At 50.8% G+C, this 126336-nt stretch overlaps 7 protein-coding genes and 1 pseudogene across 11 annotated transcripts; 4 read left to right on the top strand and 4 right to left on the bottom strand.

Annotated features, from left to right (window-relative positions):
- Positions 1-22359: 22359 nt before the first annotated feature.
- MAVS (mitochondrial antiviral signaling protein) lies at positions 22360-35069 on the bottom strand. Its single transcript, XM_047068400.1, has 7 exons — positions 35000-35069; positions 31637-31822; positions 30320-30494; positions 28694-28869; positions 27842-27998; positions 25560-26068; positions 22360-24646 (listed from the first exon to the last, which is right to left on the bottom strand). Exons 2-7 carry the CDS (start codon positions 31751-31753, stop codon positions 24209-24211), a joined length of 1572 nt encoding a protein of 523 aa, XP_046924356.1. The 5' UTR covers positions 31754-31822; positions 35000-35069; the 3' UTR covers positions 22360-24208.
- A 14910-nt stretch (positions 35070-49979) lies between these two features.
- Positions 49980-53732, bottom strand: AP5S1 (adaptor related protein complex 5 subunit sigma 1). Its single transcript, XM_047068412.1, has 3 exons — positions 53661-53732; positions 52378-52569; positions 49980-51117 (listed from the first exon to the last, which is right to left on the bottom strand). Exons 2-3 carry the CDS (start codon positions 52551-52553, stop codon positions 50691-50693), a joined length of 603 nt encoding a protein of 200 aa, XP_046924368.1. The 5' UTR covers positions 52554-52569; positions 53661-53732; the 3' UTR covers positions 49980-50690.
- Positions 53733-61767: 8035 nt separating this feature from the next.
- CDC25B (cell division cycle 25B) lies at positions 61768-71851 on the bottom strand. Of its 2 annotated transcripts, XM_047068336.1 has the most exons (16): positions 71141-71851; positions 70217-70326; positions 69502-69553; positions 67490-67531; positions 67198-67234; positions 66819-66941; positions 66593-66715; positions 66271-66405; positions 65810-65890; positions 65517-65693; positions 65250-65345; positions 64608-64670; positions 64361-64459; positions 64005-64138; positions 63180-63291; positions 61768-63061 (listed from the first exon to the last, which is right to left on the bottom strand). In XM_047068336.1, the coding sequence occupies exons 1-16, from the start codon at positions 71338-71340 to the stop codon at positions 62921-62923; spliced, it is 1725 nt and encodes a 574-aa protein (XP_046924292.1). In that variant the 5' UTR covers positions 71341-71851; the 3' UTR covers positions 61768-62920. The 2 variants fall into 2 exon arrangements, with proteins under 2 accessions (XP_046924292.1, XP_046924293.1); XM_047068337.1 differs by lacking the exon at positions 66819-66941.
- An 8063-nt stretch (positions 71852-79914) lies between these two features.
- On the top strand, positions 79915-82575 carry CENPB (centromere protein B). The gene has a single exon (XM_047069257.1). The coding sequence runs from the start codon at positions 79926-79928 to the stop codon at positions 81744-81746; it is 1821 nt and encodes a 606-aa protein (XP_046925213.1). The 5' UTR covers positions 79915-79925; the 3' UTR covers positions 81747-82575.
- Positions 82576-83259: 684 nt separating this feature from the next.
- On the top strand, positions 83260-88356 carry SPEF1 (sperm flagellar 1). Its single transcript, XM_047068874.1, has 7 exons — positions 83260-85189; positions 86103-86214; positions 86508-86664; positions 86857-86896; positions 87052-87112; positions 87317-87440; positions 87556-88356. Exons 1-7 carry the CDS (start codon positions 85081-85083, stop codon positions 87661-87663), a joined length of 711 nt encoding a protein of 236 aa, XP_046924830.1. The 5' UTR covers positions 83260-85080; the 3' UTR covers positions 87664-88356.
- An 8385-nt stretch (positions 88357-96741) lies between these two features.
- ADISSP (adipose secreted signaling protein) lies at positions 96742-109683 on the top strand. 4 transcript variants are annotated; one of them, XM_047068472.1, is made up of 7 exons: positions 96742-96872; positions 97254-97310; positions 103546-103661; positions 105130-105272; positions 107660-107798; positions 108682-108804; positions 109036-109683. In XM_047068472.1, exons 3-7 carry the CDS (start codon positions 103643-103645, stop codon positions 109134-109136), a joined length of 525 nt encoding a protein of 174 aa, XP_046924428.1. In that variant the 5' UTR covers positions 96742-96872; positions 97254-97310; positions 103546-103642; the 3' UTR covers positions 109137-109683. The 4 variants fall into 4 exon arrangements, with proteins under 4 accessions (XP_046924428.1, XP_046924426.1, XP_046924427.1 ...); XM_047068470.1 differs by having other exon boundaries at positions 103492-103661; XM_047068471.1 differs by lacking the exon at positions 97254-97310.
- A 394-nt stretch (positions 109684-110077) lies between these two features.
- Positions 110078-124514, bottom strand: HSPA12B (heat shock protein family A (Hsp70) member 12B). Its single transcript, XM_047068468.1, has 12 exons — positions 124472-124514; positions 122564-122661; positions 121473-121597; positions 117715-117901; positions 117264-117368; positions 116848-116964; positions 114741-114915; positions 113747-113833; positions 113203-113307; positions 112836-113094; positions 112267-112370; positions 110078-111647 (listed from the first exon to the last, which is right to left on the bottom strand). Exons 1-12 carry the CDS (start codon positions 124512-124514, stop codon positions 111010-111012), a joined length of 2043 nt encoding a protein of 680 aa, XP_046924424.1. The 3' UTR covers positions 110078-111009.
- LOC124503189 (FAU ubiquitin-like and ribosomal protein S30) lies at positions 118140-120538 on the top strand (annotated as a pseudogene).
- Positions 124515-126336: the final 1822 nt, after the last annotated feature.

The raw sequence follows: 126336 nt of genomic DNA, 5'->3' as shown, positions 1-126336 counted from the left end.
GGAGAACTGGACAGCAACATGCAGAAGGTTGAAACTAGACCACTTTCTCACACCATTTACAAAAATAAACTCAAAATGGATAAAGGACCTAAATGTGAGACAGGAAACCATCAGAACCTTAGAGGAGAAAGCAGGAAAAGACCTCTCTGACCTCAGCCGTAGCAATCTCTTACTCGACACATCCCCAAAGGCAAGGGAATTAAAAGCAAAAGTGAATTACCGGGACCTTATGAAGATAAAAAGCTTCTGCACAGCAAAGGAAACAACCAACAAAACTAAAAGACAACCAACGGAATGGGAAAAGATATTTGCAAATGACATATCGGACAAAGGGCTAGTATCTAAAATCTATAAAGAGCTCACCAAACTCCACACCCGAAAAACAAATAACCCAGTGAAGAAATGGGCAGAAAACATGAATAGACACTTCTCTAAAGAAGACATCCAGATGGCCAACAGGCACATGAAAAGATGTTCAGCGTCGCTCCTTATCAGGGAAATACAAATCAAAACCACACTCAGGTATCACCTCACGCCAGTCAGAGTGGCCAAAATGAACAAATCAGGAGACTATAGATGCTGGAGAGGATGTGGAGAAACGGGAACCCTCTTGCACTGTTGGTGGGAATGCAAATTGGTGCAGCCGCTCTGGAAAACAGTGTGGAGGTTCCTCAGAAAATTAAAAATAGACCTACCCTATGACCCAGCAATAGCACTGCTAGGAATCTACCCAAGGGATACAGGAGTACTGATGCATAGGGGCACTTGTACCCCAATGTTCATAGCAGCACTCTCAACAATAGCCAAATTATGGAAAGAGCCTAAATGTCCATCAACTAATGAATGGATAAAGAAATTGTGGTTTATATTCACAATGGAATACTACGTGGCAATGAGAAAAAATGAAATATGGCCTTTTGTAGCAACGTGGATGGAACTGGAGAGTGTGATGCTAAGTGAAATAAGCCATACAGAGAAAGACAGATACCATATGGTTTCACTCTTATGTGGATCCTGAGAAACTCAACAGGAACCCATGGGGGAGGGGAAGGGAGAAAAAAAAAAAAGACGTTAGAGTGGGAGAGAGCCAAAGCATAAGAGACTGTTAAAAACTGAGAACAAACTGAGGGTTGATGGGGGGTGGGAGGGAGGGGCGGGTGGGTGATGGGTATTGAGGAGGGCACCTTTTGGGATGAGCACTGGGTGTTGTATGGAAACCAATTTGTCAATAAACTTCATAAAAAAAAAAAAAAAATCTTTTTTTATTATTTATTTTTGAGAGAGATAGAGCATGAGAGGGGGGGTGGGGGTGCAGAGATAGAGGGAGACACAGAATCCAAAGCAGGATCCAGGCTCCAAGCAGTCAGCACAGAGCCCGACATGGGGCTTGAACTCACAAACTTCGAGATCATGACCTGAGCCGAAGTCAGAAGCTTAACCAACTGAGCCACCCAGGTACCCCAAGGCCTATCTTATCTTCAACTAAATATCCCTGATTTGGATACTATTACCAGATAACAACTAATGGCTTAGCACTGTGCTCAAGTAAGTTTGGTAAATATAAGATAAACTTAAGTCATTTTCTTAAAGCTTTAATATTCTGAAGGGCATGATAAATCTCCAAGAGGAGGCTAAGGTATGTAGCTATCTTCCAAATGTAATTGACCATGGAACCCTTTTTTCACAGAATTTTTTCCTTAGACACACTGGGAAATTCATTTCTAGATATAAAAGTCACATCTCTGTTGTATTGTCTTGTATTGTATTGTGTTGTGTTTTGAAAGGGAGAGAGAGAAAGCGTGAGCAGAGGAGGGGCAGAGAGAGAGGAGAGAACGAGAATCCCAAGCAGGCTCTGCACTGCCAGCAAAGGAGCCTGATTTAGGGCTCGAACTCACGAGATCATGATCTGAGCTGAAGTTGGGACAGTTAACCAACTGAGCCACCCAGGTGCCCCCACATCTCTGTTATATTAAAGGCAATGGAGATCTAGTTATTTCCGTTTTGAGAGTTTGATGGCTGTCACTATCTTTGTTCCCAAATAAACCTACAGTAGGTCCCCCCCCCTTATCTATAGCTTCACTTTCTAGGGCTTCAGTTACTCGCAGTCAGCCACGGTCTTGAAGTAGATGATCCTTCTTCTGAAATACTGTCAGAAGGTCAATAGTAGCGAACTGCTATGTCACAATACCTACATCATTCACCACAGTTCGTCGCATCATGTTGGTATCGTATTATTTCACATCATCACAGGAAGAAGGGAGAGTACAGTACAGTAAGGTATTTTGAGGGATACCTAGATGGTTCAGTTGGTGGAATGGTGACTCTTGATTTTGGCTCAGGTCATGATTCCAGGGTTGTGGGATTAAGACCCACATGGGGGGGCGCCTGGGTGGCGCAGTCGGTTAGGCGTCCGACTTCAGCCAGGTCACGATCTCGCGGTCCGTGAGTTCGAGCCCCGCGTCGGGCTCTGGGCTGATGGCTCGGAGCCTGGAGCCTGTAGCTTGTTTCCGATTCTGTGTCTCCCTCTCTCTCTGCCCCTCCCCTGTTCATGCTCTGTCTCTCTCTGTCCCAAAAATAAATAAACGTTGAAAAAAAAATTAAAAAAAAAAAAAAAAAAGACCCACATGGGGCTCCATGCTCAGCACAAGACGCTCTCTCTCTCTCCCTGCGCCCCTCTCCCGTACTTGCTCTCTAGAAGTTAATTAATTTAAAAAAGAATATTTTGAGAGAAAGACCACATTCATATAACTTTTATCACAATAGACTATTGGGGCGCCTGGGTGGCTCAGTAGGTTGAGAGACCAACTTTGGCTCAGGTCATGATCTCACGGTTTGTGAGTTCGAACCCCATGTCGGGCTCTGTGCTGACAGCTCAGAACCTGGAGCCTGCTTCGGATTCTGTGTCTCCCTCTTGCTCTCTGCCCCTCCCCCATGCATGCTCTGTCTCTCTCTGTCTCAGAAATAAACATTAAAAAAAAATTTTAAAAATAGACTATTACAATTGCTCTATTTTGTTTTTATTGTTATTAATCTCTTACTGTGCCTAATTTAAAAATGAAACTTTGTCATAGGTGTGTATGTACAGGAAAAACATTGTATATATAGGATTTGGCCACATTTTTAAAAGTAAAAATAAATGGGTAAAATTAATTTTATTAGTATATTTTATTTAACCCAATATATCTAAAACATTCTTTTCTCATGTGGTAACATGTGGCCCTACATATTAAAAGTGGTCAGTAGGGGCACCTGGCTGGCTTAGTTGGAAGAACAGGCAATGCTTGATCTCTAGGTCATGAGTTCGAGCCCCACATTGGGTATAGAGATTACTAAAAAAAATAAACTATCTTTTTAAGGATCTTTTTTTAATGTTTATTTATTTTTGAAAGAGAGAGAGAGAGAGAGAGTGAGCATGAGCGGGGAAGGGGCAGAGAGAGAGGGAGACACAGAATCTGAAGCAGGCTCCAGGCTCTGAGCTGTCAGCACAGAGCCCGACGCGGGGCTCAAACCCACGAACTGCGAGATCATGACTGGAACTGAAGTCAGACACTTAACAGACTGAGCCACCCAGATGCCCCCCAAAAATACTAAACTAAAAAAAAAGTGGTAAATTGCCACAAATGTCTAGTGGCTATCAAATTAGACCCATTAAAAGCCCTACTCAGTAACAGTTCAGTTGCCTCCTAAACACTTGTTCTGCTTCTGGTTTACTTTCCAGGCCCACTGCTCCCAGGTTAATTGTACTAAACCACTGTTCTCATATAATCTCCTTTCTGTTTAAAAGGGTTTGATAGGGGTGCCTGGGTGGCTCAGTCTGTTGGGCGTCCGACTTTGGCTCAGGTCATGATCTCGCAGTCTGTGAGTTCAAGCCCCGCATCGGGCTCTGTGCTGACAGCTCAGAGCCTGGAGACTGTTTCAGATTCTGTGTGTCCCTCTCTCTCTCTCTCTGACCCTCCCCCGTTCATGCTCTGTCTCTCTCTGTCTCAAAAATAAATAAAATGTAAAAAAAAAAAAAAATTTTTTTTTTTAATAAAAAAAAAAATAAAAGGGTTTGATAGCTTCTTGGCCTACAGAACAAAGTCCACGACACTGAATATCCGAGACTCCTGGGTGGCTCAGTTGGTTAAGCGTCTGACCTCAGTTCAGGTCATGATTTCGCAGCTTATGGGTTCAAATCCCTGCTTGGGATTCTCTCTCTACCCCTCCCCCACTCACACTTTTTCTCTATCAAAATAAACAAATAAACTTTTAAAAAAAAATCCAAGAAGCCCCACATTTAGCATCTTTCCACTTTTTCTCATTACTTCCCATATGCTTATGTAGCATGTTCTAGCAAAATGAATCTCCTAGTTCTCCAGGCAGACTTGACTCTTACCCAGCTATAAGCCTCATCCTTCATCCCTACACAAACTTCCTTCCCACGACATTTCTGCTTATCAAAATCCAACCCAACTTCCATGGTTTAGCCCAAAAGATACCTCCTCCTTAAAGTCTTCACTAACTACCACAGTTAGGTAGGAACCTTCCAATCTTTTATAATATGTCACCTTTAATGACATGTATCACATACTTTTTTCACATCCTTGGTGTACATGTTTTATAATATCAACTAAATTACGAAAGCTCTTAGAATAAGAGTTTGCATCTTCATATTCCCCACAGTGCCTTTCACAGGCGCGCACACACACACACACACACACACACACACACACACACACGCAATGTGTTAACAAATGATTACAGTGGCAGTAACAATTTCAGGTTCCTTTAAAATACTAAAATCTTTGCCACCTGTTTGGCAAAGTTAATGTTTGGTACCTGCCACCTCACAACCACTCCTTCTTCTCCCAGAAATCCCCCTACCCACCTATAGATTAGGCCCCAACGGCTCTGTTCATACTGCATAACACCACCAGCTTGGAATGGGGAGTCACTTCTCCAAGTGTGATGCCACATCCCCCATGCAGGCAAAAGAACCGAGAAAGCTGGTCTGCAGAGAGACCCAAGAATGAACAGATGCACTGAGCGAAACAGGAAAACGAGAGTGCTTTTCCAGTTCTTCCAGGCCTGCCCATTTCCATCCTTTCCTGGGCTGATTACCTTCCTGTCTTTGGGTCCCTTCCTGTAACATTAAAATACATTTCTTGGTGTCCCTGGGGGGCTCAGTCAGTTAAGCATCTCTTTTTTTTAATGTTCATTTATTTTTGAAAGAGAGAGACAGAGTGTGAAGCAGGCTCCAGGCTCGAAGCTGTCAGCATAGAGCCCAATGTGGGGCTTGAACTCACCACGAGATCATGACCTGAGCTGAAGTCAGACGCTTAACTGAATGAGCCACCCAGACACCCCAGCATCTGACGCTTGATTCTAGCTCAGGTCATGATCTTGTGGTTTGTGAGTTCGAGCCCCATAGTGGGCTCTGTGCTCACGTTACACAGCCTGGTTGGGATTCTCTCTCTCCCCCTCTCTCTGCCCCTCCCCCACTCACACTGTCTCTATCAAAATAAATAAACATTTAAATTTTAAAAAACATTTTATGGGGCGCCCGGGTGGCTCAGTCTGTTAAGTGTCTGACTTCAGTTCTGGTCACGATTTCGCGGTTCATGGATTTGAGCCCTGCTTTGGGCTCTGTGCTGACAGCTCAGTCTGGAGCCTGCTTCGGATTCTGTGTCTCCCTCTCTCTCTGCCCCTCCCCCCCTCAAAAATAAATAAACATTTAAAAAATGTTTTTGAAAAACACTCCTTTTTTTCTTAATCTAGCTGACATTGTCTTCTCTTACTTGGAACCAGAGTCTTAAAACAATAATGATGGAAACCAAGCCCTGATTATCAAGGCCTCTCATCCTGTCCTCTCCCATGATCCAATATCCTGAATTATTAACTTTCCTACCAAAGGGCTCAGAGCCCATTTCTCAAGGATCATTAGATTTCAGGCAACTGGAGAGACAAATGCACACAGGAAGAATCATCTACCTCATTGTGGCAGATGGAGGCTACCATAGAACTTTATTATGCTGTCCTTTCAGAATCCCTGTCACTGGTGAAATTCACTGAAAGAGAACACCAGTATATATTAAAGTGTGAAATTAGGCATTTCAGTGAAATACTGTTTGTATGACTCACCAATACCCTCATACGTCAACTTCAATTTTTTTTTAATGTTTATTTATTTTTGAGACAGAGGGAGACAGAGCACGAGTGGGGGGGGGGGCAGAGAGAGAGGGAGACACAGAATCCAAAGCAGGCTCCAGGCTCCGAGCTGTCAGCACAGAGCCTGACGCGGGGCTCGAACCCATGAACCGTGAGATCATGACCTGAGCCGAAGTCGGACGCTTAACCGACTGAGCTGCCCAGGAACCCCTTTTGAACGTCAACTTAAATGAATGGCTTATAAAGTGTCATCAAGAGGTCACTATGGGTCTTGTACCAATGAATAGAAGAGGATGCCTCGTTATTAGTTGTTAATGTTTGCAGGTTGGGGTGGGGGGGTGATATTCAAATTCTTCAAAGGTACTTTGTTACTTTTAGGTAGGCCAAAAATCTCCAGGTCAGTCTTCTCAGTCCAATTAATTATCATAGCAAGAGCAATTTTCCTTGGCTCTTCCTACCTCAGGGCCTTTGTATCTGCCATTCCTACTGCCTGGAGAGCTTCTCCCGCTCCAGCCCACCACCCATCTTCATGCTTCCCTCCTCTGGCCCTCTTCACGCATAGGCCTCAGCTTAATGTCCTCTCCCTCCAAGAGCCCCCCTCTACCCCACCTTCTCTAAATACATGTGCCTTCTCCTTCCTGCTCGTCCCCATTTCTATTTTTTATTTCCTTCGTCTCTACTCCAGTTACATTTTAATCAACTTTTATTGATGCACAATTTACTATATATAATATAATGCATCTATTTTAAGCACACAGTTTGGTGAGTTTTGGTAAATGTGGGCACCATCACCACATCCAAGGCTCCCCCATCACCCCAAAGGTTCCCTCGTGCCCCTTCCCTAGCATTCCCCACCCCTGGGTCCCAAGCAACCACTGACCTGATTTCTCTCTCTACAAGTCTTTTTCAGGGTTTTATATACATGGAATCGTTTAGTACATATTCTTTTGAATCTGGCTTCTTTCAGCGTGACATTTTTGAGATTCATCCAGGCTGTTGGTGTCTCAGGAGTTTGTTCTTTTTTACTGCTGCTCCATGATATGGAAATACCTTATTTTGTTTATGCATTCACCAGCTGGTGGACATTTGGGTCACTTACACTTGTTGGCTATCTTGAATAAAACTGCTCTGAAATGTGTGTTCATGTCTTTCTGGGGACATATGATCTCATCTGTAGGAATGGGTCAAATGGTAAATGTTTGCTGAACTTTGTAAGAAAATTTCCTTCATTTCTTCTTTGCCATAGTTCCCTTCAAGGGACGCAAACGCTTTTTATTATTTTTTTAATGTTTATTTTATTTTTGAGAGAGAGAGAGACAGAGTGTGAGCAGGGGAGAGACAGAGGGAGAGGGAGAGGGAGACACAGAATCCAGAGCAGGCTCCAGACTCTGAACCGTCAGCACAGAGCCCAACGCGGGGCTCGAACTCACAAAAACCGCGAGATCATAACCTGAACCAAAGTCCAAAACCTTTTTTATTGTGTACTTGTTTGTTTTCTCCTCTCACACCCATCTCTCCACTAGACTGCAATTGCATGATGCAGGGACCCTGGGTCATTGGTTTGTCGCTGTGCCCAAAGGGCCTAGCACAGGGCTCTTCATGAATATTTTTGATTGGGTATATGTCTGAATAAAATGAAATCATATTGTCCCCTGCCTGAAATGTCTTCAAATCAAAGGGCTCCCAATGAATGAAACCTTAACTATAAGCCCGAAGGAATCTAAAACACCCTATCAGTACGGAATGACAAGGTATGCGTAGTGACCTAAACCTCTTGGAGACTGCAGAGATTGGAGCAGCTGGGGTTCTGGGAAGCCAATGAATCAATCTGACAGACCCAAAGAGCCACCGAGCTCCTGTCATGTGCACAACTATCATGTGGCACTGGGGCTGGCCCTAAGTGTGGCCAGAGAAGGCAGCTGCCTGTTCGGTTCAAGGTAAGGACACTTCCCTCCCCGTAGGAAGAGGAATGCATTATCTGATTGGTAAATTTGAAACCAGGAACCGAGCGTGCTTGGCTGGGCCCTAACTCCCGCCCCTGCGGGTGTCAGGGGGCTTGTGGGGCGTGTGCTTTCTGGTCTGCCATCTGCCACCGCGTAAGGGCCTACCCTTGTGGGGACTAGGGGGAGGCCTGCAGTATCCAGAACCACCATGAACAGGTAGACAAGACCGTCAAATTCAAGGCTTAAAGCACTTAGCTACAGACCTAAAACCATATTCTCCAACCAGCTTCAAAAGTTTAAAAACTTCTGAAGTTTTTCTGATCACTGACTCCTATCTGTCTCTCAGAGAAGCACAGATAGGTATGGTCCTTGGGGCCCGTAAACTTCTCTGTTCTTTCTACTGTTCTCTCTCTGTTCTTTCTACTCTCTGTTCTTTCTACTGTTTCTGGGGCTTACCCAGAGGTAAAAACAGCTGGGTTGTAAACACCTTGAGAGAAGGAGCCATGACTTTATCATTTTTCTATACTCTCCCCTACCCAATAGATATGTAGCTGGCAAACAGCAGGCCATCAAATGTAAAAGGAGAACTCCTGATAAGGTCATTGAAGTAGGCTGTGAAACGGCACCAGGCTGCTCTAAAGCACCTGATGCCAGTTAACTGCCCAGGAGCCAGCTTGATAAGCTGCAGATTAGTCATGGTGGAAGAATTCCTCAAAACAAACAGGCTTCTGAGACAGTAGTTCTCAGTCCAGACTACACCCAAGAATCACCTGGGGAACTTTGCCGGGGGTGGAGGGGAAAGAAAGCCAGGCCACATCCCGGGCACATGAAGTTAGTTGGCCTCTCTGCGGGTGGGACCCAGGCATCCGTAGTTTTTCATTCCCTGGCTGAGTTTTCTAAGCTGGCCTTGCTTTGGCATAATTAGTAGTTTGTAGCAAATGCAGAATCTCTGGCCCCACTCCAGACCCACCTAAAATCTGCAATTTTAGCAAAAGCCCCAGGTGATTCATGTACGTATTAAAGTTTGGGAAGCACGAGTTTAGAATACAGGCTTTGGAGTGAGTCAGACCTCGTTTTTGTTTTGTTTTGTTTGAGAGAGAAGGCATGAGAGAACAAGGGGGGGAGAGAGAGAGAGAGAGAGAGAGAGAGAGAGAGAGAGAGAGAGAGAGAGAGAGAGAGAGAGAGAGAGAGGGAGAGAGAAGCAGGGCTTGAGCTCAACCAATGTGGGACTCGAACTCGTGAACCATGAAATCACGACCTGAGCCAAAGTCAGATAGACACTTCACAACTGAGCCACCCAGGCACCCCAGCCAGACCTTGGTTCTAATTCTACAGGCACCAGCTGAGGGATTTGGGGCAAGCTGCTTAACCTACCTAACCTCAGTTGAATAACCAATGGCAGGTCCACACAATGGAACACTATGCAGCCATCAAAAGGAATTGTAACATCTTGAGATGCAATGGAGTGATTCCCACAGTATACACTGAAAAAAATATATATTGTCTATTTTAACAGAAAGATTTAAAAAAGCGTAATGGGCTTTGGGTTAAAGTTAAACAAGATATGTGGAGCAGTTAGAATTGTTTCTGGCACATAGTAAGTGCTTAACAAATTATCAGCTATTATTCCTTTGTTGATGCAGTCACTAGCTGGTAGCTCAAAGAGATGATGGAGGTGCCATGGCTCTGTAGTTTCAGCAAGACACCTAGGGAAGTCTCATGCTATCAGGACACAAAAGAAAAGTGTGGGCTTCTGATTATGAAAAATAAAAAATGTACAAAACTCAAGTACCATGAGCCATCACATTATTTAAATCCCCCTGATTGTCAATCTTGCTCTTATAATGGTTGTGGCAAATTCATTTTTCCAAACAAGGTCAACATATTGCACTTCATTGCTTTGTCTCTTAAGTCTTTTTTAACCTATAAGTTCTTTCTCCATTTATTTTTCTTGCCATTTGTTTATTGAAGAAGCCAGGTTGCTGGTCCTGAAGAACGCCTACATTCCAGATTTTGATGATTCCATCCTTGTAGGTTAAAGGCTTGATGAGATTCAGGTTTGCATTATTTAAAATAACTCTTCATAGGTGGTGCTATTTACTTCCTATTCATCTAATCAGGAGAACAGAAAAATCCTATTTCTTAACATTAACTAATTATTTGCATTAAGACTCTAAGATTGGTCATTTGGTCAGGGATCATCAGATTGGTCCATCCAGTATAAAGTTCTCCATCAGCTTTTTACCGACTGGTTTTAGCAACTATTGATGATACTGCCTAATGGTGATAGTCATTATTTTATTAGAGGCTGCAAAATTGTGATATTCTAATTCTTTTCTCTCTTCTGCACTTAATTAACTGGAATTCTCTTATAAAGAAACTTCAACTCTTTGGTATCCTAAAGTACGACTTGTATAGAAAAAGCAAGATTGATTTTTTTTTTTAATTAAAAAAAAATTTTTTAGGGGCCCCTGGGTGGCACAGTCGGTTAAGCGTCCGACTTCAGCCAGGTCACGATCTCGCGGTCCGTGAGTTCGAGCCCCGCGTCAGGCTCTGGGCTGATGGCTCGGAGCCTGGAGCCTGTTTCCGATTCTGTGTCTCCCTCTCTCTCTGCCCCTCCCCCGTTCATGCTCTGTCTCTCTCTGTCCCAAAAATAAATAAAAACGTTGAAAAAAAATTTTTTTTTAATTTTAAGTAGGCTCCACACCCAACATGGGACTCAAACTCATGACCCTCAGATCAAGAGTCATACCTTGTACCGACTGAGCCAGCCAGGCACACCTCACCTCATTCTTTTTTTAAGGCAGGATTGATTCTTTCTCTTTATTGACCGGTTTTCAGAATGAATTGGTCTTCTAGCATCTTTTTTTCTTTGTAGTATTATTATGAACTCAGGCATTTTGAAAACATTTGATGAATTTCAATCCATTGGAGTCACTCTTCTTTTTGATGTTCAAATTGTCCCACATTTGGCCAATGGAAGCCCTTCAGATTCATTCTGTAGTCATTTAAACATGACTCTAGTAGTTTTGTTTGTTTGTTTTTTAAGTTTATTTATTTTGAGACAGAGAGAGAGAAAGTGAGATAGAGGGAGAGAGGAGGGTCAGAGAGCAGGGAGAGAGAAAATCCCAAGCAGGCGCCATGCTGTCAGCATAGAGCCTTATGCAGGCCTCAATCTCACAAACCATTAGATGATGACCTGAGCTGAAATCAAGAGTTGAATGCATAACCGCCCGGGGCCACCCAGGTGCCCCTACTATAGTAGTCTTAAATAACTTCTTTGTTTTCTGCTCTGACAGGAGATCCCAGCCTCAGCCCGGTAAATTTCCTGCCCAGATCTTGAATCAGACATTTCTCTAAGGAGTAATTATTTCTATCAGTGGGAAATGTTTAGAGGCCACAATTTGAACACTAGGCATGCACATTGCTACTGGGTTGTTCGTTGTTTCTAGTCCCTTTTGGCAGATAGAGCTAGAAAATGTATTTTTAAAGAGAAAAGTATAGGGTCGCCTGGGTGGCTCAGTCAGTTAAGCGTCCGACTTCAGCTCAGGTCATGATCTCATGGTCCAGTCCGTGAGTTCGAGCCCCGTGTCGGGCTCTGGGCTGATGGCTCAGAGCCTGGAGCCTGCTTCCGATTCTGTGTCTCCCTCTCTCTCTGCCCCTCCCCCGTTCATGCTCTGTCTTTGTCTCAAAAATAAATAAACGTTAAAAAAATTTAAAAAAAAAATAAAGAGAAAAGTATATCATAAATCTATACTAATATTTTTCCATTCATTTTTAAGGTTATCGAGTTCTTAATTTCTTTGGTTTTATCTTACCCTGAAAATCTAAATTCTTAACAACATTCACTACTTATTTGCTTTATCATTAGAGATAATAATTTCAGGATAAAAATATCAACATTATTACCAAAAATGTGATTACTAAATACTATTTAAGATTTCTTTACAGTTCTTTTTGTCCTTAGAATATATTGCACTGGGGATGAAACATCAAATTGTTGTGCTTTAAAGTTGAAATAATTCCTCTCTGCATGGTTCGGCATCAATTCCATGCACAATTGGGTTATTTTTTTCCCCATTTTGATTCAATTTTTAGAAATACAAAAAAATTTAAATTTAACTTTGTTATATAATTATGTAAAATAGTAACACAGTTCCAAAGTCTAATCTACAAAACAAGGTACATCCAGAAAAGTCTAGCTTCTATCCTTGAACCTTCTTCTCTGTTCCTGCCCTTTCTGTATAAGTAAACTTTTTTTTTAAGTTTATTTATTTATTTTGAGAGAGAGAGAGAGAGAGAGAGAATGAGCAGGGGAGGGGCAGAGAGAGAGGGTGACAAATGATCCAAAGCAGGCTTTATGCCAACAGCAGAGAGCCTGGTACAGGCTCAAACTCACGAACCACAAGATCATGACCTGAGCCAAAGCCAGACACTTAACCGACTGAGCCATCCAGGCACCTCAGGTAACCAGTTTTTCAATTAGCTTTTGTTTACCCTTTCATGAAAATAGACAAGAGATTCCAGTCCAAATTCTTTTTGTTTTGGCAATACTCATGGCTAAGATTTATTGTAGGGCAAGGATGCAAAGCAAAATCAGCAAAGGGAAAACTGTGTGGAGCAGAGTCCAGAGGAAACCAGACCCAAGATTTTTTTTTAATAAAATTTTTTAAACGTTTATTTATTATTGAGAGACAAAGAGACACAGAGTGGGAACAGGGGAGGGGGCAGAGAGAGGGGGAGACACAGAATCCGAAGCAGGCTCCAGGCTCTGAGCTGTCAGCAGAGAGCCCGACGCGGGGCTCGAACCCACAAACTGTGAGATCATGACCTGAGCTGAAGTTGGTTGCCTAACCAACTGAGCCACCCAGGAGCCCCCGGACACAAGATTTTAAAGTCCTCTCCCAGTAGAGTCACATGGGGCGTCAAGCCTCAACTCTTAACTAAAAACTTTGTTTTTTTCTTAAATAAAAGAGTATACATTTTTTTTCCACTTTTCTTGAGGTGAGGAGAGGCAAAGAGAGAATATTAAGCAGGCTCCACATGCAGCACAGAGCCCAGTTGAAGACTAGAGCTCACGACTGTGAGATCATGATCTGAGCCAAAATCAAGAGTCAGATGCTCAACCAAATGAGCCACCCAGGTGCCCCATTTTTTAAAAATATTTATTTATTTATTTATTTATTTGGGGAGGGGCAGAGAGGAAGGGAATCCCAAGCAGGCTCCGCACAGTCAGTATAGAGCCCAATGTGGGGCTCCATCTCATGAACCATGAGATCATGACCTGAGCTGAAACCAAGAGTCAGATGCTTAGCCGACTGAGCCACCCAGGTGCCACCCCCTCCCTTTTTTTTTTTTTTTTTTTTTTAAGTAGGCTCCATGCCTAACATGGGGCTTGAACTCACGACCCTGAGATCAAGAGTCAGATACTCTACCGACTAAGCCAGCCAGGCACCCCTCCACTATTTTTTTTCGTTTAACTAAACATGTAGTTCATGCCACAGCAGCATATGGATATTTCTTATCCTTACATACAGCTGCAGAGCACTGATACCATGGTTCGTTCAGCCAATGTCCCATTAACGGACACCTAGGTTACTTCCAGTCCTTTGCCATTTACAAAGTGTACCACAATAATTAGCCTTGTACATACATCTTTGTTTATTTTTGCCAGTGTATCTTTGGCTTAGATTTCTAGAAATGGGATTGCTGGGTCTAAGAATAATATTAATATTTATGCTGGGTCTAAGAATTAAGCATAAATATTAATATTTATGCTCTGCTGCTGGTCAGAGCTAATTTCCCATCCTATAGTACATTAATGTTCATTAATGCTCATGAATGCTCATTAATGTACATTAATGCTCATTAATGTACATTAATGTACATTCTACATTAATGCTCCCAGTGTCCGCCACGTGTTGGCAAATTGCCCCTTGAGTGCAACTACAAAATTTATGAGATATCACTTCCAATGTTAAGTTCTGAAAGACGGTGACTTCTGTTTTGTTCTCACTCTCTCCAGCTCTTTTCTCCCGCTTGCCAGAATGAAGCAAGCTACTGCGTTGGGAGCTGCTTTATGGAGAGGCCTGTGCAGCAGGGAGTGGAGGGCAGCCTCGGGGCTAACAGCCAGCAAGGAAGTGAGGCCCACAGAGCAACAATTCAGCGAGGAACTGAATCCTACAACAGCCACATGAGTGAGTTTGCAAGTGAATCCTCTCCAGGTTGAGCCCTAAGATGGCTGCAGCCCCCAGCCAACACCTCAATGGCAGCTTCCTGTGAGACCCTCAGCCAGATGACCCACAGGGCCTGCACCTGAAATCTTAACCCGCAGAAACCACGAAATACTAAATTTTTTAAAGCTACTTTTAAGTTTTAAGCTACTTAATTTTGGCATCGTTTCTTATACCCAGCATTCATTAGCAGATACATCTCTACTGGAGCTGCGTTGTACATACTCTTTTTAAAAAAAATTTTTTTTTTCAACATTTATTTATTTTTGGGACAGAGAGAGACAGAGCATGAACGGGGGAGGGGCAGAGAGAGAGGGAGACACAGAATCGGAAACAGGCTCCAGGCTCTGAGCCATCAGCCCAGAGCCCGACGCGGGGCTCGAACTCACGGACCGCGAGATCGTGACCTGGCTGAAGTCGGCGCTTAACCGACTGCGCCACCCAGGCGCCCCGTTGTTGTACATACTCTTAATGCTGGATGACTGTAGGGAGAGTAGAGTCGTGATTTATTGAGTAACAGTGAGGTCATCTGATGACAGCAGTTGACCAATGGTCTTGAGTAGCACTGTGTGGGTCTTTGGCTCTGGCTTTGCCCTGTTCTCCATTTCATCAGCGATTTGCCTCATCACGCACACGGAGAGGAAAAAAAAATCCACAACCTGAGGAACCTCAACCAACTGAAACAAGGACCAAACCATTCGGATTGTTGTGTGAACTAAATTCGATTCAACAAAGACCTAGTAAGCTTGGCAATGATACTTTGTGGGGTGCTACGAGGAACTACAGAAGAAGCTAGAGGCTAGAATACCCCGCACCCCTACTGCTCTGAACAGGACCTCAGAGAGTCCTCACTTTCAAACCAAGGATGGGATTAAGTTAGGATTACCAAATGGCACAGCACACAAAGAACGATGTCTCTCGAACTTGTAGGGGAGTGAAGGACATTTTCAATTACTGTTCCTTGTCTTTACTCAAAGCCTCCTTAGAAATGCAGTGACTCAGGGCACCTGGGTGGCTCAGTCGGTTAAGCGTCCGACTTCAGCTCAGGTCACGATCTCGCGGTCCGCGAGTTCGAGCCCCGCGTCGGGCTCTGGGCTGATGGCTCAGAGCCTGGAGCCTGCTTCCGATTCTGTGTCTCCCTCTCTCTCTCGGCCCCTCCCCCGTTCATGCTGTGTCTCTCTCTGTCTCAGAAATAAATAAACGTCAAAAAAAAATTAAAAAAAAAAAAAAGAAATGCAGTGACTCCATGAGTCACACCTGCCTTTAATAAGATCTCCAGACTAGTTGTGTCTACACGGAAGTTTGAGAAACTCTGGCCTACGAAACTCTGTTTGGCTGGGAGTTTTGATGTTTTGCAGCAAGCACATTTTCACGTATTACCTGTGTAATCAAAAGATGTTTTAAAGAGACTAGATTATAAAGAAGGTGAAAATTCAGGGAGGAGACTGACCCCTGCTGGACTGGGTAGGAAGGAGTCCGCAGAGCCAGTCCAGGAGGTAACAGGGGCTGCCACATCCCCTGAGAGCCGAGGTGCCGCTCTCTGGGTGGAAAACTGAGAACGAAGGCAGGAGGGAAGAGGGGGAGAGGTCCTGGACAAGCGCCCCAGCTTGAAAGTTCTGTTTCTGCTCACTGCCGTAAGCTTGCTACAAGCAGACATCTGGCCCCAGTAGACCCTCATAACTGCAAGTTGAATGCAGGAAATGTCCAAGGATCAGAAGTTCTAGCAGTGATGACAGCCGAATGACTGCAAACGAGGGTCCGTGGACTCACAACTCTAAGGACGTCGTGACAGCCAGTAGGAGAAGAAGTCATTCTTTCCACAATTACCAGCTTCTCTCTTTCCCCGTTCCTTTGGATCAGCCTCCTGCAAGAAGCCGATTTCCAGCTGCATGTGATAATGAGAGGATTTTTCTTTCTTCTTATGTTAAATACAAGTGAATTGATTAAATAGAAGACAGTGTCTGATTGCTAGGAAATCAGTGATTCAGATGGCATGGAATGGCACCTGGGGATGGGGGAAGAGAAAACAGGAGGGGGAGGAAGCCCATACAGCCATCCGTGCCAAGGACAGTCAAGGGCGGACGGGGCTGAGGCTCGGAGGAGGAAGGATTTGACATCACTTGGTCCAGCCTCAACGTCTGTGGGTGCAGCATGATAAGGGATGACGGGAGCTGGCTGTGGACCCAGAACTATAAGCCAGAGCTTCCTCGCCTTCTCTGCTGTTCACACCCCACCGGCTTTCTCTGCCTACTTCCACCTTCCTGCCGCAGACCCCTACCTCCTTGCTGAGTGCACTTTCCGCTAGGTATATTTTACTTCAGTAGAAAGCTGTGTTTGGTGGGAGCAGGCATTTTGGGTGCTGCTGTTGTTTTTAAGTAGACTTCATGCCCCGCGTGGAACCTGATGGGGGGCTTGTACTCATAACCATGAGCTCAAGACCTGAGCTTCAGATCAAGAGTCAGAGGCTTAACTGACTGAGCTCCCCGGGAGTCCCTGTTTTTATTTTGTTTTGTTTTGTTTTATAGATACAGCATTGAGTATATAGAAAAAAGATATTCGGTATGGGCTTTTAAAACACAGGCAAGTAGGGGAGACTGGTGGCTCCGTCAGTTAAGTGTCCGACTCTTGTTTCAGCTCAGGTCATGAACTCACGGTTGGTGAGTTCAAACCCCGCGTGGGGCTATGCGCTGACGATGCGGAACCTCCTTCGGATTCTCTCTCTGCCTGTCTCTCTGCCCCTCATCTCTCTCTCTCTCTCTCTCTCTCTCTCAAGATAAATAAGTAAACTTAATAAAATAAAATACAGGCAAGGAAATGGGAATTAAATGCAGGGTTTGAGGCGAGCCATGGGAACTTAGAAAGCCTAGTAAATGAGAGGGGTCTAACCAAAGAAGGCTTCCAATAGCAGCTATCCCAAGGAGGGATAGGGAGCTGGAGGAAATGTGCATGTGCCCACTCTCCTCCTGTTCCAGCAGCAGAGACCCCTCTCAGAGCCCATACTCTTCCCTGAGAGACTGAATATGCAAACAGACAGTGGCCAACACATATATGACGCTAGCATTCTTACCCCAAACGTCTGCAGTAACCAGCCTGGGAAGCCAAACCATAACGTCTGCAGCGGTGGGCTCAGAACAATCAGGACTCCGAGTCTGCCAGCTTCTTCCCGGTCCCGATTTCTGCAACTCAGGACCAACCAGAGAAAGCCAAACATGCTCCCTAGCCAATCACCGACGCGCCCCTTCTAGTTAGCCAGCCTCCAGCATCCGGGGCAAACAACCTCCAATCATAACACACCTGGAGCTCCCTTTCTTTTCCGCCAGAACACTTTCCACCTCCCTGCCTTGGAGTCCCTTCCTGCCAAATACAAGTGATAGTGGCTGACTCTTTTGCAAGCTTTGAATGCACAGCCTCCGTGTGTTCTCATGTGGGTGATCTTGGTTTATTTTTGTATCTCCAGCAGGGAGTCTGGACACGAGCCGAACATATTCAGGAATCATGCTGTACTTCTACATCAGGAGGTAGGGCTGCCCCCTAGAATGTCCCTCCCTGTCCCTCCCAAAGGTAACCGGTCTTTCAAAGCCATGGATCATTTTTGCTAATCTCTGTACTTTTTATGGAAACAGAATCCGACAGCGATGACCTTTGTGTGTGCGTTCTGACTTCTTTTGCTCACCAGCGGGTCTGTGAGATTTATCCATGTTGCTGTGTAGAGCAATAGGTTCATTTGTACTCATTTCTATATGCTGGCATTCTACTTTGTGACTTTACCACAGCTTATCTTATCCACTCTACCTTGGAGAGACATTGGGACTCATATCAGTTTGGGGCTAGTATGAACAGTGCAGTTAGAAACATTCTTGCACAGAAGAAGAAGAAGAAGAAGAAGAAGAAGAAGAAGAAGAAGAAGAAGAAGAAGAAGAAGAAGAAGAAGAAGGAGGAGGAGGAGGAGGAGGGGGAGGGGGAGGGGAGGGGGAGGCGGGAAGGGGAGGAGGAGGAGGAGGAGGAGAAGAAAAAGAAAGGAAGGAGGGGAGGAAGAAAGAACGAAAAGAAAAAAAAGACACATTCTTGCACACATTCTGGTAGACATAAGCTCTTGTTTCTGTTGTGTTCATGCCCAGGAGCGGAATTGCTACCTCCTAAGTTATGCATATGGTCACTGTCAGTAGGGTACTGCCAGTTTGCCAACAGTTTTACCAATTTATATACCCCCAAATGTCTGTGAAAGTTTCAGTTGCTCTGTGTTTTCATCAGTACTTGATCTTGTTTTGCTTGTTTTTAATGTTGATTCATTTTTTGAGAGACAGAGCACACGCGTGTGCGTGGGAGAGGGGCAGGGAGCGAGGAGGACAAAGGATCTGAAGCAGGCTCTGTGATGACAGCAGAGAGCCTGACACACAGCTCCAACTCACTGTGAGATCACGACCTGAGCCAAGGTCAGACACTTCACCGAACTGAGCCACCCAGGTGCCCCAGCACTTGATCTTGTCAGACACTTTCACTATAGCCTTTCTGCTTAGGCGTCTTTGTAAATTTACACTTCATTTTCTTCTTATTCCCTATAGTTTCTAAGTGTTACTGTTTTCCTGGGTTTAGTTATTGCAATTATTTTTTTTAATGTTTATTTACTTTTTTTTGAGAGAGAGGAAGAGAGAGCGTGTGAGTGCGTGCACGTGTGTTCAAGAGGGGGAGGAGCAGGGAGGGGAGAGAGAATCACAAACAGGCTCTGTACTGTCAGTGCAGAGCCCCACGCTGGATTCGATCTCGCGAACAGTGAGATCATGACCTGAGCCGAAACCAAGAGTTGGACATTTAACTGACTGAGCCATCCAGGCAACCCTAGTTATTGTAATTATTAATAGTATATAACTGATCAAAACAACACTTGTCCCTTCTCCCTACCCCCACCTTTGCTTCAGGCATCCCCCTTTAGACTGCTCACTATTGGACTGGAAACAATAGGTGGTGGAAGGGGGCCCTTAGGGTGGGGTTTTGCTTTGTTATTCTGTGTCTCCGAGGCATTTCCCAATACTCTGCACACAGGAGGTGCAAAATATTGTATAAATACATGAAAGTATGATATGAAAGCCCATTCGTCTCCACCACATTTTGTGAGTCATTCCCAACCACTAGAGAGTAAGCAAGGGTCTTTTTAAAAAAAAAAAATTTTTTTTAACGTTTATTATTGAAGGACAGAGAGAGACTGAGTGTGAGCAGGGGAGGGGCCGAGAGAGAGGGAGACACAGAATCTGAAGCAGGCTCTAGGCTCTGAGCTGTCAGCACAGAGCCCAACGCGGGGCTCAAACTGCGAGATCATGACCTGAGCCGAAGTCGGACGCTTAACCAACTGAGCCACCCAGGCGCCCCAAGGGTCTTAACTCATATTAGGCCTTAGACCTGGCACTGGAGAATCCTTTAATAAACGATGTATGCTACACCAAACTGGCCTCTGGAGACCTGGCATTTTAGTCTCCAGCCCACTGCTTTGCCTCACACAGCCTTAGGCCATTAAGCCTGAGCACACATACAACGATTATAGTCCAATTGTTACAATATCTCCAAAACTATTAATTATAATACTGCACATTATTACACTATTACACCATGGGGCAGATCTTGGCACCCTGGGCAGGAATGTGTTGGTGTGAAATCTCACTTCAAATGGGGTCCCGGCTCCAAGGCATCCAATCAGCTGTGGGTCATGAGCGTAGAACACGTCTAGCTCTGGGGGCTCAGGGGTCAGAGTTTTCCCTTGTACTGTCTCCTCTGGTCCTTCCTCCTTCCCAGTCTTGCAGACTAGCTATACATTGGGTCATAATGGTACCTCCTTTATAGGGTTGTTTGGGGATTAAATGAGTTAATATATTTAAAGTGCTTAGCCCAGTGCCTGGCACGCAGCAAAGTACGGGGTAAGCAGTGGCCCTTTTTATTATTGCTGTTATTAACAGCAGCTGCAGGAGTGAGGAATACTGGGTGACCATGCCCAACACCAGCTGTAAACTTCACGGCCCTAGGCTACAAGGAAAAGAGCAGAAAGGTGAGCACAGGGAGGGCGTGTGATTTTCATCTATAGAATCCCTTCCACCACTGATTAGACTAGGAATGCCAACACTACTTTTCCTGTGGGGAGGTAGGGGGCAATTCTCGGCCATCGGTTTAGTGACGGTCCTTCAATGGAAAGCAAGTGACCTCAAGGCCTGACCGACTCCATCCCTGGGAGACTCCTATTAGAGCAGGAAACATGCTGTGAAATTTGAACCGGCCCAGTTGAGTAATTTCTGCCTGCTGGAAGGGCTCTGTCAGAACCTGGAGGAGGCCCCTGGTGCAATGGGCAAGCTGCCACGGGACACCCCCAACTGTTGCCTCTCTGGGACAGAAGCAGTAGCCAGATACCTCCAAGGAGCTTGTCAGTGGAAGAACCCCCTTTGGTCCCCTCTCACTAGGACAGGAACCCAGTGCTGCTCACTCCTTGAACTAGTTCAAATGGGATGCCACCCATGGCCAAGAAACCAACAGGGGAGTGCCTAACGCTGCCTTGGGAGAAAATAGAGGGCCTTTACCACAAAATTCTCCCAACCCACATGTGCCCCTTGGCTTTCTGAACCCCTCACTCTGAGTTATAAAAGGAGCCTGTACAGAAAAGGGGGAATCGGGCAGGGATGAACAACGATGGCATGAGTCCGTAATTATTAAAGCTGGGTGGTAGGCACATGGCAGGTTCTCCTTCTGTTTTCTCTTATATATATTTCTTATATACATTTCTTATATTCTATTTTTGTGTGTTTGAAAGCTTTCCGTCAGAAATAATGTTTCTTAAAAGAAGCTATGAATAATCTAATGCCTGGCAGGGCAAAGGGCATCTTCTTGAGCTCTGACCAGAAATTCCCCTAAACCCAATTAAATCTGAGCGTATCCAGCAAGGAAAACAGGGGGAAGGTACAGCATTGGTCTGGCTTCAGTAGATTATCAAGCAAGGTCTATATTTCCCAAGGAGAAAAAAGCCATGGTGGCTCATACGTTCTGAGGGAAATGTTTTAGCAGGAGAGACAAGGTAGAGAGGGATTGTATTTTGACAGGTGGTGAGTCCCTAACGGATCAGGATGGCACTGAGCCTCTGGCCCCACCCCGGCCTTCACCCTGAGGTGAAGTGTGCTTTGCCAAGTCTCCCAGTATAAGTGCCAAGTTTCCCAGTCTACTGAGGGTAGAGGTTCTGTGTCCTCTCCTGGGGTTCTGGCCTCCATGTGGTCCAGGCCATGGTGGTGGGAGTGACCTGTGTCATTCTCCTCCTACACACCCTCCTGCAGCTGAAAGCCTCACTTCAAACCCCAGGATTCCTGAAATCTGACATATCTTACCAACTACCCCAAGTCCTCTCCTGGCCACAGGCCTCATTGCACTGGCCAATTCCCAACCCTGCTTCAAGTTGGCATTTTAGAGACCTTCAGTTGACAACGGCCAAAGTAGGGATGCTGTTTCACGTAGGCCAGGATTAGGGCTTCTGGGCAGCATCATTTGAAAACTACCTGGTAGGGGGCACCTGGGTGGCTCAGTCAGTTCAGCATCCGACTCTTTGATTTTGGCTCAGGTCATTTTCCCATGGTCATGGGATTGAGCCCCATGTCAGGCTCTGTGCTTGAGATTCTATCTGTCTCTCTCTCTCTCTCTCTCTCTCCTTCTGCCCCTCCCCCCTACTCATGTGCTCTCCATCTTTCAAAAAAAATCTTTAAAAATCTGAAAAATGCCTGGTAGGTCCCTGAATGATTCCTATACACCTTACACAAAGGTCTCTCCCACATGGCTGGTCATTGTGCTTGAAATTCCACCAGCTAAGTAACATCCTTTGGGACTACATATTACTTTCTTGAGATACTCTTTTCCAAAGCTATTCTGGGAGGGTAACACATTAAAACTAGTACCAGGGGGTAGTGTCTGGCTGGCTCAGTCAGTAGAGAATATGACTCTTAATCTTGGGGTTGTGAGTTGGAGCCCCACGTTGGGTGTAGAGATTACTTTAAATGAATGAATGAATGAATGAATGAATGAATGAATGAAAATTTAAAAAATAATAAAACTAGTACCTGTCCATGAATTCTTTACTGACCTGGGTATCTGAGAATGAGGGAGGGCTAAAAGAGGGCTGGTTAAGAGCAAAGGTGATGGGGAGTGGTGCAGACAACTTGGGTAAGGACCTCTCCTGATTTTAGGGTGCAGGCTGTTGGGTTTGGATTGAGGGTTGAAAAGAAATTCAGAGGGAGGAGAGGTCATTCAAGGTGGAGGTCACTGAAGCCCCCTAGGGCAGTGCAAAGAAAGGCCTTAGCAGCCAAAGCAGGGTACAGGACTTACCAGCTGATATTTGGGGGAGTACACAGCTACTACCCCCAGTATCCCCCCAGAGTGCTAGTCTGTCTCGTGCAGAGAACAGGAATGGAAGTGGCTTCTGGGTCTCCTATGCCTGCTTCTTGTCCAGAGATAACTGCCTGAAAAGAACCCATGAGGATATTCCCCAACCCATCTGGTTGCTGGGGGGCCCCAGGCCTCACCCTGCACTGCTTTGCCACTAGATATGCCTCCCTCCCCGCTCCCCAATGCACAAGATGAATAAGAAACAAATATAAAGGGAGTGAGGGGAGGTAGCAGGGTCTGGATCTGCCTCGTAAGGTGTAGCCAATCACTCCAACCCCTCCACATTTACAGCACCATGTATCCAACACTTAATAAATGCCAGGAACCATTCTAAGATTCATATAGATAAACTCATTTAATCCTCATCACACTAGGAGATTTGTTTTTATATACATATAAAATTTTACTATTCATCCTCATTTTACAGCTGAGGAAACTGAGGCACAGAGAGGTTAATAGAGAGCACAGTGACAGAGGACAGAGTGAGTGAAAGTTCGAGTGGGGTACAGGCCCCACCCCAAACTACAGAGTTGCACCCTTACCCACTGGGCATTCTGCCTCCTATACCCTCATGTCTACCAGGCTTGGCAGGGGAGAGGTAGGGGCAGCTATCAGCAGTCACCTACTCTGGGGAATGCAGGCACTTGACAAACACTTGTGTGCTTCAATCTCAGAAGAGCCCAGGGGAAATGAGCCATGATACTCACTGGCCATGTGGGGAAGCAAGACCAGAGAAGTCTGATCATCTTGTCAAGGCCACACAGCCCAGGAAGGGGTGGAGCTGAAATCCAAACCTTGGCCTGAGCTTACCCTGGCAGGTCTCTCCTTCCCAAACCCCCCTCCCCACCACCACCAAGCTAAAGACCACAGAGACCAGAGGGAGGAAAAGGGGAAATGGGGGTGAGGAGACTGGAGAGGGGCTTCAGAGACAGTCCTCAGGCCTAGCAGCTGCCTTAGGTTCCCTAGGGGTCCAGGGGAACCTCTGGACTTCCCTCGCTTCTTGGGGGACCTCAAGCAGCCAGGTCCCTGGAAATGGATCACCCTTAGGTTCCTGGGGCTTTTAGGGTCTGGAGCAAGGTCCTGTGGGATCCCCCACCCCGCACATCTGCTGGCCACCAGGCACCAGGGCAGGATGGGGGGGAGGGGGAGGGTTCTGACCCCCTGCATGATCTAGCAGCACCACCTCATCTGTGGACTTGAGCAAACGGTCTGGATGGGGGTACCTCACCTCCTCCAGAGAATAAAGGCCACAGACCAGATTGTGAGGTGTATGAAGTCTGGAGTACATGGGGAGGGCACGGGCTGGGACAGAAATCTGGTCTGCACTCAGTCTGTGCACCCCCCCCCCACCCCGCCGGCTCTCCTCAGGCCCAGGCTCCACGAGCCCCATGAAAGGGACAAGACGGGGAGATAGCACAGTCCGTGCTTGGGCTAGATGTCCTGCAGGGAAGGGAGCAGACTCGGGACAGGGAGGCCCTAGGGGCTTCACAGGCGCCGCCTATACAGCACAGCCAAGAGCATGGCGAAGAGAGCCCCAGCTGCAGCTGCCCCAAGCCATGGAGCATAGAATCTGGCCGGGACAAACTTGTCCTTGACTGAGGGCTGTGGGGCAGCAGGAGGCCCGGGACTACCCTCTACCAGGTCAATGCTGGGATCCTGGGCCACTTGGATCCTAATGGAATCCACTGACTGGTACTCATTCTCCTCTGGGGCGTTGTCAGGCCCTGCGCCCAAGGACTTGCTGCAGCTGAGGGCCAGGTCCGCAGAGCAGCCTGAGAACGGCTCGCTGTCCATGTGGGAGACCAGCCGGCCAGGCTTGCTCAGCTCCAACTCGGAGCCCCAGGTGGCAGAGTTGTGGTCTGGCTCGGGCAAGCTGTCTCTGGTGGAGGTGCCTGTGGGCTCTGGAGCCACTGGAGGCGTCTCCTGAGAAAGAAAGGAAGGGCTGGAAGGGACTGGGGATGGCTGGACACCCAAATGGGTGGCCCCATTCCCAGCCAATACATGAACTAGCATCTCAACCCTCCAATTCCCAGCCCACAGTATGGGAGGAAGCCACCCTCTCTTGGAGACTCAACCCAATGATGGTGCAGGAGGGCACTGAGAGAGGAGGTGTCCAAGCCTCTGCAGTGGTATCAGTGGTAACTTTCTCCAAGGTACCCCTCTCCCTACTCACTGGCCTGCTTGTGAGCTCACCCCCGCCCTCCTAGAGCCCTTGGCAGTTGTGGCCCCATCCTACTTCAACATTCTGCCGGGGCTGAGGCCATGGAGCAGCCACAGGGTCAGAGGCCTGGCCATGTGCTTAACGGGTCCCTTGGACTTGGTTCTTCCAGGCAGACAACAGGAGCAGGACTAGATGTGCTGGCCCAGAAGGGGCAGCTGTGGGGGGCTGTTGGGTCAGTGTGGCTGTCTCAGGCTGAGACTGCTATCTACAAAGCCCTGATAATGGAGAAGCAGACTGGATATCCTGGGGGTGAAGAGCAAGGATTGAGGCAGACAGGCCATCCAGCTCTATCCCTCACAGTTCCCTCATCTGCAAAATGGTGCTGCTAGGCCTAATGTATGGCTTTGAGCTCTAAACGGGTTGATGCACATGACCAGTGGGGATGGCCGCCACACCCACCCCTCCTAGGAATCCACACTCAAGAGCTCTAATGATTATTAGTACTCTAAAGGATTTGGTGTGGGGTCCAGAAGAGGCCGGATCTCAGCTATCCCTATACCCTTGAAAAGAAGCCCTGGCACAGCCCAGGCTGGAGACAGAATGGAGACTGGAAAGGGTCCAAGGATAGGGCTCGGGGGGAAAGCCTGGATCACTGGTAGAAGGGCAAAGACTCACCCCTGAGGATATGCTGCTCCTGACGGGGGGCACTGTGTTGGCAGGCACCGTGCTGGGCGCTGTGCTTGTGGACATCCTGTGGTCAGGCACCAAGCCAGTAGGCACCTTGGGTGCCACTGTGCCAGCACGTGTGGAGTTGATAGGCAGTTTGGATGGCGGTAGACTAGTGAGCACGTTAGTAGACATTGTACCAGAGGGTTTCGAGCTGGCAGGCAACTTGGAAGGCATCGTTCTATCAAATGCTGAGTTGGTAGGCACTTTGGAGGGTGCCACGCTGGTGGTCAATGAGCTGGCCAACACCCCAGCCCCAGGGCAGATGGTAGCCTCACCATGGTCACCAGCACCCCCTGAAGAGGCCAAGCCAGGGGAAGAGGAGGAGATGCCAGTAGGCGGAGCTGATACTGAGGGTCCTGGCAAGCGGCTTGCCCTGGGGATGGAACGGGTCAGTGGCTGGAAGGAGACAGATGGAGACACAGGCCCACGGGGTGATGTGAGGCTGGAGGCCATGCCTGCAGGTGGTAAAATAAAAGGGAAAACACAAACCCACAGGACTGTTACCCTAAAAGCACAGTCACCTGGGATCAGAGAGCTGAAGAAGGGTCTCAGTTCCCCAGCTCAAGTCCCTACTGCACCCAGGCCTCCCAACATCCTCCCATGGAGACTCCACAGTCCCTTTGGTCATTGCTCCCAGGCCCCGAGGTCCAACAGCTGCAGGCGCATCCTCAGCCCTATCTAGCCTTAGTCCTTGACCTAAAGTCAAGTCTGTTCTCTAAGAATGAAATGGTTCCTCCCCTTTACAGCATCTAGGAGCTTGAAGATCATTAATTATCCTCTCCTCTTTCTTCTCCTGCCTGGGACACCCCCCTTTCCTCCTGTGTCTGCTCATTAGCTTGGTGGAATTCTGGATGCTCCTCCCTCTGCCACCTTCCCCTCCCCCACCAGTAGGAGCCACCCTGGATCACGGCAAAGGGCAGCACGATGGCTCAGCAGGTGGTAACAGTCCATATAGGCATTTATATCCAGATCCCCCATGGTACTCTGAGAATACACGTGCCAGGCCCTATGGCTGACAAAGGCCAGAAGTAATTCTGATGTACCACCCCACCCCCACCAAAATCTGACACCACAGAACCTCGTGGGACCTGCATCCACGCATGTATTGAAATCTAAGTGCCCTCTGCCTCCCTGGTCCACAGCAGCATTTCCTGAAAGGTGTCCCATGGCAAGCTGACATTGCAAAGTACAAATGGGTGCTTGGGGAAGAGTTCTGGGGTGAAAGGAGTGGAGGGCACTGAGATGGCTTCTCAGAGCCTTTAACTGTTCAGGTGCCTTGTGGCTGTCCCAGGGGCACCAAAGGCTGGTCAGGCTATAGTGTTACATGGAATACAGCTTAGGAAACAACGGAGCAGAGAGATGCCATCCTGGGAAGTCAAAGTGAACAGCTCTATATTCCCGAGGGTGGGAACTGAGATCTGGTTTTGGGGCCCAGGCCCTTAACTGATGAAAATCATACTTCCTCTGGGGGCTGAGAAGTTTTAGTGATTTATTGGGAGCTAGAGCCCCACTAGGGGTAGGGCAGCACCTAAGGGCTCTAAGGGCCCCTGCCAATAAGTAGCCCAGCTCTTCCACACTGTCCTCCAGGTCCTGGTGAACCCCACAGGGTCCCCTCAGCAGAATCCACAAATGGCCCTAATGCTCTTCCCCTGCCTGTATCCACATCCTCTGCAATGTGACTGTCAGTCCTCTCATCTAGAGACAGAGTCTGTTCCCTACTCCTTGACTCTGGGCTGGCCTGGGACTTGTTTGGGTCACAGAATGAGGCAGGAGGGAAGACTGCCAGTTTTGAGCCTTTGCCCCAGGAGTCTGCTCTCTCAGAATTCTGCTCAGCTGCCAGGAAACAGACTTGTCTGGTGAAAGATGAGGACTCACTGAAGAGAACCAAGGTGCCCCCCCCCACCCCGCCAACAGGCGTAAGTAAGCAGTGCGTACACGGGTGTGTACGCGAGAGGGAATCCAGCCAAGATCCCAAGAACTACCCTGAGCCAGCCCAAATTCCTGACCCACAGAATCACGAGCCAAATAGTCCTATTTTAGGCTACTAAATGTTGGAATGGGTTGTTACGTAGAAAATACTAATACACCCTCAAGGAATTGGGTTGCTCCTGAGGTAAACTCCCTTTATTCCCACCCTCGCCTCCTGTCCAAGGAAGCCAGAGGGGCAACTCTAGTCTTCACCCTCTGGGAGGTCCGAGAGGTCCTATGGCTCCAGGTCACATACGTACCTGCTATGTGGGCACTGCCTGGTTCTGTGTCCTGCTCCTGACGCCCACTGGAGGTCAGAGGGCTGAGGGCTGCCATGTCAGAGGAGGGCTCCAGGGGGCTAGCTGGCCTCCTCAGGACAGTCCCAGAACTGGGTGTCTGTGGGACTTTCTTTGAACTCTGCAAGAGGGAAAATGGAAATGAGGCAGCTGCTTCTCCCAGGAGCAGGCATCTCCCACCGGCCTCAGCCTGTGCCATGGAGCACAGAAACCAGGGAAGCCCCTCGCCCCGGCTTTGATCATTGCCAGACCCTCTGTCCACAGGAACGTACCTTACAGAGAACACATACCATCCCATGGGGAGTCTCTGTTCATCTGCCTGGCCCTATCAAATGTCCCCCTCTCTGAGGCTACTGCACAGACCCCTTTCTTGGGCTTCAAGTCCATGGTCTGGTGTCTCCTGAACACCCTACTGCCTGCTCATCACATCTCAATAGAATCAGTAATTTTCGCCCTGAACTTGACTTTACTGGCAATAATTACTCCATCTACCCTCTACCCCATCATCTCCTTCCCCAGCACTCCTCCAGTGGTCATTCTCCGGTCCTTCGATCCAGCTCAACATCTCACACGGACCACTTCAAAGACCTCCATACTGTGACCTCACAGCTGGTTGATAAGAGGGTTGGGGGTTGCCATAGGGTGAAGCCCTAGTCAGCAGTCTGAGAGCTGGTTTGGGGCATATCTCCATTGGGGGAGCCCTTAGGTTCTGAGCAGAGGTTAGGCATGACTTGTGGTGGGGGCAGAAGAGAGCTTCTAGAGGCTGGGCAGACAGGAACACAAAAGCAGGGGTCCAGACTAGGCGTGAGAACACACCTCTCCTAGGGACCCTGGCGGCTCAGTGTCTTGGACAGGCATGGGGAAACTTGGCTCCTCCTCTCTGTAGCCGTTGTGGGGGGTGCTGGGGGCCACGGCAGGTGTGGAGGGCCCTGGAACCTCAGCAGGAGCTAACTGTGGTTCCAGTGGGGCTGGGGGGCAGTTCTTCGGGACCCCTGGAAGACAAAGATACAGTGATGTCAAGGAGGAGTCAGAGGAACTCCCAGTGACAGGAGAGGCCTGGATGCTCCTGGACCCCCAGAGCCATGACTATAGGCACCCCCACAGCTCCAAAAGCTGTCCTGAGGTGGGATGTACTCCTTAGAAGAGACAAGATTCACTGAGTGGGAGGCAGGAAGGAGAGAGGAGGTAGGGAGGACAAAGACAAGAAGAGGTAAAAGGAGTGGAAGGGTAGAAGAGAAGGGAATGGGGGTGGGGAGCATGTGGGGCACCTCACAGGCCTCTCACAACCAGACTGGGTCAGCAGTCACCACTTCTCTGTCCCTCAGCACTCTGGAACCCAGTGGCTTTCTTCTCCTCCTTGTAGGCGGTTGTCACCCCTAACTAACCCCTGACCTGATGCTGTTTCCTCAGAAAGAAGGGAGGAAAAAAAGAAAGCAAATGGCGGGGGGAGGGGGGGAGTAGGGCTGTTCTAAGGCTTTAAATCTGAGCAGTGTCTCAGGAGTCATCTCTAGTCTAAAACATACATAGGGCTGGCTTGAGTTTTCTTCCTGTCTTGTCCCCTCAGACCTGACCTGACCAGATCCCTCCGGCACTCAACCTGGCAGGGAGCATTGAAAGGGAGCTGAGGGGCGCCTGGGTGGCGCAGTCGGTTAAGCGTCCGACTTCAGCCAGGTCACGATCTCGCGGTCCGTGAGTTCGAGCCCCGCGTCGGGCTCTGGGCTGATGGCTCAGAGCCTGGAGCCTGTTTCCGATTCTGTGTCTCCCTCTCTCTCTGCCCCTCCCCCGTTCATGCTCTGTCTCTCTCTGTCCCAAAAATAAATAAACGTTGAAAAAAAAAATTAAAAAAAAAAAAAAAAAAAAGAAAGGGAGCTGAGGAGTAACTGGGCAGCTGGAGTGGGGGACCTAGAAGGCTCCAGGAGATGCTAGGGGGAGAGGAAGAGATGAGGGAAAGGAAGAAGGAACCCATGAGGGAGAAAGAGGAGACATGAAGCAGAGGAAGAGAAGAGAGGAATGGAGAGAGGAAAGGTGAACTGAGGGAGAAGACAGGAAGTGGGAAAGGAATGGGAGGCAAATGTCACAGCCACACAAATTAGAAGGCCCACTTGCTGAGCACACGGGAGGCACCCAGCCCCAGCTAAGCACTCAACATGCCACCCACTGTCCCATGGTATCCACCACAGCCCTATGACGTAGATGTCTGGCCATTAACCCCATTTTACAGAGAAGAAGACTGAGGCTTAGGGAAATTAAGGCACTTCACCAAAGGGACATGACTAACAAGAGGCTAAGCTGGGATTGACACCCAGGTTTGTCCACTGCCCAGGAGTGATGGGAGGGAAGGGGACAGTGGAAGGCAGGAGGTACAGGGGCGAGGGGACAGACAGAGTGGAGGCCAGGGGAACGACAGGGGTTCCATGAGGAGGGCCAGGGCAAGAAGCTCACCGGGCAGGTTGCTCTGGTAGACAGAGGCCACTTCGTCAGCAAGACCAGCCAGCTCACAGATCCTCAGGGCCTTGATGAAGGATTCCACCCAGCCAGTCCGCCGCCGAAGGCTGTTGAAGAGCTCCCAGAGGGTGCCCTGGTTCCCCCAGAGCTGGTAGTAGGCCCGCAGTCGTTCCTGGAACACAGCCAGATGCCCTGTTCAAGCCAGGTGGCCCTGGACCCTTCCCCACTCAGGGACAGCTGCAGAGAGAGACACCAAGTAGCCACAAGAGTGCGGCAGCCATGCAAAACCAGGTCAGAGCCCAGGACAAGGCCAGTGTCTGGGCCCAAGTGTAAAGGCAGCTTCCAGGAAGTAGGATTTAGTGTGTGCCACGCTCTGAGCTCAGGGCTGTGTGTGAATCATCTTAATGCCATGACCTCTACTCTACTGGTGAGGAACCTGGCAGTTCCTCAGTTTATGCAGCCCCCAAAGCAAAAAGAAAGGGTTTGGATTAGCAGAGGAGGAAAAGGGTGCATAGGGAACAGGAGATGAAAGGAGGCAAAAGGAGAAGAGAGGCAGCTGACCTAAGAATCAGGAGGATGGGGAATCTCGGGGCGGCAAAGGTTTTAAATCTCACATACAGACTGAATTCCCACATTCAGACAAGCAACCAGACAGCAGAAACGAAAAGCCACAGAAAACATTTACTGCAGAACTGGTCACAAGGCATCCCCACAAGCCCCCAAATGCAAGGCAGGAGGGCAGGGGCAGACCTTGTCAGCCACAGGCCTGCTCCACCGCTACGGCCACCTCACCACTGCCACCTCAGCCGCGTTGAGGCAGCAGAAGGCCCGGGCCATCTGGGAGCAGCTGAAACTGGGAGGCGGCTGGCCCCGCTTCACTTGGGGCCACAGCCAGTTCTAATAGATAAGGGTGGTCTGGCTCCCATGAACTCTCAAAACTGAGCCCTGGACTCCCTGCCAGGACAGAGCTCCATGACAAGGAGAACGGAGTCAAAACTGAGGAGGAGTAATGACAAGACAGACTGAAGAAAAGGAAGGTTCCCACCGAAGCAGAACGGGGATTGAAGCCCAGAAATCTCAGGCAGCTGGCACCATATTTTTTAGCACTACACCAAATGGACACGAGAGGGCGCTCAGCCATGTTGGAAAGGCCATCCTGACCCACACTTGATTCAGCAAGTTAGAGAAGCGTCAAGGTCAGGAAGCAGGATGCAGACAACAACCAAGAAGGAAGGAGTTGGCCCTGGCTTTGGGTGAAGCTCTGAACCCCCAGCCTGCCCCAAGTCAGTGGCTGGCTGTCATGCCCCAGCTCACCTGGTCACTTATTGTGAGGCAGGACAGATAAGGCAGAATCTCCAGAACATGAATATGACCAAAATTGCTGTAATGGTGGCGGATATACTCGTAAGTCTTGTCCTCAGCAAACGTCATCGCTGTCCAGGTTCTGAAGTGACAGAGGGCACTGGCCCAAAAAAGGATGGGCTGAGAGGGGAAAAAAGACTGGAAGAAAACACACCACATATGGCAACAGAGTTGGGAGTGGGATCGGACAAAAAGGCAATTACTTCTTTCTTTCTCAACTCTTTGGAATGTTTTGCTTCTTTCTTTAATCATCCAATTTTATTACTGCCCAAGTCCAGAGGCCCTCAAAAAATAAAAAATGAATTGATGAACAAAAGAAATAAGATCCAGAAGATCTAGGCCCCATTTCTGTCTTGTAGGTTGGTTGGTATTGCGGAGAGTTCTGACTCCCTGCCATTGTCCTAAGGTCTGTATGTGCCCCTCGTTGCTGAAAGCAAGAAGTGCTACTTCTTTGGGGTGTACTAGGGAGAAAAAAAGCCCAAAAGGATAATAATAAGATCATCCTACTTTAAAGGTGAAGAAAATGAAGTACCAAGAATAAGGGCTTGCTAGTTAGTGGAAAATTATCAGGCTCCGGGATCAGTTTCTTTCCAGAACATGATTGCAGGCCCACCATTAAAGCTTGCCACATACATGTTCTTAGGGTAGGAGGCTGAGTTCCAATCACTATGTGTGATCTGGGGCAAATTACCAGTCTTTTCCAGGCTTGTCTTCACCCCTAAAATGGCTCAGAGAGCTTATTTTGACAACACAATAGTTCAACCTAGTAAACTTGACATTTACAAGCGCCTCAATTACAAGCAATTGCCTTAAGTAGCACTTACCACAATTTGCAATTATAGATGGGGCTGTCTGCAAATTTCTTACCTGCTTCCCCCCTCAGGGAGAGCTGTAGGGAGTAAGAGGGATAAGATCTCTGCCATCATCCAATTTATATTCTATTGAGGTGGGACAGATGACAAATCAGTAAGTATACATATAAATAAAAATTCCAAACAATAATCAAGGTTATAAAGAAAATAAAGCAGGATAAGAAGACAGAACTCCTGTAGAAGGGCATGCTGCCTAGGCAGAGTTGGTCAGGAAGTCTTTCTGGATTAATGACATTTGAGATGAGCCATTCTGGACTGTGAGATCAGTGTTTTGGGCAGAGGGCACAGCAAATTAGAAGTCCTCAGGTGGAAACAAGCTTGGCATGTTTAAAGAACAGAAATCAGTTCCGGGTGGTCCAGGTTTAAAAAACTAGGGGAGGGGCTGAGATCAAGGTCAAGGAGGTTGCGAGTGGTGGCTTATGGGGGCTTATGCAGGAAAAGACTTTGAGTTTTGGGTTTACTTTTTTCTCTCTAGAGTGAAATGGGGAGCCATAGGAGGCTTCTGAGCAAGGAAGGGAGAGGATTTGACTTATGTAAGACCTCCCTGGTAGTTGTGAGGAGCTAGACTGTGGAGGGACCAGGATGGAAGCAAGAAGACAAATCAGGAGGCTAAAGCAGGGAGCCACGTGAAGGGTATGGCCAGAATGCCAACCATGGAGGTGGTGAGAGGTGGCTGGATTCTTAGTGTGTTGTGCATGTGGGAGGTGAAGAAGGGAGAAGAATCAAGGATGATTCCTCAGGCACTAGGTGCATGGATGGTGCCATTTTCCAAGCCAGAAAATCTGGTGGGCAAGTTGTGGCACAGAGAGGACTCCAAAGATCCATTCTGAAAAAGCTTAAGAGGCTACTAGATGTCCAAGTGGATTTTCTAGGAAGGAAGGGATCAGAAAAGGGAGGGCCAGGTGGTGTCAGTCTTGGGTGGGACTCTAGGAGGCACTGCTGCAGAGCACAGCTGAGCTGCCAGTCCCTCACCACATGGGAAATGGGGCGACAGTCCTGTCTACCGGCCTCAGAGCCTCATGTTGCCTGCCTCCCTTCGTCAGCCACCAGGTGCTACATTCCTGGAGGGGCAAATGTTAATGACAGAGGTCAAGAGGATCAAGGAGATGGTGGGGTGGGAGTCCTCTGAGCCTTCAGGAGATGAGCAAAGAACAACTCTATGGTGACGAAATGACCCTTTTCTCCTTCTTTCCCATGGCATCCAGGGAGGTACCAGGACAGAATCAGGTAACACATTCTTCTGCACCTGAGCCTCAGCCCTTAGTAACACAGTTTGGGGAGCATGGAAATATAACATGCTCCAACCAAAAAGAAAGGAAGCCCACATTTGTTCACATATTGATGGTCCACTTAGGCAAGCACATCCTGGGTTTCTTTCATTTAGGAGAGGAGAAATGATGCCAGGTTGCACAAGCAGACCGGTGATCCTGACAGGATTTGAACCCAGGACTTGTTGCCTCCTTGCAGCTCACCATACATCTTGCAGAACATGGGGGCAGCTGCAGCAAGTGAGACTCACAGTACTAGAGGGACCAAGGCCACTGTCTGGGTGAGGGGGGTCACTGGGTGAGGGTGCCCCTGGGAGACTGCAATATTTAGTCCTTGTCTTGTGCGAAATGGACATCATTCCGACAAGGCTGAGAGCATTCTAACCTGCCCTCTACAGCAGTCGCAGTTCTCAGGTAACTGACTATCCTTCTAGAAGTTATTGAGGCTCCACAGCGTGCAGGAGAACGTGGTTGTTTGCTGTGTTGTTGTGGTGGGTTGTTTTGTTTTGTTTTTTCAATGTTTTCTTAGCACCTCCTTGTGGTCTCAGAGAAGAAGGGCGGACCAACCTTGCAAGGAGAATTTCCTACCCGACAGCCTCGGAGGCTCTGAGTGCGTCCCGGAAAGAAATAATCTTCGGGCCCAGAGGGGCGAGGCCTCACTGCTTTGGCTAGGACTCCTGGATGGGACCAGGCCCGCGGAGGATGAGAGGCTGTTCTGAGCAGGTGTCATCACCGAGAACTGTAAAGATCTCGGGGAGGGCGGCGGCCCTGGCCCCTAGGCGCGGCCGCGGCTCGGGGAGGTTGGCCCATCCCGGCTAGGCCTCGTCCCAGGGTCACCCTCGGCCTGCCGGTGCGGCTGGAGGACCTCAGCTGCTTGTGCCTGCCTCCTTCCGGCCCAACCTCCCCTCCAGTGCCAGCAGACGCCCAGCGACACCCCGGGTGCTGGCTGAGGCTCGTGGAGCCCTCGCTGCCGCGAACCGCGTGTGCCCTTAAGACCAGCCCTTCCCCAGACCCGCGCGGCCAGACCTATCCCCGGAACCCCGTGCGCCCCAGACCCCCGTGCGCCCGGGCGCACTCCGAGTCCCACTCGGCTTCTGCCGCCGCTGGCCACCTTCCGGGGAGGCGTCCGCGCGTCCTGAGCCGACGGGACCGAGCGCCCGGGTAGGCTATCTTACCTCGGGTTGCCACGACCCGCCGACAGGCCGACCTCCCGGGACACTCCGGAACCCTCCCCTACAGGGGAGGGGGAGGGTGGGGAGGGGCGGGACCGCGCGGCCATTGGCCAACGGCGGGGCGGGGCTTCGCGGCCAGCCCGCGCCCCTGGGCGGCGGGGGTGGGTGCTTGGCCTTGGCTTGGGGGCCTGGACTTGTCGGACGGGTGCACCGGACCGACCTAGGTTCCTGCTGGGGCGCAAAAGATAAAATTATTTTCTTTCCGTGTTTGTCTCGGGAAACTTCTAGGAGAAATCCAGAGTCTGGCCAGAATCCAAGTGGATGGCTGATCTCGGAGTCAGTGGTCCCCATGCTTCCTACTCCTCCTACCCAGTAATTTGAGGAGTGAAGGTCTTTATGTCGTTTGCACCTGGGCGCCCAGGGCCTGGCACACAGTTAGTGCTCAATAAATATCGGGTGACACCAAAGTTCGCACGGGCGCGACGCCAATGCTGGGCCTGAGGAAGCAGGATCACGGTGGACGGAGGCTGGGTAGGTGGGAGCAGGGCAGGTGCGCCACTGTGGGCTTGCCCAGCCTTCTGGGTGTGGTTCTTGACTGCTGTGTGGGAAAGGCCTCTGCCCAAGGGTCTGGGGCAGGTACCTCCCCACAGTGCTCGCCAACTGCCTGACCCTTCCTCTGCTTCCGGTAGAGGCCAGCAATTATTGAGCCCCCACTGTGCTCCAGATACAGGCTTGAAGCCTTATACCTTAAGAGTCCACTAAATACTCTCACAATAACCGGGCAGAGATTTGTTTTTCCTGTTTTAAAGAGCGATTAAAAGATTTCAGAAAATGTTTGGCAGTTCTTACTAAAGTGAAACATGCCAACCCTATCACCCAGCCACCACTCCTGGCTGTGTGTCCATCTAAAACCATGCACAATATAGGACACCTGGGTGGCTCAGTAGGTTGAGCATCCGACTTGGCTCCGGTCATGATAATGATCTCATAGTTTGTGGGTTTGAGCCTCCCACCCAGCTCTGTGTTGACAGCTCAGAGCCTGGAGCCTGCTTCAGATTCTGTGTCTCCCTCTCTCTCTGCCCTTCCCTTGTTCATACTCTGTCCCTCTCTCTCTCAAAAATAAACATAAAAAAATAAAAAAATTTTAAAACATGCACAATAGCTAATGTTCCTAGTGGTTTTGTTCACAATAGGAAAACTCTGAAAACAACCCAAAGGTCCATCAGCAGGAGAATGAGGAAACAAACTGTGGTGTGCTCACATTGTGGAATAGTATACAGCAGTGAAAAAGAGCAATCGGTTAATACACATAACATGGATGGATAAATGGGCACCATGGCTAACTAAGCACAAAGAGTACATGCTATCTGTTCCTCCAGTTGCAAGGTAAAGCAAGGTTCAAAAACAGGCAAATCTCATCTACATAAATAGAAATCATTCACTGGTTGCTTCTGTGGTGGGGTACATGGGAACCCTTGCAGGGGATGGAAACTTCTGTATCTTGATGTGAGTGGTGGGTACATGGGTTTGTGCACATACAAAACTTCATCAGCTGTACACTTAGGATTGTTACGCTTTATACTACAACTTGAAAATGAAAGAATGACAACTGAGGAGTTAAGAGGTTTGGACGAGATCACACGGAAATGCCTGAGTACATACCTGTCTCCAAAGCCAGTCCTCCCAAACTAGATCACGGGAAAATGCCTGAACACTTTCAGATGAGATTTTATTACTTTGTTGGGATATTTCACAACATTCAGCATTTACAAAAATGTTGTTAATGTCACATCTGAACTCAACTAACTGTAATAAAGCCAGCTCTGCTTTGTTTAGCCAAGGCAGAGTGAATGCCGATTGGTTCAAGAATTACTCCTGCCTGCTACCTACTCCAAATCCATGATCTCATATCTAATTCTTGCAGGAACAACACTGGAAGTGTGGTGACTGGCTTCCAGATGCAGTTGCATCCCTGTCTCTACATTTGCCTGGACATCCCAGGACATTAAAAAAAAAAAAAAATACAGCTTCCTCAAAAACACAATGAGGTATTATCTTAGTCCTTTGGGCTGCTATAACAAAAATACCATACACTGGATGGCTCACAACAAACATTTAGGTCTCAGTTCTGGAGGCTGGGAAGTACAAGATCAAGGTGCCAGCACATTTAGTGTCTGATAAGGGCCCATTTGCTGCTTCACAGACAATCTTCTTGTTGTGTCCTCACATGTTGGAAGGGGCAAGGGAGCTCTCTGGGGTCCCTTTTAAAAGAGCACTAATTCTATTCATGAGTGCTTCACCCTTATGGCCCAAATCACCTCCCAAAGATACCACCTCCAAATACCATCACACTGGAGATTAGGTTTCAAAATATGAATGGGAAGAAACACAAACCTTTGGTTAATAGCAGATATAAATGTTTAGGATGGCTATTATAAGACAAACAAACGGAAAATGACAAGTGTTGGCAAGGATATGGAGAAATTGGAACCCTTGTACATTACTGGTGGGAATGTGAAATGGTACAGCTGCTGTGGAAAACAGTATGGCAGCTCCTCGAAAATTCAAAAATAGAATTACAACATGATCCAGCAAGTCTACTTCTGGATACATACCAAAGAAATGAATGCATATATGTATACACACATCCATGACCAAAAGGTAGAAGCAACCCAAATGTCTACTGATGGATGAATGGATAAACAAAATGTGGTATGTACATATAACAGAATAGTACTCATCCTTAAAACGGAGGAAATTCTAACACATACTATAACATGGATGAACTTCGAAAACATTATGCTAAGTTAAATAAGCCAGTCACGAAATGACAAATATTGTATGATTCTACATACGTGAGGTATCTAGGATAGTCAAACTCATAGTGCCAGAAAGTAGAGTAGTCGTTTCTAGGAGCTTGGGGCAACGGAGAATGAAGAGTTAGTGTTCAATGGGTAGAGAGTTTCAGTTGGGGAAGATGAAAAAGTTCTGGAGATGGATGGTAGTGATGGATGCACAACTATGTGAATGTACTTACTGCCAATGAAATGTACACTTAAAAATGGTTAAAATGGTAAATTTTATGTTATGTATATGTTACCACAATGAAAATCCTGGTCTAGGTAGTCTTCTTCTACCTTTTATCTGGGTCCCACATCATCTCATCTATGATATGCTTGCCAAAATTCATAATCCGAAGCCAATCACAAAGAAATGTCAAACCAACCCCAAATGAGGGACATTCAACATTTGTCCAGTTCAATACATTAGCCATTTTGCACAGTAGCCATTTCCTACAAATTAAATAAAATGTAAAACTCAGTTCCTCAGCCCCACTAGCCACATTTCAAATGCTATTTTTGTATGGCTAATAGCTGTCATGTTGTACAGCACAGATACTGTGCGTTTCTATCACTAGTGATCTACACAATAACTCTCCAAAAATGTCAAGGCCATGGAAAGACAGGGAGAGACTGAGGAACTATTCCTGATTAAACAAGAATAAAGAGACGTAACAACTGAAAGCAATGTGGGATCCTGAATCAGACCCCAAAACAGAAAAAAAAGGGGCACCTGGGTAGCCAGAGCGTCCGACTTTGGCTCAGATCATCTCACAGTGTGTGGGTTCGAGCCCCACGTCGGGCTCTGTGCTGATAGCTCAGAGCCTAGAGCCTACTTCAGATTCTGTGTATCCCTGTCTCTGCCCCTCCCCTGCTTGTGCTCTGTCTCAAAAATAAATAAATAAACATTAAAAAAAAGAAAAAAGGACATTGGTGGGATAACTGAGGAAATTTTACTAAGGCTTGGATTAGTTAGTAATATTCTATCTGTGTTAAATTTCTGGTTTTCATCATCGTACTGTGGCTATGTAAGATGTAAATATGTTATTATTTTTGCAACTGTTTTGTAAGTCTGAAATTATTTCAAAATGAAAAAATTTTAAATGAAATAAAATTTAAAATCATTTAGACCCTATCTGGCTATTTATATCAATTATCTCTTACTGTTGACTGCATTCTGCCCTATTTCATGAGTAGAGTTCTTTTTTTTTTAAGTTTTTATTTAAATTCCAGTTCATTAACATACAGTGTTATATTAGCTTCAGGTGTACAATGTAGTGATTCAACACTTCTATACATTACTCAGTACTCATCAAAATAAGTGTGCTCTTAATCCCCATTACCTATATCACCCGTCCCCCCCTCCCTCTGGTAACCAGCAATTTGTTCTCTATAGTTAAAAGTCTGTTTCTAGGTTCCATTCTCTCTCTCTCTCTCTCTCTCTCTCTCTCTCTCTCTCTCTCTCTCTTTCTCCATGAGTTTATTGATCACTGTCTATTTATTAGTGGAAGGGCAAGAGAGTGATCTATATCCCAGGTACCACCTCCCTCCAGTGAGGGCCTTTGGAGTACTCCTCCCCTTTAAAGCTCATAACCTAACAGGTGGCCCAAGTCCCCAGGCCAGTGCTCCAAGGAGGGCTGTGACTCACATGTGATGATTCAGCAACCACCAGCTCACGTTTCCCCCCAGAGAGCACAGTCAGACCCAGAGAATAGTGACTGAGGGCCCCCAAAACAGAAATGTTCTCATGTCTGAGTCCCTTCAGGGAACTCTCCAAGACTGAAAAATAAAGTATAAACCTTGCCTTTACAACCTTGTTTCAGATAAGTTTTTAAACTGTTATTATTTAAACTATTTTATTTTTCACACTGCCAATTTCATTACCAAAAAATTAATTTATTTTCAGTAAAGCTGGAGGAAAATCATATGCTTGTATACATGATATGGGGAAAACCAGAAATGCCTGATGAAGAAAACCAAAATCTGTACTCATAAGGCTACTACTCAAGAAAAATTGCTAGCGACACTCCGGTGTCTTTTCTTCTAGTATTTTCTTTTCTCAAATAATGGGCCTCTGAGTCCTCTGGCTTCCAGAGGAAGCCTTGACCAACCACATGAGATCTCTGGACATAACAGGGTCTGGTAGGAGCTCACCTTACCTCTCAGTGGTCTCAGAAGAGAGCTTGGTCCATGTCAGCTTGTGAGTCAGTCCCTCCTGCAGGGGGCTCCTCCAGGCCTTAGCCCCCATGGTCAGCACGGCCTCCTCACCAGCCTCAGGGCATTGTGTTGCTGGTCACCTGCCACTCAGGGACTGCTGTCTCACCCTTCCTTCTGAGAACCACTGACGTAAGCTGCTTGGCAACAGACATTTACTGAAATTTGTAGGAAAACAAGCAAATGAATACACGGGCAGGACACAGCTTCCAAGTTGCCAGAGTTCCTAAAATTCACAGGCCTCCCGCAATACAGGAGCCTTCCCCCTGACCACATCCCTCCATGGCTCCAGCTTCCTGCCACACAGCTGGTGCCTTGCTTGCTTTCAGCCCCTTTTGCGGTCTCTTGTCATAGGGTCCCTCCCCTAGGATCTGGAACTCAGTGCAGAAAACAGAAACCACTGTAGTTATTTTGTGCATGAAGGGTTTTTTGTTTGTTTGTTTTTGAGAGAGAGAGAGAGAGCAGAGAAGGGGCAGAGAGAGAGGGAGACACAGAATCCAAAACAGGCTCCAGGCTCTGAGCTGGCAGCACAGAGCCCGACACGAGGCTCGAACCCATGAACCATAAGATCATGACCTGAGCCAAAATCAGATGCTTAACTGACTGAGCCACCCAGGTGCCCCAAGGGTCTTGTTTCTTGAAACATAATTTACCTTCTGTGAAATGTATCAATCTTAAATGTGCCACGTGATTAATTTTTATCTAAGTAAATACCTGTGTAACCAGCATCTGGATCAAAATCTACAATATTTCCATTTCTCCAGAAAGTTCCCTTGTACTCCTTTATCAATCTTAACCCCAGTCCATTACTGGATCAAAATCTACAATATTTCCATTTCTCCAGAAAGTTCCCATGTACTCCTTTACCAATCTTAACCCCAGTCCATTATTCTGATTCCATCACCATAGTTATTTTGCCTGTTCCTGAATTTAATACAAATGAAATCAAATAATACATGCTGTTTGGTGTCTGGCATCTTTCACCCTTTTTTTTTTTTTTTTTTTTTTTTTTTGCTATTAGCTTAGTTTCTCTTTTGTATTGCAGTCTCTCCCCTGTCTGGTGAACTTTGTTTGCATTAAGAATGAGGCAATAAAAAGCACTGGGGAAGTTCACTGCACATCCACTGGTTGGCTTCCTTTTGGGGCAGCCAGATGCAGACTGGCCTGTAGAGGAGGCCCTATAGGCCAGAACACAAGGAGCTCATGTATGGGGCTATTCTGTTTCTTTAGAGCATGGGCGCTTAACCTGGCTCAGGCCAATGACCCCTTGGATTGTCTGGTAAAGTTCAGAGTTCAGAATAGTGTTTTTAAAGGAATTAAAGATACACAGGATTACCCCCCCCCCAAAAAAATCCCAATTATATTGAAATACAATCATTAAACTATTAAACAAATGTTTAAGTAGCATTATGCATAAATGATAATCTGAGGTATCTTTATTGTGATATGAAAACACCCATAATTTCTTTTAGCAAGTCTTAGATTCTGCTAATGTCATTGTCGCTGGTGGCCAACATTTAAAAAGGAAGGAAACTACAAAAGGCAATTTTGTAATTGGGGGGTGATGGATATGTTCATTATCTTGACTGTGATAATGGTTTCATAGGTACATACCTATGTCAAATCTCATCAAATTTTACACTTTAAAATACGTGTAATGGTTGGGAAATAAAGAATCCTGTCAACAGCAAGACCCCTGGACACCCACACAGAGGAGAGAAAATACCATTACTGAAAAGGCAGTGAGCTCACACACATGCAGGTATATCACGAGACACTACAAAGCCTAGGGAGCAGTTCACACATTTTATACTTAAATTCTATACACTTAAATGTTCTCTCCTCCCCTTAGGAGACAAATGAATAAACTGGAAGTTTCCTGTCCCCCTCATAAGAGACTCCTGAATTGCTCTTAGAGCTCCACGAACAGAGTTGTAAGACCAGAAGGCCTGCATTGTAAAATCCAGCTCAGGTTATCGAATTCCTGACCAAATGGTCAGGCCTCTGATATTTTTCAAGGTGACATCCTAAGGTGAGGGGAGAAGCAGCTACCTCCCTGTTATTAAACAAAAAAATTGTATTTATTTATCCTTACGGCAGCTCATTGTATGCCATTTGTACCTGATACAACTGCAAACATCTTCAAAAAAAGGGGGGCGATATTAATTTCAGTTAGTGATTAGTGAAAAAGATGTAATTTTTCCCCCACCCAAGTCTGCATCATCCCCTGAATTCTATCTATGGATCCTTTGCAGGTCTGTGGTTTCCAGGTCCCATAATTGTCCCAATGGTGCCCTGACAGTAACAATGTTTCTCCTGACTCAGGGTCTAGCCTGTGGCCACCACTGCCTTGGGGTGTCATGTTTCTGTGGTCTCCTTTCATCTAAAGCAGTTCCTCAGCCTTTCGCTACCTTGATGGTTTTCAAGAGCACAGGCCACAATTTCCTTCCCTTTGGGTTTGGCTAAAGTTTCCTCCTGATCAGATTCAGGTTAAGCATTCTTGACACTCAGATGTGTTGTGTCCTTCCTGCAATCAGGGAGGCACAGCATGATCCCATCATGGGGGATGTTCACTTTGATCACTTGATAAAGGGGGCACCTCCAGGTCTCTCCACTGTAATTTACTATTTCCCCATTTTTAATTAGTAAGTAATCCATAGAAAGGCTCTTCGAGGCTACATAAAAATCTTGCCTTCACCAACCTTTCACTCACTAGTTGTGGGGTCTCGTAGGCACCTTTGTGTGGATCCACTCTAACCCTAATTACATCTAACCCTAGGCATTTTATGTTGGTCTTTATCCTGAATGGGTCATGTCTTCCACTGTGTTTACTAACTCCTCGTCCAAAGACATAGGAAACTTACGGATTTTGCTCATCAGTTTTGTCACCTTAGAACCTCTGCGAGTCAGGAGAGGCTCCTCTCTTGGCCAGAACTGACTTCATTTTCATCACATGAGTACTACAGGAACACATGAGCCAGAAACCTGTCAAAGGGTTTTAATGTCTTTTACTCTTGATCAAGTGTCCACACCAAGCAATGCCCAGAGAGTAAACACTGTGCTGCCAGCTCCAGCTTCAGGCAGAGCCTTTGCTGGGCCAAAGACTTCTGGACCCTCAAGTTGCCATGGCCTGCATAATCAGGGTGGACATAGAAGGTGTTGTTCTAACTACTGTTAGGCTTCATAAACTCAGGCGATTATTTCAGAGAGAGGAGGAGTTCTAACCACTTTTTTACTCACCATTCCTAGGGGCAGAAATCACAGGCCTATGCTAACACCCAATCATAATACTAACCAAAGAGAAAGGTCATTCCTTTTCATTAACAGCAGTGTAGAAGGCAAGCCAGCAGAAGTTCTGAACACAGGGGGACTGTAGCAGGAAACTTGCGAATTTTACACCATTGGTTTCTTTGCTGTAACAAGTAGCTTATCATCTGGGAGAGGGACATGTGATCTTGGGCCTACCATCCTTGAGAGATAGCAGAGGCAGTCTGCTGTTTCCATCTGCTTTCCCAGGAGAAATAAAAAGTTGTTACATGGTGATGTTGCAGACTCCCTGGCCCCAAGGGTCTCTTATAAACCACCTATTCACTCCTGCATTCATTTAACATATTTTGGGTACCTGCTATGTGCCAGGTGCTATGTTTAACTAGAAAACAAGAGACACAATGTAAATCCTCCTGGAGGTGTAACCTGATGGGGAAAAAAACATTAAACTAAATAACACACAAATAAGCATATGTGATGGGTGGAGGGAGGCGGAGAAAACTGATAAATTAAAACCGCTGTATCTGCTTCTTAAGGGGAATATATAATTCATGTCTGGAAGAATACATCTTTCTATGATCCCCTTCAGCTTACAGAGATTAGTGGGGAAGGAGGCCTTGCTTGAGAATTTAATCATTTCCTATAAGAGTTTGTGAGTTCAATGCAGAACATTGAAAATGTGGTTTGAGGAGCACCTGGATGGCGTAGTCAGTTAAGCATCCGACTCTCGATCTCCACTCAGGTCATGATCTCGTGGGCTTGTGAGTTCGAGTCCCACATTGGGCTCTGCATTGATGGTGCGGAGTCTGCTTGAGATTTTGTCTCTTCTTCTCTCTGCCCTTTCCCCGCTTGTGCTCTCTCATTCTCTCTCAAAATAAATAAATAACAGAAAGGAACGAAGGAAGGAAGGAAGAAGGAAGGAAGGAAGGAAGGAAGGAAGGAAGGAAGAAAATATGCTTTGAGTTGCTGCAGATGGAACCCCAGAACAGTCTTTTTCTTTCTCTTTTTTAAGTGGGCACAGATATACTATCAACAGGTAGGCTGGAACCAAGCTGGGTGGGTGATGAGGCCTTACACTGCTCAGTATGAACAGGACAGGGGGGAATGAACAGGAATAAAACAAGACTGCTAACAACAGAGAGTACAGGAGGAAGCATGGGGAGGCACTGCTTAATGGATGCAGTTTCTGTTTCACATGAAGAAAACATGCTGGAACAGATACAATACTGTGAATGTACTTACTGCCACTAAACTGTACACTTAAAAATAGTTAAAATGGTCAATTTTATGTTATATATACTTTACAATAAAAAGGAAAAAAACAATTTTTAATAAAAAGATAAGAAAGAAGGGAGCAGCCTGAAAGCTGATGGGTGGCTGAGGCTCCAGAAGGAACTGAGAGTAAGAACATCCCTTTAGGGGGAATGGTCTAGAGACTCAGAGAACAGAAATGTCTAACAATCAATCTTAAGTTTTTTGCTCTGTTCTTTAGGATAACTCCTCTCTATCCCTCTAACCTTTAGTTAAAGTTTGCTACCATCCAAATGCCTGATTCTGGGGCATCAAGGGAAAGAGCATGTATTTGGAGTCTGGGCAGACACAGCACGACAGGGAGAAGAGAAGAGCCACATGTCTTGAGACCCAAGGGAGCCTGACAACACCACAGAAGCCAAGAAGACAAGAAGTGATGCCTCAGAGACACATATGACGTGCTCAGTGCTCAGTGTCCCCCTGCAGGTGGGATGAGGGCTCGACCAACTGCCACTGCAATACTAAGGGGATGCACCAACTCCACAGAATGGAGGACCTGGAACCATCCAGAAGGCAGAGGTCCGAGTCACACAGGTGAGCCTCAGGAACTTCATAGCCTGCAAGCTCTCTCCTAGGTTAAGCTAAACTGGGTCCAGTGGAGCCTCTGCACTGCCGTTCCTACTGGAAAATACGAGATACATCTTGAGAAAGTCATTTTCCTTTTCTGATGCTTTCAGGGATCTGCCATGTTACAAAGATTAGGTAGTGAAAGGATGGGTGAAACAGATAAAGGGAATTAAGAGATACAAACTTCCAGTATAAAATATGTAAATCACAGAGATGAAAAATACAGATAGGGCATATAGCCAGTAATACTGTAGTAACGTCGTATGGTGACAGATGGTATCTACACTTATGGGGACCAATGCATAATGTACAGAATTGTTGACTCAATCTGTTGTACACCTGCAGCTAATATAACATTGTATGTCAATCATACTTCAACAATAATGATTTTTAAAAAGGATTAGGGAGAAAAAACATAGCCATGGATAACAGGAAAAGGAGAGCCAACTAGTGTTTCACTGGAATCCCTGAAGAGAACAAAACCAATGAAATACAATAACTATTAAAGATATAACTCAGGGACTCCTGGCTGGCTCAGTCGGTGCAGCATGCAACTCTTGATCTCAGGACTGTGAGTTCCAGCCCCATGTTGGGTGCAGAGATTACTTAAAAATAAAAACCTTAAAAAAAAAAAAAGATATAATTCAGGGAAATGTTTCTGAAATAAGAATTTAAATCTACATTTGAACAAAAAACACACCATGTTTACACTACAAAATATATTCTAGTAATATTACTGGAAAATAAAGAATCTTTGGGGCACCCAGACCAAAAAGGTAAGTATACAGGTTCCAAATTATTATTATTTTTTTGAACATACAAGAACTCAGGAATATTGTTCTTACATGGTCATGTAAAAATAGGGAATCAAAGAGGAAAGAAATTACACTGCAGGTTTTCCAGAAAATATCATTAGAGAAAACACCACATGTCAGCACCTATGGGATATAGCTAAAACAGTTGTCAGAGGAAAATTCTTAACTTAAAACAAAAATGCCAATTTTTTTTTAAAAACCTGAAAACAAAAGAATTAAGCACCCTTAAAGAGTTATAGATAACAGAAGGAAATGAAAACAGAAGGAAGGACTTAATAAAAATGGCAGAAATTAATGAGTTAATGCTTTTGCAAGTTTAATGATGGGTACTCAGATTATGATTCTAACCACCGTTTTATAAATGTAAGATATTTCACAGTAATTCTTAGATCTGTTAAATGAACTATAATATACTCATATAATGAGTAAAGAATAAAAAGAATAAGGGGCACCCGGATGGCTCAGTTGGTTAATGTCCAACTATTGATTTTGGCTTAGGTCATGGTCTCACTGTTTGTGAGATCGAGCCTCGCATCAGTGCACAGCCTGCTTGGGATTCTCTCTCCCTCTCTCTCTCTCTTTGCCCCTCCCCCTCTTTCTATTTCTCTCAATAAATAAACTTAAAAAAAGAATAAGAATCCTATGTACTGCTATGAAAAGATCTCCAGGCAACACTGTTAAGTGAAACAAGCAAGTGCAGAACCCTATATCAAGCTGGCCTATAGTGTAAGAAAACAATGCAGGCAGGAAGTGGAATAAGAACCCAAGTTCGTATTTGCTTGTATTTGTATAAGAGAGATAGATATGTAGAAAATATAGAAAGCTATTACCCTTTGGGATAGTGGGGGGAACAGAATGGATGGCACAGAAGTGGGAGCAAGTTTTTCAGTGAAGATTTTTTTATCATTCTGACTTCTAAACCATGTTACCTATTTGGAAAATAAAATTTAATTAAAAAATTCAAGGCTGGCCCAGATGGGTTCACTGGTAATTCTACCAAACATTTAAGAAAGAAAATATACCAATTCTCTCAAATCTCTTCCAGAAAACGGAAGGAGGGGGAATACTTCCTAACTCTTTCTATGAGGCAATATTACCCCAATACCAAAATCAGACAAAGATATTATAAGAGAACTACAGGCCAATATTGCTCATGAACACAGAGGTAAAATATTAGCAAATAGAACCCAACAATGTATAAAAAGAATTATACAACATGACCAAGTGGGATTTATCCCAGGTATGCAAGGCTGGTTCAACATTTGAAAATTAGTTAATGTAATCAATCCATCAGACTAAAGAAGAAAAGTCATATGGTTATAAAAAGATACAGAAAAAGCATTTGACAAAATCTAACATCCATTCATGATTTAAAAAAAAAAAAAAAGTCCCAGCAAACTAGGAATAGAGAGGAGCTTCCTCAACTTAACACAGAATATCTACAAAAATCCATAGCCAACGTCATAGTCAATGGCAAGAAACTAGAAGCTTCCCCACTGAGATCAAGAACAAGGATGTCCCATCTCACCACTGCTTTTCAACACTGTACTGGAAGTGCAATTCATTCAGTAAGATAAGAAAAGGAAATAAAACTATATATGTGGAAGGAAGAAATAAAACTACACCTGTACACAGATGACATGATTGCCTCTGTAGAAAATCTGAAAGAATCAGAAAGAAAAAACTGTTGGGGTTGGGGAATGGCGCCTGGGTGGCTTAGTCAATTAAGCCTCCAACAGTTGGTTTCAGCTCAGGTCACAATCTCACAGTTAGTGAGATTGAGCCTTGAGCTGGGCTAGGCTCCTTGCTGACAGTGTGGAGCCTGCTTGGGATTCTCTCTCTCCCTCTCTCTCTCTGCACCCCCCCCCCCCGCCAAAATAAATAAATAAACTTAAAAAAAAAGAAGAAGAAAAACCTGTTGGAACTAACAAATGATCACAGCAAGGTTGCAGGATAAAAGTTAATGTTCAAAAGTCATTCTCTCTCCTCTATACCAACAATGAACAAATGGAATTTGAAATTAAAAACATATTGCCATTTACACAGGTACCATTAACATCCCCAAAATGAAACTTAGGTACAAGTCTAACAAAATATGTACAAGATTTGTTATGAGGAAAACCATAAAACTCTGATGAAAGAAATAAAAGGAGAACAAAGTAAGTGCATATTCCATTCGTGGATGGGAAGACTCGATATTGTCAAAATGTCAGTTCTTCCTGGGGCGCCTGGGTGGCGCAGTCGGTTAAGCGTCCGACTTCAGCTCAGGTCACGATCTCGCACTCCGTGAGTTCGAGCCCCGCGTTGGGCTCTGGGCTGATGGCTCAGAGCCTGGAGCTGCTTCCGATTCTGTGTCTCCCTCTCTCTCTGCCCCTCCCCCGTTCATGCTCTGTCTCTCTCTGTCTCAAAAATAAATAAACTTTGGGGGCACCTGGGTGGCTCAGTCGGTTAAGCAGCCGCCTTCGGCTCAGGTCATGATCTCGCGGTCTGTGAGTTCGAACCCCGTGTCGGGCTCTGTGCTGACAGCTCAGAACCTGGAGCCTGTTTCAGATTCTGTGTCTCCCTCTCTCTGACCCTCCCCCATTCATGCTCTGTCTCTCTCTGTCTCAAAAATAAATAAACGTTAAAAAAAATTAAAAAAATAAACTTTAAATAATAAATAAAATAAAAAAATAAAAAATGTCAGTTCTTCCCAATGTGATCTATTTGATCTACATATTCAGTGCAATCCCAATTAAATTCCCAACAAGTTATTTTGTGGATTTGAAAAACTGATTCTAAAGTTTATATGGAAAGGCAAAAGACTGAGATTAGCCAACTCTTTATTTTTTAAAATACTTTTATTTTTTTATTATTTATTTTTGAGAGAGAGCATAGGATGGGCAGAGAGAGCGAGACTGAGGATCCAAAGTGGGCTCAGTGCTGACAGCAGAGTCAGATGTGGGGCTCAAATTTATGAACCATGAGATCACGACTTGAGCTGAAGTCAGGATGCTTAACTGACTGAGCCATCCAGGTACCCCTAGCCAATTCATTATTGAAGAACAAAGCTGGAGGACTGACACTATCTGCCTTGAAGACTTACTACTATCTAAAGCAACAGTAATCAAGACAGTGTGGTACTGACAATAAAGAATAAAGAAATTTTTTTCCAGTTTTTTTTTTTTAACGTTTACTTATTTGAGATAGAGAGTGTATGCATGCACACACACAAATAGGGGAGGGACAGAGTGGGAGAGAGAGAATCCCAAGAAGGCCGACTTGGGGCTCACGAACCATGAGATCATGACCTAAGTTGAAACCAAGTGTCAGGTGCTTAACAGACGGCGCCCCCAATTGAATCATTTTAAACCACCACAAGGAGCTGCTGGTTAAAGACTCATAACAGGAGTTTGGTGCCCCACCCATATCCTTTTGGGTTTGACCATCATGCAGCCAGGCCCAGCACCACAATGCCTTTTTCTAGGGGCAGAAAGAGCCAGGTAATTTGTCTTAAGATCAACTCAAAACCACTGACTGAAGAGAATAGCAAACATTCTTAGTCTCTCACCCTTGAAGCAAGGTCACTCAAAAGTGACTGTTGTGTTACAGGCCCCCAAAGGCACTAAGCTCCCAACCCACCCTAGATAATGTACCTGTATGGGCTGCCTTCCCTTCCAGTACTTCCTGGAATCACCTCCCATGTAAGCAACTCGTAACTAATCCTCTAATCCTCTAATCCTCGTCTCAGGCTCTGCTTCTCAGAGATCCACACCAACCTGCCACATTTTGGTACAGAAAACAAGTACTACCACCCAAAGGAGGCCCATAAGGCGACAGGGGTGATATGGGGCACAAGAGCTGGAGACCTCCCAAGACACTTCTTGGGGGCATCTTTGATCATGAAAGCTCAGATACCCAGTTCAGTGCCAAAGAGACACGTACTCATAAGAGCAAATATACATTATCCAAACTTACAGAAACAAAGAATGAAATCACACAATCAGTGCTTTTAATTCAAAACAAGAAAGACAACTTCATCCTGGCTAGACTTCTTGCACCCATCTGATGGTATCTTCTCTCCCTGAAGACAAAGGAAACCTAGCATTATCTTGAGGTTGCCTGGTGGGCAAGGGATGGGCCCAAAGAGAGCTACAGAATCCCCCTGAATGAACGACAGACACATTTGTGAACTGTGGTAGGGCTGGACACTGAGCAGGTCCTCACTGACAAAATCCTTGTTGGTAATGTTGCCTAAGTGAGTGCAAATACAGCAACCAGCTTCCCCACCCTGGGAGTCTCAGGTTCCTTTTGCACTGTGAGGACTATGGGTTTGGAAGGAGAAAGTGGGCTGAGTTCCACGCCTCATGCTCCAACACTAGCAACTGGTGGACTGTTTTGGGGGCTGGCTGCCGGGGATGGGAGAAACTGGTGTCAAGGACAGGTGAGACTGGTCCACTATGCAGTCTAAATGAGTCACATGGCAGCTCCAGGCACAGGATGTTCCGGGATTCCTCCTCACCACCCTTTGCCCAGCCCTCTTTTCTGCCAGCTTGTCCCGTCCACTTGTCCTGGATGTGGTAGCACAGCAGAGCTGGGAGCAGGCTGGGAAGGAGGCCAATGCCAAGATTCACCTGGCTGTGTGTCCATCCATCCCTGTCCTCCTTCCCTGCCCCCAGGAAGCCCCATCCCAGTGAGGGGTCAGCGGGGCCAGGAAGCACTGAGTTCCTTCTCCAGACCCTGGACAAACTGGTCATTGAGGAAGAGCAGTTGACCATGGGGCAGGAAGCGGGCAAGGATGCCCTCGATGCGATCAGCCCTAAGCAAGAGGTTGGTGCTGGGGGTAAGCAGCCGGAGGTGATCCAGAAGGAGGCGTGCCAGCAGCCGGAGTGTGCTCTCAGCCAGCAGCAGGTTCTCATGGGCATCCAGCACCAGGGCGAAGCCTAATGAGAGCACACCCAGCCACACCACTGTCCGAGGCTCCTGGAAAGGGTCCCCTGCTGCCAGGCGGAAGGCCCCATGTGGGGCCTCATGCAGGGGCACTGGCTCATCTGAGGACTGAAGCTGCAGGTCCACGGAGGTCCGGCCAGATGCCTGCTGCTGAAGCTGGCACATGGATTCCACCTGCCTGGGAAGAGTGGGTGGGTCACTGATTTCTGTCATCCTCATGACCACCCCTAAAACTGAGAGGTGCTATTAACTCCATATCTCAGATGTAGAAACTTAGCCCCAGAGAGACTAAGTGACCTGCCCAGGACCACAGAGCAGGAAGCATGAGCCATGACAGGAATCCAGGCTCCCATCTCCAGGCCCTGAACCATTTCACTCCATGTGTTCAAGAGAAGGCAGGTTTTGAACACAGCTCTTTGAGCCAGGAAAGGGCACCAGGGGAAAAAGATCCTGCCACCACTAGCTTCACAGAGGCTTCCTTAACATAAAGAAACGCAAGCCATGAGAAATGAAGAAATGCAACTGGCCTGTCCAACCTCTCCACCACCATCCTGCAACCCTTTCCAAACAAAAAAGAAAGACCGTCCACTTGGCCATTCAGGTTTTTGAAATCACTCTCTGATCCCTCCTGAATCACTTTCTAATTTGGGCCATGCACAGGCTGGTTTTAAAGGCATTTAATTTTCTGTGCTACAGGAGGGGGGTGGAGGCCCAGAGGAACAAGGGGATGGCAAGAGGCTAACACAGGGCTGCCCATTCGAGAATGCTAATCCCCGGACACAAAAGGCAGAGAGGTCAAGAGATTCTGGCACTGGCTGGCTCCATCTGGGTCTGAGATGGGAAGGTCAAGGCCAGCCACTACATCTGGAACAGTATTTCCCACACACTGCTCTTTCAGTGGCTTTCAGGAGGCTCTGGGCTCAGCATTCCCATGTATGACATTCTCACTCCTCCTTAGGGATTCATAAAACCTACAGGCATACTAATGGCCCTGAGAAGTCCTGCACTGCAAAGCATGTTCCAGGATCTGCCTGCCTACACCCAAATCCCAGCTCTGCCATGTTCTAGTTACATAACCTTGGGCAGGTTAAGTTCCTTAAAGTCTCTGTACCTCAGTTTATTCACCTGCAAGGTAGGGATAATAACTGTATCTATCTCAGACGGTTACAAGGATTAATGAGTCCATATACGTGAAATGCTCAGAACATAAACTCTTAGCACGTATGTACAGACTCAATAAATGCTAACTATAATAGTTAACGATGATGACCGTACTGTTATTATTTCTTTAACCCCTTTTCACATAACGCTTGTGAACAACTGTGGACAGCTCATGGAAACACTACTCTAAAACTCTGTCTCTGCTTCTTAGTCTGATTCTCTGTGCCCCGCAGAAAACCTATCATTATCAGGCCTTCAGTGAAGGCCCATGTGTTACCTGGCCACAGCCAAAATCTGCTCCTTTCGAAGGAGCCTGTCCCTCTCAGCACCATGCAGCCGTGGGTCATCAGGTGAATTCTCGGCACCAAAGACGCAGGAGTAGAGCACTCGGCAAAGGCCCGTGTCCTGGGCCTGCGGAGCCCGCAAGTTGTGGATGAGGAAGGCGTGGACCATAGCTCCAGGGCAGGCACTACAGGGAAGCCAGAGACCTCAGTGAGATGGGTGTTAAAGTCACAGGGCAGCCACAAGGCAGCATGTCCAGAGGCTGCTGTGGCTGGTCACTGGTGCTCCTCAGCTACCCAAGACACACTCCCCGCCTCGGCATAATGGTGTCTGGTCAGCAGCACTTCTGCTCACAACAAAGTCAATGGTGAAGAAATCTCAATTGCTTCTCTGCCTTTTGGCTAAGGTCAAGTGAAGAAATCTCAGACAGCCCCAAACCTACAAAACTACAAAACAAATGGCCAGGAATCTTCAAAAAGAGTCAACAGAAGCTGGGGAGCGCTGCTCCAGACTGAAAGAGACTAAAGAGACAAGGCCAGCTGAACGCTGCCTGTGTGTGGGATGTGTGTGGGGGATCCCCAGCCAAGAAAAGGGTAGTTTCAACGTACAGCACTAGTAGGGCAACTGGAAACATTCTAGATAATAGTCTTGACCAATGTTACCTAATTTTGAATGTGGGAGAATGTTCTCGTTTTTAGAAAATACACACTGACATACCTCTAAACATTGAGCTAAAATGGCATCGTATCTGCAGCTAACTTAATCATCAAAGGGTATGAGATAGCTCTTTATAAGAAACTCTTGAAATTTTCTGTAAGTTTCAGATTACTTAAAAATAAGGCTACTAAGTAACGATACTAATAATAAGGGTGTCTGGCTGGTTCAGTGGCCAGCCAGGGATGGAAAGGCAGCGGGTACACAGTAAACAAATATCTGTTATCTGTGATTAAGGGTAAATAGATCGTCAGTTTAGACTGGTCAAGCAGGAAGGTTCGCGAAGACGCTCTGAGAGCGGGAGCCAGCTGACCCGGCGCTGACCTCCGGTGACCCTCCAGCGGCAAGAAGAGCGCGTCATCAGCCTCCGCCACCGCGTCTCCCCTGCCCACAAAAGGTAGCGACAAAAACTCTCACGTCACTGCCTCGCGCAACCCTGTGGCGCAGGGCATTTGGGGGGTTGTAGTTTCTTGCTCCAGTCAGACAAGACCTAAGCCAGGCACCCCGCCCTGAGTGTGCTGTTCCTGAGCCCCGGGGCCGCTGTCCTCCAGGCGTCGTACTCACCCTTCCTTCCCTGCCTGCGGACTTCTGCTAACAGGCCGCAGGACCCGGCAGTGGGAAAGTAATGGCGGCTGCGAAGCCCCTGGGCGCTTGCGCACGCCGGTCGCGAGAGCGCGCACGAGGTGACGCGCGCAAGGTGGGCGTGACGCGCGCAAGGTGGGCGGGGCCCGCGCGCCCGGAGTGCTGCTCCGGTAGTGGGGAGGGGCGGTGTTCTGACACCCAGGCCCCCGGCTAGGGCAGCTTTCGCCCTCCGGTCAAAGACCCCTTGCTTCGAGCTCCCAGCAAGGCCCATGCCCATTATTTCCAGACAGGGTATGGGTGTTCCTACTCGGAGCCCCTGGACCAGCCGAGCCCCAGGCCACAGCCCCCGTCGACCGCGAGAGGGCGCAGCGACCCGGCATGTGAACCTTCCGGAAAAGGCCGGGCGGCCGCGTAGTTGCGAGCAGGAGGGGTTCGGACCCCGAGGTCCCTGCGAGCCTTCTGAGGCTCGTGGGGCCTAAAGGTGCGGGGCTTGTTCTCAAACTGGCCATTATGCGTGGGAGTCAGTGGGGTGCCTGTTAAAATGCAGGTTCCTGGGGTTTACTTTTGGAAATTGTGACTTCAGGACAAAGATGCATATTTAGGCATTTCTTCGGGGAGGGTTTAGGGTTGTGGGTTCCTGAGGTGGGTTAAGGCCAGGGTTCGGCTTCGAGTAGAATGATTAAAATTTATCCCTGCCCCCCCCATCCCCCTAGCCCACCCCTGTCACAAGCTGTGTGTTCCTGGCAGGTGAGTCACTTCGTTGGACCCCAATGAAGGGTTTAGTAGGCTGACCAGTTTTTCCTTTCGTACTTCCACCTCTAACAAGTTGACCCCTCTTTGAGGGAGGCTGTCAAAGGTATAGTGAAGAGATTTATTCTTTCAACCTAAAAGGGGCCCGGCAGGCCATCTGCCTCCAGCCCCAATTAGAGACTCAACCCAGAGGTGTTTGGGGCCCGGCAAGGTCTATCCTGAGCCTCACTGCCTACCCTGGGCATCCCCACACATGCATGTACACTTTTGCCTTATTAGCAAGTGAACCACTCAAGCCTCCCAGTGTTCTGTTCCTCAGAGCTTCCACACTGGCTGTTCCCTCAGCCTGGAATGCCCTTTCCTCCCCCCTTTTTTCCCCTTCAAAATGTGCTCAGACCAAAACCTAGGGGAAACTTTCTTGCCTGGACTGCCCGTTAGCGTTCAGCTGCTCTCTTTGCACCCATTGCTGAGGGTCTGCCTGTGGTGGTGATGTCTCCCATGGGGTATACACAGGCCATGGCACACATGTTCCCTCCTCAGGGCCATGCACAAAGTAGGCCTGGAGCCGACAAGAACACACTCCTTGGTGACTGAAGAAATGAAGAGCCGGGCAGCCAAGGTGGGAACCCTGGAGCCAGTCCGCTCCAAGGGCAAGGCATGCAATGGCTACAGGACCTGGGCAGGGCGGCATTGAAGGAAGGCTACAGGAGATGGGCAGGGTCTGACTAGGGCATAGGGGCATTTTGAACACATGTACAACATATATTTGTAGATGGAGGGGCAGTCCCAGAGACCGTGTGAGAACTCAGTCACAAGACTGGGGTTATGTTGGCTCAGTTCCTGGTTGCTGGTCCCTATCACGCTCAGCCAGGACCCATGTCTGCCAGCTGATTACAGCAGAGACCTGGCCAAGGGCTGTGGTTGCTTGGGGCCACCTGGCATCTGGAATACAGTATTCTAGCCTCTGTCCGTTCCCTTTTTAAAAAATTATTTTTAAATTTATTTTTTTTTCTTTTTAGAAAGCCCAAATGGGGGAGAGGGGCAGAGGGAGAAAGAGAATCCTAAGCAGGCTCCACACACTCAGCATGGAGCCCAATGTGGGGCTCAATCCCACGACCCTGGGATCCTGACCTGAGCTGAAATCAAGAGTCGGACACTCAACCGACTGAGCCATCCAGGCGTCCCTCTGTCCATTCCTTAGGCAGTGAGTCCACTCCCAAGTCCCAGGCCACTGAGGGGCTGGCCTTGCGAGGTATGTGAAGGAGACAGCAGTGAAAATCTAGCCTGAGCCACTACTATGCAGGGCTTTGGAGGACCCAAATGGAGGTAGTGTCTTGACAAGTAGCAGAGCAGACTCAGGTGCCATTCCTGACTCTTTGCAGCCTTCAGCCAGCCTGTGATTTCCAGGTCTAAAGCCATGAGCTGAGGACAGTGAGGCAGGAAGGAGCCTGGGTCCCCCAAGATGCTGCAGAGCCTTCTTGCTGAGTGAGGAGCACACACATTTATTTTGTTAAACAGCTGTGTGGGGTTGCCGTTACATACAGTCTAATTCATGCCTAATTGAGGCAACGTGAAGTGGTCAGGGTGTTGCCTGGCATATAGTAGGTACTCAGTAAATCAATGCATGTTGACAACCCTTAATACAGAGGCAAGATAGGAGAAGGTGTCAGAGAGGTGTTGGTCAGCACTGGAAAGCAAGTGGGGTGTTCTGGTCTGATGGGAGGCAGAGGGACGGACAGGCTGACCTTCCAGTGCCTCCTGGAATTATAAAACCAGTCCTCACGACAGAATGGAACAGTCTGAGTGCGGTGGAAGCAACATGCGTTGCATGTTCATGTGTGTGAGCCTTTCATAGTGGTTACCCTACACGTTGCAGCTGGGCCAGGCATACAATAGGTGCAGATGTGGGTTTGTGGGATATGGAGAGTGTGTGTATGTGTGTGTGTGTAAGAGAGAGAGAAACTGAAGAGAGAAGGAAGGAAAGTAAAGTAAAGCACTACACAAAAACTAGAGGAGATTGAATGAGGAAGGTGGCTGGATTTAGGGCCTGGCCCACCTGTCTAGAAGTGGCTCAGGATCACACCTTCCTATCATTCCCCCTCCCCTCCCTCTGGCTGTGTGCAGAGGTGCCTATCACGCCACTCCCCAGTGGTCTTCTCAGTGGTCCTCTGAACTGGGGTGGGGGGTTGCCTGTACCCTCTTACATTGGGCCCCTTCCCCACACTCCCATCCTCCACTGCTCCCTACCCATGTCAGGGTGAGGCCTACCCCATGGTGGCAGGCAGCCTGGTGCCTGCCTTTTCCAATGCCCCTTGGTGCCTAACACTGTGATGTGTGCACGGTGACTGATACTGATTCAACTTGGAAAGCAGTTTCCGTTCCGCACCTACCCAAGCCGTAGCAGTGTCCTGATCACCAGTGGGCAGCCTGGCTTGGGAAGCTCTGCTGCTTCTCCCAGATATTAGAACCAACCCCCAGGTCCTGCTTACACATCTCCAGGGACAGAGAACTCACTCCCTGGGGACAGCCCCATTAGTTTTTGACAGCTGGGAGCTCATATTGAAGGTCTTTACAGACCCTGAGTCCTCAGGCCAGACTAGTTGAGCCACCACCTACTTCTGGATGTGGGGAGGGCAATTGGGTAGAATCTGTCAGCCCCAGGCAGTGGATTTTCTGAATGACTCCCTGATAAGGGTGTCTAGCCATTTCTCAAAGAGTAGAATAGCAAACTAAGCAGAAGAAGGGATCTGCTTTTTTGAGAATCCAGGCGGGCTGAGATTAAGTGGATAAGGCTGCTGTAGAATAAAGGGGACCAAATTCAGGCCAGGCTTGTTTTTCCATCCCCCTCCACCTCCCTGGGTCATCTCAGAGATGGCATTGCCCTGTGCGGGCAGCTTTCCACCAGCCAAACAGATGGCTTCCTCCTCTGTCTCCACCACATCCCTTTCCACAGCTTCCTAACTGCTACGTGGACTGGTGCAGTAGACCACCAGCCTACATACAGCATCTGGGCTTTTCTCCTACAACCCTGGGGCTTGCCCATGTGCAGAAAAGGGACAAAACCCTCAGCCTGGACCCCTTTCTTCTAATTGTTTTCAGGCTCATCCTTTTTACCTGTCTGTTCTTTAATCCTCACACTGGCCCTAAGTAGTAACAGCCATAGCCAACTCTTGTATGGCACTCACTGTAGACAGGTTCTGTTCTGAGTGCTTTACATACACTAACTCATTTGATCCAACCCGCAATCCTTTGAAGGGGGGCATTTACAATCCCCATTTTACAGATGAGGAAATTAAGGCACAGTGAACTCAAGTAACTTTCCTGAGGTTACGTGCTAAGGGAGATGGGCATGTCCGTAGATTTCAGCCTGCCCCTCCCCCCACCTTCTGTGTCCCCCTTCCTCCCTGTCCCCCCACAGTGGCCCCAGGGGCTGACTCAGCCCCTGCTCCAAATTTCAGAAGACCATAAGGCTCCTCCAACTCCAGCCCTGCATACCTTCTACAACCCAACCCTGGGAGCTCCATCCCACCCTCAGGGAGCCCCAGGCCCCATGGAAATAGTCTTGGCTGGGCTCCAGGAGGAGGAGGCCATGTGTGATTCGTCCTTTCAAACAGCCGCGCTTCCTGCAGGGCTGACAGCCAGAAGGCCCCACGAGGCGGCTGGGACCCGGCCACGTGAGGCTTCCTCCCCTCCGGCTGCCTCAGGCCCCGCTGACTCAGAGCCTGGCAGCCCTCCCAGGGGCGTGTGCTGGTGCAGCTGGGTGGGGCGGAGGCTGCCTAGCGGCACAAGGCTGGCACCCACACCGATTCCTGTGTGGGCTGGGCAGGAATGCTTCTTACCTTCTGTCCCGTAACCAACTGTCTCCTTTGAACAATCGGCTGTGAACAAGTCCACGTCCTCCAGCGTTCTCTCAAGGCATGGCTTTCCTGGCTGCAGAACAGCAACTTCCCCGTCATTACTCAACTTCCCTCTCCTGATTGTTTCCAGATTCCATGAGACCGTGGACCTCCTTGTCTAAACATCCCTCCTTTCTGTACTAACAGTTTCATTGCCTCTGGAAAGTGGGCGCCTACGTGTTCGATTCCAGATACGAAGACTTTTTAGAAATCCCAAGTTTTCTAGATGGCTGTAAGCTGTCGTCAATGGATGGGCTCAAGCCAATGACGTACAGCCAACTGAGTCTGAGGAGTCACTTTAACTTTTTAGAGAATCTGACTTCAGGAAGAAATCAAGACCAATATTTCAATATAGGGAAGTCAGAAAACAGGCTGGGCTTATAATGCTTGAGCCTTGCTGCTGCCACACCACAACGTGTAGGTCCAGCACTTAACAGAGCTCTTTGCTATGTACAACGGTCACGTTTTCTGGTTAAGAGAGAGAAATTAAAATTTACCAATTGTGATGAGCATACGGGGCAGCAAAATTCTCACTCTGCTGGTAGAAAACGCTAAAGCTGAGCAAACACACTATGACCCGGCATTTCCACTCCTGGGTATATTGCCAGTACCATTTGAAATCACCTCAAATAATCCATCAAGGGCAGAATGAAAATGTTCTATACCTGACTGTGATAGTGGTTACACACTGTCTGCATTTGTCAAAACTCACAGAATCGTACACTCAAATGGGTGAATTTGATATAAGATATGTAAATTATATCTTCACTTTTATTTTATATATTCTTTAAGTAGGCTTCATGCCCAGCACAGAGCCCAATGTGGGGCTTGAACTCACGACCCTGAGATCAAGACCTAAGCTGAGATCAAGGGTCAGATGCTTAACTAAGCCACCCAGGCACCCCTGTATCTTAATTTTTTAATGTAAAAACCAAAAGAAAAAAATTTAGAATGAATAATTCAATTTAGGAGTATAGTCACACAGTGGAATACTATTCAGCAATGAACAGGAACAAACCGCTGCTAAAGGAAACATAAATGAATCTCAAAGTCATGCTGAGTGAAGGAAGCCAGACGTAAGGGTATGAACTGTATGATTTCATGTATATGAAGCTCAAGACAGGAGAAACGAATCTACCTGACAGAGGTCAGAATAGTGGGGACCCCTGGGATGCAGGCACTGGGAGGAAGCAAGAGAGAGCTTCATGGAATTCTAGAAAAGTCCTTTATCTTTAGCTGTGTAATGGTTCCTCGGGTCTGTGTTCTCTGCTTAAGATGTGTGCCCTTGATGAGATGTTGATTACTCTTCAATTTAAAAAGAAAACATTTTTTAAAATTGTTTTTGCAAGTGACCCAGTGAGCGATTCAGCTGGTGTCCACACCCCACTAGTGCCCACTGACTTGGTCAGCTTGGCACAGGCCAGCTTCCCACCTGTGCCTGGCCCTATGATGCTCTTTAACTACCCTGGCCCAGGCAAAACAACCTTCAAAACTGGCCAGCAGCCCAGGATTTTAAACTGCTTCCTTGCCTGATCTGTGTCCCTTCATGAGCATCCAGGAAAGAAGTTATCGCTTCTCTTGCTAGGGGGCGGAGAGATTGGGGCACCTCTGCCCCATCCCCTGAACTCCAGGGGTAGATGGGGTCCTGGCCCGAGTTGGAGAGGCAAACCTCTGGCATTCCCTCTCCTAGACTCAGGCCCACCCCCATCAAGGTATATGTGAGCACCAGGACCTTCTCCGGGGGAAGTTTTGTTTCCTGGCTTGACCAAGGCCCTCTCCCTGACTCCTCCTCCTCTTCCCCTGCAAAATGAGCTATATACCTACCTGGTAAGCTTAGGAGACAACGTGTAAGTGTCTGGAACAGTGTGAATGCCCCATGACCACAACTATGGCTCCGATGGTGGGATATGAGGAGGCAGATGTGTTTACACTCAACACCCATGGCTCTCTCCTCCCACATGGCCTGACCCTGACCCATGGGGTGGAAGGAGGACACTCAGAGTAGAAACCAGGCAACCTAGCCCCACCCACTTGGCTTTTCTGGGACCAAGGCAGGAGGTGAGAAGTGGGAGAGTCCTAGGCAGCTGGAATGCCTGCTCTGCTTGTATCTGCTGTGTGACTTGGAGGCAACCACATGCCCTCTCTGAGCATCCAGCAGCCTTCCTCCTCTATAAACCAGGAAAGAGGGAGTGGGGCTTCCTGGGACCACCTAAGCAGAGTGGAGCAAGCAAATCTTAGTAAGACAGTGCCCAGGGCCTTCCCCCCCACTCCCCATTTCTCCCTGTTCCTCAGGGGTCTACACAGATACTTTTTTTCTGGGGCAAGTCCCCTTACCCGAATAAATGCTACCCTTGGTGTCAGCTGCCTGATCAGCGGATAGGGCTTTTGGAGCTTTCAGAGCCCCTCCCTCCCTGAGCAAAGGCCCAGGCCCCCAGACCATCAAAGTCACACCCCAACACCCCCCATGCATTGTGCCCTTGCATGGGGCCTGGACCAAGAGGGAAGACCAAGCCTTTGGGCGTAAGAATCTTGGAGGAAAAGCCGGAGACAAGGCAAGCATTGTTTAGACTCAGCCTGGGAATCTGGAGTCCTTTATTGCTCTGGTAGGAAATAGCCTCCATTTTCCCATCTACAAAATGGAGTGAATAATCATTAGCACCACCTACTTCAGAAGGTAGATGAACTTTGACAGAAAGTGGTAATGATGCCCCACATGTTTGACACACTCTGTATCAGGTAGTACCTTATCTGTACATGTGTGCAAAGGAGGCCTGGCAATCACAGACTCGCATTTGGGGGCAAGGGTCACCTGCAGTGGTGTTCTGAGGGAATTTCCTGAGACACCAGGTTTGGGCCTGGGACCTGTTCTCCCAGATTGGCCCTTTTCCACTCTCTTGATCTTGAACTTGGCATCCCCCTATGTGGTGGAACCTCTGCGGGGTGCTGGGGCCGCTGAGAGGAAAGTCAGTTTTCTGACAGGGCAGGAAGGCTTCTGGGAGGAGGTGACATCTGAAATTGAGTCTCAAAGGAGGAATAACAGGGAGAGAACATTCCTGATGATGCAGCAGGTGCAAAGGAAGGAAATGTGAAGAGCAAGGCATGGGGATTTGAGTCAGATGAGGTGAGGAATGGGGCTGGGGAGGGCCCAGGTCCTAAAGGGCCATGCAGGGATAAGTTTATCCTGAGGGCAGTGGGGAGCCACTGACAATTCTTGAGCAGTGACAGGGTCACTTTGGTTACTTGGTGCAGTTTAGAAAGGGTGAGCTTAGAGGTGTTTGAGTAGACACACGAAAGAGAGGCAAGGCTGCCTTGGGAAGAGAACATGAGGCCACCTCTGCAGGAGTCTTCCGGCCCCATCCACTGACCTGTGGCTATCCTACCCCCGCCCCCATCAGTGTCTGCCATGGTCTTGTCAAGGGCCCATAGGACACAATGCTGGTTACTCAGCTTGCTCAGTGCTTTATTGAACCAAGGCCCAAACAGATGACTCATCTGGGCCTTCAAGCACAGCCCCCCACACATCCTGAGATTCAGAATCCGGACGTGGCTCTGTCCTTGGCTTCGCTGCTTCTATGACATTTCATCTTGAATATTTCCAAACCTTAAAGTGTAAAGACTTTGTCCACACAGACACATATATATTCTTGCCGCAGGCTGTCATGCTCACTGAAATGCTTCAACTCAGCAGTTTGTGTGTGCAAGGCATTGGGCATCCATGGCTATCCATCCATCCATCCATCATCCGTCCATTCGTCCATCTGTCCATCCACAACAAGACAGCAGCAAATTCTGACCAGTCAGGCCCCGGGGTTCACAGCAGTGAGGTCTGGGCTTCCAGGGGCTCAGGATGCAGGCCTTAGCCCTGGCCCAAGGGCCCCTGAGGAGCTAGGGTCAAGTGGCTAATTAATGTTCAGAGTCTCTAACCCCAGCTGGAGAGGGGAACCTAATCCTCAGCCTGTGAATATCCTGAGATGGGCAACAAATCAGACAAATGAATCAAGCGTGCGGGTAACACTGAAACAGGAAAGAGTAAGAGGTTATGTTTGTGCTGGAGGTGTTCATGTGGAGGGACAGGAAAGAGAAAGAGAAAGAAAACACGGCAGACACACCCAGGAGTGCTAGAGAGGGCCCGGCCACAGTGCCAGCTCCCCTCACAGGGAGGAATTCTGCCTTGGCCCATCCTGGGGGGCTGTGGCTTTCCTCTGGCCACATACAAACAAAGCCCCTAGAGAAAAGGGGGGTCTTTTCTGGACATGGGAAGACAAAGAGTTAACTCAAACAAGGAAGGAAAAAAAGCAAAAAAGGTCCCTGCTGGACACAAAATACTTCCTTAGAGCTCGACATAATCCAATTTCACCAAATCAACAGGCTGGGCTCCTCCAGGGGCTGGGCTGGGGTGGGGGTGGGACAAGGGTCTGAAGTATGATTGAATGGAGACATGGGTACCAGGGCTGGGGGCAGACAGACAGGACACCCTCACTGCCCTTCCCCTGGATGGCACCTGGGGCCTCCAGCAGACCCTCAGCCCTGCAGGGCCCTAGGTGGCTGGCACCCAGGCCACGAGGAAGAGAAGGTAGGCAGGACTGGTGCTGGCCTTCACTGGTCCTGCAGGCGGCTACAGAGCTCCCGCCGGCTCCTCTCCCCAGCCCAGCTGCGTGTCTTGAGACGGAAGGTCTTCAGCTCATCCTTAAAGGCCTCATGGTTCATGGGCCGGTAGTCCTGGGGCTCACAGAAGGTCTAGGGCAGGATGGGAGAGTCAATCAATACGGGGAATGGTTAACTCTGGGAGGAGACCTCCCTTCTCCTTGGGCAGAACCTATTCCCTACAGTCCAACCCTCCCACACCCCATGGTACCGGGTGCTGTGGGAAGAACTCCTTATAGCCGCCCTTGAGGATATACATCTCAGGATAGTAGAGGCTGGGATAGTCGTTGGCGGCTCTGTCACGCTCCCTGATGAAACGGCACCTGAGACCAGCAGGGGTGTAGGGGTCAGAGCTGGGCGTGCAGCGGGATATACCTCAGGGGACCTATTCTTTGCACCCACCCCTTTGTGGGCCATGGGGAGCCACAGAAGGCTTGAGTAAAGGAATGTCAGCCACAAGAACACTCTTAGATCATCTGGCTACTGGGTCCAGAAAAGGTTGGGGAGATGGAAGAAAGGAGGTAAATCAAGGGAGTTGTTTCTAGAAGATAGTTCACAATCTTTGTTAGAGATATCTGACCTGGACCAAGAAAGGGGAAACAGGAAGGAGAGAAGTAGACAAAATTGTAGAGATCTGTTCAGGAGGTCTGGACAAGACTTGGTGAGGATGAGAGGTGGGGAGAAGAAAGATCCGTCAAACCCTGGAAGGGTCAACATCACCGAGGCTTGGGACAGGGCCCTTGAAGGTTAAGGACACTTTTGGAGACTTAGAACCAGATCTTGGCGGGGGGGAGGGGGAGGGTGGCAGTGGATGGTGGGTGGACATGAGGCCAGATGGGAAGGATGGGGAGAGGGAAGTAGGAGGAGGGTGCCATGCACAGGAAGGGAGGCTGAGGTCTGCTACACACTGCCAGGAGACCAGAGGCCCAGGTCTAGGAGGGGCTGGGGCTGGGCTCGGGCCTCCTGTGCATCAGATGGCTCCAGCATCCCAAAGCCTGGGCAGAGGTCAGGAGCAGACACCCGCTGGCTGACTCACATGCGGGGACCGCGTTCAGATGAGAATTCACAGTGGAAAATGAGGATGATTCTCTTGTCCAGATTACAGGGTGTGATGGGGCTCTGTAGCAGGAAGGTCTCAGCATCCCGTTCCAGGGGCAAGTTCACGGCAGTCTGTCAGAGGAGCTGGAGGTCAGGCAGTAGCCCTGGGCCTGGGTGGCAGGTCCCTCCCTGTGAGGTTCCCAACTTTCAGACAGGTGACCCCACCTCTTACTGGGCAGAATCCTTCCCTAAGTTAGGGTGCAGCCACCCCCCCCCCCCACTGAGTCACTCTCCCCGCAGAGGAAGGACAGACCTGGTGGGTCTTCAGGGCCTGTCCTCATCAGCCCGCCTCACCTTAATGTGCCCGCCTTCATACTCGTAGGGGTACCTGCAGTCCACAATCACAAACCTCTCCACAATGTTGCTGAACTTGCCTGCCAACAGGGCTGCCATCTGTGGGTCACAGAGGTGGGTCCCAGCAGGTCAGGCTGACAGGTGGGAACTGACCCCAATCCTACCGCTGCCCTGGCCTTTTCCAGCCAGAAAAGGTTAACAGGCAAACGTCCCAAGTGTGCCTGGAGAATGGCTCATCCCCACATACCGTTTCTGGTGAGATGTACTTGAGATCTTGGTGCTTCCCATCCACAGTCTGCAGAAGGAAGGCCTGAAGGGAAGAGGAGAGAGAGTTTGAGAAAGGGAGATGGGAGAAAGAGAGAGAGAGGAGAAAAAAAGGTGAAACTGGCAAGACCAGGAGTCAGGTAAGTATGGAGTTTCTTTTCTAAGCACAGAAGGCCACACCTGCTCTGACCTTCAAATTTAGCTCTGGTTCCGATAGCAACCAAGAGGTGCCTCTTGGGTTCTGACATCCAGGGAGCAACCCCTTTCCAAGGGGAAAGTGAAGAAGGGAGCAGAAGAGATGAACTCTCTGCCTGCTGCCCCCACACTCTGCAAAGCGCCCGGATGAGGCCAGAGGAGGCTCCAAGCTAGATGTTAGTTTGGAAATGTTTTCCAAGGTTGGAACACAACTGATAACCCCAGACAGATTTGAGGTAGAGTCAGGAGACCAAAGAGAGCCAGAGAGAGGAGTCTAGGTAAGAATAAAGGATAAGCTGCAAATGACAAAGCAGGGAGTGGGGGGAAGTGTGCTGGGAGGGGAGAGGAAGGTGCCAAAACACCTGCTGAGCTTGGGGGGGGGGCCATACAGTAAGGGGTCAAGTCTGCGGAGGGTCCCCAGTGCTGGTACCTTGGAGTAATCCCCAATCAGTTCTCGGTGGTCACTGTCCAGGATAGTCTCAATCTCATCATGACACAAGGACTTTGAGCGGAGGACACGGGCTTTCTGTGGGGTGGATGGTGGCCAGGATCAGGGGTGGGCAGGCTGCCCCTCAGTGCCCCCATTCAGCTGGTACCTCTTTCCCTGCCCCCTCCCTCTGCCACAAACCCAGCCAGGAAGGGCTTGCGGGGTGGACTCAGACAGTGGCTGCCCAGCCCCACCCTAGGGGGTACCCACAGGTTCCTCGGCCTCCCGTTGCTCCTCTGGAGGGGTGACGCTCTTCCTCCGCTTGTTCTGTATGGGCAGGTCCCTGTCGTGGGGCCGCTCCAGCCTCTTGAGGATGGGTCGGATCACGCTGCAGGGCATGGACGGAGAACGGAAGAGCCGCTGGCACTTGCTGTATATGATGAGGTCCTGGGAGGGGTGGCAGGTAGGGGGTCAGAGTGCCCAGCCCCTGCCCCCTACTAACCCCACCTGGAGGGTAGGGCTCCACCCCTCCAAGTTCTGAGCGGCCCCCCCAAGAAACCCACCTGCTCTTCCTCCTTTTCTGAGGTCTTGACCAGTGGGGCGCTAATGAGGCTCTCCATGCCTGGGGGGACCACATTGTCATCCTGAGGCCAAATCAGCAAGGATATGGTTAACATGCAGGCAAAGGCCAAACCTCGTAGGCCCTAAGTCCTTCAGCATGGCCCTCCTCGGCCATGTCCACACAGGGTGGTCCCTTAGAACCAGGAAATTGCAGGGCCCCACTTGTTTGCACAGAATCGTGAGAAGCGTGGCCATGGTGGAGTGCCAGGCTTCCCTCTGCCCTGCAGGGCCCTCCCTCACTGCATCACCAGTGCCAGTTGCCTGCTAGTCTCTGGTAGGCCAGAGGTCAGGCTGTGACTCCATTAGCTCCAATTCCTCTTCTGTCATTGGAATGATGGCGTAGTCTCCCTGCAGGAGGTCAGTGCTTTCCTCTTTGGGGAAATCCTGGGGAAAGACTGGTTACCTTTAAGTCACTCTCCAGGATGTCCACAAATCCATCATCTTCCTCAGAGGACCCCTGGGTGGCAGTCAGGGGGAAGCGGGATCGGGCTGGGGGACTCCACTCCTCTATTTCCATCTTCCGCTCAGGGGTGAGACACTGTGCAGTTGACAGACACAAGCTGCTCAGGGTGGGGACCCCGGGCAGCCCCCAACCCCATCCTTCTGAGAAAAAGTTCCCACTGCCTCAGGGTTCAGGATCACCCTCCACCTTCCCCCAGGCTGCCTTCAGGGGTGCCAACCCTACACGCAAGCCCACCCTGCATGGTCTGGCTCTCCTGACATACCATCAGATCGGGGGCTGAGCTTGGTCTCTGGGCAAAGGCTTCTCTTCGGTCAGCCCACTCTTCCAAAGCATGGGCATGGCTGGGATGTGGGGGTTTCCATGGCATCTTGAAAACAAATCCATTCTGTGGGCAAGATGGGGGGGGTGTCATCAAACGCCAGAGAACCACCCCAGCACACCCCCTTCTCTCCCTGAAGTGCTCCCACTCCAGCCTTCTGGACGCGCACATTCTCTTTGTCCTCCCCAGAGCTGCGGGCAGCTCGGCCACACGCCTCGCTCTTCCTCCAGCTGCCGGGTGCTTGGGAGTTGGTGATGTTCCGTAGCACAGGGCTGTGGCCCAGAAGCCTCACCTAGAGAGCCAGGTAGGGCAGCAGGTACTGAAGGCTGCATTCCTCTGGCATCAGCCCTGGCCCTACCTTCTCCCATCCCTCCTTCGAGTCCCCCACCTTGCCCATCCACCTCCAAAACCCCATCTCCCACAGCCAGACCAGGGACGCCAGACCACTTCAAGTCCACCCTCTGGGAGGCGACCCCGGATCCCTCCTGTCCCTCCTCAAGCCTGGGCAATGCCTGGGCCTCCAGCGTCAGGCCTCAGAGGGCACTCACCGGTAAGGACTGGAAGCGTCGAATGGCAAACTGCTCGCTGCAGAAGGAAACGGGGATATGTCAGGGCTGGAGAGTAGAGGGCTGTGCAGGAGAGCAGGCAGGATGCCCCTCCACCGCAGAGCCCTATGCATCCCTGTGGGAGGGAATGGGACAGCACCCTCCCCATGCCTACTCCACCCAACATGGCGGGGGGGGGGGGGGGGGGTGGAGGGGAGGGGAGCATGGACAGAGCCTGTGGTAGGTAGACTACCAAGACTACCAGAGCCGGCCTGAGGAAGGCTGTAGCACTTACTTTCGGATGACCCGGCTGGCTGCTTGGATGGCCTGTTCAAACCTAAGAGAGAGAAATGTCCTGTGCAGCCCACCTCCTCCTATAGCACGTTGCCCACCCCCAGCATCAGGCCCCCAGTCCACAAGGCCTAGAGGCCAGGACTCAGGCCAGTAGACAGTGGAGGGAAGAATGCAGGGAGGGGGTCCAGGTACTGGGGAGGGGGGAGAGGAGAAGCAGCCTGGGATTTTGAAGGCTGCCCTGAATGGAAGAGGGCCCAGAGAATGGCAGCAATAGAGACAGCTGGGGCAGGTCACAGGGTTGCTGAGGCGCTACCAAGGCAACGGTCTCGCCAGCCTGCCCACAGGCCTTCCACCTGTATGCAAATCACCTCAGCGGGGCCATATGGTGGCCAGGAAAGGCATCCATCCATCCCATGATGACAGACTGTGGCCAACAATGTGGGTATCTCCAGGGCCTGGATGCCTTCCCTCCCCTTGTGTGGGGCGCTCCTGGCTCCCCCCAGGACAGGGGCCTAGTTTAGTGTGCCCCTGGATCAGCCACAGTGTGCCATGCCAGACCCCCTGGTGACAAATGTTCAGGGTCACATCCTCTCCTCCCTCCTATGGAATTTTCCAGGACCCAGCCTCTGTCCCACCCCCTTCTCCTGCCTTAGAAGAGGCCAGCAGGCAAAGAATTCCAACAGATGTTCCTTTTGAGGCTGGGGCACAAGCTTCTGTAGATAGGCCCCACCCCCTAGCTATGTTACCAGAGACCACCTGCCACGCAAGGCTTTTGTGCGTCTATGCGAACGCAGGCACACACACACACATGCTTCTTTCTGAGAAACTGTAACCGACACAGCAGGTGCAGAGGTGGGGGGGCCCACTGAGGGCTAGCATCAGGGGGATGACTCCTAGGGGTGGGGAGTGGTTGTGCCCAGACAACCTGGCATCAGGAATGACCACGTTGCATTGGCTTCATTTACAATCTGCACCTGGGCCTCGGGAGTAAAGCAGGGACAGCTCTGTGTTGCCACCAAAAACCGACCTGCAGTCCCCCCACCCCCACCCATTTCTCTCCCTGCTTCCTGTTTGTGAACAAACCCTGTAGCCCAGCCCAGTCTGATCAAAGGCAGTGGGAGGAAAGATAGGCACTGCTCTGACCCCAAAGCCATAGTCCCTCAGCCCAGTCTGGGGATGCCCAGCTGTCCCCACTAAGGCCTGGCAGCTGCTCTCCCTGCTGGGGCTCTAACAGCTGGATGGGAACAGCTGTGGTCTGGAAGATACTATTCATGCCCCACAACCAAGGGGAAGGGATCTGTCCTCAGCAGAACTCTCTCTCCATGCTCTCTCTCATGAAGTGCCTGGTCCAGAGGTTGCTGATAGGATGGCCAAGGGCTGGACCAACCTGCCCCAACTGTTTTGTTTGGTCTATAGCAAATTCAAAGTTTTGAATCAATTGGACCATATTTTAAAATTGTTATATTTCACAGAAAAAAAAAACAAATAAACATCTGTATAGGCAAAAGAAAAACAGGACACACACCAGGCCTGTATTCCCACAAGCCAAGGGCTGGCTGAAGTATCCACTGCTCCAGAAGCCACTATCCCCACTACCTGGTCCTGAGACCACAGTTGGCTGCTCCTATAGGAGCAGACCCTTTTCTGAGACAGGAAGCAAAGTCTCAGGACTTGGGAAGGTCAATTAGTACCAGGTATATGGGGATAGGAGGGGTCTGGGCATTCTCCAGGCTTCCCCAGTGGGTTTATGCTGAAACTGGGATTCCCAAAGGCAGGTACCAACTCCTTGATAGTGAGGATCCTTTCACTTTTTTTTTTTTTTTTTTGAGAGAGAGAGAGAGAGAGAGAGAGAGAGAGAGAATATCTTAAGCAGGCTCCAAGCTCAGCATGGAGCCTGACAAAGGGCTCAATCCCACGACCCTGGGATCATGACCTGAGCCAAAATCAAGAGTCGGATGCTCAACCCACTGAGCCACTCAGGTGCCCCAGTGGAGATCCCTTTTCTGTACTTACGTCTGCTCTGCCATCTGGGGGTCCATGGGGCTGGGAGAATCCATGCAAAGACCTGAGGGGACAGAGCACCTTGGTTTGAAAGTAGTGCCCATCTTCTGCACTTTCCCCCACCATGTCCCAACCCTATTCAAGAAAGAAAAAACCTGTTTCTATTTTAGATTTTGACACAATAAAAAAAAAAAAAAAGAAACAGGGCAGAGAGAGGGAGAGAGACAGAATCCCAAGCAGGCTGTGTGCTGTCAGCATGGAGAACTTTGAGATCATGACGTGAGCTGAAATCAAGAGTCTGAAGCTTAACCAGCTGAGCCACTAGGTGCCCCTCCTCTGTATGGGTTTTTAAACCAACATTTTGCTAAGCATTTTTCTTAAACTGGTTTAAAGTAATTTGTTCTAGAAGAGATAACAGCTTTTGAAAGAAAAGGTTATAGCTGAAGTCAAGCGAATGTTATAAAATGACCAAGTTTCAGCCCTAATGCCTCCCAGGTGGGGCTGTGGTTCAGGGACTTTGGCGCCTGGTTTTAAATAGGTAAGATCTCCTCTCCCCAAGTGGGCCCCGCCCTACAGCCCGCTCAGCCAGTCTGGGCTGGGTGTGGTAAGCCCCACCAGAAGTGGGCAGGTGGAGGCTCCCAGTTGTGGGGAAAATGTTAGTGTGATTGGCAGGGAAGTGGGGAGACTCAGGCAGCCCCCCAAGTCCCCCGGGGCCCTTGAGACTCACCTGCATCAGAAGATTCAGAGGACTCAGACGACAGGGAAGATTCAGATGCTCGTCTCCGGGACAGGGATAGGCGTGTGAGCAGGCCGCCTACCTGACTCTTTGGGGTCTCACTGGGAAGGCAACAGGGACCCAGGGAAGGAGAAATGTAAACATGGGGCTCAAGAGCTAGCTGGCCCATGTTCCCACTGGCCGCACCTCTGAAGGGCCCACCGCTGTCCCAGAGAGGCGATGGCACTGAGGGCTTACCCTCTGCTCTGGGCCTTCTGCAGAAGCCCTAAGTGTCTTTTCTTTGTTGATTAAGAAAGAGGTGAGCCCAGAGCAAGAGCAAGAAGCTGGGCTGGAGGCCACTCTGGGGGATGGCAGGGCAGGAAAGGAGCCCTGGGGGACCTTCATCGGAACTCTTCAGACCCCTACCCATCCACAAGCCTTTCTGGAACTAGGACCAATACTTTAGTCTCTATTGCTGCTGAGGGCAACCCAGCCTGGACACTGCAGGCCTGTTCAGGAAGCAGGACCAGTGTTTAACCCCTTAACCCTGGGAATGGACTAGGGGTGGAGGGAGCAGGGGCATGGACATAGGAGAACCAGTCTGTTCTGCCACCCTCAAGTTCCCACTCCAAGCTCGGAATCCCCTGCCTGGGGCAAAATAGTGGTGATTAGGGCAGAGATTAGGGGGGCAGCGGGGGAGGGGGGGGAGCCGGGAAGTGGGACAGTGGTCTCCAGAGGCTTGTGCTGCCAAGAGCAAGTCACCTGGAGGGTGTGAGCAGCACAGACCTGGCCTCATTGCCCTAGTCCCGGGTCCCTGAAGCAGGCTCTTACCCAGGACACCTCCCCACTCAGCCTCTCGATTCAACTCCCACGCCGGGGACCAACACCCTAGTGCGGGCCTCTCACCCCACACCCCGCGTCGGTGGGGCGCCCTACCTGCCCAGCCCGGCGAGGTTGTGCATGGTCTGGGTGAGGGTGGTGACCGGCGAGGAAGCGGCCGCGCGCTCCGGGGACCCCACGAGGCCATGAGCTCCCAGCCGGAGGCCCCGGAGGTGGCTGGGACGCTCGGCGCCACCGCGCACGCCGGCCGGACTGAGAGCCACGCCCGGCGCGGGCTCCGGCTGGGGCAGCTCCATCGCGGCGTGGCCCGCGGAAGGGTGGCCGGAGGGCCGGGCGCAAGGCGACGCCGGGCACAGCTGGCCGGGGCGAGGTGGGGAGCGGGCGCGGGGTGGAGGGGGGGGAGGGAGGGAGGAAGAGCCACGGGGCCGAAGCGAGGGAGGAGAGGGAAGCGGGGAGGGTGGGGCGGGGTGGAGGGACGCAGGGACCAGCCACCAGTCCGGGAAACCTCTAAGCAGCAGCTGCCACCTCCACCTCCTTATATATTCGAAAAATAACAGCAGCCGCGCCGCCGGACGCCACCAATGGGGGCTCTGGTTAGAGGAGGGCGGGGCTGAGGGCGGGGCCCGCGGGGTGAAAGGCGCGGAGGCTGGCCAGCCCGGCCCCGCTGAGTTCCAGGCTTTGGTTGGGGCTGAGGGACTGGGGTTTCTCCTGAGCCCCCACGCGCCACCCCTCGCCCCTCCAGCCAGGACTCGAGGATCTTGGCTTCCCAAATTCTGCTTCTCGGGATGTGGTTTGGAGTTACACACCCCCGGCCGAGAGGGTCTCAGAGGAACCAACACCCGCTAGGGTGGCCTCAGAGGGACCCCCCCCCAACCCGAGATTTAACATCACCTACACTCACCAGTAGGCACCGTGAGAAGGCTCCACTCCAGGAGTTTGCCAGACAAGGCTACGAGGTGCGGTCTGGGTTTGCCACTCTATCGACCCGGACGTTGAAGCGTGGAGAAGTTCATTAACTCGTTCAAGGTCACACCGGGCAAGTGGTGGAGCAGAAATTCACCCCAGGCGCTCCTGCAGCCTCCCTGCGCTCGCGACTAACAGCGCGGAGCGTCCCTAAAGCAGAATCATCGAACGGAGCCTCCCCCCTTCCCCCGCCCCTCGCACACGAGGTACACCGGAGGTGGGGGGCTACGATACATGTGACCCCGAGGGGTCTAATTTTCTCCAGCAACCCCAGAGGAGGCTCTAATGCCTGACCTAGCCATAGGTTTTGGCGGTTGGGGCCAAAGAAGGTGTCTACGACCTCAGAACCCAATTAGTGGAAGTTTCTCACACCCACCGACGGTTTGGCTAAGGTGATGTCAATGGCATCACATTGTTTAATTTGTGTCTTTGATGAGGAGGGAAACTGAATTTATCACTAGTTTAAACTGAGCACCTTCGAACTAATCGCTTTGCATCAATCCTGCTTTCCTGGAATGAGACAGGAAGGCTGCACCCAAAAGTGAATGGGTGGTAAGCTGCTTTTCCATCCCATCTCCCCAGCAAGGAGTTGGCCTCTGGCGGGGTGGAGCACAGCTGGGAAAGCAGGAGCTGAGGCTTTGCGCCTCTTGCGTAGTCCCATCCCTCCTGCCAAGGTGCAGTGGGTGGGAGTGGCAGAAGGGAGGGCCTGGCGGTAGGAGGTTGGATGGCTAGGGGACTTGCGGAAGAAGGGGATGCAAAGACCCCCAGTCCTACCTGAGAGTGGTGAGGAGGAGGGTGGGGTTCATGACTTTTCCTTTTCCCAACATTTTGCCCAGCTTCTGTGATGTCAGGCGCTATACTTAGCGCTGGACAGGGCTGAGGTTTCAGGTTCATCCACCCTGGATCAAGGGTCCAGCTCCCAATTTCTAGCCACTACTTACAGTCCAGGCTGTGGCTGTCCCCAGGATGGGGGACTGGGGGAGGAGACAGTCTGTGAGGCCTCCCACTTCAAAGACCAGAAATAAAACTGAAGGGTTGCGTTTTCAAAATCAACCCAGCTGGTGTTATCCCCCCCCCCAACACACACACACACACACACACACACACACACACGAATGTGCTTACAGGCTTCTACAGGGTGTGGGGAAGGTGTGTCTGTGTGTGGTCAACAAAAGGTGGGGGAGTGTGACACTCTTGAATCCTTTGAAATCTCACAGTCAGAGGTCACCTCTGGGCCAGTGAAGAGAGCCCAAGACCACAGAGGGGTCATTCCAGAGCATTCCTCCCATCAGCTCTGTGTATCTTCCCACATCTCCTTTTGCCAGTTAGATCACAGATTACGTGCCCAATTAAAAAAACAAAAGATAGTCAATAAAAATAAGCTAAAATAGATATTTGCAATCATTTTGTATGAGAAACAACTCCCCACATCCAGCCAGGTCCTGGTTACAATGACAGTTCTGGGCTTCAGAAAGCTCCACTTCCCATGAAAGGAACACCGTGCCTCTAAACTGTACACATCAAGCTGTGGGCTCACTTAAGGGGGTCTGGTGTGACCCCAGTACCTTGGCAGAAAAGAAGGAAAAATTATCACATTTGCAAAATCCTTCTGCTTCTCCAAGCCTGTTCCCACACGGCATTTTTTTAAATTTATTTTTTAAATTTATTTATATATTTTATTTTTTTTCAATATATGAAATTTATTGTCAAATTGGTTTCCATACAACACCCAGTGCTCATCCCAAAAGGTGCCCTCCTCAATACCCATCACCCACCCTCCCCTTCCACCCCCCATCAACCCTCAGTTTGTTCTCAGTTTTTTAAAAAAATTTTTTAACATTTATTCATTTTTGAGACAGAGAGAGACAGAGCATGAACGGGGGAGGGTCAGAGAGAGAGGGAGACACAGAATCTGAAACAGGCTCCAGGCTCTGAGCTGTCAGCACAGAGCCCGACGCGGGGCTCAAACTCACAGACCTCGAGATCATGACCTGAGCCGAAGTCGGATGTCCAACCGGCTGAGCCACCCAGGCTCCCCCTTCTGTTTTTAAGAGTCTCTTATGCTTTGGCTCTCTCCCATTCTAACCTCTTTTTTTTCCTTCCCCTCCCCCATGGGTTTCTGTTAAGTTTCTCAGGATCCACATAAAAGTGAAAACATACGGTATCTGTCTTTCTCTGTGTGGCTTATTTCACTTAGCATCACAGTCTCCAGTTCCATCCACGTTGCTACAAAGGGCCATATTTCATTCTTTCTCATTGCCACATAGTATTCCATCCACATGGTATCTTTATGGGATTCATTTTTCTAGTGCCTTTTCCATCGTGGCTTGTGACATGTTAAATGGTTTTTTAAAATTGGAACATGTTACTGGGGTGCCTGGGTGGCTCAGTCAGTTGAGTGTCGGGCTCTTGATTTTGGCTCAGGCATGATCTCACCATTTGTGGGTTCAAGCCTCGTGTAGGGCTACATGCTAACAGCACAAAGCCTGCTTCGGATTCTCTCTCCCTTTGCCCCTCCCCTCCTCGTGAGCTCTCTCTCTCTCTCTCTCTCTCTCTCTCTCTCAAAAACAAATAAATAAACTTAAAAAAAATTGGTTCATGGTACCAAAAATTTGAACAAAGGAGAAAATTCAAATGGTACAAAACAGCAGTGAAAAGTCAATCTTCCATCCCACACAAACATTCAGAACAGATGCAGTCACTATCATAAACTTGTTGCATATTCTGGAGATAGTCTATGACAGTCCTAGGCAATAGAAACATAATGGCAGGCACAAATATGAGCCATATACATAATTTAAAATCTTCTAGTAGCCACATTAAAAAATATAAAAGAAACACTTGAAATTTTAGTATTTTATTTAATCTAATATATTCAAAATGTTATCATTTAAACATATTATCAATGTAATAATTGTTAGATATTTTATTTGAAAGTTTATTTATTTATTTTGAGAGAGAGAGCACATGAGCGGAGGAGGATTGAGAGAGAGAGAGAGAGAAAATCCCAAGCTGGCTTCCAGCAGGTAACCCCAATGCGGGGCTTGAACCCACGCACGAGCTGTGAGATTAGGTGCTGCTAATTAGATATTTTAGATACTTTTTTTTGGTACCAAGTCTCAAAGTCCAATGTGCATCTTACACTCACAGCCCATCTCAGCTTGTACTCACCACATTTCCAGTGCTCAATAATCACATGCTATTAGTGGCTACCATAGTGGGCAGTGTAGGTCTATATATGTACAAGCATATGTCCATATTTTTACAGATATAACAAACAGTATGTGAAACATTGTTTTACCCCTTGCTTTCTTTTACTTGGAGGTGGATCCATATGAGTACCATAAAGGCATATATTTACTCAATTCCCTAATGCTGAACATTCAGGTTATTCATTTTTACATTGATGCGGCAGGCACACACAGAATGAATTCCTAAAAAGGAACTATTGCAAGATATGAGCTTTATTTATTGAAATCTCCTTTTCCCTTTCCCGAATGTCACTTCCTCAAGCTGACTGAGCTGAAGAACAGGGACCAAGTCATTTGCCTCTTCTCTCATCTCCAGGCACCTCGTATGGGCCCACGGCCAAGGCTGGCCTCTGACCCCATATCCCACCTCTATGGATTTCTCTTAAAGAGACGATAAAAGTACACACAGATGTTTGTTCATTGAGTCATCGTTAGTAACAATGAAATGCAGAGAGCAAGCTGGGTGGTCTTACAGGGGAGCAGCTAATGAGGTGACTCCTCTATACCGTGTAATACCTGCAGCTTTTAAAGAGAATGGGCATGGGGGCAGGTAGGGATGCTTGGCATCCAGCAGGGACCCAATAAGTAATTGTTGATATTTGAGTGATTACATAATGGGCTCTCAGAAGATGGTCTTTTCAAGAGAGGGTTCCTAGCATAAAAGAAAGTTGAAACTCACTGATGAAAATAATTATTGACGTGAAAAGATGTTCACAATATGGGCTACAAAATATTATGCCAACTATGGTCCCACTAAAAACAATATGCACAGAAAAGTATCCCACAAGAATATTCTCTGAATAGTGGAATTAAATGTTTGTACCCTCAACATCTTCTGTATTTTAAAATATTTTCCAAAGAACAGGTACAATTTTCAAGTTAATTCAAAGACCTGAATCTGGTACTCAATCCGGTAGTTCCCCAGACAATTAAACATAAGAGTTACCTGGGGCGCCTGGGTGGCTCAGTCGGTTAAACGTCCGACTTCGGCTCAGGTCGTGATCTCATGGTCCGTGAGTTCGAGCCCCGCGTCGGGCTCTGTGCTGACAGCTCAGAGCCTGGAGCCCGTTTCAGATTCTGTGTCTCCCTCTCTCTCTGACCCTCCCCTGTTCATGCTCTGTCTCTCTCTGTCTCAAAAATAAATAAACGTTAAAAAAAACATAAAAAAAAAACATAAGAGTTACCATATGACCCAGCAACTCCACTCCCAGCTATATACCCGAGAAAAATGAAAACATGTTCACACAAAAGCTTGCCAACAAATGCTTACAGCAGCATTATTCGTAACTGCCAAAACAGAAATAATCCAAATGTCCATCAAATGATAAATGGATAAAAATGTCTTATATCCATACAATAGAGTATTATTCAGCTGTAAGAAAAGAATAAAGCACTAACAGTTCATCATGGATGAATCTTGAAAATATGACTCTAAGTGAAAGAAGCCAGTCATAAAAGACATGTGTTATTGATTCCATTCATATGAGGTATCCAAGCAGGGGTTTCTTTCTAAGGTGATGAAAATGTTCTAAAACTGACTGTGGTGATAGTTGCATGTATCTATGAATTGTATATGCTAAATGAGTGAATTGTATGATATGTGAAATATATCTCAATAAAGCTGTTAAAATGAAAGGATGGGGGGAGCACCTGGGTGGCTCAGTCAGTTAAGTGTCTGACTCTTGATTTCAGCTCAGGCCATGATCTCACGGTTTGTGAGTTCGAGCCCTGAGTCAGGCTCTGCACTGACAGCAAAGTGTGCTGTCAGTGCAGAGCCTGCTTGGGATTCTCTCTCTCCCTGTTTCTCTGCTCCTCCCCTGCTCTCTCTCTTTCAAAATAAATAAATAAACTTCAAAAAATGAAAGGATGGGGCCACCTGGGTGGTTCAGTTAGTTAAGTGTCTGACTCTTGATTTTGGCTCAGGTCATGATCTCTCATTTCATGAGTTCAAGCCCCACGTTGGGCTCTGTGCTGACAGTGTGTAGCCTGCTTGGGATTCTCTCTCTCCCTCCCTCTCTGCCCCTCCCCTGCTCTCACATGCTCTTCCTCACTCTCTCTCAAAATTAAAAAAAAAAAAAGTGTGAGTAGAATTATGGAAGATTAGGGGAGAAATGTATTTATCTTGGGACTCTTGGCTCTAGAAACTCTAGAGATGTCCTCAAATATCTAGACAATCTCTGTCCTAGTAACTGTATCCACCTGTATCAATAGGCCCACATTGTCTTCACCTTCCAGGCCCATCCTTGGTTTCCACAAAAAAATACCAGTATGGCCACTTCCAGGACAAAAAAGAAGTCACACACTTGTGTTGACAGCACAGCCATTTCCAGATATCTGGTCTACCTGCTGCCTGTAGCAGGGCATAGGGCCCATTTCCACTCCCTCTCAGCTGAGCAATTCCTATGTCGATCCATCTGGAGCCCTGGGATCCCCCCACCTCCCTCTGTAAGCCCCATCTTTCCAATTCCCCAGCTTAGAGAAGTCCACAGTCCACCTTCTCTTGTCTTGGCCTAGGCTGTCCAAACCTACCCACTAGGCCTAATACCCATTCTACCTACCTAATCATTATTCTTCATGCCCCTCAGCAATCTTTCCATTCTCCTTTTAAAGGTCCTGTTGTACTTGCTTATGGGAAAATTCAGCGAAGTAGAAAAAAAAAAAAAAAGCCCACCCATTGTCCATTCACCCAAACACACATTGATTATGAGCCAAGATGGGTGAAGAGGCAGGAGGGACATATGTGTACATTGATGAAACCACCAAAATGTAGACACGGTTTCCTGAAAATGTGTGGCAAGGAGTCTCGGACACGTAGACTTACACTCACCTTTGCACAGGAACCATATACCCATTATGGGCCAAGCACTGATCTGGCCCATGTAGGGAAAAATCTCCCATGTTCTTCTAGACCTTGTGATTAGAAGAATATTTTTTATGTCTCAGGAGTGGAAAAGGCCTACGGTAAGACACAAAACCCAGAAACAATAAAGGAAAAAATTGACACAGCTGCTTACTTAAAGGTTACAAACTTCTCATATTTAAGATTCCCTAGACTAAGTTAGAGGATAAGTAGCAGACTGGAAGAAAATATTTGCAATATACTTAACAAAGATTTTGTGTTCAGAGCATATGAAGAGCTCCTGTAAGTCCACAAAAAGACAAATACAAGAGAAACATGGACAAAAAGTATGACTAGAAAAGTCACATTCAAATGGCATTCAAAGAAATATACACGGTAACACAGCAGTGAGTTACACTTTCTTCCCTTGGCCTCCAGAACACCATACAGGCCTGGTGTTTCTCCAACCTTTTCAGCTGTTTTTCATGAATTTCTTGTTAGTCCTTTTTGAACCCTTAACCTTGGAGAGCCCAGGGCACTGTCCTTGGTCCTCTTCTTTGTACACATCCACTTGTTTGTAGCCTCATCCAGATCATCCCAGGTCCTTAGCCCATCCCCCTGGGTCACAGCCTTCCTCTTTGACTACACACCTCAAGCTACTCTAAGAGATTTTTTTTTTAAACTACTGCAAAGCATTCATTGTTTTAAGAATATGTCATTTTTATTTGTTTGGTGCAGGAGGAGGTTTCAGGGATTCATGTGTATGTATGCTTTTATATATATAAACAACATTATTTCTGTAGCTGAAAACACATTTATGCCTGTATGCATGGAAAAGTCCAGAAGGTGACACACGGAGATGTTATCAGTGTTCATCTATGGATTTGGGGATTACTAGCAAATAGATTTAAAATTGTAATGCTGCTTGTAAAAATAATCTAAATGGGTAACAATAGGCTACACAGATTAGTGTTCACCCATAATTGGAACAATATACAACTATTAAAAAGCATGTTGGCAATACTTCATCAAGTGGCAAAATTCTCATCACTTGATGCCAGGTGAAACAGCAGGAGATGCCAGTTATACAGTGTATACATCTGATGCCAGTTTTATGCAATAAATTTTTAAAAAGAAAACTGCATGAACCTAGAGAAAAGACTGGAAGGAAACGTACCAAAATGTTACCTGCGCATTTCTCCAGGTGTTGGGGTGAAAGATGATTTTTAGTTTTCTGTATTTTTCAGATTCCGCAGATTTTGCTGTCACAAAACAAAAACCACAAAACACAGTTGTTATTCTTTATAAACAGCAGGTCGGTGCCCACTGGGCGCAGAGGCCGGGCACTACGCCCCTGCCCGCGCGTTCGCCCGCGGGTCTCCGGACGCCCGAGCGCTGGCGGGTCCAGCAGGCCGCAGCGCCCCCCCGCGGTCGGTCCGGGGCGGCGGGGAGGGGGGTGGGCGCGGAGGGCGGGGAGGCGGCGCCGGGCGTCCCCGCGCTTCCCGCGAGATCCCGCTCCGCCCGCTCCGCCCCGCTCGCCGCGCTCCCTGCTCCCCGCGCCGCGGCACTTCCTGCCTTCCGCGCCCGCGCCGCCCGCCCTCGCCCGCGCCCGCCGCCTGCCGCCCGCCGCCCGGCGCCGCGCCCGCCGGCGCCCCCGAAGGTGCCCCCGGCCCGGCCGGGTCACCGCCCCGCCCGCCGCCCCGCGAGCCGCTTTGTCTCGGGCGGGGCGCGCGGGAGAGGCCGCCAGGTGCCCCCCGCCGCGGGCCCGGGCCCCCCGCCCCGGGGCGGCGGCGGTGGCGCCGGGCCCCGGGGCGGGGGGCGCGCCGGGATGGGCCCCAAGCGGCGGCAGCTGACGTTCCGGGAGAAGTCGCGGATCATCCAGGAGGTGGAGGAGAACCCGGACTTGCGCAAGGGCGAGATCGCGCGGCGCTTCAACATCCCGCCGTCCACGCTGAGCACCATCCTGAAGAACAAGCGCGCCATCCTGGCGTCGGAGCGCAAGTACGGTGTGGCCTCCACCTGCCGCAAGACCAACAAGCTGTCCCCCTACGACAAGCTCGAGGGGCTGCTCATCGCCTGGTTCCAGCAGATCCGCGCCGCTGGCCTACCCGTCAAGGGCATCATCCTCAAGGAGAAGGCGCTGCGTATAGCCGAGGAGCTGGGCATGGACGACTTCACCGCCTCCAACGGTTGGCTGGACCGCTTCCGCCGGCGCCACGGTGTGGTGTCCTGCAGCGGTGTGGCCCGCGCCCGGTCGCGCAGTGCTGCCCCCCGGCCCCCAGCGGCTCCCGCCAGCCCACCTGCGGTGCCCTCGGAGGGCAGCGGCGGGGGTTCGACGGGCTGGCGCGCTCGGGAGGAGCAGCCGCCGTCGGTGGCCGAGGGCTACGCCTCCCAGGACGTGTTCAGCGCCATTGAGACCAGTCTGTGGTACGACTTCCTGCCCGACCAGGCTGCGGGGCTGTGCGGCAGCGATGGACGGGCGCGCAGGGCCACCCAGCGCCTGAGCGTCCTGCTGTGCGCCAACGCAGACGGTAGCGAGAAGCTGCCCCCGCTTGTGGCCGGCAAGTCGGCCAAGCCCCGTGCAGGCCAAGCCGGCCTGCCTTGCGACTACACCGCCAACTCTAAGGGTGGTGTCACCACGCAGGCCCTGGCCAAGTACCTGAAGGCCCTGGACACTCGCATGGCTGCAGAGTCTCGCCGAGTCCTGCTACTGGCCGGCCGCCTGGCTGCCCAGTCCCTGGATACCTCCGGTCTGCGGCATGTACAGCTGGCCTTCTTCCCGCCGGGCACCGTGCAGCCGCTGGAGCGGGGAGTGGTCCAACAGGTGAAGGGCCACTACCGCCAGGCTATGCTACTCAAGGCCATGGCCGCACTAGAGGGCCAGGATCGTTCAGGCCTGCAGCTAGGTTTGATGGAGGCCTTGCACTTCGTGGCTGCCGCCTGGCAGGCAGTGGAGCCTTCGGACATAGCTGCCTGCTTTCGTGAGGCTGGCTTCGGGGGTGGCCCAAATGCCACCATCACCACTGCCCTCAAGAGTGAGGGGGAGGAAGAGGAGGAGGAGGAAGAGGAGGAAGAAGAAGAGGAGGAAGAGGAAGAGGAGGGTGAAGGGGAGGAGGAGGAGGAGGAAGAAGAGGGTGAGGAGGAGGAAGGGGGGGAAGGAGAGGAGTTGGGGGAGGAAGAGGAGGTGGAAGAGGAGGGTGATGTTGATGACAGTGATGAAGAGGAGGAGGAAGAGGAGGAAGAGAGCTCCTCTGAGGGCTTGGAGGCTGAGGACTGGGCCCAGGGGGTAGTAGAAGCTGGTGGCAGCTTCGGGGGCTACAGTGCCCAGGAGGAGGCCCAGTGCCCTACTCTCCATTTCCTGGAGGGTGAAGAGGACTCTGAGTCTGACAGTGAGGAAGAGGAGGAAGATGAGGATGATGAGGAGGATGAAGATGATGAAGATGAGGAGGAAGATGGTGATGAGGTGCCTGTGCCCAGCTTTGGGGAGGCCATGGCTTACTTCGCTATGGTCAAGAGGTACCTGACTTCCTTCCCCATTGATGACCGTGTGCAGAGCCACATCCTTCATTTGGAACACGATCTGGTCCACGTGACCAGGAAGAACCATGCCCGGCAGGCAGGAGTTCGGGGTCTTGGACATCAGAGCTGAGCCACTGGGCCTAGCCATGCCCGACCCAGATGTGGCAGCACCAGCCCAGGGCAGAGGACTCTCTGGGCAGCCGCTATGGATGGAGCCAGAATGGGGAGCTCCAGATCCTTTAGTGATGTTCCTCTGGCCCTGTGACAGGCCCAGCCACCTCGGTAGGGCCCAGGGCTGGGGTCAGCCTCACTGCCTGCTTATTGCCTCTTTCTCAGAGTCCTCTTTCCTCCCCATTTGCCCCTGGGCTTGGGGGACCAGGTGGGGAGGGTGGGGAGCTGTCCGGTGCTACCACACCGTGCCATCAGTGGACTAGGCCACAGTAGCAGCCAGGGTTGGGCCCTGGACGCTCCCGGCCGGAGAGTGCCTCTCCCCTCTGCCGTCCACACCAGGTGTTTGGTGGGGGGGACCCCAAAGCCATTCTGGGAAGGGCTCCAGAGGAAAGTCCAGCCTAGGCCGCCACAAGGCTGGCAGCCCCCCACCCTGCCCCTGGGCCGCCTTGAGAAGCACAGTCTAACTCACCGCAGGCTCCCGAGCCTGCCTCTGCCTGCTTCCCCATCTTCCCAGTCCCTTTCTCTGGCCCAGTCCAGGTTACTGTGGCCCTTGGTTTTCTTTCCAAATTGGAGGTTCCCAAGAGGCCCTCCAGGGGAGTGATAATGGGCACTTCCCTTGTGGGTAGCTGCAGGCCCCATGCCTCTCCTCCCTCTCTGGCAGGGCCCTATCCTGGGCAGGGTGCCTGGGGCTGGGCCCAGAGTCCAGCCATCCAGCCGCTCCTTTCCCAGTCTGAATTCAATAAATCTGTCCACCCCCCTTTTGTGGGGGTGAACGTTTTAACAGCCAAGGGTGCATCCTTCATGGTCTGGGCTTGCGTCTGTCTTGGGAACACGTCCTTTCCTGGCTCCCTTTGGTCCTTGCTCTGGTGGGACATGGAACCAAGCGTTGAGAGGGCGGCCACAGCCTACACCCTGACTGGGGTGAGGGACCACCTCCATATCTAAGTATTATCCAAGCTTGGGGAGGAAGGGGTCTTTAGTGTATCTCCTTGGGTTTGAGGAAGTCGGGCCTTATCCTGCTTTGGGGTTAGGAAGAAGAAGCTCAGGATCAGTTGGCTAGGAGGGAAGGGAGGGAGCCAGCAATCCCTGTTGGACCAAATTAAACTGGGAACTAGGCCTATCAAGCCCATTAAAGTTGGTCCTTGTAGGAGTGGGGCCAGAAGGCAGAGCAAAAGGAGTGTTGGGGCAACTCCTGTGGTCCAGGTTGGAGTTCGGAGGTACATACAGGGCCTCCCTTGGTTTACTTTTGATGCTTAAAGAGGGAGCCCTAATTTAGGCCTTTCAGTGATTAGCATTTCCGAGCCTGGTGGCTGGTTATCCTGGGGAAAGTACAGGAGGAAGATAAAATTCCTGGGGTACATTGCACCCCCAAGAGGCTGAGGAAGAATGGGCAACTCGCTTTGTGGTGCCCTCCAGGGGGCACCCCAGTCCAAAGGTGAAGATTGGTGCCTCTGCTGATCTCTAACCCCTTTTCTCCTGTCAGGGCCCAGCCCCTCCCTCATTGAGGCCCTCAGGCCCCCTTGGTTCCAACTAGGGGAGGGCCTGGGCTTGGGGAGGCCAGGCAGCTCTGGGCCCCAAACCGGTTTTCCCACCTTCACCAGGGCTGGCACATCACCACTGTGGTTCCCTCCCCACTACTTCCTTTCAGTTCTTCCTCTCTCCACCCTGGAATGTTGGGGGTGGGGGGATATCTAGGCCATCTTTTGTCCCTTGCCTGCCCTGGGTGTGGTCCCTTCCAGAAAGGCAAGACCAATATGTATGATTTTAAAACAAGAAGGTAGAGTGACGATTCCATGCTTGGCCTTCCACACTCCTGGAACTCAGGGTTTCCCTGTAAGCCTTAAAGGCAATGAAACTAAGTGACGGCAAAAAGTAGTTGGGATTCCCCTTACCCCCATCTGAGCTATGGAGGAGGAAACTGGAAAGTCCTAAGGAAGCCCAGCCTACCCCCTGGCCTGCTCTGGAGTAAGATGGGAATGGTAGGTTTCTCCCCAGGTGCCCCTGTTCAACCCAGTCCCTCATCTCAAATACCAACAAGGCAAATCATTTCCATTTGTCTTCTCTTCTGCTGGAACTGAGATCATCTCAATAATGATGGCACCAAGTGATGTTAATAGGGCCCTTGCTGTGTGCCAGGCGCTGTGCTAAGCACTTTAGATGCTCACAAAACCCCTATGAGGTAGGTGAAACCACGAGAAAACAGACACACAGAGGTCCAGTAATGTGCCCAAAGCCACATTGCTAGTCTTCGGTGGAAGCAAACTTTCTTCCCTGGCTGACCCTAGGAGCCCCTTTACTGCTACTTTGTGTCCTTTCACTATGGCAGAACCCACATCCCTAACCCTTCTAAAAATAGTGCTCCTTTGAAATGGAACTGGCTACTGAAGTCCATTTTTAACCCATGGAAGAACAGCTCTTTGGAGGGAGATGAGGGATTATGGGAGTGTTTACAGGAGCTATTGCAGCGTTTATACCTGTAGCCAATTCCCATATCCTCAGTCCCCATACAAATGCAGATCTGTAAGTACCCTTCCCATTTTCCTCCCTCTTACCCCACTGGGACAAATAGAACCATTGCCACTTCACAAAGGGGAAAATAAGGTTAAGGAGTTAAATAACCTGCCTGAGGCACTGGCCTTGAGCCCTAGTATTCTCCTTGGGAGTCTGGGTGACATATTAAATGCCCTACCAGGACACTGCTGGGAAGGGCAGTAGTGGTGATGGCCTTAATAGCACAGAGCTTTGAGGAGGGACCCAGCAAGGAGGCACTGTCACACAGCCTATCACACAATCCAGGTGGGAAGCAGCAGATGATTAATTACAGTGGACACCCGGATAAAGCTGAGGAACATTGGGATGCTGCCTTCACTTGGGACTGATAGCTGAAGGATCCAGAAGGGGAATCTCGGCCCTGAGGATGCTGGGGCAGGGATTCTGAGGGCCCAGTTGGGTTTGGCAGGTCCCAGGGTGGGCCAGTGGGTGATCAGGTGGAGTGGGCGCAGATGCTGGGAGGACAAGACCACCTAATCGCCTATTCAAAGCTGGGGCCTGAGAGTAGGTAGAGGGAGAAAACTACAATTCCCAGAAGCCCCTGTTCCCCTCCGAGTCAAGGATAGTTGCCATGGTTTCAGAAAACAATATGGCTGCTCCCAGCTGGGAAGCGAGTTTCCCGGTTTGAGAGGCAGAGGCCGGTCTGGGCGCCTTCGGTGCCGAAAGAAGAGGCATCTGAGAGATCGTGCGGTTTGGCGCTGACGCTGCACGACTGGAACGGTCTTGCCTTGCTGGGGGTGCCAATGGCTGGCAGCGTGGACGAGGAGGCGTTGCACCAGCTGTACCTGTGGGTAGACAACATCCCCCTATCCCGGCCCAAGAGAAATCTCTCCAGGGACTTCAGTGATGGAGGTGTGCACCTTAGTGTGTGTGCACCCCTGTGTGTGTCCCATGTGTCCGTGTTTGTCTACATATTCTGTATGTACGTGTGTAAGGGGTCTGTGTGCATGTGTCTCTTTGTGTTTCTGTGCGTGTGGGTATGTGTATGTTGGGGGGGGGGTGTCTGATTATCTCCTGGAACTTCAATTATACAAATGTGTGCGCGTGTGTGTTTATCTGTATCTGTGGGAATATGGCTGTGTGTGGGTCTATATGTATGTCCCCTTGTTCTATTCTTTAGGCATGTGTGGTTGTGGTGTCTGAGTGTGAGTCTGTGATGCCCTCCTGGGACTTTAATGACTAAGACGTGTGTCTGTGTATGTTTTTGTGCATCTCTTTGTATGTACTTGTTCATTACTATATTCTATATATCTGTCTTGTGGGATTCTGAGCTTGTGTATGTGCATATGTTTGTTGATACATTCTGTCCTGTATGCATGTAGGGGGTCTTGTGTGCCTATGTGTTTGTGATCCTGGGACTTTGCTGTTGGAGTGTGTGTGTGTGTGTGTGTGTGTGTGTGTGTGTCCATGTGAATGCCTAGGGTGGGGCCCCAGGCTCCTGATAGGCTCTCTTGGAGACTCCTTCTCTGAAGACCAGACACCTCAGTTTTCATATGCTTGAGTTAATGGGGATGGGATGCTGCTTCTCTGGGGTATGCTGGAGGCTAATCACTCATTTCTAATCTTGCTTTCTTGAACTCCTTCCCTCTCCTCCACCACCCCTCCCTCCCTATCATCCATTCCCTTTCCACACCTCCACCCATCCGCTTGGTCACACCATTCTGTAACCCCCGATTCTCTCATTACACGCACATCTTCTCCCTACTCCTTCTCCCTTACCTACTGCCTCCTCCCCCACCTTCCACATCTGCTTCCATTCCCTCAGTCCTGGTCGCAGAAGTCATCAAGTTTTACTTCCCCAAGATGGTGGAGATGCACAATTATGTCCCTGCCAACTCTCTCCAACAGAAGCTCAACAACTGGGGTCACCTAAACAGGTAGCAGAATACTTGGGTGCACTAGCGAAATCTCTAACCCCGTTCCCCCCTCCCCCCCCCAGGATCCCAGGAAGCTTGGGACTCTGTTGGTGTCAGGGTAGGGAGGGACAACGCAGGCAGAACTGATAACAAAATCAAGGGTTTTTTGTTGTTGTTGTTTTTGAGGAGACAAAGGAAACGTGACAACCAAGATTCTGGCTCATTCCCTCAGGGCTGCACCCCCTTCCTTCTCCCCCACGCCCCTCACTTCATTCCCGGAGGACCCAGTCCTCCATTCCTGTATCTATTCCCAGGAAGGTGCTGAACAAGCTGAACTTCTCGGTACCAGAGGACGTGATGCGCAAGATCGCGCAATGCGCGCCAGGCGTGGTGGAGTTAGTGCTCATTCCGTTGAGGCAGCGCCTGGAGGAGCGCCAGAGGCGCAGGAAGCAGGGCGCGGGCTCCTTACAGGTGCCACCCCACTCAAGTTTCTCCCACTACTTGTGGGAGCTTCCCAAGCAGTGGGAAGCCCCGCCTTGGCAAGAAGTGTGGGAGAAGGGTGTCTGGCAAAGGGAGCCTGGTCTTGGGGACCACGGAAGAGACATGGGGCTCCTTGGGGATGAGTGAATCCTACCTCACAGTAAACCCTGGGGGTTCTTTCAGGAGCTGGCTCCCCAGGATGGCACTGGCTACATGGATGTGGGTAAAGTGGCCTTTACTTTTCTTCTCTCCCAGGAGAAGCTTTCCTCCTGTCCTTCCTTCCTATGGGGGAAGGGGGGCCGGGGTTGGGGGAAGCAAGGGAGAAGTCAGGAAAATAGGACTCCAGCATGGTTAACTCCTCCACTTGCCTGGTCTCAGGTTTGTCCCAGAAGGCCCGAGGGGAAGGTGCCCCGGACCCCCAGAGAGGAGGGCAGCTCAGGTAAGGAGGCTGGGAGTTCCTACCTCACCAGGCCTGGTGATCTCCCTACACAGGGCTGGCAGGTAAGGGTGGTGGCAGGTTGTTCCTGGGAAAGCAGGAAGTGGGGGTGTAGGGGACGGGGAGCAAAGGCCTGGCCGAGGGGCATTGGAAGGATGCAAATGGGGCCTGAGGTTCGGGCCTCCGCTAAGCTGCTTCCCACCCCAGGGGGGGCCGGCTGCCGGCGCCCCGACCTCCGGGATATAGTCAGGCACTGCAGGGCGACCCAAGCTTCGTCCTCCAGATCGCTGAAAAGGAGCAGGAGCTGTTGGCCTCTCAGGAGACCGTGCAGGTGAGGGTGACTGGGAAGGCGCGGGTGGTGGTGGGGCGGTGGGTGCTTAGGGCCTGCAGTGGTGGGGACAGAAGGCAGCGGGCCTCTGGCTTGACCTTTGTGCGGCGCGGCCCAGGTCCTGCAGATGAAGGTGAGGCGCTTAGAGCATTTGCTGCAGCTCAAGAACGTGCGCATCGACGATCTCTCCCGGCGGCTCCAGCAGGCAGAGCGTAAGCAGCGGTGAGCGGCGGCCGGGGCCGCGCGGGGACTCCCCAGTACCCGCCAGAGCCCGGACGCCGAGACCCACGCACCCACCCACGCACCCACCGACGGACTGACGGATCTACCGGCGCGCGGAGCCAGCAGCTCCAAAGAGCCTCATGGGGCGCCAGCGCTCCCCTCCCTTGAGGGTGGGGGTGAGTTAGGGGGCAGTGAGGCAGGAGCCCTCAGAACGTGGCCCCCCCGGACTGACCCACCTCCTTCCACTCCATCCGGGTCAGGAGAATGGACCGCTTTCCAGAACCCAGAAGCCACGTGCAGAGACCTGGCATGCTCCCCAAAGCCATGCCCGACACCAGGGGCCCCACCTTGGTGCTCCCTGCTCTGGGCCTTAGGGGGCGGTGCCCCAACTCGGTGCACACCGCTAGAAACAGGTCCCCGCCCAGCCCTGAGGACAGCGGCGTCTCCATCCGGGCTAGTTCTCTGCGCCCTGGACCTCGGGGGAAGCTGCCCAAGGCAGCTGAGGGAGAAGCTTCCCTCTCCGGCGCGCTCACCTGGGGCCCAACTCGAGGCTGGAGAGCACAGCAGCTGGAGAGGAAGGGGTGAGGAGTGGCTTCAGCCAGGAGTGGGGAGCAGGCCTCAGCCTGTTCCAAACACCCTTCCCTCCCCTCCTAGGGGGGTCACCTTTGAGAATGTTTTGGAGATACAGGACCGCACTACCGCCATTAAAGAAGTTGTGCTATCTTTCCTGCGACTGCCTTCTCTGTCTAGATTTCTTTTTTTTTAATTTTTTTCTCAACGTTTTTATTTATTTTTGGGACAGAGAGAGACAGAGCATGAACGGGGGAGGGGCAGAGAGAGAGGGAGACACAGAATCGGAAACAGGCTCCAGGCTCTGAGCCATCAGCCCAGAGCCCGACGCGGGGCTCGAACTCCCGGACCGCGAGATCGTGACCTGGCTGAAGTCGGACGCTTAACCGACTGCGCCACCCAGGCGCCCCTCTCTGTCTAGATTTCTTGCCCTTCTTAAGCCGCACTGCCCGTCCCCCCTCCCCCCATTTTGAGTGAAAGAGCCTTGTAGGCCCAGAGTGGGTTTCACCTTTGGTCAGCTGGGCCCTGGGTGGCCGCTGCCTGGTAGGTTGACGATATCACAGGGTCAGGTCTTGTGCACTAGAACAGCCTGACTTCTAACACTGGCCTTAGACTGACCCCCAAACTCACCCTCACAGAATCTTCTAGCCCTGTCCAAACCCAACTCCAAACCCAGGCTTCAGATTCTCCCCAAATGTAGCCGCACCCTCACCCTCAACGCTGCCCATGTACTGGCCCCTAAACCTTGTCCTCTGTGTGACTCCCAACCCTGCTCACAGACTTGATCCATAGTTCTATGGACTGAGGCCAAGCTTGATTCCCAACCCTGACCAAGATACTATGGCCATGATATGACCCTAACTCTGAAAATTTACTGACTACTGGTATTACATTTTGAGACCCCACAATTCTATTCCTAGACATATTTCAGCATATACCCAGGGGAAACTTAAGCTCTTGTGTTCTGTATTCTGTAACACGGGTATAGCAATAGTCAGAGCAACATTCTTTGTAATAGAAAAGAATTGAAAATAACTTGTATTAGTTTCTATCGCTGTGTAAGAAATCACCACAAACTTAAAACAGCACAAATTTATTATCTCATCTTTTCTGTGTGTCAAGAGTCCAGGTGTGGCCTAGCTGGGCCCTCTGCTTCAGAGTTTCTCATAAGGCTGCACTCAAAGTGGTGGCTAGGGCTGTGGTTTCACCTGAAGTCTTAACTGGGGAAGGATTCACTTCCAAGTTCACTTGGTAGTTGACGGAGTTCGGTTCCTTGTGGGCTGTAGGACTGAGGGTTTCAGTTTCTTGCTAGTTGTTGGCTGGTGCCCTCATTTCCTTGCCATTTGGTCACTTCCAGTATGCTAGCTCACTTCATCAAAGCCAGCGAGGGAGAGAGTTAACAGAGTCTTCTAGCAAGATGGCAATTACAATCCTATCTAATATGATCACAGAAGTGACACCCATCACATTTGTTGTATCCTATTTATTACAAGTCATGAGGTCCAGCCCACATTCAAGGGGAGAGGTGTGCATGGGTGTGAATACCAGGAGACAGGGATCATTGGGAGCCATTGTAGAAGCTGTCTGTCTACCACAAGGAGGAAAAAAGCAATGAAAGGATAAAATCTAGGATAGTGGTTACCTTTGAGAGGAAGCAGAAGGCAGAGACGCAAGAAGCATAGGAGTGAGTTATTTTTAATGTTTTAGTCCTTGGGCAGGTGGTGGGTTTACAGGTGTTCATAGTGGGCTGTTTATGGACAAGCAGGGAGAGAGCGTTATGAAATAAGGACTATGGGCAGCCCAATTCTGTTCACCTGAGCTCCTAAAATAATAAATAAAAATACAATTGATGACTACTCCTGACCTTGGTCTGAGCCTCTTCCCTGCCTCTTCTCTGCACTCAACCTGGTCTTAGGTTAACACCAGCTTCAGCCTGACCTTCTACTTTCCCCAAATTAACCACCAGCCCTCACACATATTGACCCCAGCTCTAGCACTGTTATCTTGCCATAGTCTGCACTGATTCTCCAAAGTTCTGTTCTCTGAATCTGTCATCATGGACCACACCTGGAGACTCCTATGTGTGGAGCTGGTAGGAACGGTTTGTGGAGGGGCTTGGGGACCAGGAGGTTGGGTAGGGTATGGTTCTGCCTGACGGGAGGACAGTGGGCCCAGAGTACAGGTGTGGTGGCAGGGATCACCCTCTCAAGAGTCTGCTGGCTTCCTCCACGGCAGAGGCTAGGCCAAGTCCTGGAGGTTCCTCTTCCTTGAGTTCCTGCCCCAACCCTGGCTATTCCTAATACCTGGATGTGCCTGAATCAAAAATCATGTTCGAAACCCTACAAATTAAATCCCCCAAACAATGGGGAATTTTATTGAATGTTTCTTGGGCATAAATATGAAAGTGGATTACATCACACATTATAATTCTATAACTCTTCTCAACATCTCTCTTATTCTCCAAACTTCCCCTCTGACAGCCATTGCCATATTTTCCCCCTCTGGTCCTCACACCCCTCTTCCCTTTCTGACCCACAGGAAATCTGATTTCTTCTAGTTCATTCATTTATTAATTCCTCAAATGTTTATTTAGTGCCTACTATGTACTAAATGCCAGGAACACAAATATAAAACACAATTTGTCTCCCCAAGTGTTTACAATCCTAGAAGAGGAGAAGGCATGCAAAAAGGGGTACTTAAATTTTGTTGTTACTCAATGTTTTGAATAGATACAACACACATAAAAAGTAAAAAGTCCACTCGGTGCCCACACACATGCAATAGGGTTAATTTTGGTTTCTGTGCATTCTTCCAGAATGTCTTTTTGTGAATGCAAGCAAATATTCACCTTTATGGCTATTCTGCACCCCCCCTTTTCTTACCATAAAAGGGAAGCATACTACCCACTCTGTCCTGTATCTTGATTTTCCACTCCATACAATCTCTTACAGGTATGCAATGGTCAATGTTATATGCCAACTTTACTGGGCCACAGGGTGCCCAGATATCTTGGTGTTTCTGTGAGGGTGTTTTCAGATGAGATTTGCATTTAAATTTAAAGGTAGGGGCACCTGGGTGACTCAGTTGGTTAAACGTCTGACTTTGGTTCAGGTCATGATCTCAAGATTGTGAGACTGAGCCCCGTGTCGGGCTCTACACTGGGCATGGAGCCTGCTTAAGACGCTCTCTCCCTTTCCTTCTGCCCTCTGCTTTCCCTCAAAAATAAATAATAAAATAAAATAAAATAAAATAAAATAAAATAAAATAAAGATAAAAATAAATAAAGGTAGACTGAGTAAAGCAGATTGCTCTCCCTAATGTGCATGGACCTCATCCAATCAGTTGAAGGCCAGAATAGAATATAAAGGATGTCTCTTCCCTGAGTAAGAGAAACTTTCTTCTTTCTGATGGTCTTTGAACTGGGACTTTTTTTTTTTTTCTTTCTGCCTTTGGACTCTAACTGAAATGTCAATTCTTCCTTTGTCTTGAGCCTGCCAGCCTTTGGATTTGACTCTCCTAGGTTCCAGTTTGCTGACTCATTCTGTAGATCTTGCTACTTTCCAGTTAGCTCTCTTATCACAAGAGCTTATTACTTATAATAAGTCTGTATCTGTATCACCTATATAACCTAAAGCCCTGTCTCTATATCGTCTCTCATTAGTTCTGTTTCTCTGGTGAACTTCAACTAATACAATATTTTTCCATACCGTTACATTGAAAACTTCCTGTTTTGAAAGCCATATAAAATTCTATTGTGTGTACAAAATTTAATTACTCAGTCCTCTGTTCATGGACATGTAAGTTGTTTCTGTTATTAAAAACAATAATGCAACAATGAATAACCTCCTGCATCCATATTTAGTATTTCATGCAAGTATAGCTGCATGGTTAATTCTACGTTAGGACAAAGAATATGTACATTTGTAATCTTGATGGATATTGTGAAACTGTCCTTCGCAAGGGCATGGTTCAGAGCAGAGGCTGAAGACTGGTGGCCTGTTGCCCTGTGTTGGTTTGCACAGCGTCATGTTTTTACAAAACTGGTAATTTTTGTGCTGATGAGGAGGTGAGGCAACTAGAACTCTCCTAGTACTCTGCTGATGGGGTATGAGTTCAACCATTTCAGAAAATCGTTTGGCAGTTTCCTATAAAATTAAACACCTGCCTATGCTATTGTGTCAGTTAGGGTTTAATCATAGAAACATAGAAACAAAAAACATAGTTGGCTTTGGGTCAACTGTTAAACAATTTCTGTAAGACTGTTGTTTTGTATCTGATGCTGGAGCTTAAAGTCCACAGGTCATGCCGTTGGGAACAGAGGATGGATATAAAGTGGGGGAGAGAAAGGACAAGCCGGAACCCATGAGAATAAGCTGAAAGCTTTGATTGCCAACTTGAGCTCGTGTCAGTTCCCACTACCTCCAAACTTGATGATATGGGTGTCTTTCAGGAGAGGCTGGTGCCCTCTGTTATCTGACCCAGGAGTCAAAGAAACTGAAGGAGGATCCAGGGAAGGGTGGAGTAGTTGCAAGCCTGACTGTGATCCCATGTCAATGACGTGAGCCAGCAGATAGGTAACAAAGTGTGTGAGCTAGACAACTTCTGCCTAGACTTTGCAAGTCTGCCAATACAGCCACTGCTTTTCTTTTGCCCTCTGAACATCATGCCAAAATGCTTGCTGTGGGGGTGCCTGGGTAGCTCAGTAGGTTGAGCATCTGACTCTTGATTTTGGCTCAGATCATGATTCCAGAGTCGTGGGATTGAGCCCTGCATTGGGCTCTGTGCTGAGTGTGGAGCCTGCTTAAGATTCTCCCTCCCCCCCTCTCTCTCCCTCTCTCTCTGCCCCTCTCCTCAAATTACACTCACTCTAAAATAAAAAGTAAAGGGGCACCTGGGTGGCTCAGTCGGTTAAGCGTCCGACTTCGGCTCAGGTCATGATCTCACGGTCCATGGGTTCGAGCCCCGCGTTGGGCTCTGTGCTGACAGCTCAGAGCCTGGAGCCTGCTTCAGATTCTGTGTCTCCCTCTCTCTCTGACCCTCCCCTGTTCATGCTCTGTCTCTCTCTGTCTCAAAAATAAATAAACATTAAAAAAATTAAAAATAAAATAAAAAGTAAAAAGGGCGCCTCGGTAGCTCAGTCAGTTGGGCATCCAACTTCAGCTCAGGTCATGATCTCACAGTTTGTGGGTTTGAGCCCTGCATCGGGCTCTGTGCTGACAGCTCGGAGCCTGGAGCCTGGAGCCCCTGCTTCGAGTTCTGTGTCTCCTTCTATCTCTGACCCTCCCCTGCTCATGCTTTGCCTCTCAAAAATAAATAAACATTAAAAAAATTTTAAAAATAAAATAAAAAGTAAATTAAAAACATATTTTACAAATGACTGTTGTGGCCCACCCTAATTGGAAGGGAATTCTGGGAAATGTAGTTCACCACAGCTAAGTTGACACCTTATAAAGGCATCACAGCTATTCCCCAGCAATTTCATTCCTCAATATATACTCAAGAGAAATTGCATATATATGTTTACCGAGGTGGGTACTAGAATACACAATACAGTTTATACTATCTTTGTGCAAGGCTTCTTTTGCTTAATATTGCCTGTGAGAATCATCCATGTTGTTACACATATTCAGTAAAGGTTGTTTTATGTCACTGCTGTGTGATAGGCCATTGTATGAATACAGTGAAGTTCATTTATTCATTCTATTGTTGATGGACACTTAGGTTGTCTCCAGTTTGAGGCCATTCCAAATGGTGCTGCCATGCGTATTTGTATACACGTCTTTTGGTATGTAACTAAGAATGGAACTGCTCGGTCAAAGGGTTGGCATTTTCAGCTTTAATACTGCCCAGCAGTTTTCCAACAAGGTTACAATTGTTTAATTTTTATTAAAAAGAATAGAGTCCAGAATACCATATGTTTGGAGCTGGAATGGGTATTTTACATGAGTTCAGTCTGTTCTCCTAAACTGGAGTTGTTCTTTTTTTTTTTTTTAATGCTTATGTATTTATTTTGGAGAGAGAGAGAGAGAGAGAGAGAGAGAGAGAGAGCATGAGCGAGGGAGGGACACAGAGAGAGGGAGACCGAGAATCCCAAGCCAGTTCTGCGCTGTCAGAGAACCGTGAGATCATGACCTGAATGGAAATCAAGAGTCAGATGCTTAACCGACTGAGCCACCCAGGTGCCCCCTTTATTTTTTATTTTAGAGAGAAAGAGAAAGTATGAGCCACCCAGGTGCCCCTGGAGTTGTTCTTAATGCCTTCCCTTACTGCCCCAATCTCCAGGGTGCCTGTGGCTTCCCTCAAAGCTCTATTAAGGCCCTCTGCACAGGAAGTCCCAGGGACTCGGTGCCACTCTGATATTAGCATCCCTCTTCTTGGTAAACAGACCCATTGGGCTGCAATGGAGCCTGTAGTATCCCAGGGCATGGGCAGCTCTGTATTGCAGATCCTTTCAATTGGCCAGTCAGCCAAACTGCCCAGCACCTAGGAGCGTGAAGAGTGTTTGGCAGGGACAAGAAACCACAGCTGTTTTTGTGTGGCGTACTCCCACCCTGAACTGTGAGAACCTGTAACTCCATAGCCTAGCACAGTAACTTGCTCATCATACATACTTAGTCAATATTTGCTTAAAGAAGTTGACAGGAAATGGCCCCAGGCAGTGCCCAGTTAGCAGCTAGTCTCTATTTGAAACAGCCCACACCAGGGATAGTTTTGAGAAGAAGTTGTCTTCAAAGACATAATAAAGGCAGGTCTTAACTTGGTCTTGAAGGGAGTGTGAGTTTTGTCCATGAAAGGAGAGTGGAAAGGGCATTCTAGGTGGAAAGGTAGCATAAGGAGGGTATCATGAAAGCAAATGTCTGCACAGTCCCAGAAGGTAAAATCAATGTGAGAAAACAGGGATTGGTGGGGACAAGACAGCAAGTTGATGTGCCAGTCTTTGGTGCCAGGCTAGAATGTGAGTCCACGTTGTTAGGTCTTCTGATATTTTAAAAGGGGAATAAGAAGAGGAAGAGGAGGAAGAGGAAAAAGAAAGAGAGGAGGAAGAGAAAGGAGAAGGAGAAAAGGAACTAGAATTTTTAAACGCCTCGTGTGGGCTAAGCAAAATATATCTGTAGTCTCCTTTAGGCCCACTGTCTGCCAACTTTAAACGCTGCAGAATCGAATAGACATGAGAATACAATTTAGCGGAGGGAGCATAGTGGGGCACATGGAACGGTGGGGCTGGGTAGTGAAAGATCATCTGGCAGAAGTGGATGGGCTGGGATCAGAACGTAGGAATCTCCCAATGCCCACGCTGGAGGGCAGTATCTCAAACGCCAGAGTGCGCATGAATCACCCAAAATGCTTCTAAAAAGTTTGTGAAATTCTGCTTGAGACAGTCCCAGAACACGGAGGTTTTGGAGGAGGGGAAGATGCGATGGAAACAATAGCTCAGTAAGATTAATTTGCCAACAGTGTGGAGGCCAGAGGCCATGGGATAGGTTAGGAGTCACGGGTATCCATCGGAAGACAGGAACCTTGACGGGTCCCCAAAGGCAGCGACCCAGGTCCCTCTAAAAGGAAGCCGACCCTAAGCCGTGCCATACCATCTCTCCCCCTAGTTACATTGGAAGGAGAGAACCTCGGGCTCTGGAAGGCTCCCCGCAGGCACTTTAGGGACCCTGTCAAGGCCAGCGAAATGTGGGAGGAGAACTGTTGTTCCAGGACCACCCGCGGAGCAGCTACTGGAATTCCTAAAGACCCTAGGACCACGCCTCTCGCTCCCAGTCTCCGTGCAGGTGCTCACATCCCACCCCGAGACGCTGAGCTACGCGCATCCCGCTGCCATGGCGACGGCCTCCATGGAGACCAGGAGCAGAGTCTGCGGTCCCCCGGGGCCCATCCCGCGTGCCTTCTTTGTTCTGATGCTTAATCGGGCCGGCCCGGCTCCCAGGACGCCTTTCGAGTCTGCGCGAGAGCGCTTCCGCTGAGGCGGAGGGATAGGGTGGAAGAGGAAGAGGCTGAAACCCCGAGGTCGCAAAGTGGGAAGGATGGAGATTTCTCAGCTCCTGAACCGGAGGACCTAGCTATGCCCATATCGATTGCCGATGCGGGCTTGTAAGCCTAGGGAGAAAAGAGACCTACAGGCGCCCCACCTATCTCTGAGTCCTGCCTTATGGCTGCTCGAGGGGACAGAGCCCAGGAAAGCCCCCTTTCGAGTTGGGGCCCAGGCGGGTCGTGCAAACTCCACCGCTGAAGTTGGGACGCGGGTGGGGCCTATTCGAGACGCTCCTCCTTCCCTCTCCCCTTTCCGCCCCATGCTGGCCCCTAGCCACTTCTGGCTGCCTGGATCCTTTCATCGCGAGAACTCGCCGGTAGGTGTAGGCTCGCCTGGCGCAGCAGAGGGCCCCCTGCACGTGATGCAGTGGCGCAACGCCCGTTGGCGGTTCTCTGGCGTCCTCTTATTGGTCGGAAGAGTCCTCGCCCCACCCCCTCGGTCGGCCAATGGGTGGAGGCGGGGGCGTGCCGGTGAAGCGGGCGGCGGCGGCGGCGGCGCGGGGTTCCCTCCTCGTGCCCGGCGTTGAGTCCCCGCTGCCGCCGCGACCGCCACCGCTGCCACCGCGGTCGACCGTGCCCGACTGGCCCCGGGGTGCGCCCTGCACGGTGAGAATGCTCCTCCTCCTGCCACCTCCCAGTTCCGCCCCACTCGGCGAGATCTCTTCCCGGCAGAGCGCCGTCCTAGGTAGTTGGTGACTAGGACCCCACCGGGCTGGGGCGACGGTTCCGCTGTCGGTCCGCACCGGGGTGCTCTCTGGCATCTGAGCTGGGGAAATGTCAGTCCGGAGGCCGCGGGTGACCGTTAGGTGGTGGAGACGGGATGTTTTCCGCGGCGCGTTGTCGGGGGCACGTGTGACACAGCGAGGGTGGGGGCGTAATGGGGTCAGCACCGTCAGCACACACGTATCCCTCCCCCGCTATTGTCACTGCCTCGCTGTGTGACCTTGGACCAGTAGCCTCTGAACCTCTTGTTCTCGACATCTTCAGGGAGGAGGGCGGTGATGTCGGGCAGTGCGGACTCCTGAGACTCCTGCGTCAGCAGAGGTGAGGGTGGGGAGGGCAGAGGATTATCTATGAGGGACAGAGCTGCCACCTAGAAGCCTGCGAGGGGTGTGATGGAGGGGGGACGTCTAACTGCATCTCTTCCCCCAGAAGATGAGAAAGGGGCGGTGATGGGGCGCCACACCCACGGGGATGGAGGCCCTGAGAGGATACAGGGTCTTACACCCGGGCCCCTGATGCCTTTGGGGGCTTGGCCATATCCTTCCTATCATCACAGCAGGAGCGGTTTTATTTAAGTTCTGGACCAGGAGCTCTGCTGGACTGAGAAGAGAATCTTTAGGTTGCCTTTTTTCTTGAATCTTGGTATTGGGAAGTGGGAGTAGGGCATTTCTCTCCCCTGGGAGCTAAAGAAGGTCAGGGGCAAGTGTCGCCCCCTGGACCAGGCCTGGCCTCTACTTCTTGGGGTCTTCAGGTGACAGGCTCAGGGCAAGGCCTCGGTGGGGCAGGCAATCTGGAGTTTAGAGGAGTCTAAGAACCCTCTAGCTGGGGCATGGGGGAGGAGTTTGGGGAGACACAAGTGTGTGGGATGGTAGGGGTCTCTTCCCCACTTCACCCCTGCTTGTGAGAGAGAGACACTATATTTAACCCTGCACTTTTGCCTGGTGGAGAGAGAGGAAATGGAGTCACATCCAGACTGAGTTGATGTAAAACTGCCACCACCAAACCTGGCACCCAGCCTTGCCTTTCCAGGCTTTGTTGTAGGCATGCAATTCCCTCACTATGTGCCCAGTCCTATGTCAGGTTCTGGAATCAGCAGGTCAGTGTCCTCTCAATGGGCACTCTGTTTACAAGTTTGAGCTTTAATGAGAGGCTGGACAGTGCTCCTGCTGGACTGCGTCCTTAAGCCAGGATTTAGCTGTGGGCTAGGGTGGGGTGGGAGTGGGGGAGGCGGGGAGGTAGAACGTCGTGGAGTTCCTGGCTCAGAAAGTCCTTGCACAGGTTGAGGGTGGGGATGGAGGAATGAATGAGAAAGAGACCCCAAGAGTTTGGGGCCGTGCCCCCAGCCGCAAAGCGGAGGACTAGCTGGGGCTTGCCCTGTGATGCCTGGGATCTGAGGGCTGCTTCTGAGGCCGAGAAGTGGTATTAGGGGTGCAGCTGTGGGATGGAGGGCAAGGATGGCATGTTCTGGAGCTCCAGTTTGCCATGGGTACTGTCTTGGTGCTCTTTTCAGTCTGGAGCCTTGGGCCCTATCTTGGGACAGCCTGGAGTAGCAGCTAGCACCCTGTGGGACAGGAGCCTAGGGGGCTGAGAACTCCGGGTTTCTGGGTAACTGTCCATTTGTCCTTCTGTTTGCTCACTTGCCGTGTCCCTGGACCTTCTCATGCCAGAGGTTCCACCGGGCCTGGCTGAGCCCTGCCCTAGATAGGGTAACCTTGAAGCAGCCTTTCTCTTTAAAGCTGAGAGGGACCTCAGCTCTCTGTCTCCCAAAGAGACTGTTCCTCCATTTTCCCTGAGAGTAACTAAGAACCAGACAAGACCTGTAAGGCCCTTGTTCCAGCTTTCCATCCCTCCCCATCCTGTGACTGTCCATGGTATCACCACCGGTGACCTGTTGACAGTTTATCTAATCTGGGGAGGGGGTCTTGCTTTTGTTGTTGGGGTGGGGACACTTCTCAGAATATACATTCTTCACATCTTCCTCTGGTTGAAGGGGGCAGCAGTCTGCAAGTCTGCTCTCTGGCAATCACTGGGGACCTGGCTGGCTTGGGAGTGGGGGAGGAGAGAGGCAGGAGAAGGGAAGAGGGGGAGGCCCCTCACCCCTTGAGCTGTTTTCTGAGAAGGCTGAAGTCCCTGGGGCCCACCCTGAGGGCCATTCCAGGATTAGCGTCAAGAGCCTCTCTACCACTGCTACCCTGAAATTGCTGTTGCTTTAGAAACCGGGCCTTTGGGATTTGCTTTTGCAAAGATGCGGGTGGAATGGGCAGCTCTGTCAAGAGGTTCAAGTACCAGCTGCACCAAACTCTCAGAGGAAGAGGTCACTGCTTATTCCTGTGTTGCAGATGAGGAAACTGAGGCACAGAGACTGAAAGTAACTTCCCATGCTGCCTGAATGTGAACCAGCACTGCTGGGCCCTGGAGCCCATGCTCCTGACCACGTCCCCACTGTCTCTGTGGGGCTGTGCAGCTTGGGCCACACTCAGGGCTTGGCTAGCACGGGAGGAGGCCTGGGGTTACGAGAGGGCCTAGCAGTTCCTGTGGACACAGCTGCAGCAGGGGGAAGCTAGATACCTTCTCCTCCAGCTTCTGCTGAGGAATTGTGTTTGGATGAGAGTCTGGCTCCCATGGGACAGAGACTGACAGGGCTCTCTGCTGAGAAAGGAGGCTTGCTTTTTCTAGCCTCCTCTGGCCCCTTAAGTCACTTGCCTTCCATCTCTGTGTTCTCACTGCCCAAGCGCTACAGGCATGCTTGAATGCCTGCTCTGTACTGAGCTCTGGGCAGTGCAGAGGGCATTCCATCTCAAGGGGAGCAACTGATTGTGGCAAGGCTAGAATAATGCCCAGTGGGAGGCCACACTCCTTGAGATGGGGGGAGGGGAGTGCCCTCTGGGGCAAGGGTTGGCTAAGAGAGCAGGGTGAGTTCCTCTTTCTGAGAGCTTCCGGTTTAGAGTCACTGGCCTTGACATGTCACATCTACCAAGAGGGTCCAGCCAAGGCCCATGCTTGGGTTCCCCTTAGTTTGGTCATTCATTCATTTAACGAATATAAACTGGACACAGCTGCTCCCTGCCAGGTGCTGGGCTGGGTACTGGGGACAAAGAGTTTGGCAAAAACACAGTCCTTGCCCTGGTAAGGTGGGGAACATAAAATGATGAACATAAAATGAGGATTGTGCTACCCTAAAAAAGTCCTCTGGGGCTGAGACCGAGGCTAAGGTTTGGATGGGGGCAGGGGATTGTTCCAGGCAGGAGGGAGGGCCTGGACGGAGGCAGACAGGCCATAGCAGTGGGTTATTGGGAAAGACAGGGAGGGGGCCCTGCATGTAGTGGGTCAGAGTGTTTGTGGAAGGAGTCTCCAGGAGCCTTTCCTCACCAGCCACTGGTTAAGAGTTTCACCCGGGCCTGCAGGAAGGGTCTTGGGAGATGGGGGGAACTTGCGGGCATTGAGTTGTTGTTCGCCTGTGGCTGCAGAGGTGTGGCTGGAGCAGCCTCTGCAGAAGGTAGGAAGCGGGCCTGGTACCTTCGTGCTTGGTCATTTTTCACATTTTTTACATAGTTCTGAGTCTACAACTTCAGCAGATGGCTGGAGTAGGTGGGTTGGGGGGCAGGCCTCTCTTTAAGGACCAGGCTCTCTGGGGATGAGTTGAGCATTCCAGGGCTAAGGGGCTGCCTTTCTGGGACTGACCGCAGAGTGGCACTGGCCAGAGATAAGTGGGGGCATAGTTCCCTTCCCTGTTCCCTGGGCCTGGGAGCTAGCTGAGGTAGGGGCCGGGGGAGGGCCTGGGAAGGGCCTAGGACCTTGGGACCCAAGCCTTGCCCTTTGCTGTACCTCTGTAGGCTGCCTCACATCTGTGGGAGGCTGGTACCTGAGCTGTTTACGATGCTTATGAGGCCCTCGGGGCTGGGTGGGCTTCTCTTGCACTGGGAAATGGGAAAGGAGTTGAGGCCTGCTACCAGGGCAGCTTGGTACCTAAGGGACCTCAAGGTCATGTCGTCTGCAAGCCCAGCCCCCAACTAGGAGGCCACCCTGTGGTTTCTCTTCATTCCCCGGATTAGCCAAGGTCATTCATGGGTTGCTCATCTCTAAATACTTCAGTGTGTATCTGTGAAAAATAAGGACATACATCTCTACATGACACAAGTCCATTATCTCAACGAGATCAGCTAATATTTCTTAATGCCACCTCAGATCTAGCCCCATTCACATTTTCCAGTTATCCCCCAAATGTCCTTTCTTTATAGGTAGTTAGAACCCCCTACCCCATTTATTTTTCTTCTTGCAGCTGATGTGGTGGAAAAATCCAGGTCACTTGTCCCATAGAGTATCCTTCTTGGTCTCTTTGTGTGTTAATTTAGAACAGCAGTTGGCAAACTTTTTCTGTAAAGGGCCAGATAGTAAATGTTTTAGACTTTGCAGGCCATGTGGTCTCTGTTGCAACTACTCAAAGTAGTTTTGCTTTAGTGCAGAAGCAGTTTTAGACAACATGTAAACAAAGGCGTACAGTTGTATTCAAATAAAACTTCACAAAAAACAGGCAGCAGCCTCAGGCTATAGTTTGCCCATCCCCTATTTAGAACAGCTGCCCCTCCTATATTTTTCTTTTTTATTCTTTTTTTTTTTTAATTTTTTTATGTTTATTTTTGAGACACAGAGACAGAGACAGAGCCTGAGTTGGGGAGGGAGGGGCAGGGAGAGAGGGAGACACAGAATCAGAAGCAGGCTCCAGGCTCTGAGCTGTCAGCACAGAGCCCCACGTGGGACTCAAACTCACAAACCTCGAGACCATGACCTCAGCCGAAGTCGGATGCTTAACCGGCTGAGCCACTCAGGTGCCCCTCTTTTCTTTTCTTTTTTTTTTTTTTAAGTTTATTTATTTGAGAGAGAGAGAGAGAGAGAGAGAGAGAGCGGCGCAAGCGCCAGGGAGGGGCAGAGAGAGAGGGGGAGAGATAATCATGTCAGTGCAGAGCCCCATGTGGGGCTTGAACTCATGAACCGTGAGATCATGACCTGAGCCGAAATAAAGAGTTGGACACTCAAATGACTGAGCCACCCAGGTGCTCCTCTCCTTTATTTTTCTTGCACTTTGGGGGGAAGAAAACCAAAATGACCCATCAGTTGTCTTGTAGAATATTCTGACTTCTGGGTTTGCTTCTTTGCTTTTTCATGGAGTTATCTAATGTGTGCACTAACCTCTGCATTTTCAATAAGCAAGAAGTTAGAGCTCGGGGCTTCTTTAGATCTAGGTTAGACATTTCAGGCAGGACCCCCTTGTCAGTGATGCTGGGACTTCTTGGCGTCTCACATCAGGAAGCCTCTGTGTGTCAGGTTACCCATTGTGAGTGAGGGGAGCTTGACAGCGTATGACTGGCTGACACTACATCCCTCCATGCAAACTCGTGTCATTCTTCTTAAGAACCCCAGGCCATCCGTAGGTGGCACTGGGGCATATGTGCCCCATCTACTTCTGCCAACCTTTGCCCTCCTTGTTAAGGATCCCCTGCCTCCAGCCTTTGTCTCTTTGGCACTTGCTTGGCATTTGGCCATTCCTTTGTTACTTAATAGTGAGGATTCTTCTGTAAAGAAGAGCCTTCCTTTAACCACCGGGACAATTTAGTTACATGAAAGGCCGAGGGACAGGCTGAATTATTTCTCTTTATTGCCAGTTTTCCGAGTAAAGAGGGCCTTGCTACTGTCAGTGAACGAGGGTTCGGGTGTGTTTATTTTGCGTTCTTCTTTTTTTGTAATCTCTGTGAATGCTCCAGTTTTATGTATTCCATCTGTTTCCATCAGTTGCCCTCATTATTCTTTTTGATGCTTAGATGGTCCCAGCTCAGCCCATCAGAGTCCAGGCTGCTCACACAGGCTTCCTGGGGGTGCCTCCCGCTGCCCCTGCCCTGAGGCTGCCCTTGGGGAGCTGAGCTAGGAGGCTGGCCCAGAGAATGAGGCCAGAGGCCGAATGGTGGGTTGCAATGGGGCAGTTCCTTCACGGGGCATCTGTTCAGCATATGGCACTGACCTGTCACCGGGAGGGAATCTCCAAGGACCCATCTTAGGTGGGCCCCCATTCTCGCTCTCTTTCAAGCATCTTGTTGACTCTGACCTAGACCCAGCTGCACTGGGTGTGTGTAACCTGAATAATGTGGCATCTGGCTACAGGAGGTCTAGCCCTTGGGGTCACCAGCATGAGAACTAGCCTCTAAAAAGTGCCAGTGGTATCCTTTTCCTTTTCAGGCTGTCCCTCCTGCCAGCCTCAGGTGGGTTGGGTACCAGAGTCCCGTACCGATGCTTTGGCACTGAGAAGCCATGGCTCAGCACATGCTGGTGGGGCTCTGGGTCAGTAGGGCATCAGGCAGGGGTGAGGGCTCTTAGGGAATGTGAGGAGTGGGGGAGCAGAAGCCCCCCACCCCCCACCATGCTAGAGGGTACAGGCACCCCTGGGGCTGTTGAGAACAGCAGGGTGTTGGGTTTTAGTGTCTTCCCTAAAGAGATCTCTGCTTTCCCCCAGCCGTAGGGCCATGGGTGGCCCTGACCCCTGCCCTCCCCACTCCCCATCCTTCAGGCTCCTGCTGGCGTCCCTGAGCATGGGAGGCTGCTGCGCTTGAGCGGCGGTGTCTGGCTGGAGCTGCGCGTCTTTCTCCGTGGCAGGGAGGGCATCCATGGCTGCAGCCAACAAGGGTGAGTGCCTCCCTAGCTTGGCAGATTTGCACAGGTCTCCCAGGGGACCCTGGTGGGAGGGGTATTGTTACTTGTGGGGCCTGCATTGGCTGTGTGTGTGTGTGTGTGTGTGTGTGTGTGAGAGAGAGAGAGAGAGAGAGAGAGAGAGAGAGAGAATTACATTACATCAGTGTAATTATACCAGTGTTTTTGTTGGGTCCCGGTGCTCATGCAAGCACTAGCAGGGAACCTGAGGACGCTTGCTGGCTCCTTGGTGTGCTGGTTTATGGAAGTATGTGCCCTCAAGTCCCTATGTTTCAGCCCCGCTATTCCACTGTGGGGGCTGGTGGGGGGCATTAGGACCTGGGGGTGAGCACTGAGGCTGATAAGGTAGGTAGGGCCACAGGAGGCTGCAGAAGAGAATTTTGGTTTCATTCACAGTCCAGAAGGGCTCACAGAGGGTTTTAGGCAAGGGAGGCCAGGTAAAATTTGAGGGTCAGTTCTGGGGGCCTCAGCGGGGAATGTGGAAGTGCCAGGCTGCCCCTCCCCACTCCCCGGGCCTCCAGTGAGTGTTCAAGAACCCAGGCCAGGTCCGGCCCAGCCCCTCCCACCAAAAGGACTCTGGGCAGGGCTCCTGGGAGTCTGTGGCTGTGAGCCAGAGAGGATTGAGGTCCTTCTCATGGCAAGATGGGTCTCCCCCAGCCCAGGCCCTCAGCCCAGCTCCAACTGCTCTGTCCATCTCAACTCCCTGCCTCCTGGCCTTGGAGAACCAGACACAGCTAGGGATAGCTGAGGGCCCTGTGTGTTTTGCGGGGTGGGGTGGGGTGGGGTCATGAAGTAGAGGAGGGAAGGGTGTTTCTGGGAGGGGTCTGAGAGGCTCCCCTGGGTTCTTCCATCTTCCTTGGTGGTGATCAGTGATGGAGTTAAGAGGTAACTGCAGCCTCTTCTAGGTGGGCTCAGTGTGGTTTTTGGCCCCCTTTGCTTTCTCCCACCCCCAGAAAGGTCCCAAAGAGGCTGTTTGTGTCCCTGCCCACCTCCTCTAGGGTTAGGGTTCATCAGGAGGGGCCTTGGCACTGACAGACCTGGAAGAGAAGATTCCAGAGATGGGAGCTTGGCACTGTGAAGGAGAGCACTGCGTAGGGTACCCAAGACCTGGGGCTAAGAGTCTGGAGGACTCTTCTGGTCTCTGTCATCAGCCTCATCTCCTCTAAGTAAGAGATTGTACTAGCCAATCCCTGACTCCCTCTGTCACACCAGTTCTCAGGGTGCTTATATTTTGTGGGAGGACTGGGCAGGTGGGCAGCTTTAACCCTCATAACCTCTAGTGTTCAGTAGGACGTGGCCTAGCCCTGAAAGGAGTCCAGGCAGTGTGTGCTAGATGATGTCAAGGGTAGTTGCCAGGGGGTCGGCCAGGGGGTGACAAGGGGGAATAGTTTCCTGGCGGTAAAGGAAGCCGGCAGCCCCTGGAGCCCTCCCACTCTCTTCCTAGGCAACAAGCCCAGAGTCCGGAGTATCCGCTTTGCGGCAGGCCATGATGCAGAAGGTTCCCAGAGCCATGTACACTTTGATGAGAAGCTGCATGACTCCGTGGTCATGGTCACCCAGGAGAGCGACAGCAGCTTTCTGGTCAAGGTATGTGCACACCTCCCCCGCCATCTTCCGCCTTACTCCCTCTACATCCTCCATGGCCCTGCCTGGCTTCCTGGACCTGTCTGTTCCATGTCCTCTAAGCTGGCTGCAAAGGCACATCTTTGTCCCTTCCTGGGCCTTGGTTTCCCTATCTGTAAAATGGGAGGGAGGTGGTGAGATTGCAGTGATGAAATGAGTACCTTTAGCACGGTACTCGAACAAGAGGAACTGAACTCTTATTAGTGTCACCCCAACAACAGCAATGGAAGGTGGTATCAGGGCTCGAGGTGCCGCAGGGCTTGGGTTCAGGACCAGGCCCGCTCATCTGTCTCTGTGACCCTGGGCAGGTCACCTCAGTTTCCTCTTCTCTGAGATGAAGGCAGTTCACACCTCGGAGAGTTAGTGCAAGAATGAGATGAAAGAACGCAGGTGTGAGGGGAATTTTGCTGGCAACAAGGTGTGATGTTATTTCCCTTCTTGCCAGACCTCTGGCTGATTTAAGCTCTTGGCGGTATGAGTGTTTACTGAGCACCGCCATGCTTTCTGGGTGGAGCGTCCACCTCTCTCAGCGTCACACCTCACACACCCTCTGGTGTGACTTCCCCGACTGCTGGGGCACTATCAGATCCCACATGCACTTGGAAGGTGCAGGAAGAAGTGTCTGGAGGGGATGGATTGTGGGGAAACGGAGTGAGGCCTTCAGGTTGGCAAATAAGCCAGGGCTCTGAAGCTGAACAGGAATGCCCTGGCAAGGGGAGGGCATCTGGTCCATTGAGACCTCCCTGAGGAGGGGCCCAGATTCATCATTTTCTGCCCAAATGTAACATCCGTGCTCTTTTCCTTTAGCTGATAACTTCCTCAAGGGAATAAACAGAATGAAACAAAACTTTAGGGAATAGCTCCCTTTCCCGCCACCTCCCCATTGCAAAATCCATTGACGTCTATTAGAGAAAATTTGGAAGCTAGAGAAAACTATAAAGAAATTTAAAAGCACACACAATCATAGTGTCTAGACACAATGACAGTTAATTTTTGATGTGTGTCATTTCAGCTTTTTTGGCTCTACAAAAACAAAAAGCTAGTATCACAGCAGTGTTTTGCTTGCTTGTGTTGTGAACCATTTCCTATGTCAGTAAATAATTTTCCACAAGATTTTACAACTGTCTGGTATTCCATTAAATGTATCATCATTGATTTAGCTGGTTCACTATTCCTGGTGTTACGAATGTTTCTATTTTTTATTGTTATAAATAGGGCAGCAAGGAGTGTTTTTTGCACATTTCTGAGATTTCCCCTGGAAAATTCTGCAGTTGGTGCGGCTGGGCCACAGGGTCACCATTGGCAGGATAGCCAGAAATCGTTCTTGAGGACTGTGTCCTCCACCTGCAAAGTGCGGGAGCCACATGGGCTAAGCTTTGTCATACCGTGATGTCTGCCTGTCCCATCGAAAGGCCAAATGCTTCACGCAGCCAGTCCTAACAAGCCCCAGGAACAGAGCTGTGCAGCCCTTGAAACTGAGCATGCCAGTCTGTGTGCACATAAGTTGTGGGTACATTACGCACCCCTGTGCCTCCTGGACTGCCCTCTGGCCAGCCTACCTGCTCAGCTGCCACCCCAGCTTGTGGCCCTTCACATGACTGGACTTATCCAAGGTTGGCATCTGTCCCAGGGGGCACTGGTTGCCAGTCACCGTGTATGAACAACAGAAATGGCTTGTGGGGCTTTGGGCACACTGAGCATTTGAGTGGGCAGGCAGGCGTCCACGTTCAGGTGCCAGCAGAGTTCAGTAGCTGGTGCCCATGGGCCAGCTTTACACTGACACAGCTGGTCTAGTGTCTGTTTTTCTAATTCTATCCCGTCCTTCATCCTGTGCAATGTGTGTGCTGCCCACTATCTCCACAGGAGTGGCTAAAGGACCCGTGTCCCTGACCCCAGCCTATTGGCTCTGGGCAGGTGCTGGCAGTGGCGGGGGCAGGTGAACGGCCTGCATCATGGGACTTTGAGCTAGCTTCCCCTGTGGGCAATGGCTGGTGCCTTGATATGTGCCACACGTGGCAGGAGTGGCCAAGAGGCCTAGGGAGACCTTTACCCTGGCCATACTGCCTGGCTTCCATTTCCTTATCTATAAAGTGGGCCAGCGTTTGCTGTGGGGCCCACACAACAGGTGCTGAGTAACCAGCTGAGGGGATGAGGTCCTCAGGCGAAGTGCCTGGAGCCACTGGACTTGGTGTGTGGACAAGCTGGAGTGGCGGAGGGAGTTAGACCCCCTCTGGGATTCCTATAGCAGCCGGTGCAGGGGCGCACAGGATCCCAGGTGGCAGGAGCTGGGTGGGCCCTGGGGTAGGCTGAGAGTGACTAGGTGCCTCCCCCTCCCCACCTTCTTGCTACAGGTTGGCTTCCTGAAGATCTTGCACAGGTATGAGATTACCTTCACTCTGCCCCCGGTGCACAGGCTGAGCAAGGACGTCCGAGAAGCACCTGTCCCTAGCCTACACCTCAAGCTCCTCAGCGTCATGCCCATCCCAGAAGGTGTGTGCCCTGCTCAGGGTGCTGGAGGCCTACCCTCCTCCAGCAGGGCCTGGATGTAACCAGAGTGAGAGCATGGGGTGCTTCCCCCTGTTCTAGGGTAGATGGGCAGTTCAGCAGTTGGGCGACATGACGCCTCTTTAAGAGCTTGCAGTGTGGCATCTCAGCAGCTCCCATGCCCCAGGCCTTGCTCCCTGGGCAGGGGTCCGTGGGCTCACCCTGCTGGCCAGTGCCTGTGTATCACCTGATAGTACCCTCAGTGAGGTGGTGGAGCCAATGAGCAACTGGTCTGGGCCTCCAGCTCTCCCTCCTGTCTGCCCTTCAAGAAAAATCTGCCAGAGCCCCAGGGACCCTGGGCAGCTACCTCCTAGCACCCGGCAGTCACAGGCTTTGGAGTTGGGACTGCTTCTGCCTTCCCTGTAGCTTCAGGCCCTCTCCTGCCACCTGGAGGCTAGGGTGTCAGTTTCATAGTCACTCACACCCCAGTTTCAGTTTCATGTCCCCCTATTTCCTCCTCATGACCTTGCCCTTAAGTGGATTCAGTGAGCTCCCACAGGCCTTTACCTCTTGCCACCCCATCTGCGAAGGGCTTGCCCATCCCCCTTTCCCTATCAACCCCCTCTCCCTGCCTGCCCTTTTGGGGAACCAGTGGACCCTCCTCCTGGAAGCCCGAGTTTGACCCTTGGAGCCATAACAGGGTTGTCCACAGGCTGGAAACACATAGACCTCATTGAAGAGGAGGAAGTTTCCAGGGCCTGTGTGCCCAGCCCTGGGGGGACAAGTCCTGGGCCATCCTTACTCCTTTGGAGGAGGTGGCCAGTCTTGGTGCCAGTGAGTGCTGGGGGACAGGGGCTGGAGGCCACAGAGATGCTAATCATCTGGGCAGGTTACAGCGTCAAGTGTGAATACTCGGCACACAAAGAGGGAGTCCTCAAGGAGGAGATGCTGCTAGCCTGTGAAGGTGGCACCGGCACCTGTGTGCGAGTGACAGTGCAAGCGCGAGTCATGGGTGAGCGTGCAAGCTTTGGGTCTGGCTAGAGGGGGGAGGTGCCAGCTTGACTGCAAGGGATTTCTGCCCGCCCCATCTGAAAGAGGGGTCCTTGCTCTGGCCTGGGGTTCCCGGGTACCTTCCCCCCACCCCCATCCCAGCAGAACCCAGAGGGAAGGTGGAGGGGAGTCTCCTAGAGTGGGTGGGGCGAGGGAACCAGCCTGGTATCCTGATTTGTCACCTGCCTTGCAGACCGACACCATGGCACACCCATGCTGCTTGATGGGGTCAAGTGCGTGGGTGCCGAGCTAGAATACGACTCAGAGCACAGCGACTGGCACGGCTTTGACTGAGGCCTGCGGCCCTGCGCGCCTCAGAGCCCCACAGCCTTAAACCCCACCTCATCTCCCCGAACGCTGTATCATGGTGTGGCTTCCTCACCCCTCCCCGGGGTGGGTGTGGGGTGTCCAGGGGCCTCTCACCTCTGCCTTCATTGTGCCACCTCCCTGCCTCTCGTGTGTCCTCCTCTCCCACTTCCTCCTCTCTGTGTGCCTCAGTCTCCTGCCGGAAGAAATGGGTTGAGCCCCCAAGGAGGCTATCTGAGGAGGGGAGGGGGGGCCTGGGGTGGGTTCTACCCACCCCCCACCCCAAGTCACAGGGGCTCCAGCCAGGGCTTGGGAGAGGAGGGAACTGGCTCTGTGACGTCGTCGTCACTCCCATTACTGCTGCTGCTGTCTGGCTTTTGCCCTCCCCTGCCCCCTCCCTCTTTCCTACTGCTGTCCACACTGAGTAGGAGGGAGGTGCAGTCCCCAAGCCCTAACCCCCAGATCTGTGTTACTTGGTTTTTAAAGGACTGGTTGGGATAAAACCCTAAAGAAATAAAAGTTTCAGTGGACATCAGAGGCCAGCTAATGTTTGTTTTCCATCGCTCTGAGAATGCCCAATCCTATGCAGATGAGTTAAGGAACAGCTCTGGTTGTGTTCATTCTTTTAGGAGGTAAGGACACTTCATGGTATTATAGCACCTAGCCCCCAACGAAGTATGCACGAGTGGTATTTTAGGCCTGGGAATAGTTGACATAAGTTTGGCTGGGGTGAGGCCTTATGCCTAAGCCAGAGAGAGGTCTTAGGGGAAGTTCTGTTTGGGATATTTGACAGAGAGACAGCAGCACCCCCTTCTGGTCATTTCCCAGCTCTGCACAAAGCTGAAAGCACTCTCCCTTTTTTGAACCCAGGCCCCCTCCACTACTCCTCCATTGGGGCCCTCTCCTGTGAGGTACCAGCAGGCTCTGGCTTCACCTGAAGCATAAATGCTTTATTGTCGCCTTAGGGTTCTCAGGCAGGTGGGTCAGCTGCATGTCATGGGTGGGCAGGAAATGTCCCAATGGCACATTGAGTTGATGGCAGAGCCAAGATCAGCTCTTAGTGCCTCTTCTGTCCACCCTGCAGCTCCCCAAGTCCCACTGCGCTTGGGTAGCTGGGATAGGGTGCAAGTGGGTCATTCATAGGCTTCCCTAGGGGCCTTCTCAGATGAGTCATTTGTCCTGAAGGAAGCCCCCGGCCCCCGCATGTTCCCCCACATCCTCTCATAAGTGCCTTCAGCCTGTATCCTCCTCATTAGCCTGCTGAGAAAGTTTTAAAATTAACAGTCACATTTGGATGGTCGGTGCCACGCCTGGGGAGGTCCTATACTCCTGTGACTCTCGTGCCAGTCCCCAGCCATTTTTCTGTGGCATGGGGCTGCTCTGCCCAGCTCCCTGTGTAGGCTGAGCCCATCAATCCACGCACGCGGCCCTTCAGGCCAAAGCTCTGCACATCCTCCTTCCTCCTGCTGCCCCTCCTGCAGCGGCCCTGCTCCGCCTCTCCCGGCTGCCTTCACACCTCCCCCCCGCCCCCCCCCTCCCCCCCCAGTCCAGGCCAGGGCTCCGTCTTCTGGTGCATTCTGCCTTCGGGGTGACGTGTTCCCTGTGGGCGCACCGGCTTACAAACCTCTTCTGATTCCTTGACCTCAGCCCTTGGCAGGGCTCTGCAGCCTTCCAGTCAGCGGACCTGGGCCCAATTCCAAAGCCAGAGTCTGTCCCCACCCATCCTGCGACCTCATCTCTCCAGGCGGGAGGGTGGGGGAAGAGGCGCGACTTCAGAACTAGCAGCCCATCCACTAGAGCCGACCCCACGACCACAAGAGGGCGGGGCCTGGCACTGGGGAACTGGTCCTCGCGCACGCCCTCAGTTGGAAAGAAAGTCGATGGCGGCGCGCACGGAGCGATTGGTGCTGACGTCGACGGCGGTGACCTTAATCTCGGTGTCGCCAAACTGCATGGCGGCGCGGATCTCGCGGCGGCCGGAGGACGCACCGTCGTAGGGCTCTAGCTCCAGGCTGAGCGCGCCGCACTTGCGCACGCCGGGGTCTGTGATGAAGCGCGCGTCCTCGGCGGCGCAGCAGTACAGGTTGATGAGCACGCGCCGCTGGCCCGGGCGCGCCGGGCAATAGCTGCGCCGCACCTCCTCACCCAGGGCCACCGACTGCTCGGCGGCCACGAAGCGCTCGAAGACGTCGGTGCACCAGCGACGGCCGTCGCGGACCAGCAGTTTCTCGGGCGGGTGGCGCCCAGCCACGAATCGGTTGAGCACGCCTACGCCGTAGGTGAGCGGCGAGCGGCGCACCCGCACCACGCCCGGCGCTTGCCCGAACAGCACCGCGCCCTTGAGGATGGTGAGGCCCACGTCGTGCGGGACCACCACGCGCAGGCCGCGGGCGCCCAGCGCCGCCTGCACCGCGTGCTGCAGCACAGCCGACTCGGCAAAGCCGCCCACCAGGAACAGCAGCTTCACGCCCTGCACCTCGGGCCGTGCCAGCAGCGCCTCTGCGGGAGGGGGCGGGAGGAGAGGATGGAAAGGGAGGTGACAAAGAGCACCAGCCTCTGAGGCCGCCGCGGTGAGGCCTCGGGCACCTCCCCTCCACCATCCTGCATCCTGCTGGCAACTAGAAGCTAGCCATCTCACCCTAAAACGGTAGGCGGGTTCTGAGGAAGAAAAACCGAGTTTTCACTGAGTGCTCCAGGCAGCCTTCACGGGCTCTGCTTCCCTGACACTCTACCCCCCTTTTCCTCCTCCTCCATGTCCTGGAGGGCAAAGAGATAAGGATACGCATTTACAGTGCCTGCTGCCCACTGTGGGCGCATCTCTAGTACTTCAGCTCTTTAAGTCTCTATGATAACAGTTTTGGGAACCCCGTGCTATCACTCCGTTTTATGAATGAGGAAACTGAGGCACCAGAGGGTCTTTCACTTGGAGAGGCTGTACACATCATCCCTCCTAGCTCTTAATACCCACCACACTGTGTCCTCCGGTTGTCCCAGATGATTCTGGGTCTCATTCCGGTGTTTGGATGTGTGGAGGGTCCGGGCACTAATAAGGAGGGGTCATTCCTGCGTCCGAGTGTGAATGTGGGGGTTAGTGGAGGACCCAAGCTTCGGTACTCACCTATGTGCTGGATGATCCCACTGACCGTGGGCTGAAAGAGCTCGTTCATGGCCTCACAAGTCATCCTGAGCATCCCCTGTGAGGACCACTTCACGAAGTTCACGCTGTTGGTGAAGGGGGCACAGGCTCATGGGCTGGGGTCTGGAGCTCCACCCCTGCTCCAGGCCCGTGTGCACTGGGCACTGACTGCATGTTGTGTCCTTCCACCCCACTCCCTCAGGAGCTTTTTAGCCGTCTGCCTGCTCCAGTTCCAGGCATGAAGTCCCAGGAGAGGAGCCTCCAGGCAGAGGAGCGAAGGCGCCCTGGCCCGCATGGTGTGTGTGGCTGTGGGGGTGCAGGGAGGCGCAAAATGTCGTCCCTTTCCCTGGGGGCTCAAGATTCTCTTGCCACGGATCGGGCCTGAGGATTCTAGCTGGGGTGCTTAGGCCCCTCCCCTGACTCCAGCTGGTAAGACATGTACACAGGGCAGATTGGGCAGACCTCCCACTGTCCTCTGGGGCCCACATCCTCCCTTGCAGGGGCGTCCGGCATCCGCAAACCCTGCTTGAGTCCTTGGTCCCCGGGCCCACCTGCTCCGGCGCAGGGCTGTCTCCACGTTGTGGCCTCGCTGCTTGCGGTAGAAGTCAATGAAGGAGAAAGGCAGCGAGATGTTGAGTGCCCCTGCACGGTGTGGGCCTGCCGTGCGTTTGCGGGCCTCAAAGGCGATGGTCAGATCCACCCAGGCTGCCGGGCGTTGCCTTTTGAAGGTGGCGATGAAGTCTTCTCCAAAGATGCGTCCCAGCAGCTGCTCAAAAGCCAGGTCCACGCCCACCGCGCCATAGGGGCCGCCTGAGATCCGGCAGGGAGTGAGGGGGGAGTCAGCGCAGACTCAACCGCCAGGGGGCATTGGCGGGGCCTGGGCGCGCTGGGCACCAAGGGTGCTGGCTGGCTACTCACCAGATGCCTTGTAGAGTTCCTTTAGCGTGCCATGCGGCTGCTCCAGCTGGTGCACGGTCAGGTCCACCGTGCCTCCCCCGCAGTCTGCCACCACGTAGCGGTCTCCTGCGGCGGCGAGCGTGAGCACACACTCCTGGCTTGCTTTGCACCCTCAGCTCTGCGCCCCTTCCAGGTTCACCCAGCCCCCAGCCCTGCCCCAGTCGCTAGCCTTGCCTGCGGGGAGGATGGGGGTGGGGTGGCTGTAAGGGACTTCAGGTGCTTGAACCTTACGCCAATGGGTTACGGGCTCAAGGTTTTGGAGGAAAATGTTTCCAGGGCTCTGCAACTCCATCCGCGGAGAATCTCCAGAAGTGGGAGTTAGGGGCGCGGCTGAGTGGGGTGGGGGTGCAGGTGACCATGAGACTGACAGGTTAGGTGCAGCTAATGGAGGAGGAGGGTCTGCGTTTCTAAGGTCTGAACCCCACTTCGCAAATGTTCCCATGCCCCCAATCAGTATATGGTGACCCGCAGGGCTCAAGAAACACCCGTCCACCCCCACCCCCACCTGCTTGCATCTCTGCCCACAGCTCTCCGACGCCGGACTCCACCAGGAACGTGCGGCTGTGGCGGGACCGGCGCAGCTGCTCGCGGGCTGGGGGTTGAGGGACAGCAGGACAGTGGGGTTAGAAGGAGGTGCCTCAGCTACCACACTCGACCCCATCCTCCCACCAGCACCCTCCATGCGCATCTGGAGCAGCCAGTTCTTCTGAAACTCCTGCTCTACTCCTAAGTAGACCTCAAAGGTCTGGACCTCAAAGGATCCAGAAATCCCGATGCAGTAATCTCAGGTGCTGTGACCAACAGCTGAGGGGAAGGAAGTATTTCTGGCCTCAGGACATTCCCTTAACGTAGGTGGGCTGGGGCCACTGCAAAATAGGGGTTAGGAGAGCTTGGAGGAGCTGTGTGTGTGTGGGGGGGGGAACTTGGGGGGTCCAGGGGAGCCTGGGACTTGGGATTTCTCCTAGTCATGGGAGGTGGCATCTGGGAGAGTGACTAAGACTGACCATAGCTGTCTCAGTGCACGGCCCTGGCACTGGAGTTTGAGCTTGGTAGCAGCAGCTCAGGGCTGTTGTGGGGGAGGAAGAAGACAGCTGATGTGCCAGGATGGTAGAAGCTGCTGATTCAGTGGCTGTTTAAGAGAAAACTGAAGACCACCTTTGACTCAGAGTAGGGGCTGATTTCTTCCTTTCTCACCTGAGCACTTCCCCTCAGGGCAGGTTGTGTCCCCCTACCCTCAGATTCAGGACTGGGATGGAGTCCTGCCCTGCTCAGACAGTGCTCCCCCAGGACAAGGTGAAATCTCTATCCTCAGATTGGGCTCCCCCAGGTCAGGGCTGCACCTCCTTCCTCAGACTGAATTCCACCAGAGATGTGGCTGGGGGGGGGGGGGGAGGTATCCTCTTCGTGTGGGACATGGCTGAGTGTCTGGCCTCAGTTACCCTCTGACCCTCCCAGGACAAATGTAATACCACCAGTCAGTGCCCCTGAGTGCAGCTCACCCTGCCGGAAGCTGGAATCGATGGAGCGGCGCTCACCCAGGCGTCCACTGCCTGGAGCCCGGCTGCTTAGGTCCACGAGCTGGTGTAGACGCAGCTTGCGGCAATAGACAGAGGCAGCCTCTGGCTCCAGGGCGATGAGTAGTTGGTCTGCATCCTCCCTCGACACCAGGCCAGCCTGGGAATAGGTGGTGGACGGGGCCAGGGACCTCCATGGGCCAAGTGTCATACCTAAGATGGCACCTCAGGGCAGGCAACCAGGGCCTTTGGGGCTCCCACCTCCTCCCCATCACACCTCACCCATGCTAGGCCTCCCAGGCTCCTCCAAGCTGCACAAATTTGGAGCTGCCTCACGGCTACCCTGTGACCAGGCTGGGGAGGGCCATGGCCATGGCCAAGAATACCATGGGGTTGCCCAGCAGGAAGAGACCCTAGACAGTGAAAACCGAGAGCATCTGGGACGTGCCCCTCTAAGCTGCCCAGGCTGTAGCAAGGTCCCCTTCACAGGTACAGGGCTGGCCAGCTGAGCACTGGCTGAGTCTGTAAGCCCAGACTCTAGCACAGTGTGTATGGGGTGTAATGGCCAGACCACCAATCAGAGGAGGTGGTATGGGGGGGGGGGTCACCTTTGGCTCACTGAGCCCTTTTCCTTCACCAGGCTGGTGTCAGATAATAGCCACAGGCCTCCCCAGTCCCTGGAGAACTCTGTTCCCCAGAGAATCAGATATAGGCATCAAGAGACTCTCAACAGTGAAATTCCAGGCGCCAGGAGGGGCCAGTTGTGAGGAGAAAAACACTTGGGATCTGTTACTTCCTATATTGGGACAGGGGATCCCTGTGGGAAGTACTTTATGGTTTTGTGGGGTTCCCTGGATTCTGACCAGGTGGGGGTTGGGGACGGGTGGGTATCGAGACTTCCTGCCCAGGGCCAGCCCTTCCTGAGCTGGCAGCCAGGAACAGTGTGGGAGGAAGCAGAGTGGATAAACCAGCAGGGGGCACTAGGGTGGGGGGTGTTTATTCTGGCTGGGCACAGCCTTGCTTTCATCCTGGTCTCTGTGGGGTGGGGGAATGCCCACCACCTCAGGGTTAGCTCCTTCCAGTGACAAGTGTAGGCACCTGCAGACCTGGCACCTGGGGCATGCCTGGCCCACAGGAGCGTGGGGGGTTGAGGGTTCTGGTATCTTCCAGAGGGTGCACAGGCAAACCTTTTGGAGGTCCTTGGGTGTCCCCCAAGGCCCCAGGGGGAGGACCAAGCAATGAGTTTTGCTCTGAGAGGCTGTGCTCCCCTCTTTCCCCACCCCATCTTACTGGAGGTGGGGGAACCTGAGTTGTGCACTCAGGTCCCCCCAGTCTCCAGACCTTTGGGCATCTCTTATGGTAGGAAGCCCAGGAAGCACTGACCCAAATCACCTCCCTTCATAGTTTCGTAGTCCTGTCTCCCCTACTGCAGAGCTTACAGTGGCTGGGGCATGGTGGTGGAGCCCCTGAAAATACCGGAGCTGGCTGCCCAGCTACTGTGTGTTGGCTGCTACTGGCTCCCAGCTGCCCCCCCCCATCCCTTCTCTAGAGAACTGCCCTCAGCTGAATGGAAACCACCTCACTTGGAAAGGTTTCCCCCTCACCTCCAGCAACCAACAACAGACTGATATGGATATACAAAAAAGCGGGCCCCCTTGCCTTCCTGTGGTCAACTGCTGGGTACAGTTCTCCCTCCAGTGCTCTTCATGGGATTGGGCTGAGGCTAGACTCCAGTTGAGACCACATTCCTGCTCGGCTCTTTCTCTTGGCCCATTTCCCTCACTCCTCTTTCTCCCAAGAGCCCTTCTCCAATACACCACATGCATAGGACCCATCTTGGGCTCTGCTAGGAAACCCGACTTAAGACGCTGGCTAAGCTGGCCTGGGCCGAGCCTCTCGTCCCTCTGCTCTCTGTTCCTGCAGGCTCACACCCTCTCCTGGTGGTGACAACCTTCCAAAATGCCCAGCAGGGGAAGGCCAGAGGTCTTTGTACACAGTGACCAGTCCCCAGGGTGGTGGGTGAATGAGAGTCTGGGGCCGTCCCTAGAGCCCTCCAGAGCTATGCCCACTGGTCTGCCCTGCACATCCTCACCAGGTAGGCAGCCTCACGCATGAACTGCTTGGCAGGCTGTTTCCAGATGGCAGGCACCGTCAACACCCAGCGCACGGTGTCCTTCTCTGGCAGCGATGGGCACTGCTCCCTCAGCTCCTGGAGCAGGAGGGGGCAATGAGAGGTAGGCTGGCTTGGGTTGCGGGGGTGGGAGGTGTCTTCAGCCTTCTATGGGAGCTGGAGGGACTAATCAGGCCTCAGGAAGGACTTCCCAGCTGAGTTGGAAGAATTCCTAACACCTCCTCCCCCAACACCCGTATGGCCCATGCAGGCTCTATCAGATAGGAAGGCAGGGGCTGGCGAAAATGACCTCTGACCTCTAACGGATGGGCTGACAGGAAAAGATGGACCTGGCGGGGGTCCCTGCCCCGGTGGGCAGGGATGGGGCCACAGCACACCTGAAGGGCATGCTCCTTGAAGAAGCGTAGGGCATGGGCGAACACCTCCAGGGCAGGCATTTTCTTTCCGTTTACGGCCTCTAGCTGGGTCTTCAGGGTGAGATCCTGGCAGGAACATAGGCGATTCTGCAGGAGGCCATAGCTCTACCCCCATTTCCTGACAAACTCTCTCTGAAAATCACGCCATTTCCTGGTGCTTCCCCTCCGAAGTGTGGGCTCAGCTGGGCTCTCCTGCTAATCCAGGAGAACACCAGTTCTGTCCCCAGCCCTCTCTTTAGCCCCGCCCTCCTCTAATCCCGGCCTCACCCCTTAGCCCCTCCTCCACTTTGACTCCCAAGCCCCCTCAGCCTCTCCTCACCTTTTACCTTTGCTCACCCTCCTTGAGCCCTGCCCTTTCCCCTCCTGCCCCCGCCTCCTGGGCCGGAGTGTCCCGAGCCAGAATGTGCCTTACAGTGGCGCTGTGGATCTTCATCTTGAACTTCTCGAAATAGAGCCAGTCCCGCGCCTCCTCAGGGTCCAGATCGTGGTAGTAATCGCGGGCAGTGTAGCCAAAGCTGTGAAAGGCGCCCTCCGGGGTCAACAGCAGGCAGGTGGGGGTCTTCTGGTGGGCCACTCCTGGGTCCCCGCCCTCCCATTTCCTGTGGGGGCACAGGACTGTCAGTGTTGTCAGCGAAACCCTCCCTTCCTGAGGTTGGGTACCCGCTCTGGAATCAGCTGTGTGACCTTGGGTAGGCCACCTAGCCTTCCTGAGCAGCAGTCTTCCTACGTGTAATATGGAGATAATAATAGTACCTACCTCTTAGAGTTCTCGTGAAGACAGTGCTTGGCATCCACTCAAATCTCCATAAAATGCTGCTCATGGGATCCTTTCTATCCATGGGGCCACAGGACCTATCAACATTCTCAGCTCCTGCTTCCTTCTATGAGGTACACCATTGGCCTTCGCCTCCCTCCTTAAGCAGCAGCAGGCCATCATCTACCTGCCTGGGTCTGGCCTCCTGACGTATCTCTTGAGGACTCTAGCAGAGGCTTTCTCCCAGCCAGATGGTGTGCCCTCCTCTAGGCTGTCTTCCACCGCCAAGCTTCTTGTTTCTCCCCTTCCTCTAACTTCTCTGATGCCCTGAACCCTCTAGGCCAAGCTTGTCCCCTGCAGCCTTTAGGGGAGAGAACTGGGCATCCAGGCAGAAGGCACAGCATGTGGAGAGGTGTGAAAGCGCAGGGATAACCAGCTACAGGCTGGCTCAAAATGCAGAAGGAGAAAATACAGGAATGTTAAGGTCAGCTAGGGAAGAGCATCAAATGCCACATCTGAATTCTTTTGGTGGGCTTTAAGTAGAAGAATGAAGAATCATGACCACATTTGCTTTTAGAAAAGTCACCGGTTGATCTTTGTGGTAGCAGCAGCAGTGACCACCATTCAGTCGCTGGTATGTAGCTTTTTATTCGCACCCAGGAGCTTCACACTCAGGAGCTACACACCCTCGAGGTGGCTAGCCAGGAGACAGTTGCCCAGATCAAGGCTCACATGGACTTGTTGGAGGGCCATGCTCCAAGGAGATCAAATCGTGCTCTTGACAGGCACACCCCTAGAAGATGAAGTTATCAGGGCCTGTGTGGGGTAGAGGCTCTGACCACTCTGGGGGAACCATCCACATGCTTGGAGGCAAAGTCCATGGTTCTCTGGGCCATGATGGGAAAGTAAGGGGGCAGACTCCCAAAGTGGCCAAACAGGAGAAAAAGAAGACAGGCCAGGCCAAGCAGTGGATGCAGTAAAACTGGTGCTTTGTTAATGTTGTGCCCACCATTGTCAAAAGAAGGGCCCCAATGCCAACTCTTAAGTCCTTTGTAATCCTGGCTTTCTCTAATAAAGCTACTTAGCGAGTCAAAAAAGAAAGAAAAGAAAAGAAAAGAAGAGAAGAGAAGAGAAAAGAAAAAAGAAAAGAAAAGAAAAGAGAAAAAGAAAAAAGAAAGGTCACTGGTCCCCACATGGCAACAGATGGAGGGGAGGAAAAATGGAGAAGGAAAACCAGAGACGAGGATTTTGCAACCATCCAGGTGAGAGTGGGTGGGGCTGAACTTAGGGGTTGTGGCTGTGGAGAGAAGTGGCTGGGTGTTCCAGAGATACTAGAGAGGTAGAAGTGATAGGGCTTGGTGACTGGTAGGGTGGGGAGGGTTTGGGAAGAAGCCAAGATGTCCCCCAATTACTTCCTGTGACTGTCTCGTCCACAGGACTGAGACACTGTCCTTTCTTGTGTCCTCTGCCCCAACATAGGGTCCAGCATGGTCTCAACGGTGTGCACTGACAAACATGCCAGCTGGGATGTCCTGCAGCCCCTTGAGGGCTGTAAGTGCCCAGAGCCATTGTGGCCTAAATGTGGATGTGGGTGGAGCAGAGAAAGGGGAAGGGCAGTTCATGCTCATGCAGGTCAAGTTCCTTGTATCTTTGGGGAAGTAACCCTTATGTTTGTTTCTCCATCCACCCCGCCATCTACCCTTCTGGGCCCTGGGGAAGCCCCTTTGCTCCCTCATCCCAATCTGGGTTGGAGCTTTGGGGTCTTCTAGAAGGGCCTTGCACCTACTGGCTGCAGCTTCCCTAAGACATAAAGGATCAGGGTCTTGAGGCCTGGAGGGGAGTATCAAATGTGTTGTTCAAACAAAACTCAACTATATCAGGATGTATTTTTTTTGAACATCTCTTTCATAACAGCTGTGTAACTTGTCAACTCAGCCCTCTGGTCCTTCATGTCCCTGTCCTTCACCTGAGGTGTTGAACCTAGGAATCTGCCTGTAGGAGTCTACTGCACAGAAATCCCAGCACAGGTTTTCAAGGAAGGACATTCATTGCAGCACTTTGTGTAATAGTGAAAAATTAGAGGACAAGAAACCTCCTAAAACTATCAGTAGAAAAGTGGACAAATTATGTCTGTACTCCGCAGCTGTTAAAAGAAATTGTGGCTTCAGCAGGAGCCTATATAAGAACAGGCCTGTCAACCAAGATGCATGCCCAGAGCCCAAGGGAGCCAGGCGGGCTGCCTTGTTTTTGTTTGGCTTGTTCATTTTTCTTTTTCCTTTTTTAAGAAAAAATAAAGCAGGTGGATTTGAAAAAAAAAAAGAAGAAAGAAATTGTGGCTTTATGTGTTGACACAAAACATCTACAAAATAATGTTGAAAGCTTAAAGTAAGGCAAGTTGTATGATATCCCATTTTTATTTTAAATTCTTTCTTTAGTGTTTATTTATTTTTGAAAGAGAGACAGAGTGTGAGTGGCAGAGGGGCAGAGAGAGAGGGAGACACAGAATTGGAAGCAGGCTCCAGGCTCTGAGCTGTCAGCACAGAGCCCAACCTGGAGCTCGAACTCGTGGACCATGAGATCGTGACCTGAGCCAAAGTTGGATGCTTAACCGACTGAGCCACCAGACACCCCTCCCACTTTTATTTTACAGACATATGTGCATATATGCCTGTGTGCATTTGTGTACAAGCCCAGAAAGGCATTTGTGTATTTAACTGTAACATTTTTTAAAATTAAAAATGAAGCCCAGGGGCTCCTGGGTGGCTCAGTTGGTTAAACATCAGATTCTAGATTTCGGCTCAGGTCATGATCTCACGGTTCATAGGTTGAGACTCATGCTGGGCTCTGTGCTGACAGCATGGAGCCTGCATGGGATTCTGTCTTCCTCTCTCTCTCTCCCTCCCTTGCTTGCACTCCTCTCTCTCAAAATAAATAAGTAGGGGCGCCTGGGTGGCGCAGTCGGTTAAGCGTCCGACTTCAGCCAGGTCACGATCTCGCGGTCCGTGAGTTCGAGCCCCGCGTCAGGCTCTGGGCTGATGGCTCAGAGCCTGGAGCCTGTTTCCGATTCTGTGTCTCCCTCTCTCTCTGCCCCTCCCCCGTTCATGCTCTGTCTCTCTCTGTCCCAAAAATAAATAAACGTTGAAAAAAAAATTTTTAAAAAAAAAATCAAAATAAATAAGTAAACTTAAAAAAAAAATGAAACCCAAAATTTCTATTGGGTGTTTCTCTGATTGAGGATGGGGCCCAGGCCTAGGACCCATCCTCTAACTTTCTGCCCCCACAGGAAGCCCCAAGCTAGGGATGGAGGGAGCTCTGGAGAGACCCCATGTCTCTTCAGTGACAGTCTTTCTGAGACCAGGCCCATCCCAGGGAGTGAGGACCCCCCCGCCCCAATCTCCCAGCTCAGCCACCCTCACCTCATCATGTGGATGGCTTCAGGATCACTGGCAAAGCTGAAGGCATAGCCACTGGAGGTGGTGCCAAAGTCAATGGCCACCACCACAGAGAAGGGAGCATGCTGGGGGGCTCGGGCCTCGGGCTTCTGTGAGGACAAGATCCAGAGTCAGGCAGCAGCCCAAGGGGCCGACTGACTGCCTGCCGAAGCCCCTCCTCTCCCCTGGCTGTGGTCCAGACTGGCCCCGGCTCCAGCCACCTGCCCCAAATCCCCTCCCCTCCTAGCCTCCAGGCTAAGCCCTGGAACTGCAACTGCTCAGAAGCCCAAGGCCTCTCAGGTCACCCTCTGCAGCTTGTGGCGTAAGCTCTTGCTTTCCTCTTTCGGTTCTCTGTCCACCTTCTGCCTGGCTGGCCTGAGCCCCACCCCCATCTCACAGCACCGCACAGCCCCGGCCCAGCTGAGAGCAATCTCGCTCTTCTGGGCAGCTTCGGTAACACACAGACCTGTGTATATTTGACCCCCTAGATCTTTGTGTCCACAGTGACACGACCAGATTCTGTCAGTTTTGTGGCAGAGAAGAAAGGCCTGTGCACGTGCCCAGAGCGGTTCTGCCTTCTCCCAGGCCAGGCCTGGGCTCCCTAAGAACAAGGGGGTCTCCAGGCTGCATCACTAGGTGAGGCCATCCTGGGTGGGGTGACCCAGGGAGTTTGGGAGAAGGTTATATCCTGGATACTTCAAGCTAGTAGTTTCCAAACTAACGCTTAGCAATATGTGTCTTCTCTTCCCCAGATATACCACTACATGTCAGAAGTCTCCTTGCCCGAGGCAGGCTATGGTCTATGGGTGTCACCCCAGAGTGGTGCTGCCTGGGTGTTAGTTACATTGGGCTCACCTTAGTAGACTGTTACCCCTACAGTCCAAGGTCACCTAAGGCTAACTCTTCTGCGGGGGGGACATGACTGGAGAATGCAAGGGCAAGATCCAGGCAGCACCCCCAGCCCAACCCAGGCCCTGCTAGGGCTCTGCTAGACACCAGGCCTTGCTTTCTGGAGTGTGACCTGCCTCCATACCACCCAGGCCACCCACCACCAGGATCCCTATTCCCGGGCTTACTGGAGACTGCGAGGGTGTGAGGGGGGCAATGCCACAGCTTTCCTGGGTCCTTGGGGAGCCGGGCGGGCTGGGCACGGGGGACCGCTCGGGGCTAGAGCCTGCAAAGAGAGGGTAAGTTACTCTGGCACACCATCAGGTTAGGAGCCGGTGGCTGGGCACTGGGAGGTTCCCCATCAGTCCTTGCTGGGCTGAGGCAAGGGGCACCCTGCTGCGGAAGGGGAAATAGCTGGGGAGGGAAGGAAGGACAAGACTGAGGCAGGCAGGGGAGGACTGAGGGCCTGTTATCGATTTGAGGTGACCCATCCCTGGAGGGTGACCCATGCCTCACCTGAGGACTCCTTGTCTCCCCCAGCATCCCTAAGACACAGCAGGGGCACAGCAGGCGAGGGGAGAGATAGAGAAGAATTATGAGGACTGGGGGAGACTGAGTCTAGAGACAGAAGGGCAGGAGAGATGGGTGAGTGGGCTCCTGGGGCAGGGTGAGGGTGGAGGGCAGAGAAACCAGAAGAGGTGGGGAACTGCAGACAGAACTGAGCAGCAGGAGGGGCTGTTCCCCTCCCCACTAGAGTTTGGCCACATGGTTCTAATCAGGACCTGAGGGAGTCACCCTCCCTCTCCCCCTCCCTCCACCAATGGCCAAGGATAGGCCCAGCTGGCTGTGTGGTGAGGATCAAGAAGGGGAATGGTGCTTCCCCCAGCCCAGCTCTGAGCTGAGGCATGTCCACAACACTAGGAAGTTGGATTTTGAGCCTCCCTTCCCTACAACACACGGAAACCTGGAGCCAGCATCTGGGGGCAGGAGGTCCCACTGAAACCCTCTCTCAGGCCCAGCACTGAGCTGGACCTTTGCTGGGAGGAAACAGCAGCTCCAGAAGGCAGCCCAAAGCCTGGCTTGGAGGATCAGGCAGTTTAGGGGCCTGCCTGGCTGGAAATCCCCTAGGTGTGGGCTGGTGGCTCATCACCACCCCACTGGGCGTTGCTAAGGCCCCTACCAGCAGTGCTGGGCTGCCCTGAGATTCATGTGTGGGGACAGGGAGGCTGGTCCAGGAGGCTGATGGGGTCTTGCATGAAGACCCGTGGACACGTCAACTGGTCTGGCTTGCTTTAGGCCAGGTCCTGTATTCCTTCAGTAGCTACCCTGCTGTGTGCCCTGATAGGTCCCAGCTCTTGCTGGCCTTGGGATACCCTGGGAACATGTACATGAGGGGGATTCTAGGAAGTGCCTGGACAGGGCCAGAGTCTGTCTTGAGGTGCTGGAGGGGCAGGGTTATGGTGGTCAGTGTCCCAGGGCTCCTTTTTCTAAGCGGCCAGTACGACGGGCCTGGGCCCTGCCACCAGCTCCAGCTTGAGGGGCCAAGTTGCTGTGGCTTGGGCCTGGGAAGGGAGGCAGGAAGGAAGGCCCAGCCCACCAGGTCTTTGTTAATGGACTTCCTGAGGAGTGGCCCTCCTGACTTCTGGCCTCCCACCCCTGCAGAGAGCCCAGAGCCTGCTCCCAGACCAGGCCAGAGGCAGATGAAGGTGTACACGCACATAATTCTGTGCATGCAGACCACCTGCCAATATATACACTCTCATACAAGGCCTTGAACACAGACTTCCCTCAGGCAGACAGACACAGACACACACAGACACACATACTCACACTCATACCAGGTCCCGTGTACACAGACCCTGCCCAAGACATGCAAACGCATTCAGTCCTGTGCACACAGACCCGCTGTGCACACACTCATAGACACACACTGACACACACAGTCCTGTAAGCACCAACCCTTCCTGCACAAACACACTGTCTCAAGAACCTCGTCTGGGAGAGTTGCCCATGTGCAGGCTGGGGGTGGGTCTCAGTGTCAGGATGAGAGGGGTGGTGGGTCAGGGCACAGGCTGGGGGAGGGAGGAGAGTCTTACCAATGTACAGCCCTTGCAGGCCCATCTCTGGGACAGCCAGCATCTCTGCAGGCCCTGTGACTGTCAACAGGAACAGACAAACAGAATGGCATTTATTTGTTCCTTTGTTCCCTTATTTAAAGCTTATTTATTTTAGTTATTTACTTTTGGCTAGAGTCCTTTGAAGCAAATCCCAGACATCACGTTGTTTCACCTATAAATTCTTCAATACGTCGCTCCAACAGATAAAGACTCCACAAACGTCGTTGCAACATCCTCATCATGTGTGACAATATTAACAGCAATTCCTTAGGCTCGGCTAACGTTCAGTCCCACAGTGCCAGCTTGTCTCCAAAATGTCTTAACATTTGCTTTGTTGGAATCAGGATGCTCCTAAATGTTTTCGAGTGCCCACTCTGTGCCAGGTGTTAGCAGACATTAGCGACCCAGAGAGACACTGTTCTCGCCCTGGAGGCCTACAGCCTGGTGGGGAAACTGATTACTGTAGGATAATCACCGAAGTGAATTTGAGATTACAAATGATGCTGTCAAGGTCACAGCTGGATACAAACCAAGCAGAAAGGCTTGGTAAGGCTAGAGAGAGAGGCTGGGCTGGGCTGGGCTGATCCTCTAGGCAGACCCTCCAGGACCCTATTTTAGATTTGGTTTTATATGACGGGGAACAGCAAATCTTGAAAGGTTTGAAGTAGCTGAGCAGAATTGGGGGCATGACTAAATCTGCATTTTAAAAAGTCCCTTGGCTGTATGGAGAGTGCAGATTGCAGCAGGCAGTTTGGAAGCAGAAGCCCTATGGGGGCACCAGGCGACAGATGATGGTGGTAGCTATGTGTCTTGAGACAGAAGTCGAGTTCTGAAGTTAGAGAGACCAACAGCGCTGATAGAAGATGGCTGGATTGGATATTGGGGATCAGGAAGAAGATGTCAAGGGTGACATTGTCCGATTCGAGCTAGGGGATGGACAGTGAGATGGAGAATACCGGAGAAGGGCAGGCTGGCAGGGGAAAGGGGCAGAGTTCTGGGTGCAGTATTGAAGCTTCCCAGAGAACAGACCAAGGAGCCAGATGGTGTATGATGCAGAGGTCAGAGAGAAAGCTGAGGGGGAGATGCACATTTGGGAGTCATGTCAAGGGAGGCCTGGCAGGGAGTAGTGGGGGAAGAGTAGGGAGAACCAGCACGGAAAGGCTGGCTGGAGGAAGGTGTGCTGCTGGAGAAGACTGGATGCTTGCTATGGTCCCATGAAGATCTCAGATCTAAGAGAAGTACGCGAAGCTAGATGCCTTTAGAGGTTATTAGAGGAGCCTTGCAACACCTGTTCTAATGGCCCAAGGCCATCATTTCGGCAGAATGAAAGAGATGGGGTAGAAGTCAAGTGAGCCCGGGGAAGGAGCGAGCAGAGGGTAAGAGAATGCAGTGAGCACTTCCAAGAAGCATGGCTGAGGTCAGGGGCTGGTGTGAGGGCAGTAGCTGGAGGAACAGAAAGCCTGAGGACGGGAAGATGTGCTTTCATTTTCTTTTCTAAGATGGGAGCAACCTGAGTTTGTGTCTGAGGGCCAGGCTAGAGGCAGCAGCACCGGAGCCCCCTGGGAGCTGTTAGAAATGCACAACCTCAGGCCCCGCTCAAGACCTGTTGAGTCAGAACTTGCATTTTAACAAGATCTGTGCACATGAAAGTTTGAGAAGTGCTGCTTAACGTGTTCCTGGGCCGATCTTCAGATAACCTGTGCTAAAGTCCTCAGCTGTGGGCCTGGCAGCCCCCCTAAACAAAGGTGAGGCTGCTCAGAGCCCCCTCCCTCTCTGTAGCCAGTGGCCTGATCAGGAAGTTTTGCTAACAGAATGCAGGCGAGCGCAGAGCTGGGCACCATCAC

Source organism: Lynx rufus, unplaced genomic scaffold (genome assembly GCF_022079265.1).
Source record: "Lynx rufus isolate CCGP_SWC_20201006 ecotype Redwood Valley unplaced genomic scaffold, mLynRuf1.p SCAF_8, whole genome shotgun sequence".
Taxonomy (NCBI): Eukaryota; Metazoa; Chordata; class Mammalia; order Carnivora; family Felidae; genus Lynx; species Lynx rufus.
Note: the sequence above shows the minus strand (reverse complement) of the source record. Positions and strands in the feature narration are given on the sequence as shown.

What these genes read in the sequence shown, in the direction of transcription:
- MAVS (XM_047068400.1), bottom strand. Translation starts at nt 31,753, where the DNA reads ATGACGTTTGCTGAGGACAAGACTTACGAGTATATCCGCCACCATTAC. An exon ending in CTACCAGAGCAACCTGCCCG is followed by an intron (nt 28,870 to 30,319) that starts GTGAGCTTCTTG and finishes TTTGTCTTCCAG; the next exon opens with GGGTCCCGAAGAACTGCCCC. An exon ending in AGGCAGTGCCCACATAGCAG is followed by an intron (nt 26,069 to 27,841) that starts GTACGTATGTGA and finishes TACCACCTGCAG; the next exon opens with GCATGGCCTCCAGCCTCACA.
- AP5S1 (XM_047068412.1), bottom strand. Translation starts at nt 52,553, where the DNA reads ATGGTCCACGCCTTCCTCATCCACAACTTGCGGGCTCCGCAGGCCCAG. An exon ending in CAGATTTTGGCTGTGGCCAG is followed by an intron (nt 51,118 to 52,377) that starts GTAACACATGGG and finishes CACTCTTCCCAG; the next exon opens with GCAGGTGGAATCCATGTGCC.
- CDC25B (XM_047068336.1), bottom strand. Translation starts at nt 71,340, where the DNA reads ATGGAGCTGCCCCAGCCGGAGCCCGCGCCGGGCGTGGCTCTCAGTCCG. An exon ending in GACGCTTCCAGTCCTTACCG is followed by an intron (nt 66,942 to 67,197) that starts GTGAGTGCCCTC and finishes CTGGCTCTCTAG; the next exon opens with GTGAGGCTTCTGGGCCACAG. An exon ending in TCTGAACGCGGTCCCCGCAT is followed by an intron (nt 63,292 to 64,004) that starts GTGAGTCAGCCA and finishes TGCTGGTCTCAG; the next exon opens with GTGCCGTTTCATCAGGGAGC.
- CENPB (XM_047069257.1), top strand. Translation starts at nt 79,926, where the DNA reads ATGGGCCCCAAGCGGCGGCAGCTGACGTTCCGGGAGAAGTCGCGGATC.
- SPEF1 (XM_047068874.1), top strand. Translation starts at nt 85,081, where the DNA reads ATGGCTGGCAGCGTGGACGAGGAGGCGTTGCACCAGCTGTACCTGTGG. An exon ending in AGGGCGCGGGCTCCTTACAG is followed by an intron (nt 86,665 to 86,856) that starts GTGCCACCCCAC and finishes GGGTTCTTTCAG; the next exon opens with GAGCTGGCTCCCCAGGATGG. An exon ending in CCTCTCAGGAGACCGTGCAG is followed by an intron (nt 87,441 to 87,555) that starts GTGAGGGTGACT and finishes GGCGCGGCCCAG; the next exon opens with GTCCTGCAGATGAAGGTGAG.
- ADISSP (XM_047068471.1), top strand. An exon ending in ACAGCAGCTTTCTGGTCAAG is followed by an intron (nt 105,273 to 107,659) that starts GTATGTGCACAC and finishes TTCTTGCTACAG; the next exon opens with GTTGGCTTCCTGAAGATCTT. An exon ending in AGTGCAAGCGCGAGTCATGG is followed by an intron (nt 108,805 to 109,035) that starts GTGAGCGTGCAA and finishes CCTGCCTTGCAG; the next exon opens with ACCGACACCATGGCACACCC.
- HSPA12B (XM_047068468.1), bottom strand. Translation starts at nt 124,514, where the DNA reads ATGCTGGCTGTCCCAGAGATGGGCCTGCAAGGGCTGTACATTG. An exon ending in TGAAGATCCACAGCGCCACT is followed by an intron (nt 117,369 to 117,714) that starts GTAAGGCACATT and finishes TGTTCCTGCCAG; the next exon opens with GATCTCACCCTGAAGACCCA. An exon ending in CGATTCCAGCTTCCGGCAGG is followed by an intron (nt 113,834 to 114,740) that starts GTGAGCTGCACT and finishes CTCAACCCCCAG; the next exon opens with CCCGCGAGCAGCTGCGCCGG.